This window comes from Lynx rufus, unplaced genomic scaffold (assembly GCF_022079265.1).
Source record: "Lynx rufus isolate CCGP_SWC_20201006 ecotype Redwood Valley unplaced genomic scaffold, mLynRuf1.p SCAF_10, whole genome shotgun sequence".
Lineage (NCBI taxonomy): Eukaryota > Metazoa > Chordata > Mammalia > Carnivora > Felidae > Lynx > Lynx rufus.
Genome location: NW_025814824.1, coordinates 18,169,852 through 18,314,030, shown reverse-complemented (window position 1 = coordinate 18,314,030; position 144,179 = coordinate 18,169,852). Strand labels below are relative to the sequence as shown.

General features: G+C 44.2%; 1 protein-coding gene across 5 annotated transcripts; it reads left to right on the top strand.

Moving 5' to 3' along the window:
- The first annotated feature begins 33,449 nt into the window (after nucleotides 1-33,449).
- Nucleotides 33,450-123,892, top strand: PRUNE2 (prune homolog 2 with BCH domain). 5 transcript variants are annotated; one of them, XM_047102374.1, is made up of 12 exons: nucleotides 33,450-33,603; nucleotides 36,994-43,561; nucleotides 43,919-44,684; nucleotides 83,430-83,509; nucleotides 85,374-85,577; nucleotides 94,099-94,272; nucleotides 100,122-100,224; nucleotides 100,846-100,977; nucleotides 102,604-102,690; nucleotides 108,114-108,212; nucleotides 116,470-116,517; nucleotides 120,640-123,892. In XM_047102374.1, exons 1-12 carry the CDS (start codon nucleotides 33,451-33,453, stop codon nucleotides 120,668-120,670), a joined length of 8,445 nt encoding a protein of 2,814 aa, XP_046958330.1. In that variant the 5' UTR covers nucleotide 33,450; the 3' UTR covers nucleotides 120,671-123,892. The 5 variants fall into 5 exon arrangements, 4 of the variants coding, with proteins under 4 accessions (XP_046958330.1, XP_046958341.1, XP_046958350.1 ...); XM_047102385.1 differs by lacking the exon at nucleotides 116,470-116,517 and adding an exon at nucleotides 97,284-97,292; XM_047102394.1 differs by lacking the exons at nucleotides 116,470-116,517; nucleotides 120,640-123,892 and adding an exon at nucleotides 97,284-97,292 and having other exon boundaries at nucleotides 108,114-108,216.
- Nucleotides 123,893-144,179: the final 20,287 nt, after the last annotated feature.

Sequence of the window (144,179 nt, the reverse complement as noted above, 5' to 3'; positions counted from 1 at the left end):
GACTCTAAATTTTAGTAACTCCATTGATGAATAGCATAGTTATTGACCTTACTAAGGTTTCTGGGTGTGTGTGTGTGCGCGCGTGCGCACGTGTGTGTGTGTGTGTGTGTGTGTGTGTGTGTGTACACCCTGGGGGATTGCTGCCATCTGTCAGTGAAGAATATCTAGCATTCTTGCAAAGAACAGCTGTTTCTATCCATCCAGACTGCTTAGCAGAGTGTATGAGAAGAGGCTATTTGTGAGACAGGAAACAAGTTAAACTTCTTCTGCATTATGTGTATGTTACGGGTTTAGATTTAGGTGGGCTAATGTGTGCAACCAAAAAGCCTGGCAAATTGATACAGCAGGGACCTTCTGTTGAACATTAATCATTTCCTCCACGAACTTACTACTTGCCTCCTCGTACAGCTCCATAAATAACAATGGATGGCTGTGCCTTTTGCGTTTCGCAGCAGAAACCCAGTCTCAGCCCACAAGCCCACAAACTATCCTTTGGGTATGCATTCACAACTTCCACATTATGTTTTCAGACTCAGCCTTTAATGAATTTCTAGTCACATAAGGACATCTCATGAAGGGTATCATACAGCTGTCTTGGTTTTCACATAAGCACCTCGAACTCAGGGAGGCAAATGTCAACTTGTCCCCTTCTCTAATCTCTCTGCCACCGCCTTAGTTCCGTGCCTTGTCTTGTCTTCTGCAAAATCAGGACTGCTACTAGCCCATGGGTGCCTTTGTGCAAATTAGGGTAAGGCCCCTTCCTTCAGCTGAGGGTGCCCCCCCCCCAAATGACTTGGGTGTTGGACACCCTAGCTCAAAGCACAACCTGCGGGAATTCTTGTGAGGCCATCTGCAAGTAACTGGCTTTCTGATCTTCAATACAAATCATCTCAGTCCGCTTCACACTAAAATACAAATCTAATCAGACCCTTCTCCTTGCTTAGAATCCTTCAGTGGCTTGCCATATTTTTCCAGTTAAAGTAAAACTGCATGGCAAACGAGGGCATTTAACTTACGATCCGTGTACCAACTTGTAATCCCTCAGAAATCAGGATTCCTTCTCATTCATTATCTTACGGGAAGAAGGCCTTCCTGATGTTGACCAGAATTCCTAGCACCAGAGAGGTGAAGAGTGTGGAGGGAGAAGGTGGGGGGGGGGAGGGAATTAAGGAAGACAAAAGAGTTGTCTTCAAACAGAGTCCCCCCCCAAGGGGATGCCATTGTTGCCATTGTTAAGCAGTATTGCTGGAGGGATTCTTTCAAGAATCCATTTCTTAAGGGGGTCGGTTGGTTTTCTTCCCTGAAAGAAGTTTCCTCCCACATCCAGGAACTGACTTTGTTATGGAAACCCACGTGATGAAGCAGAGGGCAGAGTCTTGTAGGCCAGTAGAACTGAGTCTGAAGTGACTCAGGAGACATGTGTGACCGCAGGTAAAGTTGCTAGTACCCGCTCAGCCTCTGTCTCTTCACCTATAAAATGGGAAAGATAATGGGATTGTTGTGGAGGATAAATTAAAATGAGATCACGTGTTTAAAGAATCTAGTACAATTCCCGGTCCATTGAAGATTCAATAGATTGTAACTCTTGCATTCATTAGGGCTCTGGTGTTAAAGACAGAGAACCAACACGACTCTAGCCAGGCAAATACATTTTTAAATAATATAAATACATTCATACATACGTAACATTTTTAAATGGGTTTTTTAAATTTTTATTTATTTTGAGAGAGAGAGGGCGCACGCACACAAGTTGGGGAGGGGCAGAGGGAGAGGGAGAGACAGAATCCCAGGCAGGCTCCACACTATCGGTGCAGAGCCCAACATGGGGCTCGAACCCACAAACCATGAGATGACGACCTGAGCCAAAGTCAGACGCTTAACTTGACTGAGCCCCCCAGGCGTCCCATTAGATGTTTTTTTTTTTTTTTTTTTTTTTTTATTAAATGAAGGGTTTCATTGGCTCATATCACTAAGCCATGGACTCTCTTCCACCTCTTAGCTTTGCTTCCCTCTAGGTCTCGCTCAGTCTCCGCTTCTGGACATAACGGGTGTCAACTTATCTAGACACTATAAGAGCCAAGAGCTCTTCTCTCTAAGCTCAGAAGGACATTGGTTGATGCTTGTAGGGACACATGCCCCTTGCCTTTACCCGTCACCAAGGGTAGTGAGAGTACGCTATTATGGTTAGTCCAGCTTGGATTCCTTGCCCATTCCTGTGGCCAGAGAGAAGGGTCAGCTAACAGAAGGAGAGAAAAGGCGCTGGGCAGACAAAAGCAACAGGTACCTACTACTGTTTTCTTTCCTCTTTGCTAGAAGGTAGAACTATCAGCCAAAATCAGGACTCAGCCAAGCAATGCCTGCATGATCTTCCGCAACTTGGTGAGGAGAGTCTGGGGCTTGACTTGAGAGCTTGCCTTAGAGAACAGCGCTCTCAAGGTGAAGCGGACCTCACCGTGAGGGACCAACTAAAGAGGTTCATCCACGAATAGAATTGTGGGCAGCATCCTTTGATCTGCTCTCTGCAGACAAGGTCTAAGACAGAGTGGTTTGGAGCCCTGGCAGATGGGTGAGGCACCACGGTGGTGAATGTATGGTGGAGAGCTTTCGAGAGTCAGAGTGTCTTTCCCAAGCAGGATTAAACAAACAGGTGTTCATGGTAGGTGTAGCATATAGGGGGAAGAGAGACATTATCCACTGTGCAGGGAATATTGTGGGAATTTGGATAGCAATGCTAGGGTATGCCTTTGTAAACTGCATTAACAATCTCAGTGAGTTCATATTCAATTCCATACCCCAAGACTTAGAGCGGGATAGGTATGGGGGTTGCTTAGTTTTAATGCTAAGTGTGCAAGAGGAGTGATTGGGGAGAGGCTGGGGAGAGGCATGAAAATGAAGCAAGAGCAGAGCATCCCTTCCTTGGGGTAGACAAAACCCCCATCCACATAATCCCCCCAAGTCCCAAGATCTTTGCTCTCCAGCCCGTCACCAGTGAGGCATGGCCCCACTCACGGAAGTCTTCTGTGGTCCATCCTTTATTCGGGAAGGAATTCTCCCTAATCACTCATTTAGTTAGTACTTTTAACTTCAACTTCCTTTTTTGCTTTGACCTTGGAATGTTTGGTTGGCCTAGTTTAAATCTTACAGGGATATTTGCCAACTGAATCAACGACTATAATAACACAGCCTCTGAACTTGGCATAGGAGACACATCTGCAGAGTTTTTTTTTTTTCTTGTTTGGGTAGATAATGACTTGCATTTCGTTCGGGAGGAACTGACTGTTTAACAAATGAGTTGCTAACGGCAGCTCAGCTAAACTCTCCTAACCACAAGTGCTTATTGGTGCACTGAGACAAACTTGAGCGTGTTATCCAAACTCTGCCATAGAGAGCAAAGACAATCCCATAGTTTTTTTTCTATTGTTCTCTCCTCGTCCTTTATCCGGTTTGTAAATTACAAAAATACACATGCTTGTTTTATTAAGAACAATGGTATGAAATATATAAAGAAACATGAGGTAAATTATCCTGCACTCCTACACCCTCAATTACCTTCCTCCACTCTAATCAAGATTAACAAATTCTGTGTTACACAGTCACTTACAGACACACGTGAAAGTGTGGAATCCGCACTTCTATCAATGTTAACAGTAGGATCATACCCTATACATTATTCTGCAATTGTTCTTTTTTTCCCTTAACAGCATGTCAAGAAAAGATCTAATATGTCAAGTAAAGATCTATATCTACCTCAGTCTTTTTTTTTTCTTTAATCTTTATTTTTGAGAGAGAGAGAGAGAATGCGAGCGAGCATGAGTGAGCATGAGTGAGCATGAGCAGGGGAGGGGCAGGCAGAGAGGGAGACACAGAATCGAAAGCAGGCTCCAGGCCCCCAGGGGCCACACAGAGCCTGATGCGGGGCTCGAACTCATGAACCATGAGATCATGACCTGAGCATCGGTTGGACGCTTAAGGAATATCAAACGATATTCCTTATGCTTGAATGAGGTATGACTGTCCTTTTATGGGGAGAAATTGTCCCCACAGAGGGATAGTCATACTATTTCTAACTTTTTGCCACTCTGAAATAATGCTGCGTTAACTATCCTTGTACATTATGTCTCATACGCCATATATATATGTAGTCTTCCTTTTATGTTGTAGAATAGTTTCTCAAACTACTGTTGACTCCTAAGCTACGTGTATTTTTAATGACTGTGTCAGATCATTTTCTGAAATTTTGTTGTAATCCACACTCTTACCAGCTTTATTTGAGAGAACTGTTTTCCTGCATGCTTAGCAGCCCTAGATTTTCTTTCCCTTTAAAATGTTAGACATCTGACAGTAAAACTGGTATCTCAGCTTTGTTTAATTTGGTTTTTCTTTGATTACTTGTGAGACTGAACCTTCTTTCTTTTTTTTTTTTTTTTAATTTTTTTTTTCAACGTTTATTTATTTTTGGGACAGAGAGAGACAGAGCATGAACGGGGGAGGGGCAGAGAGAGAGGGAGACACAGAATCGGAAACAGGCTCCAGGCTCCGAGCCATCAGCCCAGAGCCCGACGCGGGGCTCGAACTCACAGACTGCAAGATCGTGACCTGGCTGAAGTCGGACGCCTAACCGACTGCGCCACCCAGGCGCCCCCTGAACCTTCTTTCATATCTTTAGCCATTTACTTTTTTTCTTCTTTCAATTGCAAGTTTCTTTTTTTACATTTTTAAAATTCTTTTTATTTTTTGGGAGAGAATGTGAGCAAATGAGCAAGGGGCAGGAAGAGAGAGAGGGAGAGACAGAGAAAGAGAGAGAGAGAGAGAGAGGTGGGGCTCACCCAAAGCAGGGCTCGAGCTTATTGCATGCCGGGCTCAAGTTTACCTGATACAGGGCTCGAACTCACGAACCGTGAGATCATGACCTGGGCCAAGGTCAGATGCTTAACCAACTGAGTCACCCAGGCCCCTGCAAATTGTTGTTGTTGTTGTTGTTGAGTATTTTTGGCTATTTTTCAATGGTGTTGTTTGCCTTTTTTTCTTAGTGATGTTTTGGAAAGTTTTGTATGATAGAGATTAAAATTTGCTTGTCATAAGTACTGCAGATAAATTTCCCAGTCCCGTTATCTGTCTTTTGACTTTGTTTATGATATGTTCACACACAGTTTTTAAACACTTAAATTTTATGTAGTCAAATATGTCTCTTTTACTTCACGGTCTTGGAATATTTGGTATTTTAAATAAATCCAACCAAGTGCAGTAGTGTAAAAATAGTCTCTTTGATTTTCTTCAAGTAGTTTTTTTATCCAATGTTTGTTTTTACATTTCGATCTTTCATCCATCTGGAATTTACTTTTAGCGTTCTTTCTTCAGAAGGGTACCAATTATGTCGACACCATTTATTAGTCAAAACACTCATTTCCCACTGAGTTTGAAACACCACCCTTGTCGCATCTTAAGTTCCTATACATGCTTTCTGGATTCTGGATTCTGGTTCGTGCATCTGCTAGCCAGTGCCGTTAGCTGGCGTCTATTCCAAGACACTGTTTTTGTGATTATTCCAAACATATCTCAGCGACGTCAGGAGAGAGCACAACTATAACATTGCGTGTTTAGAGAAGAATCACATAAGGAAAAACATAGCCTTGTGATATTTGAGAACTAATACCTTTTTTAATTCCATATTGGTTTGTCTTCATTTTTGCAAGATGATGAAATGGTACAACCAAGCTCATTTAACTCAAGACCCACTTCGGAAAACGAGAGCAGGAAACAGATTAGATATGGCATACGATATGACTTTTACTTCCTTATGTTTATAATAACAATCCACCAGCATCATGGTAGATCAGCTTATGGTCTCCAGTTAATCTTATCTATGTCTAGCCTGGTTCAAACATCTACTTTAGCTTACAAAATTACCACAAACACCTCTCTGTGCCATGCAAGCCTTCGACGAATGAAAGAAAAATGTTGTCATGCCTTTCAAATATAAAAGTAATCCACTGGAAATTATTTGCGTTTGTCTTATAATAGGCTAAGGGTCTCAACAGGGGTGGAAGAGGAGAGACAAAATTACAGGTGGAAGACAAAATGCAAACAAGATTACAATAGCAGAGATCTATAACACACCATGTTTTCATTCATCTCTGGGGCTCTCCCTGGCCCATTCCCCACTGTTATTCCCTTCATCTGGCAAACTCTTGTTCATCCGCAGGACCTGAGAACTAATACCATTAGCATATTTGATCCAAAAACCCAACTGATGGAAAAGTGATTACTACCTATCGCTACAGTGCATCCATAGGCCATACTTGTATGTGATCGGCGAATATATTGTACTGAATGGAATTTTCTGGGTCACGCACGTAGATAAATTGCTTCCAATTGTTTTATGAGTATAACCCGAACCATCAAGGCTTGACTAGAGATCCACAGCCCCAGCTCCAGGGAAAGAATTGATTTATAAAGCTCAAGCCTCACTCATTTAGATAAATGCAGGAAAAGTCAGTATGAATAAGTGAGATGTGAATTAGAGGTGATTTATTAAGTAAAAATAAGTTTTCTACCTTTTGGAAAAATGGAAAGCTTGAATCAGCCAACAGATAACCTGATTAACAGGAGGGATTTGGGTATCTACCTTGGTCACTAGCTGAGAGAGTTTTCTAATTAAATGCAAACATTTTCATTTTAATTGCAAAAATGTTTAATTACATATAAAGGTTTTTAAAAAATGTTTTTAGGGGCGCCTGGGTGGCTCAATCTGTTAAGCATTCGACTTCAGCTCAGGGCATGACCTCGCGCTCCGTGAGTTCGAGCCCTGCCTAGGACTCTGAGCTGTCAGCACAGAGCCCAGAGCCTGCTCAGATTCTGTGTCCCCTCTCTCTCCGCCCCTCCCCCACTTGCACTCTGTCTCTCTCTCTCTCTCTCAAAAATAAATACACATTAAAAAAAATTCTTCAAAAAATTGTCTTCAAATAAAACATTTTTTTCTTGCAGCATTTGGGAACCACTGAATGTTTTCACTGAGAAAGCAAATGTAAATTTCCAACAGTCCGCCATCTGAATTAGTTTGTAGAGTTTATATTGATGATATTTTACATTAATGCCTTTTGGCGCTCTCCTTGGAATTGACTCGCGTTGGTGATCAATTTTTGCATTAGACTTTTAATGCTTACGTCTAAAATTACCTCCGCTTGTAATTGGAAGTGCTCTTTTCACTGAGAAATGGACATTCAATAGTTAACATCTCATTGAGAATTAGCCCAGGTCTACAATCCCTCATCTGCAATTCTGAAACCCAACAGGCTCTGAAAAACCCTGGGGTTTTTGAAAATCTTTGACAGCAAACTCTGACCCGATATTTATGGCCTTTATCCCACTATATACATTTTGTTGCATAAATATTTGTGTTTTGGCGGGGTAGCCCTAGCACATTATTCATCGTATGCACCATATGACCTTTATCAAATAAAACAATGTGAATTATCAAATACATCACCAGGGACTTCTGATAAGAAATTACGGGCTTATGGGGTGCCTGGGTGGCTCGGTCGGTTGAGCGTCCGACTTCGGCTCAGGTCACGGTCTTGCAGTTCGTGAGTTCGAGCCCCGCGTCGGGCTCTGTGCTAACAGACAGCTCAGAGCCTGGAGCCTGCTTCAGATTCTGTCTCTCTGTCTCTCTCTCTCTCCCCCTCCCCTATTCATGCTCTGCCTCTCTGTGTCTCTCAAAAATCAATAAATGTCAAAAAAAAAAGAAAGAAAGAGATTATACACTTAGATTTGGGAAAGACTCTGGAGTTTCTGTTGCCGTTATTAATGGTGGCATTAAAGAATATTAGTAGTATCACTTATTGAGTTCTTACTGAGTAGACACTGCTTTCAACAGAGAGCTGGAGGCTGTAACACTTCGCTCTGAGACACCAAAAGATAAGGACTGTGTTGCATACAGCTTAGTGTCCCAACCAGGAACTCCGGCATTGATTCTACTGTCTTCTGTGTATTTGCCCGTGAGACTTTGCTCTTAACCTGTGGGCCCCTGTATCATTTCTGCAAGTCGGTATTCTGGGCGGAAAATGAGATTATATATATACAAAGTCACGTCTTAGCTGTGTACCCACAAGTATCTTCTTAAAGGCGAAGAAGTGGATGACTTTGCTCTTGGTTTCTTGAGGCACGTTGGAGCACTCGTCTCTCCTGAGGAGGAGAATCATGGCATATCTTAAGGAGTCTGTGCGTCGGGTAGTTTGGTCAAGGTCCTTAAACGCTCGGCTGCTTCCTATCTCAGTTTCTCACATATATAATGGGTTCCGCAGCCAGCTTTGCGCATTTCACAGGGTGATCGTATGGCTCTGACGGGATGATACGTGAATCGCTGTGAAAGGTAAAATGTGGTCCGTGACCCATGACGACTCTGACTTCATCCTCCTAAAACTACCTTCCCCAAGCAAAGTATCTTGAATTCTAACACGTGACAGTCTCCAGTGCTTCTTGTTCAGAGTTCTAAACGTGAGGGGCCAGAGCTGGACCCTCAAAGGAAGAAGGAGAACGATGAAAGCCAGGATGACTCTGAGCGGGCCCCAAGATGCATCCCTCACCTCCCAGGAATGTTTAGGCCAAGGTGGTCGCTTGGGAACCTGCCATCTTCAGAGAATGTCACTGAGCTTACAGACCCGCAGTGGTTAAATCAATAGTTAATGAGGTTCGTCATGTAATTTGAGCCTCTAGTTTGTTTATGCTAGACCAACTTTATCCATACTCCAAACAAATTATCTCTTATAATTACCAGCCCGAAGATAAATCTCTAAATGTTTTTCTGATGATAGTGCTGTGGTTGGCAGGTGTTAAAAGTGCCTCCCAGGGACAAAGATTGAAGATGAGCTCGCTCCCACAAATCCTTCAGGCGAGGGTGTTGAGTTTTCTATCCTGCCATGTGCAAAGGCGCCTTGCATGGTGCCCCGCTAATGAAATCGAATAGGCAAAGGTCATATATCTTTACAAAGAAAAATGCAAAGCTGGTATGTGATAAATGGGCTCCGTGGGGCTCAGTGGACGAGGTTTGGTGAGAAAACCCATGTTGAGATGTCGGTTGGGTTTCTCTCTCGTGTTTATGCCTCACATATCTCCTTGTAGTGATTCTCCTCACCTGGTAGAATGATTAAAATAAATACAAAAATAAGAAATGTATGTGTCTTTAGTGCTCTGAGCCAAAGTGACTGGTCATCAGTGTTAGCTTTACACATTAACCACCAGAACCAATAGTTTTGCGTGAGAGAAAAGCTGTGAGTCTTTAAGAAGTCCTTTTTAAAAAAAAACACAAAAACTGCCTAATATCGATGTGCTTTGAAAGTCCCTCAAACGAAGAGGTCTTAGAATCTATGTGCTTTGGTTACTGCCACCAGAACACTAAACGATGTGCGCGAGCGCGCAAGGTTTTATCCCAAATTTGTACCGTTTAGAAATACACTGAAAGTCAGCGTGCCTGGAGCTAAACTGCAAGAATCAGTTAAATCTGGAATTGCAAAGAGTTAAAGAAATCAGATATTGTTGAGTCGAATCGCTGCTGGTTTTAGGAGAAGTTACCAGTTCATTTGCTATAGTTGTACCGCTGAGCTCCGAGACAGTTCAATAAATCAACTCAAGCTTGATGGATTCTTCAATTCATTGAAATGAGTGCATGGAAGAGAAAAGAAATCTCTTAGTATTCCCTCTTTGACAAAAGGGTATGCAAAGAGCCTGAATGGATGAATGGTTGATTAATTTTGCCAGAAATTTTCTTGACAGCAGGAAATGTGTTTTTGCATTACTCTGTTTGCCTGGGATTTATTTGGTAGAATATGAATTATTGCATGTAAATTTGTACCTGAGGCTATGTTGCTAAAGTAGATAGCTCCTGGTGAGGTTTCTGACTATGGGACCTATAATCTTTTTGTAGGGTCTTGTGCTCTACACCCTTACGGGGTGCCCTAGAGTAGTTGATAGAGATGTCTGCTCTCACTGATGTTAGTAGTGAAGTCAAGCACCACCAGTGATTCAATATTGAGCTTGGCTTGAGGGATCATCTGTACCCCTCTCAAGAACGGATGGGGCTGGAGGCAACCAACTGCCAAAGCTTGATAATTCCTAGACTCATCAACCTGCCGGTTTACTTATAGACTCTTAACCTTTAAATAAAGAAGAGAAGGCATAAGGTATCCCCTCGTGCTTCTATTTATAGAAAGCCTACAAATAAGCATGTTTCTTGTTTTATCTCATCAAGAAAGGTTATAGCTACACAGGAAAAGACCGTGGCTGCCCTTGCTGGTAGCTGAACTTGGTGAGAATAGAAACAAGGATAGACTCTCTACCTTCCTGAATCTTCCTGTACCTTCCTGTATCTTCCTGAACCTCTCTACCTTCCTGTACCTCTACCTTCCACTTCATACCTGTCCCATAAAATACAAGGCTCTGCCACACATGTGACTTTTTCTGGGTCATTGTGGAGGGTAGGATGGCTTATGGTTCTCCGGGCAGTTGGTGATGCTAAAAATGCTTCCATTGAGACCTCCCCCGATGCCATATTCAGACACTGGAATACTGGAAAGCTCAAGGCTGAAGCCAGCCACAAATTACGTAGCAACCTCCTGTTCATGTTGTCCTTCTAGGAGTTAGCAACATGACTTCCTCTTTCTTTTAGATACCAGACGAGAGATTATCTATGACATAGGGCACATCATATGACATTTTACCTGACTTTGTGGTATGTTGAATTCACACACCCCACCAAGTCTCTGGAGTGCTTACCACCACAGTGCTTATACTATTTCTGAAAATAAATGTATATAGAAGCTCTCTTAGGGGCGCCTGGGTGGCGCAGTCGGTTAAGCGTCCGACTTCAGCCAGGTCACGATCTCGCGGTCTGTGAGTTCGAGCCCCGCGTCAGGCTCTGGCCTGATGGCTCAGAGCCTGGAGCCTGTTTCCGATTCTGTGTCTCCCTCTCTCTCTGCCCCTCCCCCGTTCATGCTCTGTCTCTCTCTGTCCCAAAAATAAATAAACATTGAAAAAAAAAATTAAAAAAAAAAAAAAAAGTTTTCAAGTGTGCATGTTCGTGTGTGTGTGTGTGCGCGTGCACACACACACACACACACACACACACACCCTACTAAACTATGAGGCTGCAAAGTAATTTTGTCAACTGTCACAATTTGGCTCCTGCTATTTTCTCCTTAAATTACAATAAGAGAATGAGAAGTGATTAAAAGAAAGATAATCTTGGGGTGCCTGGGTGGCTTAGTCAGTGAAGCATCCTACTTTAGCTCAAGTCACAATCTCACAGTTCATGGGTTTGAGCCCCGTATCAGGCTCTGTGCTGACAGCTTGGAACCTAGAGCCTGCTTTGAATTATGTGTCTCCCTCTCTCTCTCTCTGCTCCAACCCCTGCTCATGCTCTGTCTATGTCTCTCTCTCTCTCTCAAAAATAAATAACCATTAAAAAAATTTTTTTTAAAGAAAGACAATCTAAATTCATTTCCTTCTATGTTCATGTCAGACATGGCATTCAACCTCAAACAAGGACAAATAATACATACAAATGTACTAGAACAAAGCTCAGAAAATCTGGGTTCCAGTTCCTCCTCTACCATCAGATAACTATGTGTGACATTGGGAATATTCCTGAAGTTTCTTGAGCCTCAACTTTCTCACCTATGAAGTGGATATCACTAATTCGTATCTTATGACCAGCTATAGAGTTGATAAACATCAATTAAGACTACTGATCATGGTTAGAAAAGCCAATGTCTCTTTCTAGACATAAAATCAGACTCTGCCCTTGAATGTCGTAGCACTTTTAGGTTTTGATTCTTTGCATGTTAACCTTTGTTCAGTGATAGCTTTCTAGGCTGGTGTAGCTGAACAGGTGATCCTAAATCCTCCCATTGTCAGTCTTCTAGTTATTTCTGTGATTTCCCTGTCCTTGGTTTCTAGGAGTCCATCTGGTAGGTGGTGTCTCATTGACTTAATTTTCAGCCAACATGAAGCTACCCACCAGTTATGACGAATGAGGGAAAAAAAATGTAACATGCACAAAAAGAGGGGCTGTGTTTCTAAAATGTAATAAGTAATGATTTAGGGGGAAAAAATGAAAAAGGTTCTCTTAAAGTAGCCTCTGCTCCTGAAATTGTCCAGTTCTGTTATTGTAATCACTGCATAGGTTCTCATAAATTATGGATTTGTCCCTCTAGTCATAGTTCTTCAAAGGAAGGAATAATAGGCAAAATTGCTTCTGTTTATGACAAACTCAACCCCTCTTTTTATTTTAAACTATTTATTATTAACAATATCCCAAGGCTTAGAAGCTAAGTAACTTACCCAAAGTTGTGTAACGAAAAGTGACAGAGCTGAGCATCGGATCAGAGTTTGCCGCATTTCAAAGCCAGGGTTCCTCCTTTCTCCCCTGTGTTACCATCTTTTCTCTTGTCCGTCCTATAAATTTAAAATCTAAACATTTTTTATGCCTTTATCACCTTCTCTTCTGTCCCCGATAGACCCTAGCTTCTGAACTTCCTTTCTCTTTTTTTTAAATTTTTATGTATTATTTATTTATTTTGAGAGAGAGCGAGAGAGAGAGCGAGAGAGAGAGCGAGTGCACAAGCAGGAGAGGATCAGAGAGGAGAGACAGAATCCCGAGCAGTCTCTGCACCATCAGCGCAGAGCCCGATGCAGGGCTTGAACTCACAAACTGTGAGATCATGACCTGAGCCAAGATCACGAGTTGGATGCTGAACTGACTGCACCACCCAGGAGCCCCTGAACATCCTTTTGTATTAGAATTATTATAACATTGATTATTGCAATTAACATTATATTGATAACTATATATTAATATTATTAATGATGTAAATATATAATTATACATAAATAGTATTAACATTAATATTATGTTAATAATAGTAATTAATAAATAATCTATAATATAGTGTTATAATTATTATTATAACATTGATATATTGATTATCACAACTTTATGGGACTTTAAAAATACCTCTCTCATTTTGATGGAAGGAAGGGAGATCATCGTCTGGACACAGAGAAAAACCAACTCCTTTGCCTCATGCCCAGATTTGATTTACCATTCTACTCAATAGTACTTAGCCTGAATCCCCTACATAGAAGGTCTTCAAAAAAAGACCTCTTCTCTAATCAAACTAACTCTGAGCTCCTGGATTATTTAAATTGTTAATGCTCCCTGTGATTCAGAAAGAGAAAACCTAAAGCCTTTTAGAAAGAGATTGCTTTAAGAAAAAAATGACCTTATGGACCACAAAATTAATAACAACAAAAGCCCTACAAAAATAAAATGAAACTCACTGTATCTTATAGTGCTGGGGAGGAAATTATGGAAAGATAAAGACAAACCAATCAATTATCTGACCCCCGATATTATAAAGAATTCGTAGGATTGTCCCGAAACATAGTGAGGATTTTAATTGTCTTAGATGTCACATCCATTTAGGCTCTTAAGAATCTAAAGAAAGATCTGTGTGGTCTTTTGATGATTCCAGAGAAACTGTATAAAGAAATAACAAAGTCAGAGGTTTCTAGTTCGGGAAAATCTCTGCTCGTCAATACATTTTAGTCCTTAAAGCTGTTTGCTGTCTGTTCTTCAGAGGTTGGAGCAGTGCCATTGTCTGTATGTGTTGGGATGGTACTGGAGGGTTGGGCCCAGCCCACAGGAGGCAAAAAGCTTGCTTCTTGTCGCCTCCCAAGGATCCATACCTGTTGGCATACTCAGGTAGAAGAGTGGTCTCTGTCACCAGGTAAAGAAATGACCCTACTGTTATTTTCTAGGCTACATTCAGAAAATTTTTTAAGTCAGTATAAATGATACACCATCAGTGGAACATCTTTTCATGTGTCTGTTGGCCATCCGTAGGTCTTCTTTGGAAAAATGTCCATGCACATCTTCTGTCCATTTTTTAATTGGATTATTTGGGTTTTGAGTGTTGAGTTTTATAAGTTCTTTATAGATTTTTGGATGCTAACCCTTTATCAGATATGTCACTTGCAAATATCTCCTCTCATTCTGTAGGTTGCCTTTTATTTTTTTAAATATTTTATTTTATTTTTTATTATTCTTTTAAAAGTTTATTCATTTTTGAGAGAGAGAGAGACAGAGTGCGAACAGGGGAGGGGCAGAGAGAGAGAGAGAGGGAGACACAAAATTCAAAGCAGGTTTCAGGCCCTGAGCTGTCATCCCAGAGCCCGACGCGGGGCTCGAACCCACAACCCGAGCCGAAGTTGAATGCTTGACCGACAGAACCACCCAGGCGGCCCTATAGGTTGCCTTTTAGTTTTGGTGATTGTTTCCTTGAATTTAAGAAACGAAACAAATGGGCAAAGGGAACAAAAAGAGAGAGGGAGAGAGAGACAAGCCAAGAAGCCAACCCTTAGCCATAGAGAACAAACTGATGGTCACCAGAGGGGGAGATGGACGAAGGAGGTGATGAGGATTAAGGAGTGCACTTGTGATGGGCAACGGGTGTTTGTACCGGAAGTGTTGAATCACTAAGTTGTACAACTGAGACTAACATTGTACTGTATGTTAACTAACTGGAATGTAAATAAAAACTAAAGAGATCGATATAAATGACACAGATAGAGAAGAGAAGCAGAAGCCTCAATCTGTGTTGAGAAGTACTTTTGTGGATCTCCTCTTTCCCCCTCCCTGGGTGGAGGGGTGAGGCTCAGTGCAGAAAGCTGCCGGGAAGCCTTCCCCCGATTCTTAATCGGGAGGGTCAGTATTCTAATGTTAAGTACCCATGGCCGGTACTTTAGATGCGGTGTCAAACATCTGCCTTGAACTTTTAAGCTGTTTTATCCAGATTTTAAGAAATGTTATTAATTTTCATTTGTTTACGTTGGGTAATATGTCCATTTCGATACTGTTAGCACTATGAAAAGAAGATACTTCCGAGGGCACAGAAGCCACCCTAGCTATGGTCCCTGCTCACCAAGTAGTTTGAGACACCATTGTCAGTGGTCACTGGAGGTCTGTTTCTCCCTCACTCAGTCCACCTCAGCAGGTGCTGTCTTCTGGAGACGTGCCGGAAGCCGGCAGTAGGGAAGATGGATGCTCCGTGAGCCTCACTAATGGACATTCCAGGCCCTAGGAAAAACATAAAAATATAGACATAAAAAAAAGTCAGTGTGTGTGTGTGTGTGTGTGTGTGTGTGTGTGTGTGTGTGTGTTATTGAGGCAGGGGGTGTGTGTGTGTCGGGGGGATTCTTAGAGATTCCAGACCAGAATAGAAAAAGAGAAACTTTGCAGCTTCAGGTCACCCCCTTTCCCGGAGAATGTGTCTAAGTGCAATTTTCAGTGACAGATATGCATGGGCATTTGCTGGTGCCGGGAGCGGTGGCGATGTCCTGGTATGCACGTTGGACTCCCTTCCTATAAGCCAAGGAGGTTTGCTTCGGTGCCTAACCACAAGTAATCGCAAACCCTTGCTCCCTTGCCGTATTCTCAGTTTGAAATCGTGTCCTCGCTCACATTTAGGCTCCTGCACTGTGCTCAGATAAATCCTCCAATCTCTGGACTTCTCATTTTTCACAAGAGAGAAAGATGTGAGGAGTAGTCAACATTTCCTTCCAGATTCACTGGGAGCGTCATCCTTCTTGCTTTTCCTTTCAGGATGGGCCCCTCCTTTTTTATAGCTTCCCTTTCTGATAGCTTCTTACAGCAGTGCTTAATATCCTGCTATTCACAATGTGGTCCACAGACCAGCATCACAGACTTCACCCGGCATCTTGTAGAGAAATACAGAACCTCAGTCCCCGCCCCTGGCTTACTAATGAAGAATCTGCATTTTAACAGGATTCCCTGGTGGTATGCATTAAAGTTTGAGAGCTCTGGATTAATGTGTCCTGTGACTCGAAATCCTTATTTTTGAGCGATGAGGATGTATACCTTGTCAATGGTAGAAGAAGCTGTCTTGAACTTCCCTTAACTAATGTGCTGAACTGAATGCATTCTCCATCATGCTCTGTGATACGTACTGACTGATGACCCCAGTTGAAGGCTTCCGGCACACTGAAAACTCTCTAGAATGCACAGGGGCGGGTGAACCCTTTAACTGAATTCAGTGTTTACCACGAATCAGCTGTGTTTGGTCCCAAACCTGTTTATACCAGTTGTACTGGGTGATATAATCACACACTTTAAAGAAACTGGAATAGGAGTAGGAAAGATAGTTATTTCTAAGGTAAATGCTTTGGAAAGACTCAGTGGATGAAACATACTCTTTCAAATCAGGGCGATGCAGTTATAAGAAATTGGGAAGGGACTGTAACAAGGCAGGAGGAGTCTACATTTAAATTGTCTCACATATGTCTCAGTTTTTATTCTATATTAATGAAACTAAAATTAGGCACTAAAAAGTATACTTTATATGTATGATTTATGCAACAAAGAAGATGACAGCTCCAACAGACCCATGCCCAAAAAATATTTTAGGTCTTGACTCTACTTGAAAAAATTAAAAATGAATACCCAGTCTTACATTTGAAATCACATGAAATTGACCTTATTTCATAATAAAACATTTATTTTTTCAAATGTCCCCCTTTACAGCTGGACAGCAACATGCAAAAAAAGGAAATTAAACCGCTTAGTATAGTTTGTGTATACTATTTTTTACACAAAACTACACACAAAACTAAAATCAAAATAGGGTGCCTGGGCGGCTCAGTCGGTTAACCCTAAGACTCTTGGTTTCAGTTCAGGTCATGATTTCACGCTCCACGAGTTTGAACCCAATGTCAGACTGCATGCTGACAGCACAGGGCCTGCTTGGGATTCTCTATATATCTCAAAATAAATAAATTTAAAAAATAAATTCAAAATGGATTCAAGACGTAAATATGAGACTTGAAACTATAAAAATAATCCTAGAAGAGAACACAGGCAGTAACCTCTTTAGCATCATCCTTAGCAACTTTTTTCTAGATACGTCTCCCGAGGCAAGGGAAACAAAAGCAAAAATAAACTATGGGGATTACATCAGAATCAAAAGCTTCTGTACCGCAAAGGAAACAATCAACAAAACTACAAGGCAACCGATAGAATGGGAGAAGATGTTTGCAAATGGCACACTGGATAAAGGGTTAGTGTCCAAAATATTTAAAGCAACATCCAAAAAAATAAATCCAATTAAAAAATGGGTGGAAGACATGAACAGACATTTCTGCAAAGAAGACAGACAGATGGCCAACAGACCTGAAAAGATGTTCATCATCACTGACCATCAGGGAAATGCAAATCAAAACTACAATGAGATATCCCCCACCTGTCAAAATGACCAAACGCAACAACACAAGAAACAACATCTCTTGGCAAGGATGTAGAGAAAAAGGAACCCTCTCGCACTGTTGGTGAGAACGCAAACTGGTGCAACCATTGTGGAAAACAGTATGGAGGTTCCTCCAAAAATTAAAAATTGAACTATCCCTCAATCCAGCAATTGCACTACTGGGTATTTGCACCCCCCTCCCCCCTAAAAAAACACTAATTCACAGGAATACAGGTATCCCCATGTATTATTTAGATTATGTATGACTATTTATCATAGAGCATTATTTACAATAGCCAAGACACAAAGGCAGCCCAGGTGTCCAGCAGTTGATGAATAAAGATGTGGTTTATATATACAATGGAATATTATTCAGCCATTAAAAAGGAGTGAAATCTTGCCATTTGCAATGACATGGATGGAGCTAGAGAATATAATGCTAAGTGAAAAACAGGCAATCATAGAAACACATATAATACCATAGGATTTCACTCAAATGTGGAATGTAAGAACTAAAACAAATGAGCAAAGGGGGAAAAAGACAAATCAAGAAACGGACTTATTTCTTTAATTTTTTTAGAGGGTTTAAGTTTATTTATTTTGAGGAGGGGGGGAGAGCAGGGCAGGGGCAGAGAGAGAGAGAGAGAGAGAGAGAGAATCCCAAGCAGGCTCTGCACTGGCAGCACAGAGCCCGACCTGGGGCTTGAACCCAGAAATCATGAGATCATGACCTGAGCAGAAATCAAGAGTCAGACGCTTAACCGCCTGGGACACCCAGGTGCCCCAAGACGGATAACTTTTAATGACCTAATTGACAGAATTATCATTAAAATAGTTGTAGCCGTTGGTCCTGCTGCGGCTGTACCAACATGTAGTTGACGGTTGACTCTCAGAGATCCCAGACTAAGCATTGTACAGATGATCTCATTTTGTAAAGTAGGTTTTACCTTTATTTTCCAGATGAAGGAACTGAAGCCTGGCATGATCAAGAAACTCGCCCGAGGGCGCAGAGATAACAGGGTGTTGAGCGATGATTTGAACGCTGGGCTGTCAGATTTCAAAACCCTTGCTTTTATGCACTACATTTCAAAATCTGCTCACTTGGGAGCATTAGAGCTACTTACTTTAAAAATGAGATGTGAACATTTATTTTTGGAATTTGGGTTTTCCCAGTGACTATGAAATTTCACTCAGTGGCTAGAGAATAGAAAGGAACCACTGAGGGGCGCCTGGGTGGCTCAGTCGGTTGAGCGGCCGACTTCGGCTCAGGTCACGATCTCACGGTCCGTGAGTTCGAGCCCCGCGTCGGGCTCTGTGCTGACAGCTCAGAGCCTGGAGCCTGTTTCGGATTCTGTGTCTCCCTCTCTCTGACCCTCCCCCGTTCATGCTCTGTCTCTCTCTGTCTCAAAAATAAATAAACGTTAAAAAAAAAGTAAAAAAAAAAAAAAAGAAAGAAAGAAAGGAACCACTGATATAGAAACTACGTCTACACAGCATGAACCGAAAATTGTTTTTTAGTATCAGTATGGACCACTGTTTTCCACCCTACTTGCACTTTAGAACGATAGTTGGAACTGTCCGGAAAATATACAGATGCCCAACATCCCCTCCCTTAAGCCAATTAAATTTAAATTTCACAAGGTGGGTGTCTGAGATTTATTTATTTTTATTTTATTTTATTATTATTATTTTTTTTGCAGCTCTCTAGGTAGTCTAAGGGACAGCCAAGGTTAAGAACCGGTGATGTAGACACACAGGTTCAGACAACTCAGGCTTAAAAATGAATTTTGAGGAGCACCTGGGTGGCTCAGTCAGTTAAGCATCCGACTCTTGATTTTGTCTCCGGTTATGATCTCGTGGTTAGTGAGTTCGAGTCCCGAGTTGGGCTCTATGTTGACGGAGGCTCTGAGAGCCTGTTTGGGATCTTCTGTCTCTCCCTCTCTCTGTCCCTCCCTTCCCTCCTCTCTCTCTCTCTCTCAAAAAAAATAAATCAATTTTTAAAAATATTTTTAAAAAAGGAAATGGATTTTGATGACTTTTTCCATGTAGCCTGTTATCAGACAAAGATATTAGCCATTCTTTGAGTACTCACAGTGTCCCAGACATGTTGCCTTGCCCTCAATACCCACCATGGGTATTTTGGGGGTTGCCACAAAAGAGTTAAAAGATGAGTATATCATTTTCAGGAATCCCAAATATCAAGCTTGGTGTTTAAAAATGCCTTATTTACCCATAACTTGACCTGGATCGATACAATTTTTTTTTAGACTAAAAAATCTCTGGAAAACACCCTGCGAAAAACCTGATTTTCCTGGCACAGGAAGAAGATGTTTTAGTCAAATCCTGGCTCTTTTTTTTTTTTTTAATCATCCTGCTTTTTTTTTGTTTGAGAGAATCAAAATGCTATTTATCTTATAAGCATACTAATATAAACTAAAAGACAATTGATGGAAATTTTTTATTTTTACCAGCTTAGAAAAAGGAAATATTTGGCTGATGCGTGCAGTGTAGTCATGTAGATGTCCCCACCCCTCATTTTGTTCACCTGCCTCTTAAGCCAGCTGGAATGAATGACATGTCTTGCTTAATGCAGTAATGTTTCCGAAAAAGTTGGTTGAGATTTGAGTTATTAAGTTTGCAAGACTCTCCCACTATTATTCTCCAAAGTTGTACTTAATTAGGGCATTTTTTTTGCCCCTTGGGGGCATTTGACAATGTCTGGAGACATATTTGTCACACCCCGGGGAGGGAGTTTGCCACTGGCATCTAGTGGGTAGAACCCAGGGAGGCTGCTAAATGCCCTGCGATGCACAGAACAGCCCCCACAACAAAAAATCATCCAGCCACAATGTCCATAATGCCACTCTAAAGTTATTACTTTTTATCTGTTATGAATTCAGATTTCCCCCCCAGCATTTGGCCTGCTTAAAGCCCTTCTATAAATAACTCTTGTATAAAATGATAGCACATAAATACAACCCCTGTCTCAAATATTCTTTGCTTTTTAAGTAGGGGCTGTGGATCATTTTTCCTCTGTATTTAAAGCATTTCAGTGCCACATATGTATGGTGCAAATAGCAATACAACTTCGACAGTTATAGGGGAGATCAGAGCATCCGAAGTCTTCAGGGGCTAATAAAGGGATGCCTTGCATTGACCTGAAAGAAGGAAGGTGAAGCAGGCTTGGCCTCCTCTTCCTGGGTTCACTAGATGGTCCTATGTATTTTTGATTGATGAAGCATAACTTCCATTTTATAAGCTTAACACGTTTACAGATTTGTTTTGTCATCCCTTGGGGATTTGGGAAATTATCTGGTGTGAGTGTGTGTGTGTGTGTGTGTGTGTGTGTGAGTCCTTTGTGCTTGATAGCTAGGGTGTCCACCTGTGGGTTGATCAGCTCAGCCTCCTCAGCTAGGAAATGACTCTTATCCATCCCCCTTGTCATGATGAGTGCCATATCTGTGTTTTGTGGTCGTCCCAATCTACCTCAATTGCTTGGTACAACAGTAAGGCACCCAACCCAAGTGGGAACAACCAGAATTCCTCCTCCAGCGTTTTGAAACTCAAAACCAGGAGGGAATGAACCTAGAGGAAACCAGTTGGTCACAGGGGAGGAGAGTGAAGCCAATGGAAGAGAAGGAAAAGCAAATCCCTGATAACCCCTGCCCTCCTCCCAGCTTGTCCCCCAGTTCTTCCTTCGCTTTTGTGAGAATGCTCTCCAGATCCTTCTTACTTTTTCTTTACTAAAGTCGGTTTGAGTGAAGTTTCTGTGTCTTGGGACCAAGAGAGTCATGACAACACAGTGTCCTTCCTGAAAATGAATTCCTTGAGATCCCTACACACAGACGTCTCCAAGTGAAAATAAAACCACAAACCCGAGTGGATCTGTTTGCAGGTGGGGGGTTCTGGTAATTAGCTTAGATTGCAACAAATGGCACACACAGACTGCTGGCTCTGCGTGTGTGCTCTGAGATTGGTGTTTACCCTATTATATTCCAATTTAAGAATGTCATAAAGTTTATCAGGGAGCAAATGGAAACTAGCAAGAACACATACATGAGTGGTGAGAGGCGTGTGCCTTGACATACAGATTTTTTTAGACTTCTAGAGAATTGCTTCCATCGGGTTGATAGCATAGGGGACACAACCATATTCCTCCACTTAAACTTGGTGATGATGGTTGGGTATTTTTAGCAAATGACTTGTCAGCAGAAAGGCTTCATTAGACCCATCAGGGTATCTGCCCATGAAGAACGAATCCCAAACTGTACTGACAGTTTCCTTGAGCCAAAATGATGAAGCACCTCTGACAAGAGCCATATTGTGCTCCCCATGTGAGGAGCGCGAGGAGCAAAAGAGACAGTTTGATCTTCATTTGGTCAGGTTAATATTGACACAGCTTAGAAAAATCAGAAGTGTGTGTAATGCACACGTACAGCTAGTGCTCTAGAGACTTGACTGGTGGTTTCCATAAATCAGAAAAGGGTACCCAGAGAGGAAGGAAGGTTTCCTGCTTTCTCGAAATATTGTTCGAACTAGATGATTTATTCTTACCAAGAAAAATAAATAAAGCTGTACGTTTTCAAGCTCATGGCTCAAAACGAGCCAATAGGGATTTTTTAAAAAATATCTATACACAATTATGGAAATAATTCGGTTATTATTATCTGGTAGCTGGAGTGTTGCCCAGGTTCCACCATTTCAAAAATAAAGCATGACTAATGAGGGGTTTTTTCCATTATGTGTGGGTCCTGAGTTATTCACTCCCATACAGAAATCTTTATAAAGACACATAAATTGTAACAAAGGGGCCCTTGGGGGGGGGTGGGGAACACCAGTGTAGCCCTTTTCCTTAAATCCATACCGTATCGAAAAGTTTTGATGATTATAGGTCTGCCCTTAAACACAATGTAAATTAGGCTGAGTTAATGAGATCGTGACTTATTTGTCTTTAATTGGTTGGGAACCTCCCCACATGCAAGGATCAATTTACTCTTAACTAGTGGTGAGAATCTGCCTAGGACATCTCCTTTGTGAAGTATAGTATATAAACATCTCTCTCCAGGGCATCTCTCTGTTGTTGTAATGTTGGTTCTCTTTATGATGGAAACAGTGAGGATGGGGCAGGACTTCAACTTGCTTAATTTCAGGTTGATCTGAAACCGGCCCACTTCTTTTTAAGAAGTTCTTGATTTTAAACCTGTGCTTCCAGATGAACTATTCCCGCCCCCCTCCTCCCCTTCTCTCTCTCTTCATTGATGTGGTTATAGGAGATAATAACTATTTGTCCCATGACATGAAAACAGTAGTTTTCCATTTTCAGCAAACATGTGTCCTCCTTCTATTCTTGAGCTCATTGACCCAAATGATGAGCTTACTAGGGTGACTGAAAGACTCTTGGTTTCTCCTCTAATACTTACCATGTGCTTGACCTACATTGAAGCATCTACAGATTGTTAACATTATTGTGTCTTTGATGGTTATGCCTTTATAGGAAGACTTTGTTGGAAATGATGGGGATATTGTAGGTCCTTCTGTTAACCTTAAAAAATAAAAGTGCTGGTTATTTTACCAGCAAAACTGGGTTTATTCGGGAATAGCAGAGAATTGCAATCCAGGTCAGGCAAGCTATGGCAAACCATACGTAAATCAGCAGAACAAAGGAGAGGAGCACTCTCTTAGAGAGGAAAGGGGGGAGTCAGGAAGGCTGTTTGCCATAAACAAAAAGTCCATTGGAGGAAACTGGGAGTTCCAAGTATTGTGGCTTTTCATTGGCTGAGTTGTGACAGGCTGTCATTGGCTGGGCTTTTGCGGGGTGAGGAATGGGAGGAAGGAAGGAAAGCTTTCTTCCTGCTGGAGTAGTAAAGTAGTGTTTATGTGCAAACTCCGTCTATTCCTGTTGGGTCTCCAGGTAATAATAAGTGATAGAGTGTGAGAGCTTCCCCCGCTGCCCCCCTGGCCTCATTCTAAATTGAGGCTTCCTTTGTTAACGTTCACATTTCCTATTAAGACACCCATTCCCTCTTGGTCAAAAATGACCTCTTGTGTCTCCCCATCCACCTCCTGCAACCCTAATTCCTGGTTTCTCTGGGTCTTTGAGCCGACGAAAAGTAACGTTGGGAGCATCCTTAGATAGTGAGTGTTTACATCCCGAATGTAAACTGAGATTCTTCCATTGTGTGCCGAAGCTCTAAAGGAAGAAAAACTACATGAGGGTGATTCTGGGTTACCGGTGACCATGCCAGTTCTGTTTTTTATGTTTTCTGTGAATGTATGCATGCCCAACTTCTTTTTTTTTTTTTTTTTTTTTTTACATTTATTTATTTTTGAGACAGAGAGAGACAGAGCATGAACGGGGGAGGGTCAGAGAGAGGGAGACACAGAATCCGAAACAGTCTCCAGGCTCTGAGCTGTCAGCACAGAGCCCGACGCGGGGCTCGAACTCCCGGACCGCGAGATCATGACCTGAGCCGAAGTCGGCAGCTTAACCGACTGAGCCACCCAGGCGCCCCCCAACTTCTTAAAAGTACACATTGCTGCAGGAATATCACAGCTTTCCTCTTCATAGCACTTTCTTTGGGCAAGTTTTCAATTTTAGGCTCATACATATAGTTAATGGTCAGCTACACTTATATTTTATAGAGTAGATGAAAACTGGATTGGTCATAAAGCATGATAATATTGAATTATCAAAAAATGTAAGCAGTTCATTATTATTAGCACTGGTTAAAACCAAGGATGTGGCTTGCTTGTATATTGGAACAAAGGTGAATCAATACTAAATAGTCATGGCAAAAAAAAAATGTTTTTTATTAAATTAAAAGCAGAATTCATTAGTAGTATCTTTGGTGATGAAGAATTTTCTTTCAAGAATAATTTAGAGGTTAGAACATGGATTCGAGTCCCATTTTTCACACAGATGAGCTGTATGACATTGGTTTCTTCACCTCTGGAAGCCTCTATTCTCTCAGTGCTAAACAAGATGATGTTACCCACCTCATGAGGCATCTTAAAGTTTAAATGAGATTTGGGGCGTCTGGGTGGCTCAGTCGGTAGAGCGACCGACTCTTGATTTCGGCTCATGTCATGATTCCAGGGTCCTGGGATCGAGCTCTGCGTTGGGCTCCATGCTGATCTTGGATCCTGCTTGAGATTCTTTTTCTCTCCCTCTGCCCCTCCCCCCCACTCACGTTTTCTCTCTCTCTCTCTCTCTAAATTAAATAATTTTAAAAAATAAAGTTTAAATGAGATGATGCAAAGCCTGTGCTTAATGCAGACTCAGAGCCTGATTAAATGATGGAAGGCAATATACTACTGGTTTAAATGAAAATCATATTGATATATGTCTATTACATACTCATTTATATAATATAGTATTTTTAATTTTCATAAAATCTTTTCACAATAGAGTGCTCTCTCTAGCTACGACGTATTATGTACTGCCTGACTCTGTTTTCAAAACATGATGTATAATTTAGTTTTAATAGACTCAGTGAAGTTTTTACTGCTAAAATGCCTTGGCTAGCTTATAAAAATAGGAACAATAGAGTTTTGGGGTTTTTTTTAAATGACATCTGGTAAAAACATGGGAAATATCTTTGCTTACCAATTAAAGAGTGTATGAAAAACAGAATAAATAAAATCTCTTAATTTATGCATTTTGTGTTCTCATAAATCATTTCCCTGTCAAAATTATCAGACTTTATTATTGCTGAATATTTTAAACATCATAATGGAATTTTGGTAGCATAAATCATAAAGCTTTCCGTTAGAACATTTGTGTACACACCTCAGCATTTTTCTTATATCTTGATGAAAAAAAAATAGTTTTCAGTCTAGAAATAAACCCGTGCAGAGTATAAATGTCAAACTATACTCTTAAATTTCAGTAACTCAGCAATCCATGCTGGTCACTGCACTTTGCAAGGTAGTTATGCATTGTCAAACTATGTTTCTAAGACTCACTATTGCCAAAAACATGAAGCTGTACAAGCTTGTGTTTTAATCTTGGTGATGATCTTTATCCTACCCGCCAGTAAGACCTACTCACTTGTTTTTTCTATTTCCTACAAGAAGAAAAGAATCTCAAACGTAATGAATCCTGGAATAGCTGGTCCATGACACTAGAAAAAATTTATTTCATTTAGTCAAAGCCTTCTCAATATATTTCATTTATAATTTGTAAGAAAGACCACCATTTTTGGATTATGTGTATGGTCCCGAATGTTGAAGCGAAATAGAAAGTATCAGCATAAGGAGTAAAATCTACTGAAGGGCACGTGGCACTTGGAGGTTAAACAGTGGCAACGAGGGAGCAGGCTGTACCCACGGTGACTTCGCAGGAGGAAAAGAATCACCATGCAATTTTTTGATGTCTTAAAAGCTATTATTTGTGTATTGGCAAACAGAAGCTCCTTCACTGAGTGTAACTTTCAATCAAAGATAAAGATTTCTGGGGCACCTGGGTGGCTCTCATGGTCTAGTTCCTGGGATCGAGCCCCACGTGGGGCTCTGTGCTGACAGTGCAGATGCAACCTGCTTGGGATTTTGTCTCTCCCTCTCTCTCTGCCCCTACCCTGCTCGTGTGCTCTCTCTCTCAAAATAAATAAACATAAAAAAAAAAAAGATAAAGATTTTGTTAATGAGATAATCACTGTTTACCCATTCTTTGATCTTATATCATTTTTATTTTTTAATTTTTTATGTTTATGTATTTATTTCTTTTTTTGGTTTTGACACTATTTGCTTTATTTTTTTATTATTTTTTAAAATTTACATCCAAGTTAGTTGACATACAGTGTGACAATGATTTCAGGAATAGAATTTAGTGATTCATCACTTACATACGACACCCAGTGCTCATCACAACAAGTGTCCTCCTTAATGCCCATCACGCATTTAGCCCATCCCCCTGCCCACCCAACAGCCCGCCAGCAACCCTCAGTTTGTTCTCTGTATTTAGGAGTCTCTTATGGTTTGTCTCCCTCCCTGTTTTTATATTAATTTTGCTTCCCTTCCTTTATGTTCATCTGTTTTGTATCTTAAATTCCTCAGATGAGTGAAGTTATATGATGTTTGTCTTTTTCTGACTTATTTCGCCTAGCATAATACCCTCTAGTTCCATTCACATTGTTGCAAATGGCAAGATTTCATTCTTTGTGATTGCTGAGTAGTAGTCCTTTGTATTTATACACCACATCTTCTTTATCCACTTATCAGTCAAGGACATTTGAGCTCTTTGCTTCACACTTCACTTTGTGTATCTTCCTCTATCCCCTCACCTTTAAAACTTTTTCATGTGAGTCACTTAAGTGACTTAAAAATGTGTGTGATTATCATTCGAAAGTTCACATGTATTATAAAGGATACAAGGCAAGAATTTTTTTTTAATTTTTTTAATGTTTATTTATTTTGGAGAGAGAGAGGGAGACACAGAATCCAAAGCAAGTTCCAGGCTCTGAGCTGTCAGCACAGAGCCCAACGCAGGGCGCGAACTTACGACCATGAGATCATGACCTGGACTGAAGTCAGACACTTAACTGACTGAGCCACCCACGTGCCCCAAGGCAAGAAATTTTAATAGGAATAGTCAGTTCTCATACCAAAATGTATAAAATACTTTCTGTGAGTCAGATCAATTTTGTGAATCCTCCAAATGACCTTTTGATAGTTTAAAAACCAGGAACGGAAAGAGACCTAGCTTTTCTGCTACATGCTAGGCACTGGGCCAGCTCTTTGATTCTTATTCTTAATTCTTTTTTTTTTTTTTTAAGTTTATTTATTTGAGAGAGAGAGAGAACGTGCACATGTGAGCAGGGGAGGGGCAGAGAGAGAGAGAGAATCCCATGCAGGCTCCGCTCTGTAAGAGCAGAGCCTAATTCGGGGCTCGATTTCATGACCGTGAGACCATGACCTGAGCCAAAACCAAAAGTGGCTCTTAAATACAGAGAACAAACTGGGGGTGGATGGAAGGGTGGGGGAGAGGGGAAAGTGGGTGATGGGCATTGAGAAGGGCACTTGTTGGGATGAGCACCGGGTGCTGTATGTAAGCCAATTTGACAATAAATTATATTAAAAAAATAAAGTTCATTAGGGCATGTATAAAAAAAAAACAAAAACGGAAGTAGGATGCTTAACCGACTGAGACATGCAGATGCCCTAGGTTCATGTTCTTAATTCTCACACCAGCTCAATGAAATGGGGGTTTACAAATGAAGAAACTAAAGCTTGGAGAAGTGAATAAAGTAAACGCACTCACTCACTACTGATGAATAGTGGAGAGAGGGTCAGCTCATGTCTGGTGACTCTGGAGCCTTTACTGGTATCTTTGGAGGGAACACTCTAAAATAACAGAGACACAGTCAGATTTTAATTGGGCAGTTGGCTAAATTATGACAGCTTTCACATCAGGGTGTCTTAATATCCATCGTATATCAGATTTCAATATGCATGATTTGAATGCATCGAGAAATGACATTCTATTTTGATATGTTACAGAAATTATTTTCTGCTTTTACACTCTTGAGTGTTTTCTTGTGTCATTAAGTATTCTTTGATAGCATGATTTTGAATAGCAGCATACTATTCTTTTGTGCGACTCTTTCATAATTAATTTAACCATTTCTCTATTGTTGAACATTTAGGTCATTTCAAAGTTTCAGTTAGTAAGGTAATGATCCAGTGAATAGCGTTGTCCACAAACCTTTTGTGTGTATATCTGATTATTTCTTTAGAATATATTTCTGGGGCACCTGGGTGATTCAGTCAGTTGAGCGTCCGACTTCAGCTCAGGTCACGATCTTGTGGTTCGTGAGTTCGAGCCCGCGTCGGGCTCTTTGCTGACAGTTCAGAGCCTGGAGCCTGCTTTGGATTCTGTGTCTCCCTCTCTCTCTGTCCCGCCCCCATTTGTGCTCTGTCTCCCTCTGTCTCTCAAAAATAAATAAATGTAAAAAAAAATAAAAAAATAAAAAAGAATATATTTCCAATAGTATATGAGAATGCCCCTTTGGAACTATTTACCAATAATAAGAAAAGAGAAGATGAAATATTTTATTATCAAAGAATTTCTTTGATTCTCAATGAGTTCAGATATTTATTGGCATTTGTATTTCAATTGTGAATGTCTTACGTCCAATTGTTTTTCTATGGCCATGTTTACTTTTTCTCACTGATTTATAATAACTCAATTTTGAGGACAGTAAAACTATCTCCTCCCCGTTTAAAAAACGATAGTAAATAATAATAATTGCATTGAGAAACTTTTGAGTGGCATTTAAGCAGAGGAGTGTCGTGATTCTGTTTACATTTAAAAAAAATTTTTTTTTAATGTTTATTTTTGAGAGAGACAGAACATGAGCAGGGGAGGGGCAGAGAGAGAGAGAGAGAGAGAGAGAGAGAGACAGAATATGAAGCAGGCTCCAGGTTCTGAGCTGCCAGCACAGAGACTGATGTGGGGTTTGAACTCACGGACCACAAGATCATGACCGGGGCCGAAATTGGTCGCTTAACTGACTGAGCCACCCACGCACCCCTCTGTTTACATTTTTAAGAGCTCCCTTTTGATGCCGCAGGAAGGACTGATTATAAGTAATTGGGTGCATGGTGGGGCCATTTAATGATATGGAGGATACCGTTATGATATGGGGTGGAGATAGGTTTCATTTTATTTGAGACGCTTATTAGACATTTACGTGGAAATACCGTGTGTATCGACAAGGGTGGAGTTCGGGTGGATGAAGCTTGTTGTCACTGGCAGACAGGTGGTTTGAAAACCATGCAGCTGGATGAGATCCCCAAAGAGCACGTAGAGATAAGAGAAAGAGGTGTGGAAACACAGTCTGAGGCATGAACATTTAGAGGTTGAAAAAGACGAGGAGTCAGCAAAGGTGACAGAGGAGTAGCGAGGCGCTGGGAGAAGACCGAGGAGAATGTGAGGGCGGGAGAGTAAAGGAATGAAGTGTTTCAAGAAGGAGGGAGGATCAACCTCGTGGAATTCCTCAGCGAAGTCGTATAGAGTCGGAACAGGAAGCCGACTTTCGGATTTTGCACCTTGGAAGCGATTGGTACTTTTGAGAAGGGCGGTTTCAAGGGAATGATGGAGGCAGAAACCCGACAGCGGGATCCAGGAGACAACAGAAGGTAGGAATACAGAAGCAATGTAACAAGAGTGAGTTTTTCTCTCTCAAGGAATATCCACATTTAAGTACTCAGGTGTTTCCTGAACATGACTTGGATCACCTTTATTTCACATCATGCACTCTGGCTATCAGCATGGAGCATGAACACTGAATTTTTCAGAGCGATGGAAAAAGCTAAATCAGGGTTTTGGGAGGGAATGGAATTTTCCACTGAGTTTGTCTGCGAACGTTCAACCACAAATGTAGTCAATCTCTTGGACACTTTCACCGTCATTCTCTCGGTTGTCATGTTACAGGAGAGCCGTGGCATTTCTGTTTCCCTGTGCTTGGTCATCGGGAACAACAACCTCACCCTAGCTTTTGGCTGGGAAATAATAAAACCTTTTTCTCCCCACGTTTCCCGGTCTTCCTACTCATTCCCAAACTGGAAAACACTCGGGCAAAAGGACTCACGCCCTCTAAAAATGTTTAATGATCGAATCTTTGGACCCATGAGTGGCAAAGATGATGAGAAGGAGGGCTTCTCCTTGTCCCTAGCTGATGTACTGGAATAGGCTGGGTTTTTGCCAGTCAGTTTCCAGCCTTAATGATTAGTAAAGTATCTTTGTAAATTCCATGTTGCAGTCTCAGGCTGGGGGTCATACTGCAAATGTGGGAGGTCGTGTGGTGGGGCGCGGGTGGTAAGTTAAGGTAGGAGCTCTTTATTTTCTAAACCTTTGGCAAACCGAGTGAGCTATACCTACGTACATGTATATAATTTTAACTTAAGGTGGAGGAGACATTTTGGAGACATTTGAGCCGATTAACAAATAGTATTTGTATACATGTAACTAAAACAGTAATTTATCAGGTAGAAGGCAGATGGAGGGGGGGAACAAAATGCCAACCTGTATCTACAGTTGGGTTGTGTTGATGATAAAGTGCTATTTATTCAGGGCCAGCCTAGCTTGTCAGCAACATAAGAGCCGTCACAGCACATGACTCCCTGCGTAGCTAGAAGACAATAATAAATTATCTCCTATGCAAACAGCACCGGCATAAAAGCAGAACAGATTCTGCCTCCCAGATTCCCGAGGATTCTCACTCATTCCCTCGTTTGATTCTGTTTTAAACACGATCCTCCTGACATCCTAACGCCAGGAAGATCCACTCTGGTTTGGACAGTTCTATGAGGGTAGGTAGGACACAGTCGTTGATGATCTCTGTTCTGGAGATACTGTAACATGCAACGTGCCCAAGGGAGTCTCATAAATCTTTGCTTTATTTTTTTTTTCAATCCTTGATCGTATGGATTTGGGGGCCACCCGGAGGAAAACTGGGAGAGTGTCACCCCATGGAGCTTGATCCTAAGAACCTCTTGAGGTACATAATAGAGGATCTGAGACCCAATACTGGACCCAATAAATAAGAACTTGCCACAAAGTGGCTCAGAAATACACCCCTCTTCCTGGGGTGACTTTTATGTTGAAAGTGGTGTGAGGAACCAGGAGCCGATGGTGTGAGTTAGTAAAAGTCCCAGTAAAATGGCAACGTTGAAAGGATCCAAAGATAGATTCTCATAGGATACAGTATCGGTGAACAAATGCCTTCCTTCTTGAAATTGCTTTCCCATTTCCGATATACGTTTGAATCCCCCAGGATTTTTTGGAAAATGCAGTTTCTGTTTCAGTAAGTCTGGGGGATGGCCCCAGCCTCTGCATTTCAACAAGATGCTGGTGTTGACAATGCTGTTGGACTTGAGTCCAGCAAGATCCCAGAGCCGTCATTTTCACACAGAAGAATCCAAACAGATTGAAGCTCAGCCAACAGTTTTGAATAGCAAATGTTCCACAAGTATGGCTTTGAATAATGCTGAATGTAATGAATCCTAATCTTGTGCTCGGATACCGGTAAAACCTGCCTTCTTTTGTTCAAATGACCTAGCTGGGAGTCTTGTGACAGTTGTTAGGAAATGTGAAAATCTCTTCGAAATGTTGGACCTTCTTTCAAGGGTTTATAACTGCATATGGGGGGTTTTATGTACACAGTGAAAAAAATATTTTGAAAGGAAAATTGTTGAGCTTTTTGGCCAAAGCCTTCAGTCTGGAGGATGCAGGAGGGGGCAGAGACAGAGGAAGAGAGAGAGAATCCCAAGCAGGCTCCCTGCTGTCAGCGCAGAACTCACAAACCGTGAGATCATGACCTGAGTCGAAATCAAGAGTCAGCTGCTTAACTGACTGAGCCACCCAGGCACCCCAATGTCTGCTTTTATAATTCTTGATGGCAGAAAGCTCAGTGCGGAGGTTGTCTTGAGGGATAATGATGATCTGAAATAATTTCATCTATTGAATGTACATTGTGTATAATAGGAGGTGCAACTTTAAAAAATATCTTAAATATTTACTTCTATTGTGAGTGAGTGGACTTTTTTTAAGTTTCTGTTTAAAGACTGTTATCATGACACTGGGACAATAAATAAAAAGCCTGGAAACTGACACTATGCTTTTGGATACCCATGTTTCCAAAAGCTATTGTATTTGAACATCATGACTTTCATTAGCCAGTCGGTACAATAGATCCTTAGTGTTCGGCAACAATATATCCTGAGAGCTTTGTGAGTTCCCCTGTGCAATGCTTTGTGACCAAAAAGTGAAATGGTCTGGTGAGATGCCTAGAGAGCCGGCTGCCACAGAAGGAGACAACAAACATTCCTTGAGGTGCGGACGCTGGTGACGGGCTGGGCCAGCACATCTGGCAGGTGTCTCATGTGGCCTCTCAGGGGCCTCAGAGACCTCGAGATTCAACTCAGCAGAATTACAGATTACATGCGCTATAGATATTCTAAGCGGCTGGTAAATAATCTGAGGCACAAATATGAAATCCACTAGTTTCGAGAAGCTACCACAATCAAACAGTAATCTGGGCGCGGAAAATACCTGCACCTACGTGCGGTGCCCTGCCTAGCTCTCCCTAAGTGGCTGAGGAGGGGGTGCCTGGCTCTTTCACTTCTGGTGCTATGTATTTCTGCATTGCTTTGATACTTTGCCAGTGGCTTGCATAGTGCTGATGACTTTTGTAACAGAACAGAAATCAACAGAGTCCTTTGTATCTCTTGAGTGCACGTGGTGGTGATTTTCACTGAGTAGCGCAACAGACTGTATATGATGATTGAATATATATGCTGGATAGAGGTTTATGTAGCAAAGGCAGATTTTGTGGGTAAGTCTCTCTAGTCGTTCAAAAACATTTTTCTGAGCAGCTCGTATGTGCCAGGCATTATGCCTAACCGACGGTCTTTACTGCTCTTCTTTAAGAAAGAGAGACGACTCTGCCAACAAAGTGGTCGTCACTGCAGTTCATAAACCTCAAAGAGACGGGCACATTTTTGAAGGTGATGTGAGCCACAGGTCTGGGTGCTCTGTAGCACCATTATTCATTCCTTTTCTACAATTATTCATTCCTTCTTAGCTGCCTCTTAGAGCAAGAAGATGCGACGTCAGAGTCCTTCCATAAATCTCCCAGACTTCTACCCTGAAATAAAAAGCATACCATTAACTCAGCTAGATTCATCCTTAGGGATTCTTCTTGGCGTTGTAATAATCATTGGGAAACAATTACAAATAAGGAACAACAACTTCCTCCTATTTTTCTAGGGACAGGTTGTAATAACAGCAGCCTTTCCTACATCCTATGAACAATACAAGGAAAAGTAGTTTTTACAAAGTTAACATTCAAAGAAATATTTTAGGGGAAAAAAAACCCTGTTAAGATATTTGTTCCTTGTCTGAACTACCTTAATAAGGGCCAAGACTCCTTCCTTTCCCGGGTTAGGAGAACAAACAAGCCAAAGTCATTTTAAGCCCGAGCACGAGAGTTTGCAAGCTTGTGTGTCCGTCTCGCTTGCGTCTGATAATGAATATCTGTCACGAAATATCGCAACGCCGGACAGATTGGTGGCACAACTCCCCAAAGCCAAGCAGTTGGCATTAATATCAAATTGCCTGTTGTTGTTTCAGAACTGTATGTTTCACAGCAATATCAGCAGCGACTTGAAAGCATTTGCAGACAAGTTCGGTTTTGACGTCCTCATCCTCCTGGCCAGCTACCTGTCGGAGGAAGAGCAGCCGAGACGACAGGTTGCCGTGTACTCCCAGAACCTCGAGTTGTGCAGCCAGGTAAGGACCTTCTTCACTCGGGCCCATTTCACTGCTTCCTAACCTGGTGGCTGTCACAACACGCGGCGGAACGTGGGAACGCACTGGTGGCCCAGAGAAATGGACCCAAGAGATAAGGCCCTGGAGTGGGAGTTTTAAGAAATGTTGGGGGAAGGGGCGCCTGGGTGGCTCAGTTGGTTGAGCGTCAGACGTCGGCTTAGGTTGTGATCTCACGGTTCGTGAGTTTGAGCCCCATATTGAGCCATGTGCTGTCAGCATAGAGCCCACTTCGGATTCTCTGACCCCTCTGTCTCGCCCCATTCCCTGCTCACCCTGTCTCTCTCAAAAATAAATAAACATTGAAAAATTAAAAAAAAATAAACAAAACAAAATACTATCAAAGAACAAGAAAGAAATGCTGGGGGTATTTTGCACATTGGGCCATTGACTGATAAAAATGTTTCATTTGCAATGCTTTCCTTCAGAGTTTTAGTTTTTAGTTTTATTGCTATCTTACCAAAAAAAAAAAAAATCGCCTAATTAAAATCGGCAGTGAGATAAATATCGGCCCTTTTTAAAAAATTGCGGTGTAATGGAAACACAACATTGTATTAGTGTCTGGGGTACGACATAACGATTCGATATTTGTGTATATTCTGAAGTGACCACCACAGGAAGGCTAGTTAACATGCATTGCCATACACAGTTACAAAAAAAGTTTTTGTGTGAGGAGGACTTTTAAAATCTCCTCTTTTACCAACTTTCAAGTACACAGCACACTATTTTTAACGATAGTGGCCATGCTGTACATTACATCCCCAGGACTTAACTTGTTTTGTAACCGGAAGCTTATACCTTTTGACCCCCTTCACCCCCACCCAGGGCGTGTTATTTTATTTTGTTTTTATTTTATTGCATTGTATTGTATCGTATTGTATTTTAATTCTATTCTATTCTATCTATTTTATTTTTATTTTTTGCCTTAAGTTTAGTTGACAGGCGTAGAACATAGTGGTTCCACAACTTCATGCCTTATGCTGTGTTCACAAGCTCACTAGCTCTGGCACACTAATCCCATTGACTATATTCCCCGTGCTGCACCTTTGATCCCTCGTGACCACAAAAGGCCTTTTTTTTTTTTAATTTTTTTTTTCAACGTTTATTTATTTTTGGGACAGAGAGAGACAGAGCATGAACGGGGGAGGGGCAGAGAGAGAGGGAGACACAGAATCGGAAACAGGCTCCAGGCTCCGAGCCATCAGCCCAGAGCCTGACGCGGGGCTCGAACTCACGGACCGTGAGATCGTGACCTGGCTGAAGTCGGACGCTTAACCGACTGCGCCACCCAGGCGCCCCAACACAAAAGGCCTTTTAAAAGATCCCCGTATCTATTTGTCTTCTAGACTAAATCCGAAAAGAGAAAGAGCGTATCTTTTTTCACCCAAAGAAGGGCAGGTCCTCCTGCGGATGATGTTTGCTTAGGACTCCTGTTCGGTCATACGTAAAAAGGTTTAGTCCCTGTCTAAATACCTATTTGGTGCCCAGTGTTTAGTAGCTGGTGACCTAATGCTTTAATCAAAGTTGGCTCGTCTCGGACTACTAAAATTCTTACTGGTTAATTAGCCAGCTCCTCTCGGTTGACAACTGAATTGTTTAACCCAACGTTTTGGAAATGATAGAAGAGGTAGACAAAATTGATCAAAATTGGCACTGGAATGCCCAACTGGGTGTATTTAAGAACTAATATGAGAACCTACGTGATTCATTATAATACGGACAACATGAATGTAGAACAGTTTTCTCGCTAATCTTTCCTCATTAACGGATTAGACACCGGTCTATCCGCAGGTGGCTACAGCCAAAGTCTTGACTCCTTTCTTGTTCTACATCGTCACTCTGTCCCCCGAGAGATCAGTCTTGGCTGTAGTGCATGTGACTGTAGGTACTCACAGACTCTCTGTGCATTCTCCAGTCCAAAGATGCAAGAGCCCCTGCTCCTGCTACAGATGTTTTCTACCCTCCCTTCTGACCTGACCCTCACACATCTGTGCGATGCCTCACCAGCCTGTGGCTTTTTCAGTGCTTTTTGTCTGCCCTGGGTTCCAAAGCTCTATTTATCTTCGGTCACTGGTTTCCTAGGGGCAGACTTCTATCTCCTAAGCCTCCACCATGGTGGTTTTCAAATCACTTTTAGCAGCAAATCGGTTTAAAAATTGGTGAATCTGAAACAGACAAAAGTGGGAGAGCAGGTAAAGGGATCAGACACCCTTGAGCCAGCTCTGTCCTGCCTCCCTCTCTTCTTCCCCACGGGCTTCCCCAGCCATCACTTGAGAGACGGTTCCACTGAGCAGAACAAGGTCAAGACTACTCTAGAGAATCCCTCTGTGTCCACGTGATCACTGTTGATGAAAAGTCAGCCTCTGCAGAGTTCAAAACGTGGCTCCTTTAGTTGTTAACTACAAGTTATTTAACCTTGCTGGGTCTCTGTTTGATCATTGGCAAAACAGGGACAAAGGATCCCTACCTTGTAACAGAATTATTTTGAGGATTAGAGGAGATAATGCACATAAAATTTTAAACTGTGCCTGGCATATGGAAACACTCAATAAGTGTTAATTATTATTATCATCATCACCTATGTGATGATGATAATAACAAATGTATTATTACTATTGTTGTTGTTACCGCCACTGACCCTGTGGGACCATTTCAAAAGCCCAGTGTGCCAAATTTCCCTGACATTTCCTAAAAAAAATCATAGAGCTGCAGCTCGGTTCTGGCCTCACGCCAGCTGTCACACATTCTCTTGGCCTCCCAGGTGAGCTTTGTCTGTTCCAGGCTCCCCGTCGATGCTCCCTGGGGCGGGAAGAGACAGTTGGGGCCCCGAAGTGCTGTTAGGAAGTTCCACCTCTGGTAGCTTTCTCTTTCCTATGTTCTCCTTCCCCTTACGAGGCTTTCCGAGGCAAAAGCAGGTCCCCGGTGCCTGGTCCTAAACAAAAGCCCTTTGTCCACCTGATTGCCCCTTATTCTCACACGTGTTCCCCTAGTTCTCAGCAACCAGCATTCTCGCTGCTTTTTGCAAACTTAACTTGCACTCCCGTTGGAAGACGGTATCATATTACGACAAGGAAAGGATTTAGATGGTGGAAATCTCTTAACCTGTAACTTTCAGAAGCAAGCAAAACTGAGCAGTGGGATTTTGAGTTCAAAGAAGAGCCGGCTGGATGGGATTGTAGGAAGAGCCGGTGGTATAGTAAGTGGGACTTCCCGTGTCTTACGTTATGCAGTTTTCAGTTGTTTGAGATCTTCTCTGTAGACGGATGAACCCAGATCAATTTTATATTAAGAAAAGTTAAGGGAGATGCAAGGAGTGCCTGAGTGCTCACACAAACCCCTGTGCCTCCCTGACAGATCTGCTGCGAACTGGAAGAAAGCCAGAACCCTTGCCTGGAGCTGAAGCCCTTTGAATGTGGCTGTGATGAGATCCTGGTGTACCAGCAGGAGAACCCGTTGGTGACCTGTGATCAGGTGCTCCTTCTCGTCAAGGAAGTCATCAACAGGAGATGTCCAGAGATGGTCTCCAACAGCCGGACGTCCTCAACGGAAGCCGTGGCAGGCAGCGCCCCGTTGTCCCAGGGATCTTCCGGGATTACGGAGCTGTATGGTTCTGACATAGAGCCACAGCCCAGCTCCGTGAATTTCATAGAAAACCCTCCAGATCTCAACGATTCCAATCAGGCTCAGGTGGATGTAAACATCGACCTCGTCAGCCCAGACAGCGGGTTGGCCACCATTAGGAGCAGCCGTTCATCCAAGGAGAGCTCGGTTTTCCTCAGCGATGACAGTCCAGTGGGAGAAGGTGCTGGGCCTCACCACAGCCTCCTCCCAGGGTTTGACTCCTATAGTCCCATCCCCGAAGGAGCAGTCCCAGAGGAGCATGCCCGGTCTGGAGAACACAGGGAATCCTTTGACCTCTTCAACTTTGACTCAGCAACCATGGCTTCTGGGCAGTCCCAACCATCTTCTCATTCTGCAGACTACTCTCCTGCAGATGACTTCTTCCCCAACAGTGATTCATCAGAAGGACAACCCCCGACGGGGCCTAAAGAAATCAATGGGATCGGGATGGACATGTCCAAATATTCATCCAGTTCACTTTTGTCAGAGGCTGGCAAAGACGACCTTGTGGGATTTGATGAGGAATTTGTTCAGAGACCACAAAGTCCCAAGGATAACTCTGAAAGAAATGTGAGCCTGACAGGTTTTGTGGGAGATAAATCTCCTTCACCAGAAAGGCTGAAAAATATTGGAAAGCGGGTCCCACCAACACCTATGAATAGCTTTGTAGAAAGTTCACCATCCACGGAAGAACCAGCTCTACTCTACCCAGAAAATGTGACCCCAAAAGCAGTAGACACGAGTCACATAGGGCCACCTCAGACCCGTGCACGGTGCAGCAGCTGGTGGGGTGGCTTGGAAGTTGACTCTAAAAATATTGCAGACACATGGAGTTCTAGTGAACAGGAGTCTGTCTTCCAGAGCCCCGAGTCATGGAAAGACCATAAGCCAAGCCCAGTGGACAGGAGAGCCTCAGATTCTATATTTCCACCAAAGAGTCTCGAATTCCCAAAGTCAAGTCCCTGGGAGTCTGAATTTGGTCAGCCTGGGCTGGGCAGCCATAATATTCAGGACCAAAATGAGGACCACTTACAGTTTCAGAACGTGCCCACAGAGAAATCGAATCTGCCCAGCGCTTCTCCTCAGGGGGCACACCACCTGATCGAAGACTTTGCTGCCTTGTGGCGTTCTGATCGCTCTCCCACGGCGATGCCGGAGCCGTGGGGAAGTCCCACGGAAGATGGGGAGCCAGCCGCTGCGGTGTCATTCCCAGCCTGGAGTGCATTTGGTAAAGAAGATGGCACCAAAGCTTTGGCAAATACCTGGAATCTGCACCCAACGAGCGGCGAGACGCCTTCTGTGAGGGACCCGAGGGAATGGGCCATGGCAAAAAGTGGGTTTTCTTTTCCCTCGGAAGACAATTCACCCAGTGAGGCAAAGAACGAAGCCCCCCCAGAAATCTGGGGTAAGAAGAACCACGACTCCAGGGATAATATCCTTATATCTGGAAACCCCAGATCCGACCTGGACCACGCGTGGAATGGTTCCAGACCGACAAAGGAAGATCACAACGGCTTAGTGGATCCCAAAATTAGGGGGGAGGTGTATGAAAAGGTAGACTCCTGGAACCTCTTTGAGGAGGGTATCAAAAAAGGAGGGGCAGACGTCCTGGCACCTTGGGAAGATTCCTTCTTATACAAATGTCCCGATTACAGTGCATCCAACATAGGGGAAGATTCGGTGCCCTCCCCCTTAGATACCAACTACTCCACATCTGACTCCTATACTTCGCCAACATTTGCTGGAGACGAGAAAGAAACAGAAAGCAAGCCATTTGCTAAAGAGGGAGGTTTTGAGTCACAAGATGCTAACTCTGCCACAGGGGAGACTGAAATGCCTCCCCAGTCGCCGCAGCGGCCACCTAGAAATCGAATTAGTTCAGGTCCCGGGGACCTAGAAATGTGGGGCTCACCGGATGCAGATAACAGTTCGGAAACAAATGTCACTTGCAGCTCCGAGAAGGACTTCCTCAGGACGGAGCCCACAGATGATAAGAACATCTCCATGGAGGATGACGTCGGGGAAAGCAGCCTGTCCAGTTACGACGACCCCAGCATGATGCACCTGTACAATGAAACAAACCGACAGCTCACGCTTCTGCACAGCAGCACAAACTCCCGCCAGGCGGCCCCTGACAGCCTCGACTTGTGGAACAGAGTGATTCTGGAGGACACGCAGTCCACTGCGACCATCTCCGATATGGATAACGATTTGGACTGGGACGACTGTAGCGCGGGTGTGGCAATCTCCAGTGAAGGTCAAGCACAAGGATACGTGATTGAAAGCGCTGAACCGGAGACCCGATTTTCAGTGAGACAGCTGGAGCCGTGGGGTGTGGAGTATCAGGAAGCGAATCAGGGGGATTGGGAACTCCCCGCACCTTCCGAGCACAGCAAGGGCACTCCTGCCAGTGGATATCACACACTGAATGAAAAAAGTGGACAGCTGATCGCAGATAGCATTTGGGACTCCGTCATGAGAGATAATGACATGTCTTCGTTAATGTTACCAGGCCCCTCATACGTCACAGATGCTGAACAACACAAATCTCCTTCTGGAACTCCCAACTCATCAGAAAAAATTAAGGACGGTTGTATCCCAGACATGCTAGAAGCCTCTGGAGCCGGTGAGTCAGGTGCACTTGATCCTGATAAGCAGGACACGTGCAGAGGAACCCTGCCACACGGTGCGGCATCCTTGGCAACCAACTTTGAGAATCCGGGGCATTTTGGACCCTCAGATCCATGGAGAGGTCCTAGCTGTGGACAAAGCAAAGGTGAGGAGGAAGCCCATGGAGCCACTGCTAGGGAGCACCTCCGTGAGGAGGACATGACAGACGGAGCTTCGGAGCAGTCTGGAAAAGGGCAAAGTGACCGGGAAGGCTCTTCCCCGGTTGCATCTGAACATCAAGAAATCTGTGATGAATCCGGCAAAATCAACTCTCTCTCAGTCCCTTCCAGCCCTCAGACTGAGGAACCCCAGGAGATTTTAGAGCACGAGAGGGGGTCTTACAATCCAGGTTCCTGTGACGTGCGCGCAGAAGTGTCCACAAATGACCTGCGGGCAGAAGAGACCTGTGACAAGCACCTCCCGTATCGCAGAAATTCAGATGACGCCACTGACACTTCCAGTGGGCTTGGGCTGAATTTAACAAAAACTGTATCTTTACCTGAAATGAGTCTTGAGAGCACTGAAGAGTGTAACGTTCTGGAACCAGAGAGAGTGAACCAAGAGCCACGCCACGAAAGTCCCCACAGCCTTGATATTTGGGATGGCTCTGTAGACAGTGATGTGCAGGTCAGTGTCCCAAATTCTGAGATTACTAAGAGTCTTGAAGTTGAGAGTACTGAAAACAGCCTTCCAGGAGCTTCTTCATCAGGAAATTATCGCAGAGATAGTATTTCTAGTGAGTATACACACTCGAGTGCATCGAGTCCTGGCCTAAATGATTCCTCAGCTCCATTGCCTTCCTGGGAACATGGACCCAATATGGGGCATCAGGAGCAGAATCAAGATGATTGGAGCAAACAGAGTCACCAAGAATCTGAACTAATTACTACTGATGGCCAAGTAGAAGTAATTACTGAAATGGAGGACCTGGACAAAAACAGAATGGACAGGTTTGAAAAGAGCTTAGATCTCAAGGTTCCTAAATTTTTAGAGATTTGGAATGACTCCGTAGATGGTGATTCCTTTTCGTCTGTATCCAGCCCTGAAACAGGCAAATGTTCTGAGTATTCCGAGGCATATCAGGAAAGGTATCTAGTGGTTAGCCAGCAGGAGAAAAATGACCATGACCTTCCTAAAACCGTGCAGCCAGAGGATGCCAAGTTCATTTCAACAAGTTCAGGTTCTGATGACGACAGCGTAGGTGATGAAGAGTCAGTGGAGAAAGAGGTCCACTTGGGCACTTGCCAAGTTGCTCAGAGCGACCCCAGAGCTTGGGATTCAGTGAATGAACCTAATAAGTTCTTGGCCACCGCTGATCCCAAGTCTGAGGAGTGTCCTGCGTATGTAGGCAATTCAGAAGCAAGAGAGAACAAGCCAGACCCATTCTGTGACAACCAACAAAGCAGCCCCGATCACTGGAATTTCTCACCGCTAAAGGAGACCGAACTACAGGTTACAGCAGTGGGTACAGAGATGAGATCTTCTCCAGAAACAGGGGAGACGGGAGAGACCATCTGGCAGCTATCTCCCAAAAGCGAATCAAAGAATGAGAATTATTCCAAACTGGAAACACTTGGCTTCTCAGCTGAGCGCTCCGAGCGGTGGAATGCCTCTCTACAAGAAGGACGACCGATGGACAGCACATTTGAAAGGGAATTGCCCAACCCAAGTAGTGTGTTAGAGATGAATTCTTCAGTATACCACAAAGTGAGTCCCTGGGGAGTACCCACCCAGGGTGATATTGAACCCATGGAAACGCATTGCACTCAGCCCTCCGGTGATGAACATCGGCCACCCTTTCTGGAGAGCAATGAGGAGAACTCCCATGAGCAACTCTGGAACATTCAACCGAGACAGCCAGACCCAGAAGCGGATCAGCTTGGCCGGCTTGTGATACTGGACCAAATCAAAGAAAAGGGTGCTAGAGAGCAAACCTTCTTGTCTTCTGCTGGTGAACAGCTGACTTCTGAAACACCTGCCCAAGAGCAGCAGAGTCAGAATACAGCGCTGTCCGTCTGGGGTCAGCCAGACGCAACGTTTACTCACACAGATGAAAATGAGTGTGTCGTATCTAATGTTTTGACCGTGGAGTGTCCAGAAACAAATCGGTGGGAAGAAGAAAAATCGTACCCCAGTGAAATAACAAATTCCAGCATTGCCTCAGAAGATTTCCCGGCTGTCAGTTCTTCCACCCGGTTGATGAAGAAGTCGGGCTCTGAATGGGATGTCTGTCCTCCTAGGGAGAGCCCCGAAGGCACATTCGTTCCAGATATTTTGCATGGCAACTTCCAGGAGGGTGGGCAACTGGCCTCAGCTTCGCCTGACTTGTGGATAGATGCTAAGCAGCCCTTCAGTTTGAAAGCAGATGGTGAGAATCCAGATATACTGACCCACTGTGACCGTGACAGCAATTCTCAGGCTTCCAACAGCCCTGATATATGCCATGATCGTGAAGCAAAGCAAGAGACTGAACAGCTCGTCAGGGCTGGAGTGGGACCGGAAGGGGAAGCCAGTGAGTTATATCTCACCGAGCCAAAGATGGATGAAGAACCCAATCGGGAGCCTGGGCAGGAATTTGCCCCATACGATTCAGAACTATATTCTGAAAATGTAATCCCACTGCCTCCGATCAGTGATCAAGTGGACATAAGTGGCTCATCTCAGCCTGCCTCTCACAGAGGTTCTCCCGAACCTCCTGAAATAAATGGTGAAGGCAATACAGGTTTAAAAGCAGCAGACAAAGTTGCTGCCCCAGATGTAGCACCGGCTTTGGAACTCGTTGACAGAACAATCCCAATGATGGAAAACGTGGGGACCGGTATTTCTGTAACTCTCCAGGAGTCTACGATGGACAGCAACAGCTTGTTGGTGTCAGAGGGCCTCTCTCCTGAGAGTCAGACAGATGCAGGAGCCTTGTTGGACGAGGAGCAACTTTTTGCTACTGAGAATTCTGCCACGGTTCCTGACGCCCCGTTAGCTTCAGACACTTGCCTGGACATAAGCGAAGCTGCCTTTGACCACAGCTTCAGCGATGCCTCAGGTCTTAACACATCCACGGGCACGATAGATGACATGAGTAAATTGACATTATCTGAGGGCAATCCAGAAACGCCAGTTGACGGGGATGCAGGGAAGCAAGAGGTCTGTTCGTCTGAAGCCTCGTGGGGTGATTTCGAATATGATGTCACGGGCCAAAATATCGATGAAGATTTAATGAAAGAGCCTGAGTATTTTCTCTATGGCAGTGACCCTCCCTTGGAAGAAGACACCCTGAAGCATTCGCTGGCACCTTACACACCCCCCTTTGATTTGTCCTATCTCACAGAACCCACCCTTGGTGTCAAAACAACAGAGGAAGCCGAGTCTCCAGAGGACGAGTCTCTAGGGGCCGAAGCAGCCGAGATGCTGCTTTCCGCCCTTCCTGATCAAAAAAGCAAAGAAAACCACGCCGAGACCCCCAACAGACAGCCTGGACAACTGGTTGTCCTGCATATTCATGAAGACCCCGAGTCCGTTTCTTTGCCAGCAGGAGCCCACCCCAACCTTGCGCTGTCTCCGTCCAACATCGACTGGGAAGTAGAGACAGATAATTCGGATTCACCAGCAGGTGGAGACGTAGGACCACCAAATGGTAAGAAACAACCCATTCCTCCACCCCCAGAAACTGCTGTTTTCACGCAATTAACATATTTGTAAACTGAGCTTTTCCTGCCAACGCGGGGAAGAGAGGAACTAACTTCATTTGCAATGCATGCCTCCCCTAGTCCTGTGTCACAGCAGTCATAATGTCTGCTGCTCCTGTTAATACCTTTCTCAGAGCCTATGAGAAAATGAAACAGCTCTCCAAACAAACAAACAAACAAAAAAAACCCCAAAAAAGTTCTTAAATTTCTCTCCCCTTAGATGGGGCATTTGCAGAGATCACACATCTCATGATGTGTTCATGAAGGCTTGTTCTCCTCTTCTCCCCTTCACCTTCCGCTTCTAGGTGCCAGCAAGGGAATATCAGAATTGGAAGAAGAAAAAAGAATTCCGACCCAAGGGCCTGAGCAGGTAACAGCGGAATCCAGGGAAGAAAGGTACACAGAGAGGAATGGAGATAATCACGCGGCACACATGGGTTACATACTTGTCAACCATGAAGAAAATTCACCCGCAAAGCCAGAGGCCTGCGAGGCAAGAGAAAACACATCTGAATTAGACGAGTTTCACGCAGGTTCTGAAGAAGAAGAGATGCCAGGAACTCAGCTGGCCGGCTTCCCGGATTCATGTCAGCTTGCCTCTTTAAATGAAAGACGAGATCATTCTGCAGAGAGACTGTCTCCCCAAGGTGAGAAGAGATCGGCTCTTGAAAGCCCTGGGCAAGACCAGAATTGGATGGTCTTGGGCCATAGCGAGGTTGGTGACGAGTCATTGGAAGCTAGGAACTCAGGGCCTGGATGGGCTGGCCAAGCTGTGGAGTCAACCTCTGATTGTGGCGTGGGCGAGGGTGCCCAGATGCAAGTTCTAGGAGGCACGAAGCCTCTGGAATCCTTAGCCCTAGAGGAGGCCTCTGGTCTGGGCAGCCAATCGCGGAAGAGCAAGAGCCGCGGCGGGGCTGACCCGGATGCGGTTGCGCTGCAGGCTGTCGCCCATGACAATGAATGGGAAATGCTTTCACCACAGCCTTCTCAGAAAAACATGATCCTTGAAACGGAACTGGAGGAGGAGACAGAGTTTCTTGAGCCCGGAACGAGGAAGCTGAGACCGAATGGGTAAGCAGAAAGCTAGATTTATTTATTTTTTCCTGAAAAACATCGTATTCGAAAACTGGGGAAATGGTGAAGGCCTGTGGAATACGAAGAACACGTAGATGATAGGAGCTTTGCTTCTATGTATTGCAAACCCTCAGGAGAAGCAGCTGCTTCAAAGACAGTGGCCACAAAGACAGTGATACTTTGTGTGTGTGTTTAGCCAAAAAAGCCCCTTCAATTTCCACCCAGAGTCTGTACTTACCCTTCCAATCCTTCTACTTACACCACCTACTCAATACCCATTTTACTCTTAAACAGGCATCTGGAACCAGAAAGGGGAGGGCAGTTTGCTCACAGTATCTCACTTAATATTTCCAACACCCCTGAGGCGTTGGGCATTATTCCCTTTATTTTGCACACACTGGTGAGGGCGCCTCGAAGAATCAGAGTGAACCCTCTGGGCTTCAAAGGTTTTTCACGTCCAAAGCCAATAGTTTTCCAGCAGACACACTGCCTATCTTACATAAAAGGCACTTCTGATTTTCTGCGATACCTACCTGACTCCTTGGGGCTAAGGAGACACCTCAGCAGGCTCAAAAATCTCAGTGTGAAACCTTCACTCCCCAATTGGCTGGAAGATTGGCAAACAAGTGATTCATTCGTTCGTTCGTTCGTTCGTTCATTCATTCATCATATGGTGTCTGAGCCTCTGCTTCGTGGGTAGCTGGTGGATATATAGCAGGGAACAGGATGTGATCTCTGTCCTCAAGCTCCAAGGCCCTGTTGATACCAATGAGGGTCGTTCATTTCTTTTCATTTGTCCCGATAAAGCCCTCTTGCTCCCAGGGACAAAAGGGAAAATGTGACCAGTAAAGGGGAAGGTCATCTTTCCTCTTTAAAAATACAGTGGAGGGGCGCCTGGGTGGCTCAGTCGGTTGAGGGTCCGACTTCGGCTCAGGTCACGATCTCACGATTCGTGAGTTGGAGCCCCGCTTCGGGCTCTGGGCTGACAGCTCAGAGCCTGGAGCCTGTTTCAGATTCTGTGTCCCCCTGTCTCTCTGCCCCACCCCTGCTTATGCTCTCTCTCTCTGTCTTTCAAAAATGAATATACATTTAAAAAAAATTAAAATACAGTGGAAAAGAAGGTATCTTTTTCCTACTCATTTAGGGAGTATAAAGAACTATGCATACCATGTACTCACTGTGAGTCGAAGAATCCAGATTCCAGCCTGGCTCTGCCATGACTGGTTATGTATTTTAGGATTAACCCTACGCTCAGATTTCGTCATGCATAAAATTGGTGGGTTGGGCTGGAGGATCTCAAGGCTTTCTTCAAGTTTCCATTTGTGTGAACTTACTTTGTGTGTAAACAGACTGTGTCCGGGAGAGCTGTGGTGTTCACAAACGACATTTCCCCATGAAAGGAATACAAAAAGCAAGAAGGAACAGCAGGGGTAGAGAGTAAGGGTTGGGAAAGTGCCACAAAGAGTTAAAAGCTGGTCTTCAAGTGCAGCTTCGGAAACCCAGACCTCTTCAGTTGGCCTCATCTTTCTTTCTCCCTGTCAAGCTATTTCCTTCCCGAGAGACCCCAGATCCGTTATCTGAAAGAGAGTAGCAGATGCATCCCAGCAGCCCTGCTGGCATTGTTCTAGATTGAGCTAAGAACTCAGGCAGCCTGGGCTTGGTTGAGCTGTGGTTGGCATCTCGTCTGCGTTTTGCACGTGTCCCCGCAACCCCACAGATGACCCTGTTCGGTGTTACCATACCCCCCCTTTCTTTCAATACAGTTTCTTGGCTCATAGTTTTCTGCTCAGCCCCTGCAGTAATGAACATTTTCTCACGACCGGGGGAGGGGGGCAGGATCTCCTGCTGGCATTTGTATTACCTTTTGCGTAAATAATTAACTCTCGATGTATTTAAAAGCTTCCCCTCTGTGCTAGGTTTTGAGAGGGTGCAGAGTTGTCTAAAACAGTGATTCTCTAAGTAGGGTCCTAAAATCGGCAGCCTCCGGGTGCCTGCCTGACTCAGTCAGTAGAGCATTCGACTCTTGATCTTGGGGTCATGAGTTCAAGTCCCACGTTGGGGGTAGCGACTACTGAAGTCAAAAAATAAACTCAGCAGGGGCGCCTGGGTGGCTTGGTCGGTTAAGCGTCCGACTTCGGCTCAGGTCATGATCTCATGGTCTGTGAGTTCGAGCCCCGAGTCAGGCTCTGTGCTGACAGCTCAGAGCCTCTAGCCTGTTTCAGATTCTGTGTCTCCCTCTCTCTCTGCCCCTCCCCTGTTCATGCTCTGTCTCTCTCTGTCTCAAAAATAAATAAACGTTAAAAAAAATTTTTTTAAATAAAATAAATAAATAAACCCAGCAGCCTCAGAATCACCTGGCGCTCGTTAGGAATACGAATTACTGAGCCCACTCCAGGCTCTTCCTGAACCAAGAAGTTGAGGTGGGGTCCAGCCATCAGTGCCTTAACACAGGTGATTCTGCCGCACGCTTAAGTTGGAGAACCCCTGGGCTAAAACTTACTCCCAATGGGAGGTGACAGTTTACTAAGGGAATTAAACACAGGTGAAGAGGCGGCTAATAGTGTAACATGTAAATCAAGGTAGTTAATGACCAACACATGTATAAATATGTATCACGAACACTTGTCACGGAGCACCGAGCCCTGTCTATTACCTGTCTATTACCATGGCAGGAATCACACAAGGAAGGAAACTGATGTTCGGAAAGTTGAATCACTTGCTGTGGTTTCCAGTTAGAAAGTGAAGAAGCTGGCATTTGAATTTAAATCCTTCTGTGTCCAGGCTGTGTGCCAATGCTAGTAAACTAAGAGGGGGGAGGCATCGGGGCGCCTGGGTGGCTCCGTCGGTTAGGCATCTGACTTCGGCTCAGGTCATGATCTCACAGTTTGTGGGTTCGAGCCCCGCGCTGGGCTCTGTGCTGACATTTCAGAACCTGGAGCCTGCTTCAGATTCTGGGTCCCCCTTTCTCTCTGCTCCTCCCCCACTCTCACTCCATCTCTCTGTCAGAAATAAAAGAGGAGAGGCATTTATACAGGGTGCTTTCGTGGAGGAGGAATAAGGGGTGGCCTGTTATCCAACAGCATCAGGAGGCAGACTGTCCAGGGGCCCCGATATGTTAAAGGGCCCCTGCGAGACTCTGAAATGCTCGATACGTTAAAGGGCCCCTGCAAAACCCTGAAATGCTCGATACGTTAAAGGGCCCCTGCGAGACTCTGAAATGCTTTTAAAACCTAAAGAAAAAAATGATTATACTCCTGTGCGGATTATAGTTTTTTTCTACCAATGCAGGTGTAAAATAAAAGTTTTGGATTTTTTTGACTGAAGGAAGGAGCTCATGAAGGTAACAGTGCCTAAGGCCCAGCAAAGTCATACTGTGGCCATAAGAGGTGTAATTCGGGACAGGTGTTAAAGGAAGGTCATAATCTGGAAAGGCAAAGAAGAGGGTGAGAGGTCAGCCAAGTTGGCTAGAAAGAGTGAGGGGAAGGAAACCGTGGACACAGGAAGGTAATCCCAGAAGCAATATAAGATAGTCCTATTTTTCCAACTAAAAATCTGGAAACATCTGACACATAATTTGATCATAGGACAGGATCAAGACTGTCCTGAAAAAAAAAAAAATTGGGTTTTCAAAATTGGGCGCCTACTGGCTCAGCCCGTTAAGTGTCTGACTTCGGCTCAGGTCATGATTTCATGGTTCGTGAGTTCGAGCCCCATCTCGGGCTCTGTGCTGACAGTGCGGAGCCTGCTTGGGATCCTCTGTCCCTCTTTCTCTCTCTACCCCTCCCCTGCTCTCTCTCTCTCTCTCAAAAATAAATATTAAAAAAGAACCCACAGAAGTGAGCTGATAGTGTATGCAACAAGACGTATCAGCCACAAACTGGCTTCTAGCCCTCCCCTCCCGCAGCTGCACCCCCTCACTCAGCTCCCACACCGTTCTGAGAGCAGCAAGCCACATTGTCAAAACGCGAGGAAGCTTTAGGAGGTGGCTTTTCTCCTTGTATTCCACTGACTGCCTCTTGTTAACAAAACTTGTTATGAGTGTGGGAGGGAAACTCTCCCTTGAGATTTTCAGCACCGTGTTCTGGTTCCCAGGCCCAGTCTTCCCTCTTCCCAGAGACTTTGCCAACACCCCGGTCACGCTCGAGCAGTACAGCCGCCAGCTCAGAATCGCACAGCAATTCCCGAGACAGGGATGGGTATGCCTGATCTTCCCGATGTGGTCACAGAGAACATCGGCACAGTCGTCTGCAACAAACACAGTTTTCTTAAAATGAAGAGCCATTTATGTGTTTATTTTAAAGAAGGCAGGGTTGCAAGGGTGTCATGTGAAAAAAAGGGCAACGTGATTGTGTACAAGTCAGGTCTCTCCAGCAAAACAGAACCAATAGGAGCAAGAAGAGATATCTCTCTATCGATCGAGAGAGAGACAGAGGGAAAAGCATTTCAAGGAATCGAAATCGACTCACCAAGGTTTAGGGACTGGCAAGTCCGAAATATGGAGGACAGACAGGCCAGCAGGCTAGAACCTCAAGCAAGAGTGGTTGCAGTCTGGAGTCTGAATTCTGCAGGACAGCAGGCCGGAAACGTAGGCAGGGTCTCTCTGTTGCAGACTTGAAGAGAGTTCCCTCTTTTTGGAGAAACTTCAGACTTTGCTCCTCAGGCCTTCAACTGACTAGATAAGGCCCACCCACATTCTCTGAATAATCTGCCTTATTCAAAGTCTGCTGAATCTGCCTTATTCAAAGTCTGCTGATTTCAGTGTTAATCACATCTAAAAAAAATACCTTCACAGTATTATCTGGACTGGCGTTTGACCAAATAACCGGGCACCGTAGGTAGCCTAGCCAAGTTGGCACGTAATATTAATGATTGTGGGTTATATTCAAAAGCCTGAACAACATGCTAAAGGAGCATGAAACCGTCAACCTTCGTAAACTCACCACCATCTGAATTCTGTAACAATGGGATGATCGGTAGACAAATATCGATCCTTGGGTCTTGGGGTAAGGAAAGAGCTGTGCAGGCTGATAAAAGGAAATAATTTCCAAGCAGAGTAAGAAAACAGACTCTATGTGCCTGGTCTCTTGTAGATACATGCAGGGGAGGGCCGCAGGGCAGGGAGAGGCAGAGGAGAGGTGAGCGAGGTGGAGATCTGGCGCATGTGCTTTTGAAACAGTATTTAGAAAGAACCTGCTCCTTGTATTTGTGGAGCTGTAGCTTGTCGTCTCGCTCCGGGAGGTGAATTATTTGGTACTCCCTAAAGTAAAAATGACCTTCAAACACAATAGACGTCATATCCACACGACCTGCTTCTTATGGTCATCTCTGTGCATTCTTTCTTTTTGCATGAGTAACGTTGGCCTTTTTTTTTTTTTTTTCTTCCCCATGACACCATTAAATCGTTATACGGTTTTCACGAGACCTTCTAAACCCGGACTTTTTCTGTCTAGGACTTACGGTTGAGGAATTAGTACGTGGGGTCTTACCCCCAGGTGAATGCTGAAAATAAAAACAAACAAAAAAAAAATTAAAAAAACAGGTAAAGAAATAACCTGCCTCTTTCAGTGTTGGGTAATGATACGTTTGGGCGCTCAGAAGAATCAGGCTCTTTGAGCACATGCTACCCCCTCTCTGGGTCTTGCTGTTTGGACAGGCTGATGCCCAGCTGCACACATTTGCCCTTTCTCCGAGGGAAGCCGATACTCCATCAACTACAGCGTTGCCTTGTTTATTCGAGGTTACGTGGCTTTGCCCCAAACCAACCCTGGAAGACCAAGCTTGGCACTGAGTCTGCGTTCGTTTATTTTCGTGATTCTATTTGATCACTTGGTGTGTTATGTTTGGTGGCGATTAAGTATCATTAAGAGTTCTTTAAATCTGCGCTTCAATTCAGGCCTTCGTCTCCTTAAAAAAAAATTTTTTTTTCATGTTTATTTATTTTTGAGGGAGAGAGAGACAGAGTGTGAGCTGGGGAGGGGCAGAGAGAGAGGGAGACACAGAATTCAGAGCAGGGTCCAGGCCTCTCTGGACAGCACAGAGCCCGACACGGGGCTGGAACTCACAAGCCTTGAGATCATGACCTGAGCTGAAGTCGGACGCTTAACCGACTGAGCCACCCAGGCGCCCCTTCCTTTTGGGGCAAAAAAACCCAAAAAATTTTGCTTTTTTTTTTTTTTTTTCCAAGTCTCTCCACCAGCCCCTCCTACCTCTCCACCTCTGGCCAGCCCTACCCAGAGCAGACTTCAAATAAATCTGCTCGCACAACTGCCATTTGAGACAAATAGGGCCAGTTTTATTATGCCAACTTCATAGATAAACAAACCAACTCAGCAAATGAGCTGTTAATGTCATCCAGAAATGAGAAAGTGGGAAAACAAGGACTGGAAGTTACGTCTTCTCCCTTCCAGCCTAGTGCTTGTGAGTAAGACACAGAGGCTGAAACAATCATTTTTTTTTTTTTTAATGTAATTCTGTAGGTGAATGCATCTCTTCCTCCTCCCATTGTCCCATGGAGGGGTACATCAAGTTTAATGGGCAGAATTCTCAGAGTGTGATTTGGAGAATAACTGAATCCAAACTCGCCTCTGACTCTTCACACTGTCATGCGACCTACTGAGCCCTTTTCATGCCTGGACACGTATCTCACACCACAGCAGATTAGTGACGGTCCCTGTGTATCAGTGAGCTTCTCCCCATCTGTGGTTTGCGGGCCAACTCGTGTGGCCAGAGGCCAGAGGGAGGTGAGAGAATCAAAACCCTTTGAGGTGCATCTGAGTCTTCCCAACTATTTCTAGATGTGGTATCTTGTGGTAAAAGGATTGTTATAGCAAGAGAAAGCCCTGAACGCCAAGATGAGGTGGATAGAGCAAGTCAGCTGTCCGTGGGAGGAACACCCACAAAGGAGCCCTTTCGTGTTGTGTTGGCTTCTAGTCTGAGGAAGAATCCAAGGTATTTCTCCAGCTGGAATGGTGAAATGTCAGAACTAAAGTCAGGAAAAAAAAAAAAAGACTCCCAGGAAAACTGATGGCATTTGAGGAAGACGAGAATTCATGGCGTTCAAAAGCAGGATATGTTTGTCTGTCAGGGACCCAGCAGGAGAGCGATGACACCTTCAAATGAGGATAATTCGAGAAATATTTAATAAAGGGAGTATTTGCAAAGGCAGAAGCAGGAATTCGCAAGGAAGGGTGTAGTAGCTCGGGAAGAGAAACAGTATAGCTGTTATCTGAGGCCTGGGGGGCGGGGGGTGGAAGGGGAGGGTGATTATCAGAAGCGAGAACAGGAATTTCCATTTCCCTGAGAAGAGCAGAGAGGCCTAGTGTGGAGGGGCACAGCCAGCCAGGGAAGAAGCCAGACGAGTGCATGGAGTGCGTACCCTGACCTCTCCACTTTCCTCCCGCTGATCTCCCACCGGGGCCCCTAAAACCAAGTGGAACTCAGAGCGCGAGAGAGCCTCCTGGAACAGAGAGCAGGACGGGGAAAGTAAGAGGGTGAAGCTGAAGAAGCCAACAGATGTTATTCAGCACAGCTGGCTTCATTAGAAAGCAATGGAACCTCAGCTCCTGAAGAGCGGACTGAGATAATGTTAACCTACAGGATAGTTAACGATCCCCCCAGCGCGTTGGACGATCTGTTTCCAAGATCCACGTGAGAGTTCTTTTAGAACCAGGGCTGTCAAAAGTCACCCCAGGATTGGGTCACACTTTGTGGAAATCCACGCTGTGCCAGTGGACAAGACTGGGATGCTGCCTCCCCTCCATTTTAACTGTTGGTTAAGGGATGGGGCTTCTTTTAATGGTCAACATGCACAAGTTTGGTGCTAGGTAATGGCCAGGCAGTAAAATTTTTAATTCACTCCCATAAACTATCTCAAAATGTTGATCAACCGGAAGATTGAGTGAAAAACACGTAACGCCTATGCTTCTATACAAGTCCCCGACTCTGCCCAGGGTTAAGTTCAAGCCAGCAGAAAACTATACACTTGCCCCATGTCACAGAGGATACCGTGAAGTCTCTCTATCCTATATATTTTTTTGTTGTATGCCATTGGCTCATGCTGATGGAAGACATTAAGTCAGCCCAGTGAAACTCATCTCTATGGCAAGGATGTTGTTGAGAGCATGATTTCCTAATCGGGGAATACCTGTGCTCTTGTGAGCAAATCCAATCCAGTCTCCATCCTGACTGTTAAGGAATGTGACTTCCTTTAATTAATAGCACTTATATAACTGATTGCGTTTATCCTTTTGAGTTGCCTCCTTGAAAGCTCACATTTCACAAATGTATCACTCGCCCCTATCGAATGAATAGAATTCTGGAACACTTATTTTATTATATTCATCCAAGTCCTAACTCCATGATGTGATCCTATCACTATTTTTCTTTTTCAGCTACGTTTTTTAAGGCTTGTTTAAAACAAGGTTTATTTATTTATTTTGAAAGAGAGTGAGAAGGCACGGGTGGGGGAGGGGGCAGAGAGAAAGGGAGAGAATCCCAAGCAGGCTCTGCATTGACAGTGCAGAGCCTGACACAGGGCTTGAACCCATGAATCCATGAATGAGATCATGACCTGAGCCGAAACCAAGAGTCGGACGCTTAACCGACTGAACCACCCAGACGCCCCTCTTTTTCAGCTACTTTTAAGTCATGTGATGGTGGTGGATTTTTTTTTTTTTTAATGTTTATTTATTTTTGAGAGAGAGAGAGACAGAGACAGAGCGTGACTGGCGGAGGGGCAGAGAGAGAGGGAGACACAGAATCATAGGCAGGCTCCAGGCTCTGAGCTGTCAGCACAGAGCTCGGCGGGGGGCTCAGACTCACAAACCATGAGATCATGACCTGAGACAAAGTCAGATGCTCAACCGACTGAGCCACCCAGGCGCCCCTAGTGGTGGATTTTTACATATCTATTAATGTCATTAAATGCATATATCCTGTTCATGGTTCTTCTGACAAGACTTCTTTTTTTTTTCCTTGCTTCTTTGCCCTTAGCACCTCCTTTAAGTCCTTGCTCTTCCTCCATCCTATTTCCTGCACATTGAAATTCTACTTTTCATTTAAGACCTAGACCAAGATGCCATTTCCCTCCTAAAACATTCTCCAGTCTTTTCAAACAGAAGGAAACCCTTTCTCTCCTGAATCGTCCTAGGCTTTGCATCCGTTTTGTGGCCTTCCTCACATTCTGCCTCTTGTTGTATTTATCAGAGTCTTTCTTATTCATGCGCCTGGATGGAAGCCACTAGAGGCTGTGGCCATGGTGCATACATCTTTATTTCCCGCATTGCTGCAAACAGCGTTGATACTCATAAAGTTGTGTCTTCGAGTCAAATATTAATTGAAGGGGGAGAGCAAAGTCATTTAGATGAGGGAATCTTAGAAACCTTAGTGGAGAATCTAGTTTCCTTCTGCCATTCAAAATCATTTAGATGTTCATAAATGACATTGGCCTGGGGTTTTCCTTCATCATCCGGCTCTTGTCTAGTTTGGGAATCAAAGTTATATGCTTTATGGCACCATAAAACAAACGAGGGAAACTTCCCTCTTTTTTCTCTTCTTTGGAATAACTTGTATAATCCAGGGGGATCATCTAATACATGAGGATTGAGCAGTATTTATAGAACCATCTGTGTCTGTTGCTTAGTTGGAGGGATAGATTTTTTTTTACTGGTAATTTTATTTCTTGGTGATTACTGGTCTATTCAGGTTTTCTAATTCTTCCTGTGTCAACTTTGCTATTTAATATTTTTCTGGAAAATTGTCCATTTCATCAGTTTTCCAAATCTTCATAATAAAGTTGTTCATGTATTATTTTTTCCATCTGCAGCTACATTCTTTTATTCCTAATATTATTTATTTGTATCTTCTCTCTTTTTTTTCTTGTTCAGTCTTTCTAGAGATGGGTTCATTTTCTTTTTTTTTTAATATTTATTTATTTTTTGAGAGCTTGAGAAAGAGCGTGAGCTGGAGAGGGGCAGAGAGAGAGAGGGAGACACAGAATCTGAACCAGTCTCCAGGCTCTGAGCTGTCAGCACAGAGCCTGATGCGAGGCTCGAACTCATGGACGGTAAGATCATGACTTGAGCTGAAGTCGGACGTTTAACTGACTGAGCCACCTGGTGCCCCAGAGATGGGTTTGTTTTCTGATAACTAGATTTGATCTTTATTGTTTTCCTTTTGTTTTTTGTTTGTTTTCCACTTTATTAAATTCTGCTTTCATCTCTTCTTTTTCTCAATAACTGATGGTTTTCTTCCCCTCAGTATGTTTCATGGTCTTTGTATTTATCTCAGAGGTCCCCGCTCTAGCCCCTGAGCACCAATTACTATTTGCTTCTGCCAGCATCTCCATAATTGAGCTACAAGTTCATACAGTGCCATAATACTTACGTTCCCCTACTGCTCACGAACGATTCCAGTCCAAGACAGAAATTGAAGATTGGAATTACTCGTCAGACCTGGATCTTTCAACTAGCATTATTGGACATGGCCTCCTTCTCCACTTATTATAACGATCTGGCTGAGTATAGTGACCTCCCCAAGCCCCCGTACTCTATCAGTCCAGCACACAAACGCTCTACTCAACTTTACATGGCGGCCTTGCCCTGGTCGGCCCAGATGGATCCTTTAACTACACTGCCGTCTCCTCCTATCCACCTGGCCCTACAATCCATACTCCGCTGACTGGCTTGAGTGAGACCTTTCAAATGCAAATATCTTCCTTTCACTACCCTCTTTCTTAAAACCCTCCAATGTTCTCTTATTTATTTTGGAATATAATTCTGATTCTTTACTACAAGCCTATAAGGCCCTACGTGTCCTTAGTCACCTAAGTCCTCAACCCTGAGGCTTGCACACCAGACCATTTCCAATTTAGTGATTTGGTGCCAGCGGTGCTCTCTGCCTAGAACTCTCTTGACATGGCTGGCTTATTCTTATCCTTCATGCCTCCCCAGAGAGCTCTTTCTTCTATAACTACTCTGCCTCCAATGGCAGAATGTGTAGGGCCAAGTTATTCTACGCAGAGGTTCTCAACGAGGGGCGATTTTGCCTCCCCACCTCCCCACCTCCAGGGACACGTGGCAATGTCTGGAGACATTTTGGATTGTCACACTGGGGCAGATGCTGCTGTCATCTAATGGGCGAAGGCCTCAGATGCTGCTACACAGCCTACACCACAGAGCAAAGGATTATCCAGCCCGAAGCGTCACTATTCCCAAGGTTAAGAACCCCATACTTCCCACTGCCCTGTCTTCTGTTTACTTGTTTAGTTGATTTTGTTCTGTCTCCACGTGGGAGAATGCACTCTGCCAAGTTGTTCCAACACAGTTTGCCTTGAATGAAACTGATAACCTCTGGTGTTTGCTGCTTCCTCTTCCAGGGGACATGTCATAAATTTAGCTTGGGAGTATCTTAGTTTGGGCTACAACAGATTCCCACAGATTAGGTGGCTTATAAATGACAGAAATTTCTCACCACTTTGGAGGCTGGAAATCTGAAATCAGGGTGCCAGGAAGGTCACGTTCCGATGAGAGTCCTCTCTCCTTGGTTGCAGACTGCCAGCTTCTCATTGTGTCCTCACACGGTGGTGGAAAAGAGCAAGAGAGCTTTCCCGGGGTCCTTCTAGAAGGGCACTAATTCCAGGGCACCTGGGCAGTCAGTCAGTCGAGCGTCCGTCACATGCGATGCGGGAGTAGGGTTTCAACAGGTGAATTTGGGGCGGGGGGCGGGGGGGGACACGGACATTCATTTCATAAGAAGGATATGTACCTTTTCAGATGTTGCGAAATCCATCTTCCCCCTTCTTTTGAAATTTAAGACTATAATTACCTATTTTTAGTGTCCTTATACTGCTTCTGGCAGCCGTTCCCCCAGGAGATTCTTATCCCCTTTCACTTTTCTTAAAGTGATGTTACCTACTTCTCTCGGCCTCCTGGAGAGGAGCAGGTGCGCCTGTTCAACTTGGCCTCCACCAGTCTGTCCCGAGAAGTAAAACTGTTCTGCTTACTTAGTCGTCTCTTATCCCATCAGCTCAGGTAGCAGTCGACAATGTATATCTTCGAAGACGTTTTTTATTCTTTTTTTTAACCTTAATTTATTAAACGATGATTTGAATGTCTTGGGCTCTCAAAGCATAAAACTCCCCTGGAGAATTTGACGGCTATCACACCCTATTTGTCTATATAATGGTCAGGATGCTACTTCTTGCATTTAAGCAGCAATTCTTTTTTTTTTTTTTAAGTAATTGTAACTGCTTCAGTGCAATGGATAAAGTAATACGTTTCCTCAAGTGCCCGGGTGATTCTGAGTTAGGGCTCTTTTGCCCTGGCGCTGTCTGAGAGAACATCCTGCAAGACAAAAAGAACATCATTGGTGAAAACAGTGTCCCACACTTCCCCCTTTAGTGAAGTGCCCCTTAAATATTTTAAAGATTTCTGTGGTTGGCTTCGGGACTTAATCAAGTTACATATCAGTTGCTGACTTTTTTTTTTTAAGTGTTGATTTATTTATTTTGAGAGGGAGGGAGGGGCAGAGAGAGAAAGAGAGAGAGAGAGAGAGAGAGAAAATCCCAAGCAGACTCTGCACCGTCAGCTCAGAGCCCGACTCGAGACTCGATCTCACAAACCCTAAGATCCTGACCTGAACCCTGAGATCATGACCTGAGCCGAAATCAAGAATCGGATGCTCAATCGACCGCACCAGCCGGGCATTCCCCAGCTGCTGACTTTTAAAACGGATCATAGGATAGATTTTTTTAGGATAATTACCGTGTCTGTTCTACAACATTTAGCTCCCCTTTCTGCAGCGGTCAACAGTTGCCTTTTCCATCCGAGAGGGGAACTCCTAACGAGCTAGCACCTCACAAAGGCAAGACCCCCCGTGTTTAGCCTTCAACCTGGACACCCAAGGTACAACCCGCCCGAAAGCCCCCCCCCCCGTTCTTCTCTTAGTCTCCTCCAGAAATCATTTCATCACTGCTCATAATTCTGAAGAGTTTGGCAGGCTTTTCACTTAAAGAAAGATACAGACAAATTTCCTTCTTCCTCTTTTCCCTTCCCCACTGCCCTCCCACCACCCCCAACAGCCATAGTGAGGAAATGAAATGCCCTTCATTTTAAGAATAGGAACGAACATTACTTAAGTACTTATCATAGCCAGGTCCTCTGCTGGGTAATTCACTTTCTTATTTTATTAGTAGTGGATCAATTAGAATAGTACCTAACACTGCCCTATCCCCCTATGGTAGTCCCTTCCCCCCCCCACCAAACAAACTAAAAGGCCATGTAACACGGAACTTCCAGCAATCCAGTTCTGGGGATGGTACCCATAGTTACTTTCTTGCACTGACATTTTGCCTGGTGGGGATCAGAAGTCTTTGGTTTGTCTGACAATATACTTTTTGTTCTTTGAAGAGCAAACAAAACAAATCACGCCTTTCTGTCATGTAAACGTTTCGTTCCTATTTCATTTACCTTAAGCATGTCAAATATTTCTGTTAGCCTTTTTAGAATTAATAATTGCATTGATAGCTAACATTTGCCGTGCGTTGATTTTCACCTAAACTCTTTAAAATTTCTACCTAGATTGGCTCAGTTGGTTAAGCATCAGACTCCGGCTCAAGTCATGATCTTGCGGTTTGTGAGTTCGAGCCCCCGCGTCGGGCTCTGTGCTGACAGCCCGGAGCCTGGAGCCTGCTTCGGATTCTGTGTCTCCCTCTCTCTCTGCCCCTCTCCCGCTCACCTGTCTCTCAAAAATAAATACGTGTTAAAACAAACAAACAAACAAGATTTCTACCTAGATTACCTTTCTTTAAAGTGCCATTTTTATTGGGGCACCTGGCAGGCTCAGTAGGCAGAGTGTGCAAATCTTGATCTCAGTGTGGTGAGTGTGAGCCCCATGTTGGGCACGGAGCCTACTTAAAATTAAAATTAAAAAAAAAATAATAAAGTGCCATTATTATTATTATTATCCACCTGCAAATCAGTGGTCAGAGGCACCAGGAAGTTTAGTCACTGGTCCAAACTCGCTAATAAGTAGCAGAAATTAGAATCAGACTTGGGCCTCTGACTTCAGGGTGTACCTGCTTTATGCCCACCCACCTGTCTTCCAGCAGCCAAAGCTGTGTGGTTCTTGGGCAAACATCCTAACCTTCTCTGGAACCTCTAGTGGGCCTTTATGCACCCCATCATGCTTCCAAAGTCCATTTTATTACGGCCTTAGCCACTGTCCACGAAAACAATCACGCTGCCATCTCACCGGGTGTGCTGTGAAGCTACAGGATTTTTTTTTTTTTTTAAGATGTTTCAGGGAACTAGATTCCTTCTAACCTGTGCTTTGAGCCCATTCACATCCAATCTCACTCAGGAACAGGGGGTGCAGCAGTTTTTCCCAGCAGACACAAAAATCAAGGCACGTTTCTGACTCCACCACCTGGATGAGAGAGTATTTTGTGCTCTCAGACGAAGCTCTGCACACAGCCCAGCTCCACCCCCAGGCCCAGCGTCAGTGGTGGCCGGTTCCCTGGGGGGGGGGGGGGGGGGAGGGGGGATCTGGGAGGCAGGTGATCATCCTTATTTAGATGTGCCAGTGATCATGTGACCAGAAAATGGAGGCGAATCCGTATTTCCACTTAACTGTTCCAGAAGGGAGATGCTGAGGAGCTGTAAGGCAGCATCCTCGCCCTCCCGGGAGCCAGCCTCCTCTTTTCCTTCAGAAGGTAGGTGGGTCCCGGGGCGGCTCTGGGACGATCGCGTGTCTGAACGACAGATTGCGATGGAGAGTGTTCTCGGGGACGGGTCTGTTGTTGCTGGGAAGTTGGAGGGGGAGCAGGGAGGGGGATGGGAGGATGTGGGGGCTCCGCCCAGCCCCCTCGCCGGTGACAGCTGGCGGCTGCGTTTCATTCTGTATCAACTCGGACCGGAAAGGCTTGTGGTCTTTGACGCTATCCCCTGCCCCTCCCTTGGCAGTCAGGTAATTAGGGAACACAGACCGCACAGCTATAGACATTGTTTCTTCCTTTAGGATGAAAATGGAGATAGAAAATCAGAGGAAGTGACAACTTGGGAACTGCTTAGGATATTAATTACAGTGTCTATTTGACAAGCGGATCGGCCCTGGCCCAGTGGCATTTTTATTTTTTATATCCTTGCTAATAGTTACTGAAGCTGGTAACACACACTTCTTTTTTCAAATGAATCTTGTAATCCTTAAATCTTACCTAAGTTCTAAGCTGCGGATATAGGTCATCCTCAAAAATGGGCTTGTGTCGTTCTCTACCGCCTTTTCAGAATCGGGAGATACAGTACCCTACGTACAGCATATCAATATTTCACTGAGATACTAAGTTATATGAGAAACAAACAAAATGACCACCTGGTCAATTTCAAGCAAGAAATACACAGGTTATTAAATTCCTCTGTGGAAACCAAAAAACAAAACTAGACCCCCACCTGGAAGTGATTTAAAAGTGATTGTTCCTGAGATCCGAGTACTGGTCTTGGTGATTTAAGGGAGGGAGACCTCATCTGTGTAAACCGCCCCCTTCTTTCATATAGGAACTCTTGATGTGGTGTCAGTCTTAACGGAAACTACCTTGTGAGAGGAGCACAGCTCCCAGGCTTACCTACAACTGGATGGCTGCCCCAGGCCGCTCCCACAGAGAAAACGGGAGCTCTCACCCTGTGAGACCATTCCAAAATGTGCGATTTGATGAAAGTTTTCTTAAAATCGTAACTGATCGTGTTTGCAGAATGTAAAATCTGGAATCATTAGATTAAAATTCCTGGTGATTAAAAAAAAAATGACCCATGACATTTCTCTTAATTGCTGAGAGACTTCTGAACTTTATTGATTAATTACACATATGCAGGGTAGTCAAAGCTTGGTACTTTAAAATGGCTTGGACCTTGCTTTGCAACTCAGAGACAAATAAAACATTCAGCAGCACCCGGACATCCCCGAGACGTCGCTTTGTAATGCAAAGTTCCCCTTTATGTCCTGAATAAAGTAAAGCTTCAAAGATGCTTAAGGATAGTAAGCCAGAGTCTTCTATTAACAAGAAGGCAAAGTAACGTTTTTCCATGATTAGGGTTCTCTTTGCTATATCCCAGTGACTTTCCATTCACATTCCATTTGGGTTTTCAGACTTGAATGGCTTTAGTCCTGGGGAAAGATTTCTCTCTTATTAAAGGATCATAATACTTCCTTGACCTTTAGACTTCATACTTTCTTGCTAGCCAGAAGACAAGAGTGTGGGGTTTGCCCATAGGTTCACGTGGTCAATATAGGTTATGATGGGAAAGCTCGAGTTCACCTACAGCAAGTAAAAGCTTATTTTTGTTTTTTGCTTTTTGTCTTCTTACCTAGTCTGGAATTGCTTGCCCTTTGTTTGACACGCCAGGATCTTGTAGACAGAGGCTTGACGTGAACCATCTTCCGGCTAGAGTGCTTGAATTGGGGATAAGTTCCCAAGTATTTATCAATTCCAGTTAATAGTATAGCTGGGGAAAATGGGCAAGGGGAAGAAGGGGCAGAGGGAAAGGCAAAGAAGGACAGATTCTGTTCCTGGTGTCCTGTCTGCATCGGAGTTGACAAAGAACACCTGGATGCAGGTCCTTCTGCATTAATAATGGCAGGAATCTTGGGGGTCCTGGGGGATAGATGTGCAAGTGAGGTGCAGGAAGGAGAAGAGGAGTGGATGCCCCCTATCTGAGGACCATTATCATTTGCGGGCTCTGGCAAGTCATTTGCGTACTATTTTGATAGTTTCCTGTATTGTTCTCTGTATTGTTCTTACATCCTGAGTTTCTACTGCTAGGGTAATAGAAGCTGAAATAAATCTTAGAATTCATTTGCACTCACTTCTTCAGTTTACAGGCAGGAAAAAAAAAAAAAAAGAGCCTTGGTTACAGTGAGGGATTGGCTCAAGGTCACAGTCAGTGGCTGAGCTGGGATCAGGACCAAGTGCCCACAAGCTCTTGATCTTGTGCTATTTCCTTCCACCCGGCAGCCTTATGAGAAGCCTCTAGCGAAATCTCGTCCATGCATTTAAAGTTCTCAGGGCTTAAAAAAAAAAAAAAAAAAAATTACCAGGCTTCTATTTTAAGGATGAGGTGGCATTTCCTAGTTCCTTCACAACCCTTAAAAACTGGGGGGGGGGGGGGGGGGGGGGCTCCTGGGTGGCGCAGTCGGTTAAGCGTCCGACTTCGGCCAGGTCACGATCTCGCGGTCCGTGAGTTCGAGCCCCGCGTCGGGCTCTGGGCTGATGGCTCAGAGCCTGGAGCCCGTTTCCGATTCTGTGTCTCCCTCTCTCTCTGCCCCTCCCCCGTTCATGCTCTGTCTCTCTCTGTCCCAAAAATAAATAAACGTTGAAAAAAAAAATTAAAAAAAAAAAAACTGGGGGAAATGTGAAAACAAAACAAAACAAAAATGGGGGGAGGTGGTAAATGTAACTGAATACCCCTCTCAGAGCTTGTGCATCTATTATGAACAAGATTCTGTCCTTAAGGATGGCACGCGATGCACACATAGTCAAGAAGCAGTCTCTCCCCTCGCTCTCGTGGGGAGGAGGGGGTAAAACAAATGGCTTGCAAAGGGCAGAGTGCAGTCAGTTCCGTAAGAAGTGTAACGGTGGAGCCCTTAAAGCTGGAAGAGCCTCTCTCCTCCTTTGTTGTAAAGGAGCAAATACGGGATACAGCAAGTACGCAGATAAAGTAGTTTCAATAGTTGGGAGAAGGAGCGCTTCAGCAGAAGGGAAGACAAATTGAACTCTAGAGGCAGGAGAGCCGTCAGCAAGACTTGGGAACCTGGGAGCCCTTTTTGTCTGCAAGGTGGAGCCTTTGTGGACCCTCGGTGGGCGGAGGGGGGGATCCGTCTAAATGGTGGACAACCCCCCAGGGTGAAACAAAGCGATCTGTGTCCCAGGTATTGGCAGTGGGAAGCCAGTGTTTCCTGAGCCCGCTGTTGTGATTGGTATTGGCGGGGCACTGGTGTGGCACTGGTGTAGGAGAGACGGGAAGCAAGGGTGTGAGGGAGAGGGTTGTCCACCTGAGACACAGTAGAGGCTAGAACGGTGGCAAGCGCGGAAAGAAGGGAGGGGATCCCAGAAGGGCCCATGCGGCAGAGAGGTAGAGGGCTTGAAAACTGAGGGAGGTGAGAGTCTACTGGGGAGATGCCTGGAGAAGGGCGGGCACATCCTGTGACGGGTGATCATTTCATTCCCCGTGACCGAGGGTCTGCAGCATCACTGCACTTGACAGAAGTTCACAGAAGCAAGGTGAAGAAAAACCATGAGCGTCTCCATCTGAGCGAGACAGAGCCAGCTTTGGTGGAGGCACTCGTGGAGAGCTAGAGCCACGTCTGATGAGTCAGCATGAGGTCATGGTCCCATGCTGGCCAATGGTTTCTATTGACTACACTTAGCCACCGTTACCAAGAGCACAGGCTGCAAGCCTCTGTGTCTGCTGAGGTGTACCTGCTGGGGTGGGATGGGAAGAGGATGGTGACATTTTCCTCTAGTTTTCTTCCCTGCTGGGCTGTGGCCAACTCTAATCTTACAAGGAGAGGAGAGAGAACCCCCCCCCCCATTTGAAGGCAGGAGATCAGGCCAAACAGTGTCCCGGACAAGCTCCGAGAAGATTCCAACCCACAGAAAGGAAGAACAGAATAAATCCTAATTATGGGTTGAGGGTTGAGGATAAAGGGGAGAGAAAGGGAACAGGAGAGCTCAGATGTAATCTAGCCCTCTCCCAACCCCACCCGTTCACCAGGTGCAGCCCAAACACTACCTCTTGTCTGGGGACTTCTAGGTTCATCGATTCTATGCCCTCAGTTGGAGGAACTACTCCTGCCTCTGAAATTCCGTCATTACCTCGCGTGCCATTTCACTCCACTTGTGCTGTTTTATGTGAACCCGTATGTGTGTTTCCTTCTTTATCCTCTTAGATTCTAAATTCTGGAAAGGCAAAATGTGTGTCTGAACCGTTCTTTTTGTAATATGCCCTCCCCCAGACTAGTTTCATGCTTTCCATATGGTTCTGGGACTGAAATGTTTGTTGAACTCCTACTTTAAAGAGTAACTTGGTAAACGAACTGAGTACCGTAGAAGCTACCTCCGTCAAAGCTCGCGGGAAGCTGGTTTGGAAACCTCAGGTGGATAATTGGAATGTTTAGGTACAGTTCTGCCTGTGGACAGAGATCTTTCAGCACCTCTTTCAGTCCAAAAATTCATAAAGGAACACAGGCTTTCTATACCAGGATTTAGTGCTGTCTGAACCCAACATGGAAGCTCCATTTTGAAAGCCACCAATGCCCGTGAAGCAAGGGAACCTTTTATTCAAAGAGGAATGAAAATGTTTCTTAGCAAATTCATTTTTCTACATCCAACTCCCAGAAATACCCAGGCAAGGTTGATGAAACTGGAAGTTCCAGAAATAGCTCTTCCTAAAATAAAAGAGGAGTGAAACCAACCTAATGTGATCTCAGGAGAGAAGCTGTGCAAGAGGTAGGTTAGGAGGGCAGGTAAGATGGAGATGATGGGAGAGCTGGAGATTTTTGATCCAGGGGAAGGCTAGTATTGATAACTAAAAGAAAGCTTGGGCTGGAGCAAAACCCCATAGGAAAGTTTTCTTTGTGCCTTAGACTAAATTCAGGGATGATCAAAGATCATGTCCTTGATATAAGGCCTGAGACTGGGTTTGACATAAATGGCTGTCACCAAATTTTCCACGTACTTAACCAGTTTATAAGCTCAAGGCTTGTTTCTAACTAGCTTGATGGGGAAGGTGACTGGTCTCAGGCTATTACTTTTATTTCCCAGTCCTAACTGTTATTCGCTGGCATGGTAACTAGGAAATGCGAGTGATATACCAGACAGAGTTTTGGAATCTCCTGTAATGCTGTAATTCTGTGAACAATTATTCAAAAGCAGAAGCACATTGTCTCCCTACATATCCATCTACCTGTCACAAGGAAGACATGGCAATGTAAAAGAGGTAGCTAAAGGAATCCGAGCTCTCTGGAAAGCTGGCATAGCTGTACGATACCCAAATACGTCTCTCAGGAGAGTATGAAATTAATCAAGTCCCGTAAATTAGCTTCATAGGATGTAATTATACTATGCAGTGGGACGTGTGTAAGTAAAGGTGATGGATTCCTTGTCTCAGTCTCAAGGGGCCTGACCTTGGCTTCCCTCTTTGCCCCTCCTAGAAACAGTAGAAGGGCTTTCTTGGAGCTAGGTGTACTAGTGGAAAAGATCAGATAATATACTCGTTTGCTTGAGCTGCCGTAACAAAGCATCATCAACTGGCTGGTTTAAACAACAAAAATTAATTTTTTCCCGATTCTAGAGTCTGGAAGTCCAAGATCAGGATATCGGTGGGGTTGGTTTCTTCTGAGGCCCTTGTCCTTGGCTTGGAGATGGCTGCTTTCTCCTTGTGTCTTCACATGGTCTTCCTTCCATGTGTGTATCCTACTCTCCTCTTCTTGTAAGGACACCAGTCATATGGGCTTAGGGCCCACCCAAATGACTCCATTTGAACTTCATCACCTCTTTAAAGTATTTATTTCCAAATATACTCCATTCTGAGGTACCGGGGATTAGAATTTCATAACATGAATTTTAGAGGACAAAATCCAGCCTGTAACAGTTACCTTAGAAATGTGATAGTGGATGTGCTGAAAATTCCTGTTGATTCCGTATTTGGTGACTGGCCCCCATGCGTCATTTGCCATACTCCTGTGCTGAGTCTAAAGGTCATGTGAGGGGTTTCATGACCATCTTGGTGACTCACAGTGAATATGGGAGGCCTAGTTTAGCCCCGAATAATCGTACTATATTATTATTTGGGTTTTTAACTTTAATTTATGGCAATACATTTATTTATATTGATATTTAATTATTATGACAATTAAATACTGTAAGAGTAATACTAAATATTATAACATAACACAAGTCATAGTAAATAATATAACTTTTGCCAAACATTTTAGTCATTATCTCTTTGAAATCTTACATTATCTCCCCTAACAAACCCAATTTGTGGATGACGAAATGGGGTTGATACCTTTGGCCCCACTGTGATAGGTTGCCTCCCTAGTTTTGGTCATTCTGGGTTTTTTTTAAGTTTTATTTCTTTATTTTAAGAGAGAGAGAGAGAGAACTAGTGGAGGAGGAGCAGAGAGAGAGAATCCCAGGCAGGCTCCATACTCAGCGCTCAGTGCAGAGCCTGACATGGGGCTCGAACTCACAGACCATGAGGTCATGATCTGAGCTGAAATCAAGAGTCAGAGGCTTAACCGCCTGAGCCACGCAGGCGCCCCTGAGCATTGGTTTTTCTTAAACTGGTCTGAAAGTCTACAGAGAAATTCCTGGCAGGAGAATGAGGTTGAGGGTGGAGGTATGAAGGAAGTTCTTTCCAGCTTTGAATTGAGGACATAAGGGAGTTCAGAATCTTCAGACACCTTAGATGTGATCTGGAATTTTTCCATTGCCAAGAGGCCATCTAACCTGGATCTGTTACGCCCTAACCCTTGGCAAGATGGAGGAAAGAGGAAAAGAGACGTGGAGGCAGGGACGGGGATTAGGGATTCTGGAGCTGCCCGGGAGTGAGTATGTAGCCAGTTCCTTCTCCAGTTTGATATAGTCCCATGTATCTATCTGTGCTTTTGGTATCGTATCCCAGAAATTGTTGCCAAATCCACTGTCATGAAACTCCCTTCCTATGTTTTCTTCTAGGAGTTTTATAGCTTTAGGTCTTACATTTAGGTCCTTAATCCCTTTTGAGTTTATTTTTGTATATGGTATATGGTAAGGGTCCACCTTCATTCTTTTGCTTGTGGATATCCAGTTTTCTCAGCACCATTTGTTGAAGAGACTGCCCTTTCCCTATTGTGTGGTCTTGTTATTCCTATCAAAAACCACTTGACCAGGGACGCCTGGGTGGCTCAGTCGGTTAAGCGTCCGACTTCGGCTCAGGCCATGATCTCGTGGTTCGGGAGTTTGAGCCCCGTGTCGGGCTCTGTGCTGACGGCTCAGAGCCTGGAGCCTGTTTCAGATTCTGTGTCTCCCTCTCTCTCTCTGACCCTCCCCCGTTCATGTTCTGTCTCTCTCTGTCTCGAAAGTGAATAAACGTTAAAAAAAAAAATTAAAAAACAAAACAACATTTGACCACAGGTGCCTGGCTGGCTCAATCATTAGGGCAACCCTGATCTCAGGGTTGTGAGTTTGAGCCCCACGTTGGGTGCAGAGATTACGTAAAAGTAAAATTTTTAAAAATTATTTGACTGTATAGGCGTGGGTTTATTTCTGGATTCTCTGATCTGTTCCATTGGTTTATATTTCTGTCCTTATGTTGGCATCGTACTGTTCTGATCACTATAGCTTTGTAATAACTTTTGAAATCAGAGAGTGTGAGACCTCCAACTTCAGTCTTCTACTTCAAGATTGTTTTGGCTATTTGAGGTCCCTTGAGATTCCATATGAATTTTAGGATAGATTTCTCTATTTATTCAAAAAAAAATATCTTGGAATCCAAGGCACCTGCTTTTGAAAACCACTTTTCTATTATAACTTTTAGCAAAATTACCGAAATAATAACAGCAATATCTAACCTTCTGTAGCATAAACTGTGACATGTGAACATGTCAAGCAGCGTTCTCTATCCTTACCTAAATCAACTCATTTAATCCTGACAACTCCCTATGTAAGTAGTGTTACCTACCCTGTTTACAGACGAGGAAACTGAGGCACGTAGGAATTCTGTAACTTCCCTAAGGTCACGCTTTTTTTTTTTTAACGTTTTTGAGAGAGAGAGACAGAGTGCAAGTGGGGGAGGGGCAGAGAGAGAGGGGAGACACAATCCAAAGCAGGCTCCAGGCTCCAAGCTGTCTGTACAGAGCCCGACGTGGGGCTCGAACCCATGAACCATGAGATCATGACCTGTGCTGAAGTTGGATGCTTAACCGACTGAGCCACCCAGGCACCCCTAAGGTCACACTTTTTTTGTATTAAAGTATAATTAACATACATTGTTTGTTAGTTTCAGATGAACTGTGTAATGACTTGACAATTCCATACGTGACTCGGTGATCATCACAAACCCCCTTTATCTATCTCACCCTTCCCCCCAGCCACCTCCACTATGGCAACCGCACTGGTTTGTAAGAAGAATCACTACGACAGAGCAGTTCAGGCTGCATTTGCTGGGCTCTGGGTAGATACAGTCCAAGATGTGTGGAGAGGCTCACATATCACGCTGGGCTAAGTTTCAGAGCTGCGCTTCGAAAATTTTGTTCGGCATTAACGTGTTGAAAGAGAGAGAGAAAATTTAAAAAACAGAAAAAAGGAAAGAAAGTTTCCTTGGTTTACCTTTGTGAGGTACACAAAAATCAGATTTATTTTCTCTGGGACATCTCAGAGTCTATGACAGGTTCACATGTGTCATAAAATTTCAAAAGGAGGGTATGATACATGGTGTTTCCCAATCTTAACCTGGCACAAAGCCCTTTTGTATAGATCTGTGGAACCTCTTCTTTGGCACAGGCTTTGGGATATGGTGGCTTAAAAAAATGACAGGAAGCTTCCCTTCTGTCTCTTTTGCCACTGGGACAGTTTGGAACACTCAGGTACAATTCCTTCCTGTGTGTCCATTTCTTTTCCTTTTTTTTTTTTTTTTTTTTTTTTAACGTTCATTTATTTTTGAGAGAGAGAGAGAGAGAGGCAGAGCACGAGCAGGGGAGGGGCAGAGAGAGAGGGAGACACAGAATCGGAAGTAGGCTCCAGGCTCTGAGCTGTCAGCACAGAGCCTAATGCGGGTCTCCAACTCACAAACCCTGAGATCATGACCTGAGTGGAAGTCAACCGACTGAATCACCCAGGCGCCCCATCTGTCCGTTTCTGCGTGTGTCCTTATCGGTCTCAGGCCTGAACTCATGGGGAGCTGACTGCAGGAATGGATTCCAGAAATCTGCCTGTATCTTGCCATAGCCTGCTGCCTGGGGTCACTGGGGTCGGAGGGGTGACTCTATTTTAATTCGCAGCCAGTCACTGGGTGGGAATGAAAAGATGAACGAGCTTTACGCTAGAGGAAAGCAAGGAAAAACTGAGCCATCGGGAAGGAAACCCAGAAAATAAAAATGGGATGGTGTTACCAAAGGTACAGGATACTGGAACATCCATCAGGTATTTTATTCAACAAATACTCGCTGGGGGCAGGGGGTGAGTGGTGCCCTCAGCACCCCTGGGATTTTATGGGGAACACAGTACCAGCTGGCTCTTTAGAAGCTGACAGTCAGCCCATCCAGAAGGAAATATGTCTCTTCTCCGCTTCAGTTTCTTCATTTGAGAACCAGAAACAAATAACAATGACTTAAAGGGACGCTACCCAAAGACGATGTTGATTTCAAAAGTACGAAAACTTTCGGAGGCGGAAAAATGCTACGCGAATCAAGTTTTTTCTTTTTCTTTAAGGAAAAGAAGAACATACATGAAGTCGTGGAATTTTCAGAACCAAAAATAGGGGGAGGTTTTTTTTTTAATTTTTTTTTTTAACGTTTATTTATTTTTGAGACAGAGAGAGACAGAGCATGAACAGGGGAGGGGCAGAGAGAGAGGGAGACACAGAATCTGAAACAGGCTCCGGGCTCTAAGCTGTCAGCACAGAGCCCGACGCGGGGCTCGAACTCACGGACCGTGAGATCGTGACCTGAGCCGAAGTCGGACGCTTAACCCACCAGGCCACCCAGGCGCCCCTTTTTTTGTTTTTTAAAGACACAAGATGCAAGACTAAAACACAAAAAGCCACACGCCTACGGAAATAAACACAGAAACAGTCAGGAGCCCAAGGCCAAGACTAGACCATGGGAACAGGGAAACCATCAAAAGGCAGAGTTCAGATACTGACTGTAAAAGACGGGTAGAATCAGATAAACTGAAGAGAAGGCACTGCAAAACATGAATCAGCAGTTGCCGCGAGAAGCAGGCAGTGGCTGGGCGTCTTTTATTTTGATGTCCCTACCGCTTGCACGGCCCAGACCTTGAGAGATACTTGTGAGGAGGAACGGATATGATAGACGTGTGGCCAGAGGGGGCCGCCTGTCATGGTGGGCTGATCGGAGGCTGGGCTTCTCCGCCTTTCTTCGGTGACGCTGACATTCCATGTTTCTGTGTATGCCTACGGCTTCCTACACTTTATTTTGGGAGACGTTGAGATCCCTGGTAATATGGCTGGGGGACGTGACAGCGTCGTATTGCTACTGATAAACAGCTGAAAGTACTACTTAGCACTTCATTTTTCTAGCATTAACTTGACTTTGCCCAAGAGAAGATCCAGAAACTCTTATAGAATCTAATTATACTTACATTACCTCTTTGTTTTAGAATGCCACACATGCTGATGTTTTAAAAATGGAAACAACACAGAAAAGTAAATGAATAAAAAGCAAAAGGCCCCTTTTTCCCATACCTAACTCCATATGGATAACTGCTATTAATAGCTTATGTCTATTCCTTCTAGAATTTGGCTGTGCCTAAACATATGTATCAGTGTGCATAACTATACAAATATTATTCTAAACATACCATGTTGAGATTTCATTTCTTTATTAAATATATCTGAGATGCCATTTCGTGTCAATGCATTTACATTTTTTTTTTGCATTGATATATCATAATGAATTTCGTGCCCTGTTCAATCACTCTTCTATTAATGGGCATCTAAGCTATCCCTTACATTTTTGTAAAAAAAATAAATCACTTAAGTAGAAAATTTCCTTTAGTCAGTGAATGGACAAGTTGGGTCCAAGGCGAAGGGCACAGTGGTGCAAAGTAGCCCATATGAGAGTGAAAGAGACGGCAAGACGCTCTCGACAGTTGGGTTGGATCCTTCTCCCAAGGCCTCCTAAAAGATGAGCCACTTGCTGCCAAACTCAACCATCACCCTAGCCTATGTGAGCAGAAGATTAGGGGAAAGGAGAGTGAAGGAATTTTCAAGAGTCTTTGCTGGTTAGGAATAGTGGGGTGAGTCTTTTTCTGCCCCTCCAAAGCGACATGAGGGTTGCTCCAAGCGGGTCATGGGTAAAGATTCAGAATACCTTCCATGGTATTCATCCCACTCCCAGCTGGCGGTCTATGTAGGCAGTGGACTTGTGTGTGTGTCCTGAGGAACGTGGCAGGGGGTGGCCTGAGCTGCCACAGTGTGATGGGGTAGGGCAATACAGGATTCTTACATCATACAGTGACCCCACAGATAATAGTGGACTTGAGTCATTTTTTGAGCACCCCACCTGTTTTGCGCCGAATCGTGTCTCCACCCACTCCCCCTACACACAAATTCATATACTAAAGCCTAATCCCTAGCATCTCCCATTTGGAGATGGTGGCCTTTAAAGAGATATTTAAGTTGAAATGAGGTCATTAAAAATGGGACCCTAGTCTGATATGATCGATGCTCTTATAAGAAGTGGAGATTAGGATACAGACACACATTAAGGTGAAGAACACGAGAGGACACAGGGAGAAAGTGGCCAGCTCCAAGCAAAGGAGAGAGACCTCAGAAGAAACTAACCCTGCCGACACCTTGCTCTTGGACTTCTAGTTTCCAGAATTGTGAGAAATCTGTTGTTTAAGGCACCCAGGCCGTAGTCTTTGTTAGGGCAGCCTTCCCAGCAGACTAATATGCCACCCAAGGTGAGAAGGCCCCAACCAGAGGCCGTGTCAGGAGCTGAGGACAGAGTGAAGCCGTGGTCAAGCCAGGTCTCCGGTACCAGAGGAGAGGGCACCGGGGAGTCCCCGTGGGACCTCAAAGAGCTCAAGCAAGGGAGCAGAGGCAGGGGGCTAGAGAGAACTGAGCCGCCTCCCAGAAACCGGGCTGGGGAGAGGCGTGGAAGTGGAAATACCCCCCAGCGTCTCCCAGCCCCCACTGCACCCTCCCACCTACCCAGCCCCTTCCCTGGATCTAAGCTGTCTAAGTAGAAGGAGGGAGGGAAGAGCCCTTCCTATCCTGAGCTCCCTGAGGCCCAGCTTTGGGCGGTACCACTAGGAGAGTGAAGTGAAGGAGACTGGATTGTGAGATGAGAAATCAGCAGTTCTAAACTGAATTGGATTTTAACAACTGAAAGTGACAAGGTAAAAGGAAGCGGGGAAAGGAGATGAAAATAGTACATTTGGGATAGCAGTCATCAGAGAAACGTTCAGCTGTTTTGTATTTGTATCACCATCGAATTCATACCCCTCAAAAAAACCCCGGGTTCTTTTATTGTGGTAAACATCTTTTTACATATATCGTATATTCCTAGAATTGGAATGGCTGGTCAAAAGCCACCTGCAGTTACCATTTTGATGCATAAAGCTCCAAACTGTACCTCCAGTTAAACTCTTTATACTCACGCAACCATAGTTGGGGGTGCTGCTTGCAGAAAACATTAAAGCTTCACAATTTTTAGAAGCATACGTGCCCGACTTCGAGAATGGAAATTTTATCCAAGTTGTTTTCACGCCAACTATAGCCTCCAAGGTCAAGTCCGGTCTGCTTGCTACCCAATTTTGTACCTAAAGGTTTAGTGGAGCACAGCCGCACCCCTTCGTTTACATATTCTTTATGGCCGCTTTTGTGCTACCGCAGTGTTGCACAGTCTCCCCAGAGACGGCGTGGCCGTCAGAACCTAACATGTTTAATATCTGGCCCTTTACAGAAAAACTTTGCTGAGCCCAGCTCTAGAGAGGTCAGACTCAAAGCCTCTACCACACCCTGCGGGTCAGCAAATATAATTGCTTGAGCAGCAGTTGGAAGAGTATCTATGGAGGCTCCTGTTCATATTTCTGGCATCTGAGTGTGTCCCCTCTTTTTTTTTTTTTAATGTTTTTTTTTTTTTTTTTTTTTTTTTTTGAGACAGAGAGAGAGAGAGCATGAGCAGGGGAGGGGCAGAGAGAGAGAGGGAGGCACAGAATCCGGAAGCAGGCTCCAGGCTCCAAGCTTTCAGCACAGAGCCCGACTCGGGCTCGAACTCACGGACTGTGAGACCATGACCTGAGCCGAAGTCGGACGCTCAACCGACTGAGCCACCCAGGCGCCCCTGAGTGTGTACCCTCTTGAACGTCTGAGGGAAAGGAAGTAAAATTAAGTCAGGGAAGCCATTGCATTGTGCTGTGGGGGAGAAGAACCCTCGTGAGCGTATCTCCTAAGGCAAGGGGAGGGCAGAGAGGTCTCCACAAAGGATAAATTCCAGGTAGTGTTGAGCTGGTGAGGTGGGGGGGGTGGGCAGGATTGTAGGAGCCTGGGCCAAATGCCGTCACTTGGTCATCTGCAGAAGCCGTCGACTCCAGCAACTGAAGACTCCAGCAACTGAAGACCGGCTTCAATTCTAAAGACCAACAGTTGTCCATATCTCCTCCCCACCCTTCGTGAGAACCTCTCCCTTGCTTAGCCACGCCCACACTCACATGCTCCTAATATCAGGAAGGAGCTTTTAAGTTTTTTTTCAATTTTTTTTAATTTAAAGAGAGAGAAAGGGAGCATGTGAGTGAGGAGAGGGGCAGAGGGGGAGAGGGAGGGAGAGAGAGAGAGAGAGAGAGAGGGAGAAAGAGGAAGAAAATCCCAAGCAGGCTCCTTGCTCAGCAGAACCTAATGGAGGGCTCGATCCCACAACCCTGGGATCATGACCTGAGCCAAATCAAGAGTTGGATGCTCAATCCAGGAGCTTTTATTGTTGAGGTAGAGGGCTCAGTAAACACTACCAGGTGAATTTTACCTAATTATGTTTAGAGCAATTGCTTCTTTATAATATCATTTCTGTAAGACTCAACTAACTTTTCTAAGTTATGTTTTAAAGAAACCTAACTTGTTAACAAAAGTAATTTGTCGGTAGAGAATTTTGATGACCAAGTTCTGATACGTGGTGAGATATTGGGAGGAACATTTCGCCGGAAAAGCAGGGAGCCTTCACATCTAAAGGTGCTTATTCAATAGTTATTTCTCCTTCTCCCCTACGTGCTAGGCTCTGTGCTAAGCACCACATGAAGTCTTTTGCCTATGTGGAGGGAGGGATAGGAGTGGGGAGGCATGGCGGGCTGGGGGAGTAGACAAGTTATGAATAGGTGATTGTAAAAAGTATAAAAACTATCCAATGTGAAGTGAGCACAGGAAGCTATGGCCCCTGACCCATCTGTGTGCATTGGGGGTGAGATCAGTACCTGAGATGTCCAAGGGGAGTAACAGAAGACAAGCAAGATTAGCAGGACCAAGTAGGGAGTGGGCAATAAGAAAGGAGGCTCTGATTTGGCATGGGGCGGGGGGACAGACCAGGAAGGCCTCGAGACCTTTCCCTTCAGGCAGTGGGGAACACTGAAGGGATTTAAATAAGAAGGTTAGATTGAGACAGATATTCAGTCAGTGATCTGGAGGGCGTGGGGAGGAAAATCAGAAAGAGAAAAGGGGAAACAGGTTTCTGCAAGGAAGCAATGGACTTGAGCATTTACCCATTGGCATAAGTGACATTAGCAGTGAGAATGGACAGGAGAGGTGAGGCGAAGCCAAGGGACTGGATGGTCACCTGGATTGGGAAGAAATGGTTAGAAAAGAAGGGGAAGTAAGAACGAGTGTTGGTTTGGAGGTTTGCGTGCTCAGGTAATAGCTAGAGACATTCACTGGGACGTGGGATGTGGCAGCTTGCTTTTACTGGATGATAAAGTATCTCAACATTTAGCAACACAACAAATATTACATATCACAAGTACATTATAAATATCAATAACATTATATATTATATACATATAAATAACAAATATATCACAAATATCACACAACAGATATTCTTTCACGGTGTCTGTGTGTCAGAAATTCAAGAGTGTGATCAACTAGGTGGTTCGGATTCCGGAAGTTGCTGCCAAGGCATCAGCTGGGGCTATGGTCATTCGAAGGCTCGATGGGGGCTGGAGGAACTTTTTCCAAGTGGGTCACTCACCTGGCTATTGGCAGGTGACCTCCGTTCCTTCCTGGATTTGAACTAGAAGCCTCAGTTCCTCACCAATGGATATCTCCCCAGGGCGGCTTGAGTGGCCTTACATAAAGAGAAAGTTCCTTTATGTCAGAGTTTCTAAAAAAATTCTCCTGGCTTCCTTCTGGTCAAGTAAGATATACCGGACTGTTCAAGTGGCTTCCTCTAGAAACGGCGAGACAGGGAAAAAAGAAAAACCAACACAGCAGCAGACCTCTCCCAGTGAATGACCCGAGAAAGAGCAGAGAGGAAGCCACGCTGCTTTTTAGGACCTACTCTCAGACATCACACGCTGTCCCTCCTGCTTCATTCTGTTCTTTAGAAGCAAGTCACTAAACTCGATCCAAACTTAAGGGAAGGGGAATTAGGCTTCCACTCTTGCAAGGAGCGTCAAAGAATTTGTGGACGTTTTTTAAAACCACCCCGGAGACTATAGGATGTGGCTGATCTGTGGGGAGGAAGATGCTGGATACCGTTTTGTGCCTGTGGAGTTGGAGACGCCTGGGAGTCATTCAGGCTGTGGACGGAGAGTCCCTTCATGAACAACTACATTCCCGTCCTCAGGGTGAGATGATGCCGCTTAATTTCATCGTCTCAACAACACACAAATGACTGATCTGTATTAAGGTCTTTGAAAACACACGAAGAGACAGGGCATAAGCTTCCCAGGCAGGAGGTGAATTCTCCACGCATCTCCATTCCCAGACAATGGTTTCGTTGTTATTAAATGCAAATGGTTGCAAAGGATTTAATTATCGTTAAAAGCAAATGGTGGGAAGCGATAGGATGGTCTTCTTTTCCTGCTCGGTGTTCCTCAACTTTAGTGTTCCTAAGATTTATTGTAAAGGATTTTATACACAGAGGATTTCAACCACATACGTTATAATTCAGGGAACAGCTCGAGAACCTTATCCAAGGGCCATTTGGACCACAAGTCACCTTTGCCACCTGCAGACTTTTAGAATCTGACCCTGGGTAAGGAGACTGCATTGCGTTCCTCTCCTCTGAGGACTCGAGAAAAGATGGCACGGCTTGTGGGTTTCTGCAAAATCTCTAGAGAAGTTGGTATCTGGGCGAGGGCCCAATGTTTGTGTCTTTCACTTTGTCATCCGCTTTCCCTGTCATCACCCCTTTCTTATCTGCCTCCGCTGGCTGGCCCCTAGGGGCCACGGCGCTTATCTGTTCTAGGGTAAGGAAGCTCAGCTGAGCAGCTAATTGTTGCCAAGAGCCTCATTTTATGGGCTGAAACCCAGTTTCCTGTTGTGGGACCTAAGCTCCCTTCCTTTCCTTGGGATCAGCGTGATTAAGTGGAGTGTGAAACCCAGGGCAGCCTCTCTGGCTTGCCTCCCACTTGAGTAATTTGGTAAGTGCCCTGGGGTTCACAACATGGCACCCATTCTTACCTTAAATTATGCAGCCTACTTTATCAGACAAGAATCCTGAAACGGCAGTCCTCCAACCTGTGGGCTTTAAAGGGCTAATTTACCTACTTAACAAAGGAAGGCAAGCACCTCATGAAAAGTTTTGTTTGGTTTTTCTTTTTTCCCTGTCTCGCCGTTTCTAGAGGAAGCCACTTGAACAGTCCGGTATATCTTACTTGACCAGAAGGAAGCCAGGAGAATTTTTTTAGAAACTCTGACATAAAGGAACTTTCTCTTTATGTAATCATTTTCCCAAATATAGCCAAATATAACCATATGATATTTTTCTAAAGAACAATTAAGGTCTTAACCTGCTGCCCTACCTCTATGGAGCTATATTTTTTAGTGGCCAATCTCACAAGAATGATTATACTCCAAAAGGGTTGCTGCGTACTTCTGGGTGTTTATGCCCATCAGGAAACATTACCATCTAGAAATGCTGGATGTGTGTGTGTGTGTGTGTGTGTGTGACAAATCTTGATTCCCTGCTCCTTTCCTATTAAAAAGAACCTGATCTCAGGCAAGGCTAATCCTACAACAACAGTTAAATCCTTCCAGATTCAGTCATGCTGGAAGGATGTAAAATGTAGAATGGGCTTACCTCTGTACCTGGTCTAAGAAGTGCATTTCACTGTGTCCAAAAGTTTTGTGTTTGTGGTCATTCACTAGATGACTGCCTAGTGCCATGCGACTGCATACTAGCTGCTTTATGAAGTCCCAGAAATACAAAATCAACCAATGCACATGGAATCCACTCTCAAACTGGAGAATCACTTATGTCACTGTCCCCCTGAGTTGGTATTCATGATCGTGAGAGGTGGTACACAGATTTAATACAAATAGCATCGAATCACATGAGAGCGCGGTTCTTTTTTGGCTTCCTGGGTTGAGTTGAACTCCGGGAATTCAGTCCATTTGATTTTCTAATATCCGAATTCAAAACTGTTTGTTATCTTCTAGGAGTTTCCTTAGCTGCCTTCACAACTTTTGTTTCATGGAGCTTCGTTGTCGGTTATTTACAAATGGGTTTTTCGGTTTCCAAATTGTCTTGTCATGATTGATTTCTAGATGTATGTCCCTGAAGTCAGAGATTATGGCACATGTGATATTGACTTCTGGTATTTTGTGAGACATTCTATATAGTCAGTTTTTGTAAGTTTGAAAAAAAAATTGTATACTTTTATTGAGTACAGATCTATTAGATCAAGCTATATTATTATATTCAAATCTATATCTTTATGCCTTTTTTTCAGATTGATTTATAAATTCTTGAGAAGTCTATTTAAATATTCCCACACAAAATTAATTTTTCTTATAACTTACATTCAATGTTTGTTTTATTTTGGGGCTGTTGTTGAAAGCATATAGGTTCTGGATTATTATATCTTCTGAAGAGTTATTTCTTTTACTGTGAAATAATAACTTTCGTAAAGTTTAATAATGCTTTTCTGCCTAAAATGTATCTTGTTTGATATCAATAGTGTGATGCTTGCTTTCCTGTGGTTAATATTTTTCTGACAGTTTTTATGTCACTTTATTGTCAACCCTTCTGCCTCATTATATATTTTTTAATGTTTATTTTTGAGGACAGAGAGCACAAGAGGGGGAGGGACAGAGAGAGAGGGAGACACAGAATCGGAAGCAGACTCCAGGCTCCAAGCTGTCAGCACAGAGCCCGACATGGGGCTCGAACCCGCAGACCGTGAGATCATGACCCAAGCTGAAGTTGGACGCTTAACTGACTGAGCTACCCAGGCGCCCCTTTTCTGCATTATTATTTTTAGATGTTCCTTTTTGAAGCAGCCTGGCTAGTCAGGGTAAGTGACACTACCAGCTAAGCCCGACAGCCTCAGATCTCAGTGCTTTCATACAAGAAAGGTTGAAAGATTATTCCTTAATCGCTACAATCTCTTTCATATTGTTCCTTTTCAGCAGGGGGACTTTTATTGCCAGTTCCTCCGTCTACTGCATCTGATGGCAATCCCTCATAGTGTTTTTTCCCTTGTGTAGTTTGTAATTTGAGTTTTTTGGTTTTGGGGTTTTTTTGGTGTGAGCTCATCTTTCAGAGAGATGAGATTTAATTTTAATCTCTTGACTTGGGTTACCTACATCATTCAGGTAATATAAATCGAAACATGCTCGGCATACAAGTGCATGCCTAATTCTTACAGATTGCTTCTCATTTTCCATCCAAGATTCCAGGCAGACTTGCTTTCCAAGGCCAGAGACTAGAGTTTCCTCTCATCCCCTTCTCAGTAAGGGGGCCGTTCTTTAAGGTCCACCGCTTTCTTTAGAAGTTCTGATCTAGGCCTTTCTTCCAGCACCTGGAGGTCACTTCTCCTGGGGAGCCCTAAAGCCTGTGTCCAATCCAAAATCCTGTGGGTTACTTTCCCATCAGCTTTCTGGAGTAACTCTGTTTCTGTCACCTGGGGATTTCCCTTGGTTTCTTTCAAGTTTGGAAAGGTATTAATTACTTTTTTACTGCTTTATCTTATACAGCGTTTCTTTGTATTTATAATGATACAGGGCAGTATACTTTTCCAGACACTAGTCTTTTTTTTTTTAACAGAGTGAAAGTCTTGAGTGAAAGCCTGGGGGTTTCTACCTTGAATTTAATAGCATCATTTTATTTTTATTATATTTCACTTATGTGACAATTTTAGGCAAGTGACACTAAGTTTCCATATATACCTGATACAAACCTTCCTTTCAAAATAAATTTACTTAACTAACATAAGTCAATTTAAAGAAAAGCATTAAGCAAATTAACAGGCACTAGATGGAAAAACCATCAAGATGATATAGAAATACTCAAGTTTAAAACATAGTTGAAAGCATTTGATGCCCTTCTGAACATTAAAAATATTCTTTTGTGTGTGAGTAACCCAGACAAGATGTGTATCATCCACATGAGCCTAGGTTGAGAATGTGGGAAATGGATTTCCCAAATTAGGGCAGGGTGAGAGTCAGATACTCCCTTCAAAACGAATAATAAAGGCCAGCTGTACTAGTCAGAATGGGCTGGATTAGGATGTGGTAACAAAGAAACTCAACATCTTCGGGCAAACCACAACAAAAATTCCTTTCTTCTTTACATAGTCCGTGAGCTTTAGTAGGGGCCTCTGCTCCTCATAGCCACTTGGCCACAACCCGCCAGAGTCCCAACTCAACCACCAAGAAGGGAAGCAGCCCATGATACCTACGCACTTGCTCCTACCTAATTCTTCTGCCCAGAAGTGACACCTACCACTTCTGGTCTCATTCCCTTTGTCGGAGCAAATCACCTGACCACCCTAATTTCAAAGGAGAGCAGGAAAGTCCAATTTTACCATGTGCCCAGAAGGCCAAGAGCCAGAAATATTTGGTGGAGAGCAGTAACGAGTAGAAAACCATCCAGCAAACAAACAGTCTTGGGTCCATCCTCTAGATGGAGACGTGGAGCTGAGCATCTGTTTGAGAGGTCAGCCATAGTAGGGTCCCACTTGTATTTTACAATTCCCTCAGCCTCTTTGGTAACTCCATTCTGTAGACAGAATACCCCAAATTGAGTATGGCTGTGGATGGATAAGGAAAAATATTTACCTTCACGCTGAACAGATTTGTTACCTAAATAGATCCCGAGAGGCATCCACTATTGATCTTAAGTCTGTCTTGCTCAACTGCCAGCTACTCTGGTTGGCCACGTCATTTCTATAAATATTTACAGATCCAAGGCATGAATGTGGTTGAAGTATTTACAATGAACACAACTAGCGTTTCTTTCAGGTTTCTGCCTCCAGGCTATTTTGGTTCAACTTTCCTTCTCTGTCCCCGTGGTTTCCTAAAATGACCCTATGGCCTTCTGTAATAGCCATGGTCTGAGAGTCCCTCTTTTCTGATCACCCCTGACTACAACCTTCAGTTTTCCCTTCCCCCTCTGCATGCTACTGCTGGCTTTCTAGCACCTTCTTAACAGGATCCCTGCTCTGTGTTGCCAAAAAGTATTGAGAGACAAAGGCTGTATTCACTAACGTCAGTGAGTTCAGAGCACTAATGGAGTCTATGGAGATTTATGTCATACTGAAATTTTCTCTCGCCTGGGTTAATACCCAACCTTAATTGTATTTTGTCCAACAATGGCACATGCTTCAATTAAATCACAAATATTATGTCTAAAATGAGGGAATGTAATACGTTAAACTTAGTCAATGCTAATTTACAGAGTACTCACATGTGTATTATATTTATTCTCCATAGTCCCTGGGATATTAGGTATTTATTATAATCTCGATTTAAAATCACAAAGGTGGTTGGACAATTTTCTCAGGGCCTGTCAGTTTGTCAATACTAATGTAGAATTAAAATCCAGAACTACACCCTCAGATCTGGGACTCTTAAAGTTATTCCCTGGATGTTTCCCATAACTTACAAACATTAAGAAAACCTACAAAACTATTTTATTTATTGAAGCATAGTTGACACACAGTGTTCCATTCATTTCAGGTGCACAGCTTAGTGATTTGACACCTGTGTATGTTGTGCTGTGCTCACAAGTGTAGCTGCCATCGGTCACTGTTACAACACCGTTATATTCCCTGTGCTGTACCTTTCATCCCCGTGACTTACTCTTTCCATAATCGGAAGCCTGTGTCTCCCACTCCCCTTCACGCGTTTTGCCCATCCCCCATTCCCTCCCCTCTGGCAATCACCAGTGTGTTCTGTGTATTTGTGGGTCTGTTTGTGTTTTTTGTTGGTTTTGTTTGGTTGGTTGGTTGGTTGGTGGGCTGATTTTTAAGATAACTGAGATCATATGGTATTTGTCTTTCTCTGGCTGATTTCACTTAGCACGATACCCTCCGTGCTCATCCATGTTGCCGCAAATAAAACCTACAAAAATTTGAGACTGATACTATCTACCTATTTTAAAGCCCTCATATTTATTTTTGAGCTAAGGCCAAGCACCCTTATGTGCACCTTTGTGCGCTCTATGAAATAGGTACAGCTATGATGTCTTTTTTTTTTTAAGGTTGACTCATTGAAGACTAGAGGAAATAACGTATATGTGCATTTAGGTAATTTCAAGCTCAGTAATTCAACGCATATTTTTCGGGTGTTGACTTCTACCAAGTGCTGGAGACATAATAGTAGAGACAGACGTGGTTCCTGTCCCATGAAGCTTCCAGGCCAATAGAGAAGGCAGTCATAATAGATGATAGAAAGAACAACAATAATAACGGATCACGTTTTTTCCCTTTTCGGGTTACTTTTTTGGCATCGTGCCTTCTCCCTCTTTTATTGCTGTCGAAATAGAGGAACAGAAAGATTAGATAATTTGTCATATGACACACAGTGAGTGATAGAACTAAGATTGGAATCCAATTCCTCTTAAATAGCAATTTACAGATACTACAGGGTGCATGTCAAGGAGAACACATACAGATTACTTCACATAACAGGGGATCGTGGTAAGGAAATCTGAAAAGCTCCACCATCATGGAAAACCATCCCGCTGGGTCCCAGGACTTTCAAACCTGGGGTCTAGCACAGGCCTTCTCTTTGCTCACCCCCCCCCCCACCTCTATTGCTGGACAATTGGTTTGCGGCCACCCAGTACGGTGTCTCTCTTTGACACTATTTTCCTTGTTCCTGCCAATATATTATTGCCTTTGACTCCTACACCAACCTCTTGCTCACTGTCTTCCTGCCAGGGTGCAGGAATTCGTTTTGGAGAAGACACAGGATAGAAGCCTCAGCAAGCGTATCGAGATAGAAACTCCCCGACATTGTGTCTTTGAAGGGCTCTTTGGGGTTGATGGGTAAACGCATGACATTCACTTGTCTCAGAGAGCAGCACTGAATTATTGGTGACAGTCACTATTTTAACCCCATCGTCCCATCTCCGCAGGAATGAGGCTCATCTGTTCTGTTCCTCTATATCCTCAGCACATAGTCGATATTCACTACATACTTTTGAATAAATGAAGCAAGTACAGTAATCATTAGAGACGTAGAATTTTGTTTTTATCGCGGTGCTTTACTGACAAGAAGAAGTTTGACTTGGGTCCTGGAGAAATTAATCATCCAGGTAAACAGATTCCAAATTTAGTAGACACAGATTCAAGTGGAGAAAAGTGTCAATAACAGAGAGGGAGGGATTAAATTTAGAATGCTAACACAAAGGTTTATCACGCTTAAATTTAGATTAGTGCCTACATCACAAGGACTAACCCCAGATGAGTGAAGTTACATGGAAGGCATCAAGAAGAACAGTGTATTGGGGCGCCTGGGTGGCTCAGTCGGTTGAGCGTCTGACTTTGGCTCAGGGCATGATCTCACAGCTCGTGAGTTCGAGTCCTGCGTTGGGCTCTGTGCTGACAGCTCCGAGCCTGGAGCCTGCTTCGGATTCTGTGTCTTACTCTCTCTCCGTTCCTCCCCCACTCACAGTGTGTCTCTTTTTTTCAAAAACAAATAAACATAAAAAAATTAAAAAAAAATAAGAAGAAAAACATATTATCACGACCAATGGGGATATACTGAACAAGGGACAGGAAGTAAAAATAAGTCAAAGGGGATTCACTGTGAACAGTAGTCCTATGAGAGCATATGCGTTTGTCACAATTTTCTCCAGTATTTTCCTATTCTCCTACCCTGGGCTTACATATAAGCAGTCCTGGCCTCCATACCGTTTAGAGAGAAGAGATAATAGCTCATTACCAGAACTGTCTTCACCAACATGTAATTCACGATGAATCTTTAAATAGGCAAAGAAGGATAGAAAATAACATCAGTTGGTACCTTCGCAGGAACGTTAGTCACTTCACATTGATTGCTTAACTTTTCAGCAACTCAACGAGGTAGGGGGTATATCCCTAATGTCCTGATAAAGAGAGAGCAGCGGAGTATGCTTTCTCTGCCCAACAGCAATTTAATATGCTCAGATTTACACACAGGAAGAGATCTGTACGAAGTCGGGCCTGTCTTGACTCCAAAGCACGGATGTTGCCTCTGTTGTTGAGAACGTATGAAATGCCCACCTGAAGTATATTTTACTAGTTATTTGCTTTTCCTGTTTCTGATTTTTTTTTTCCTCCTGTGGTGTGTGCTTACTTACACGAGTTGGTAGGAGAAATGGCTTACTATGTGCGCAGAATAAAACTGGTCTCCGTGGGTCTTAGTCCTCCATGGGTCTTAGTCGCAGAAAGTCTTAATTCTCAATGGGGCCACTTACACTAGCCCTGGCACACATACTGAGGTTATTCCAAGGGAGGTGAAAATGTTATCCTGGGATCTCTGGGCTGTCCTTTCAGGGAAAGATAAATCCCACACGATTGTTTACACGCTCTGCTTTGCTCTTTTTCAGACTGCTGTCAGAGGATGTAGGCATGGACGTCCCCCTGGAGGACGGAATGCTGAGTCCCAGTGCTGCAGACATGAGGCCTGGTGAGAGGAGCATTTCTTCATTTCCTTCAGGGGTGTTCTGTATCCCAACACTGTCATATTCAGTGAGAGAACCATTCCCTAGGCATCCAACTTGTGATTTCTGTGATAAAAGTGAAGGGAGAGAGAGAGAAAAAAAAAAAATGTGTGAGGAGGGTGGTAGGCTCGATTTGGTTAATTTCAGGGTTGACGTGAATACCGATGCTGCCTCGTGGGGGCCGCCTTTTCCCTCCTGGGCCACAGCTGGAACTGCCAGTGTTTTCAGTTCCTGGGATAAGTAGCTACCCTATATCATCATACCAAATCCTAGCTCGCACCTAGGCTCACCATATTTGTACTTGACTGTCAGAATGTGTACAATTAAAAATGTGATGTCAAGAAAGCTCGGTATCCTGAGTGCTGAAACAGACAAAGCAAGCCCTTCCACACCACAGGTGTATAGCTCACGGCATATCCAAAGAGAATTTTAAATTTCCAGTTGCCTCCTACTCACGCTTCGTACTGAGGTCACCCTTTGCACCGTACCAGCTCCAGGATCATACCAAGATCCTGAGCCCTGATGTTATCGGCCAAGCCTAGAATGGAACAAGAAAAAAGCAAGTCATTTTTTTTTTCTGTCCAAGTATTTAATAGGGCATTTTTCTTTTTTTTTATTTTTTTAATTTTTTTTTTTCAACGTTTATTTATTTTTGGGACAGAGAGAGACAGAGCATGAACGGGGGAGGGGCAGAGAGAGAGGGAGACACAGAATCGGAAGCAGGCTCCAGGCTCTGAGCCATCAGCCCAGAGCCCGACGCGGGGCTCGAACTCACGGACCGCGAGATCGTGACCTGGCTGCAGTCAGACGCTTAACCGACTGCGCCACCCAGGTGCCCCTAATAGGGCATTTTTCAAGATACTAGTCATGTGACATAATTATTTTCAAATGTTCTGACTATGGTCAAATAAGCCTAATGGCCGCCGTATGTCTTCACCGCTCTTGAAGGTTCACAATGCACTTTGAATAACACAGGCATTAAGGCTATGGTTGTCCTATATGGTAGCAGTTAGCTACATATTTAATGGCTATTTAAATTAATGAAAACTTAAGATAAATGTGGAAAGTTCAGTTCTTCAGTTGCACTGGATTCATTTCAGGTGCTCAATAGCTCCATGGAACCCCTCATCACAAAACATTCTTTTGGACAACACTGCTCGGAGAATTCCTATAATACAGAAACCCAGTGTTTTTCAAACTTGTCGGCCAGTAGAAGCTTTCTTCAAGTATAATACATAAAAATATTACATGGAACACAGTTTGGGTGATGGTCTATACAGAGGAAAAAATTTAATGAAAAAGAAAGAGTGTCACCTCCCTTAGGACAAGAGCCGAGTTAGAATTCTAGAATTGAGAGGTATACCAAGCTGACTACAGATCATACCCAGAGTTGTCAGGAACTGAAGAGAAGTATTTGAGGAGTAACTATGAACATAATAGATGGATAAGTAAAGTTCATAGCCTTCATTCCATAGGAGTGATGTCTACACGAACCATTATGAGACCTATGTAAGCTTAGCTGTTTTTCTTATGCATCATAAAAATTCAGTTCAACGTTACATCAGCGTCAGGTTCTTTCACCTGAACAGGGTAGTTCTGAAAACTGGCTCCCACTTTTTATGTTTATGTGGCCAGGTCTGATGTGGCTGGGATAAGCCCAGTCCTGAGGCCCGCTGGTCAAGAAAGGGCTCCAAATGGCATATAAGGATTTTTAGCAGGTGTGCCTTTGCTGAAGGGCTTTAAAAATGTTTTCCACTGGGGCCCACACCCACTGTTGGCAGCCGCGTATACAGTTTAGTACTTAATGTTGCTATTTTTTTTCCTCTTTAGAACCTCCCAATTCTCTGGATCTTAATGACACTCCTCCTCGCAGGATCAAACTCACTGCCCCGAATATCAATCTTTCTCTGGACCAACAAAGTGAAGGGTCTATTCTCTCTGATGATAACCTGGACAGCCCAGATGAAATCGATATCAACGTGGATGAACTTGATACCCCTGATGAAGCAGATTCTTTTGAGTACACTGGGCACGGTGAGTTGCCAAGTTGTCAAGGCCAAAGTTACGTGAGAAATGAAAGATTATTTAAGTGGCACGAGGAACAGATGTCCCATTTGGTTGCTGGTGGCTCCTTTCTGTGATTTCTAGAATCTTCTCTTTGCATCTCAGGTCATAGGCGGCTGTGATCGACGGTTTAGAGCGTGATAGCACAGGATGGTTCACAGAGGTTGTACATAGCCATTGCTCCTTTGTTAAATGCTTGTTCTCGGCAGGCCTTGTGCTAAGCACTGCGGTTGTGAGAACACTATTACATGCTGCGTTATAAGAAAATTAGGGCTGGGTTTGCAGAAGCAGAGAAATTAGAGCTTACTAGTTTCTTTGTACAAGCGCCCACTATCTGGAATGTTCTTCCTTGAAGTCCCTTCCATAGCTGGCTTCTTCTCTTTATTCAGATCTTAATCAGTTGCCATCAGAGACCTTCCTTGACCTCTATAATCAAAGGCGCCTCCCACACCCACCCACCCACCCCCACACCCAGTCACTTTCTATCCCTCTACTTATTTAAAAAAAATTTTTTTTAATGTTTATTTATTTTTGAGAGAGAGAAAGGGAGCGTGAGCAGGGGAGGGGCAGAGAGAAAGGCAGACACAGAATCCGAAGCAGGCTCCAGGCTCTGAGCTGTCAGCACAGAGCCCGATGCGGGGCTCGAACCCCCGAACGTTGAGATCATGACCTAAGCCAAAGTCGGATGCTTCATCGACTGAGCCACCCAGGCGCCCCAACCCCTCTGCTTATTTTGTTTTCCCTGTGTCAGTAATTAAAACCTATCATTTAACTATCGGGTTGCATAGTCTGCCTTGCAAAGGCAGGGACTTTATTAGGTTTGTTGCTATACGTCCAGTAAAGCAGGAAGGAGGGAGGGATGACCTGGGGGTGATAGGAGAAGAATAAAAAGGAAGAAAAGTAAAAGTTGGTGGCTCAAACACCGACATTCCTGATAGGAATATCAGTCTCATGTCGTTCCTTCTCTTGCTCAGTAAAATCGGGTTTGTTAAGAAATGTACAAACACAAAGCACTTGCTTTATAAAATGGCATTCCACAGTTTCTGCTTTACAGGGTGGCGTTTATAATATTTGAAATTCAGAGTGAGAGTATCCTGGCCACAGCTACTCCATTATGAAAACTATTACCGTCAAAAAGGAAACAGCACAGTGGAATGATGCCCTGATGCCTACAGCCGTGCTAATTCCAGCAGCATCATTTGTAAGAGAACGTAATTAGGAAATTCATCAAATTAGTTGAGTAATTCAATCAATGATCACTGAGGCCCCGGGACTCCTACCATGACGAGCACAGATTCAGACCCTGTCTTCACAAAGGATAAGGCTTTATTTCCTCAAGTTAAAAAAAAAAAAAAAACAACAAAAACTGGCCAAACTACTTGTACTGTAGTTCCTGATAGCGATTTTATATTGCATTGGTACCGTGTTCTCATATTGCTGTAGTTATCTGGGTGTTTGACTCTGTAAGTAGAAATACACAAATGGAAGGTGAAAGGGCTTGAGTTCATGTTCTTTGCCACCGTGTCAGAGACTCTTCCCCAGCTACTCTGCCCACCCCAGCCTCCCCCAGCCGCCCCAGCCCTGTTCCTGCCGATAGATGCCCACGTTGTAAGAGTCACGCCTTGACTCAAATCCCACAGAAGACAGCTGGGGCGTGAGCTGGTCCCTCCCTCTCTCCCCCTGCACCTCCCCGTTGTCGTGGAGCTCCGTGCCACACCACATCTGAACCTTTTATTTTTATAAATAGCAAAAGTGCCAAGCAAAGTGGCGGTGGCTGAAAAAGCTGGTAATTAAAGCTGTCACTTGCTGACATCGTTTCCTTGTATTCAGCTGACAATGTTTTGTTGAAAGAACCAGTTTACCAACCACAACCCTACATTTAGGTCTTAAATTCAAAGGACAGAATTTTAATGTAAGTTGACTTTTAAAGCCCACTTTGATTTTCAAATATAAGATGTATATCCGGGCCCTGTTTTAAACAAACAAGAACGTGAAACGTTGAAAACACAGAAAGCCATCTGAAGAGCTTTGTTTTATAAACCTGCAGATATAGATAACAGACTGTGTAAGAGAGAGGACGACATTAAAGTCCCAGCTTACAAAGTAAATGCCTGAAAGCTGCATGTTTGTGGGTCTCTTGCATTTTGAACCAAGTGTATGCGTTCTAAACACAATTGGAGTTTTGAAGGCAACAGTGTTTTCAAGATGTTTGGTGAGGGATTCACTTAATGAACCCTTTCGTAGTGCTTACCATATGCCAGCGTTTGCGCTAGGTGCTTTATAAATATTAAGTATTTTACAAATATTAAGCATTTATAAATGTTAAGTATTTTAACCCTCAGCCCCGTGAATGTCCGCTGTATGGGTAGGAATCACGTTTGCCCCATTTTAGGATGAGAACACGGAGGCACAGATAGCTTAACAACTTACCTGAGGTCAGATAGCTGGTAAATGTCAGAGCCAGCATTCGAACCCGGAGCTGTTGTCCATGACTTTTGGGCCATGCTGCTTCTCCATAATATACTGACAGTGAATAAGAGGGGGTCTTTCACTAGAGGAGGCTGACACACGCAAAGCCAAGCCTGGTAACCTACCCTTCCATTTATTTACAAGTCTTTGTATCCAGCCATTTTCATGACTCCAGGGCTCTTACCTTACCCAGCCCTTGGAGAACTCTCCTGCCATTTGCCTGTTTTATTCTGTAGCTGATAAGCAAACATTTCTGGCAGATTATTTGCCCACGTTGTGGTTTTGCTTATGAAACACTTGTGAATCTCACTGTCAAAAAACATTAAACCGGCCTCCACTGCTATAAAATTTTCTGTAATAATTGTGTCCGAGGGGTTGGAAAATATCATTTGAAGGACTGATAGAATTGAGCTTGACTTCCTGTGATATTTACAAGTGCCAAAGATACTAAACATACGAAGATGCTGAGGGGGTTAGGAGGTCAGTCTTTCAGAATAAGGGAGAGCTGAGCCTTGTTATTAGAAACATGCTTTGTTATATTAATTCTAGAAACTTAAAGATATCCTAAGGTTGGGGCGCCTGGGTGGCTCAGTCGGTTGAGCATCCGACTTCGGCTCAGGTCATGATCTCACAGCTCATGGGTTCGAGCCCCGCGTTGGGCTCTGTGCTGACAGCTCAGAGCCTGGAACCTGTTTCAGATTCTGTGTCTCCCTCTCTCTGCGCCCCACCCCCCCCTCATGCTCTGTCTGTCTCTCTCTGTCAAAAATAAACATGAAAAAAAGAGTTAAAACAAAAGTATCTGAAGGTGAGAAATATGATGCACTATTTCTGCTTTCCAAACTCACCGTAGTTATTTTTTACCGTAATTCAGGTCTCAGCAAAAGCATTTCATACAAGAAATGGAAAAACGATCAAGAATTTTAGCCTGAATACTTCTGATAAGAATGTTGTAAGAAACATTCGCATGCTTTTGTATGATTTTCCTCCTAGGCTCCTACATCATGTTTAGTGACCTCATCTGAGCCCCCTTTTTCCAAAACTCACCCCTAACAACAGCCAGTTTTGGTCTGAATAAGGTGCTCCAACATTTTTTTGCAGATAATCAGAGCCTGCAGGTGACCAGCTTGTAAAATCAGTTCCGTGTTTTAACTCCACACCTAAACTACTCACGACTAAAACAAGTGTTAATCTTGTTTTACCCACAAGCCACCTCGTGCCAGATGGTGCGGTCTGAAAGGACGATTTTCTCGGCGCTTGTGTTATGCTGAGTTTTATCTTCAAACTTCCTGCCTGCTCTTTGTCACCAAGAGAACTTTACTTAAGAGCTTCCCAACTCTATACAGGATGTCTTTCCTCTAACGAGAGGAAGTTCAAACAGGGTCTGCTAAGGTGATGCACATCATCAGTGTCTGATCACACTGTGGAAAGCTGGTCCCCGTTCCCAGAGACACATCCCTGCTGGAGGCCACAGCTAATCCCACCTCTAGGGGGTCCCCTTTACTCACCAACAATGGGTCCCCCACGGTGTCTGTCGTCTCTCAAAAGACAAAGGAAAGGGGCGCCTGGGTGGCTCAGTCGGTGAAGCGCCCGACTTCGGCTCAGGTCATGATCTCACGGTCCGTGAGTTCGAGCCGCACGTCGGGCTCTGGGCTGACGGCTCGGAGCCTGGAGGCTGCTTCAGATTCTGTGTCTCCCTCTCTCTCTCTGACCCTCCCCTGCTCATGCTCTGTCTCCATCTCAGAAATAAATAAACATTAAAAAATAATAATAATAATAATAATAAAAAAAAGACAAAGGGAAATGTTCCAGGTGACTCCTCCCTGGGGCCTAATTGACTTCAACCGTCATTGGGGGAGAAAAGCTGGTCCCTGAGGAAGGGAGACAAAGAAAATTTCTAAGCATTTCTTAGTGAAGAGGGCATCAGGCCAAAAGTTAAATTTGGAGACCCTGGGGCCAGTTAAGTGAGTCCTGAGGTTTTTGAAAACAGAAGATGATGGCTTGGGTGGGGGGGAGAATGGTAATTTAGAGTAAAGTGGAAGAATTACGATCTAGAGGAGATTGCTAACTCAAGGGAGTAAATAAAGCCATCTTCGCTTCTTACTGGCTTATACTGTTGACTTTTAGAAATGAACACTTTGAGAATGTACTGTGCACCCAGCTGTTAAATAATGTATTTTTCCCATTTATATCAACCGGAAGAAGGTGGGGAAGGAAAAGGAACTCCAGCATCTTGCCAGCTCTCCTTCTTTGAGGCCAACAGAGATAGCATTCCATAAAAGGGTCCACACTTTTATGCCAAGATGAGTAATAATGCTTGTTTAAAAACATCAAGTGCAGGAAAAGTCTTGTGTATTTGTATACATACATACTTTTAGGTAGAAGTGCCCGTTCTTACTATGAAACAAGGACCAAAAAAACGTAGAGACGAATGTGAACAGATTCAACTATATAAACATACTAAGTTTCTGTTTGGAAAAAAAAATACCAATTTAAAAGCTCAGCACAGGGGTGCCTGGGTGGCTCAGTCAGTTAAGCAGCCGACTTGGGTTCAGGTCATGATCTCAGGGTTCGTGAGTTCGAGCCCCATATCGGGCTCAGTGCTGACAGTGTGGAGCCTGCTTGGGATTCTCTCTCTCTACCCCTCCCCCACTCTCTCTCTTTTTCTCTCAAAAATAAATAAACATTAAAAAAAAATTAAAGCTAAGCCGAAGCAGGAAATGAATTGCAAACCATGACAAAGTTCTACATAAAGAACTTCAGCAAATCAGTAAGGACCACAAGAGGCAAAGGACCTTACAGGTGCCTCCCTGTCAGTAAGAGAAATATAAATAGCCAATAAACACTTAAAAGTGTTACCTTCTTTAATACTTAAAGGAATACAAATAAAAACAACAGACCGGTTTCACCATCAATTGTCAAGGGGTAAAGACTTTAATATCCTCCAGAGTTTTTGGAGGAAAACAACTCCTCATATATTTTGGTGTGATACACTCAAGGACAAAAATATCCATAAAAACTTCAAGTGCTTATAGTGTCTGACCCAGCATTCACCTGCTAGAAAGTTAACTTACAGCAACACGTGCACAAATGAAGTAAGATACCTGCACAAAGATACTTATTGAAGCGAGTTCTCTATAAGAACGACAACAAGATAGAATAAAACTAAAGTTCTATCACTGTGGGATTGACAAACTAAAAGACATCGGCAAAATGGAATACCCTAGGGCTACTCTTTATTTCATTTTTATTATTATTATTTTTTTGTTTTTTAAGTAGGCTCCATGCCCAATGTGGGGCTTGAACTCACAACCCACGAGACCAAGAGTCACAGGCTCTACTGACTAAACCAGTGAGGCGTCCTTCTGGGGCTACTTTTTAAAATTTTTTTTTTTTTCAACATTTATTTATTTTTGGGACAGAGAGAGATAGAGCATGAACGGGGGAGGGGCAGAGAGAGAGGGAGACACAGAATCGGAAGCAGGCTCCAGGCTCTGAGCCATCAGCCCAGAGCCCGACGCGGGGCTCGAACTCACGGACCGGGAGATCGTGACCTGGTTGAAGTCGGACGCTTAACCGACTGCGCCACCCAGGCGCCCCTGGGGCTACTTTTTAAAATGAGCAGTGTTTGGGGCACCTGGGTGGCTCATTCAGTTAAGCATCTGGCTCTTGGTTTCGGCTCAGGTCATGATCTCATGGTTTGTGAGTTCGAGCCCCGCGTCGGGCTCTGTGCTGACAGCTCAGAGCCTGGAGCCTGCTTCCGATTCTGGGTCTCCCTCTCTCTCTCTCTGCCCCTCCCCCTCTCATGCTGTGTCTCTCTCTGTCCCAGAAATAAATAAACATTAAAAAAAAAAAAATTAAAAAAAAAAAAAGATGAGCAGGCTTGATATTCGCTGAGATGAAGAGAACCCTATGCTATATTATTAGATACGAGCACAATATAAAAGAAAATGTATAGAACATGTAGAATGTATAGAATAATCATAAATAGGGTGGGGGGGCTATGCTCGTGTGCATGTGCATAATAAAAAGAATACAGAGCAAACAATAATGAGTGAGAGCAGGACTGGTGATTATTGCTGTTTTCATGGACGATTGTCTGTACTGTTTGTGCTTTTGTTAGCATCTTATTTTTCCAACCAGAAAAAAGAATACGGCGTACAATGTTTTTTAAGCGAGGTAGCCTCGATCAAAGCATGCAGAAAACAAAACAGTCACCCCACACTGATCACCTGGGTCAAGCTAGAGCAGGCCAGCGAGTCCCAAACAAGGATAAAGGCTGGTGGAAGGTGAGCTCACTGCAGGGCAGAGCATGTATGTACAGGAACATTGAAGACAAGCCCACATCAGAGCCCAGAGCTCTGAGGGCGCGGAGGCCAGATGGAGAACAGAGTCCCAGGAAGGAAACTAAGATGAGCGTCCAAGGGCCCTCAGCCAAGAGGAAGGGAGAGCAGGAAAGGAGTCCAGACAGGGAGTCCAGTGCAGATGGATGGATCTGCACCAGTGATGCGGAACTTGGGCTGCAACCAAAGGTTGCTGCTTTCCGTCCTCGGTAAGACGAGGGGCACTGGCGGGAAGGCAGAGGAAGCCAGAGTGAGCCTGCCTGTCTGGTCGCTGTTGGTGTTGGCAGGAAAGGCTGGGACTGCTTCCCAACTGGCTTTCATTTTGTAATTCTAAGTCACAGATAATTAGACACGTTTGAGTGTGTCTTGAGGAATCTTCCAGAACATGATGGCTTTGTTGTGGTCCCCTTACAGAGTACCTGTATTTTCAGGAACTTGTCCAAGCTTTTCTCTATTTACCCAGCTGCTTCAGTTTTCACTGGGTGCTCTGGGCAGGTTTCTAAGCTAAGCGTGGAGTTGGTTGGTGGAAGTGAGTAACAAAGGTGGTTCACGCACAATTTCCAGGCCCAAGGAATTCGCAGCCTCATGGTAAAATGAAGAGAATGAGACAGTCACACATGCAGGGTACAGTGTGATAGCAAATTAGTTCAAGGTCAGCTTTTGTGTGGGCAGGTCCATTATGCCTACTCCTCTGCCTGATGCGTGGTAGATAGGAATAATATTCGTATTATCGAAGTGCCATAAAATAAATATAAGTACAATGTAAATGAAAGGTCTTTTCCCACGAATGAAAAGATAAGAAGGATCGTACCTCACAGAATTATGGTGAAGGCTATAACTAATCTTTTCCTTCAAATTACTGAAACATACAGAGAATAACCATTGTTAAACTCTACTCGTAGTTGAAATAAAAGTGGAAACAGCTGCTCTTTCAAAAACTTAACATGGTTGCTTGTTTGGGGATGCACGAGACTGTGCAGTAAATGTTCCCCCGAAGAATGCTCAGCGGGCTTTGGTATTGCCCCATGTACCCACAAATAGGAGTCTTACGAGTTTTTGGTCTCAGAGCATTTCTGGTCTACAGAGTTGCCTGTTTCTTGCTTACTATGAAATCTTTCCATAGCGTATTTTGAAAACTCCGTAGGAAGTAACACCATATTTCTGCCCAACTTCACTCCCAGTAGGGAAGGGAGCTCAACTCCTTTGTAAGAGTCTTAGAGTTGTGGGGGGTGGGGGGAGGGTCTAGGCTGGTGGTATCGAGATACCTAACACACAGGATACACGAGGATCTGTGGCCCAAGGAAAATAAAATGATCTGTGCCTGATACATAGACTTTCACCCCATGAGGACAGTGTACAGGTCTTCAACCTGTATGTTCAAGGATGAGTTGGTAGCAGCCTATCCACCCGTAGCCCACCAACACGGGGCATCTCTAGCCCTGCACCTGTCCCCACCCTCAGCTTGGCCTTAGCATGGATTTGGTCGTTCTCTCAGTCAATAAATAAGACCTCACTGAGCGTCTGTTATGTGGTCAGGATGGTATTCATCTGTATAAGGGCCGTCTGCGCCAAACAGAGGGTGCCATCAGGTTGACTCTGCCTCTGCCAGGAGATGGCCCGTGGTGGAACTGCCTCAGCTGTGGAGTCTTGCTCCTCAGTCCTGCTCTGTGCTTCCCTTCCAGAAAGTTCCACAGCTAACAAAGATTCCGGCCAAGAGTCAGAGTCCATTCCAGAGTATACGGCGGAGGAGGAGCGGGAGGACAACCGGCTGTGGAGGACCGTGGTGATCGGAGAACAGGAGCAGCGGATTGACATGAAGGTCATCGAGCCCTACAGGAGAGTCATCTCTCACGGAGGTAGTCCAGCTCTTTGCGACTCTGGGAGGTGGCGAGGAGGGCAGCCGTAGTTCTTTACTAGAAAAATGAAAGTAGGGTTCTCTGAGGCATGGCATCCTCAAAACCCTGTTCTGCAATCGATATTCAGGGGAGTGTAGAGCCAAGTGCATTACCTCATACGCAACTCAATAAACAGTGGGAAGCCTACTATGCAAAAAATAGCTTTCCAGTGTGAAAACTGCTTTTCACACTGCATATCTGACAGCGGTAATCTTCTGTGCAAATTTCTTGAAAGCTGCAGCTGTCCAATTAAATAACGTCTGTTTGGAATTCATATGGGTCAGTTGTAGGTTTTTTTTTTTTTTTTAACAGAGTTGACCTACAATGTTGCATTAGTTTCAAGGGCACCACGTAGTGATTCGACAATTATATACCTTATGAAATGCTCAACCAACTGCCAGTTATAAGATAAGTAAGTCATGGAACGGGAAGTACCGCATAGGGAAGATAGTCAATCGTATTGTAATAATTTTGTATGGTGACAGGTGGCGACCACACTTCTCGTGGTTGTAGGGTTCACCTGAATAGCTTTCGCATCTGTGCTGCTACGACCTGTAGTAAGGTCGCTACCCCAGAGGTCATTCTAGAAACGAAATGGTCTTTTGAATCCTCTGAGAAGCTTTAGGAATAAGTCTCTTGAGACTCAGCCTGGTCGGTTCTCCCCCTGCTTGAAGTTTGCTTTTCTGCGGACTCCATTTGCATCTGTGCCTGATGACAGGCGTTTCCAGTGAGAGCCTCCACCTGCTTTAGGGACAGACCAGGGAGAGAGAAAAGCTGTGTGTTCGGTCTTCCCAGTGCTTTCTGGGAGCTCCGGGAGCCTCGCTTGATTTTGGATTCACAGTCAGATGAGCACAAGCACCACAGTGAATGTTGTCAACCTCAGGAAACATAAACGGCTTTTTTTAAGTTTTCTGCTGCATGCGCTCGTTTCCTGCAGTCCTGAGGCCCCACCCTAAGCGCTCAGCTCTTCCAAAAAAGTGTCAGCTGACGAGGCCATTGTTCTCTCTTCCGGGGACAGGGAAATAGCATCTTAGCGCTGCATTAAACCTGTAGCTTTTGTTTTCTACCAAGCAGAAGGACATTTTGTCTTTTCACACTTCCTTCCGCCAGCCAGATTATCCATCTTCCATTCAGGCACTGCTACCTTCGTGTAAGTATCAGGATCCCCCATCCCCCAGGGACTCCGACCTCAATAGCCAAAGAAAATGCCCATAGGCGCCCCTGGCCACGGCCTTACTTTGCCCTGCCTCACTGTCTGACCTGCAGTGGTCATGTGGCCCAGGGACAAGTGCTGTGGGGGCGGGAGGCAGTTTGCTCCAAGGGAAACGTTTGCAGAGCCCTGCAGAACGAGCGCTGGCCCGATCTCGCTGAAGGGAACAGCCAGCCGTCCAATAGAATCAACAACCCCTTTGTTCCACAACCCGAACATCATCCCAGATCTTCCCCGAAGCTCCTACCTCCTCAGTACCACCCATCAGGTATTTGGGGTTTGTTTGCTTTTTGGAAATAAAAAGAAAACCACACAAAGCTTGATTATAAAAGTAGCCTGTGCCCATTCAAAAAAAAGAAAAAAAAAAAAAAAGGTCGAACGAGGTAGAAAAGTCTGTCGAAGTAAATCAGAGTCACCCAGTAGTCATCTGTGTGTTGACCACGCGGGGTCTTAACTTAAGAGCCCCTTTGATGTGAAGAAGCAACATCACTGCTTCCCAGCGCTCCTGAGCCCATCCGTGCTTTGCCCGAATCAGGAAAGAGTGATTATCATCCACACGGTTGGGTTAAAACACAAAACAAAACCAAAAAAAAACCCCCAAAAAAGCCACCGCTTCTGCCTGTCGCACACTTGGTGAAAATTCAGCTGACCCGTCGCGGATCACGTGGTTTGCTGTGCCCTCTGTCCCAGCCACCCCCTCCCCTGGCCTTCGCTCCCCTCCATTCTGTGTCGTCAGCTCGGTTTTGTCCATGCGTCTGTCCGGTGTTGTTTGGAAGAAACGGGCACCTTTCCTGTCCCCAGCTCTGCCTCGGCCTCCTCCGGGCACTGGCCTGCATGAGTGTGCCCCTGGCTGCACCCATCCGGGACGTTAGCGGGACGCTACCTCTTGCCACCCCCTGAACAGCTTTTGTGCTCTGTAGGTAAAGACTGAGTTCAGAGTTTTACTTCTGAATTTGCCAGAGCTTGGTCCGCTGTGTTGGAAGCTGACACCTCCTTCTTAGACGCTACTGACGAGAAAGCGACACTCCCCAGATACCAATCTCTTGTGTTTGTTATCCTGGCTTCTGATGAGCGTGTAAGAAGCAGCAATCCGTAGTGAGCACGGGTCTTGGCGTGTCTGGCATTTTCCCACGAAGAAGTTCTCCCGTTCAGGCCAACAGGAAAGCAGCAGCTCGATAACTGCAAGGTGGGGGTGATTAAAACCGCCACCTAAGTTCGCTGCAAAGCCAGACTCTGCCAAGGGTCATGCACGCGTGAGAGCAGTATCCGAATAATGCAGTCTTCGGCTTTGGTGACCTTGATAGGAGCTATGGTAGGAGGCCTTGGACACCATATAGAAGAACAGAGCTCAAGACCTGTCTTTGCCACTAACTGCTCTGTGACCTTGGGACATGACCTAGCTTCTCAGCCCTCCCTTACCTCAGCAGTCAAAAGAGGTGATCTCAGAGCCAGGGTCACCACCCATGAGCCCATGAGCAATATTCCTGTTATCTGCACAAACAAACAAACAAAGAAACAAACAAAAAACCAAAGAGAGGTCTAGGTGGTTTGGATCAACAACAGTGTGGGGTCACTCGGAGGCCAGAAACTGGCTTTTTATGAACTTGGGGACAGAGAATGTATTTCAGTAACCAAGGACAGTTACACCGAAGCATTATAATGAGAAGTTTCCTTTCTTGTTTTTTGTGTTTTTGTGTTTTTGTGTGTGTTTGTTTTGTTTTGGTTTGTTTTTTTTTTTTTTACTTCTCTTATTTCGTTATAGGAGATTCAGGTAACTTCTCTGCAGTGTTGCTGGACACATGACCCTGGAAAGAATGAGAAGAGTTGCGGGCTGGTGTGTGTGTGTGTATGTTTTGGTTGCGACTGTCACATCCTCCCTCCTCTCTCCATCCCATTTGCTGGCCGGCACACTTGTGTCCCATCCCTCTCATGCCTGTCTGTTCTGCCTCAGGTAAGGTTTGCATTATCGCTCCAGAGGGTCTCAGGAGGCCCCGCGGTGGCATTGCTGATGCACCTCAGCGCACACACCCTAAACTCACTTCCTGGTTCCTGAGAAGAGAGCTAAAGTACATGCTTTCAAAAAGCCATCCTTCTAATGAACTCTTCAGCTGCCAGCAGCCGACTTCCCTTGACTAAAGCTGCAATAAGCTAAATATTAGCACAGAAATCGGGTTAGCCGACCCCCTCGAGGGCATGTGCGAGGAACCAAGAGCAAACAGACCCATTCCTTCCAGTTACCGCCCTTTGCCAGCAAGGACGATCTGAAATATCTCCCGAGCCTGACAGCAATGGCACCAGATCTGGGTTGGGAAGGAGAACTTCCCCGAAGAAGTCTTTTTCTTCTCGTTCCTTTCTTGCGTCTTCCACCGTCTCTCCTCCTCTTCTCTTCCTCTGTCTCCTGCCTCTTCTTCCCTTCCTGCAGCTCCTCTGCCCAAAACTACAAAACTCCACCTTCACTAGTGAATTTCAGGCATTTTTATATAAAGAGACATTCCTGACTTAGACGATGATCAGGACGTGGCGAGTTGATTCTTCAGTATCCCTTCGAGTTAATGAGCCTGGGTGAACGTGACACCACAGCATTCCAAGGACAGGCACATTGACACTAAGAGCTGAAATGCCATTTAAGATGACTTCTGAAGTACTGTTTAGAAACCTCGGACTGTCCTTAAAAAAAAAAAAAAAAATTAGAATTAGAAATTCTCCAGAAATGGGAACAGAAATCAAAGTAGCTGAGTGGTCATGATCTTGAAGTTAGGTTGACACCCTGGAGCCAAGCAGCTACATTTACAGAGATGCTTTTGTACTTGTTTTTAAGTTGGATTCATTATGTCTATTCTCTCTTTGAATGAACCCAGTCCTTGGCATTGTGCGCAGTCTAAATGGCCTACCTTTGTGGTGTTAGCATTGGTGTAGCAAAGCCACCGTGTCCTTTGTGGATTTTCATTGGGTTCTGAATCTGTTTAAATGAAATTGTTCGGTGGAACAAACACTTCTTGTATTACAATGTATCTCCTGCCATCTTCCTTCACATCTGGTTCTTAAAGAAGTTGGTAACTACCTGCATGTTGGAAGAGGCAGAACAAAGCAAATAATCCATAGGGAAGCCACGGCAATCCTGTTTTGCAAACATGGGTTACAGCGGGTGTATACTTACATAGGTAGCATTTTCTAACACATGTGGAGTAAACACTGCATCCAACAACCTCAAATTAGTCATACACACAAACCCATAATTTGATATATTTTTAGTTGGTATCACTCTTTTCCCCCACCTCTTTTGTGGTAGGGTCATACTGTCTTTGTAGAGAACGTCTTATTAAACTGCTTTTCAAGAGTTAAGCCCATCCAAGTCTATATCCAGCCGGTATTTTACTGCCATGTAATCACCAGAGGGGTATTTAGAGTTCTGAAAAAATGAAACGCACTGAGTTCAGATCAGGCTCGAGGGTATGTCCTGTCTGCCTCCTCAGAGCTTTGAGGCAATCTCTACGTAATGATTCTGAAGTCCAGACCTATGTTATATGACAAAAATTCCAAGTGTTTATGACGGGACATCAAAAAATGAAAACACGGTGCATTCCTTCATTTTTAAGTCTGAAGGACACGAGAGGCTCCATGCACAAACCCGTGGAGGTTTGACCAACAGCTGCCATGAGTGTCCAAGATAAGCTCTGAGGGAACACAGAGCTTAGAGAATGCCACACAGCTTTCAGATGTGGGTAGAATGTCCTGAGATGTCCCTATATTTTTCTTGACCCTTGGAGTTCACACTTGCCTTTTATTTTCTCACACACGTGCGTATAGCACCCCCACCTCTGCTTCCTGTCCACGTCACCAGGAAGTAATTCTCAAGTTTTCTCAGAAGCACGTATTGTCGTAAAACGCAAAGAGAGGTTGGCTTTCACCAGGCCTTTCTTGAATTTGTTCTTTTTTAAAAAGATGAGGCTCTGTATTCTGTGCTCAGTGACTCTAGGCCTGGCCAGAACTTTCCATGTGTCAATGCACTGTCGGTTGAATCTGGAGATCCCAGGGACACTACAGGCAAGTGAACCAGCCCACAAAATCAAAATAAAGGTGTTTTGCTTGTTAACCTACTAGTATCTGGTCACTGGAGTATGTGAGCCTAATTATATTGCAGTTCAGTGACTAGATTTTCCCTTTAAATTAACCAGAGTCTGAGAAAAACAGCTAAAAAGGATCAGGGAGAGCCTCTTAGCCATTAAAGGACTGAAGCATTATATATTAGAAACCTGTAAGTCAAAACCCCATCCTTTGCTAAGCTGAATATTTATATACCCCATTCATGACTATGTACAACACATATGATCGTCCATAATCAATGGATATGCCATTTATGCAAATATATTCACACTGTATATTTAAGGCTGTATACAATATACATATATTATACTCTATGATAACCACTGAAAATAAGGTTATGCACTTACAGAAGTATAGTCTATATAATACTCACTTAAAGATCTGTTACATTTACGCACACACGCTTGCCAAAGCTTCCAGATTTGCCCTTTAGGTTAAATATTATCTTGTTAAGAGCTTTCAGTTGGTCACAAATGTCTTTTTGTTTGTCCCCCAGGATACTATGGGGACGGCCTAAATGCAATCATTGTGTTTGCTGCCTGTTTTCTGCCAGACAGCAGTCGGGCGGATTACCACTATGTCATGGAAAATCTTTTCCTGTGAGTGATATTTATGGCAAAGTGCTTTGAGTGAATGTCTATGGCATGGCATGGCAGATAGTGCATCTTTAATGGGAGGAAAGAGACGATGTAGAATATTCTAAGCCTTTGATGACAAGTCAATGAAATCTCTGTCAAGGAATATTGCTCAAGAGGCGAAAGCCTTTAAAAGAACTTTTGTCAGTTGAGTGATTTGAAAACAAAACGAACACAGTCTTGCCTGCACTCTCAAATCCTGGAACATTTCCTTTGGATAAAGTGTTATTTTTATTCCCCCCCGTAACATGGCTTCATTTATATCATTCACTTGTGCCTTTGGTACATGATAACATTGTTGACATTTTTGAAATTCGGGTTCTAACCTACGTATTTTTTTAGCATACGTGCATTAAAAAAAAAAAAAAGATAAAAACAAGATAACCCTACAGATAAATGAGCAATACTCACTCTCAGAGAAATAATCTTAGGAAACTGCACTCTTTTCAAGGTAAAGAGGTAATAGGCACAACCATTCTTAAATGTCATACGCTCTGTAATTTAAATGTCATATAATCATGTTGTAAATAAGATGAACTGTTTCATGTGGGAAATGAAAACCCTCCTCTTCCTTCCTGTGATCAGATATGTAATAAGCACTTTAGAGCTGATGGTAGCTGAAGACTATATGATTGTGTACTTGAATGGTGCAACCCCCAGACGCAAGATGCCAGGGCTGGGCTGGATGAAAAAATGCTACCAGATGATTGACAGACGGTACGTGGGCGTCATTATTTAACCTCCGTTTTGGCTTCCTCAATAACTCCCATTCCTAATTCCCTTTCATCTGCCGAAACACGTGATCACATTTTGGGAACGTGGAATTATGCAGAGTTAAGAAAGGACAGAAATATTAAGAAAAGTTCACTTGCTGCCCCAAATCTGAAATAAAGCAGAGCTCCCCTAGGTTTTGCTAGGTGTTGTCATCTCAAACCTGGCGACCAAGTCTGTTCTAAACTATGTGTATGCCGTTGCCGCGTGAAGGTGCGGTTTGTCCTGATAAACAGAGTATCCATGATTCTTTTTTTTTTTTTTTAAGTTTATTTATTTATTTTGAGAGAGAGAGAGAGAGAGAGAGAGAGAGAGAGAATCCCAAGCAGGCTCTGCAGTGCGGAGCCCAACTCGGGGCTTAAACCCACAAACCATGAGATCATGACCTGAGCCAATCAAGAGTCAGATGCTTAACCAAGTGAGCCACCCAGGCACCCGTGGAGTATCCACGATTCTTTACTGGTTTTACGTGACTGGTTTTACGTGTCTTTACTGGTTTTACGTGTCACTTACATGACATAAGTGCTGCTTATGTGCACTAGGACTGTTGATCTGGGCGACTGTTGGGCTTATAGTTCATCATTCGTCGAGATAGTTCAAGTTAACCACTAGCCCATTTGGTCCCGTGGTGCACTTTTTTCCCAAGATACTTCACTTCCATCCATACTGGCTTGAATAGAACAAAACATGTTAGGGGCACCTGGGTGACTCAGTTGACTAAGTGTGGCATCCCCTTAGACGTGGCTTCGTGCATGACAACATGCGAGTGCCCTGTTATGTTATCTAAGATCCATTTGATGATCTAAACATTCATAAAGTCGCATTGCTAATGCTTCAAAACATGCCTGAATATCAAGAATGCTAAAATGGTAATCTGAAAGTCAAACAACCACATGATCTACTGTTACTTGTTTCATAATACAGAAGAAGAAACCAAGGCTTAGTAGATCAAAGAAATTGGCTAAGTTGCTAGTAAGAATGTGTTCTTTTCAAAACAGTAAAGATAATGCTGGCAAAAATGAAAAGAATTGTTAAGCAAAAATGCACCCTGATAGTCATAGATTTATGCAGTCCAGAAATACACCCATCCTACTTTACATTTATTCCTCTGGGAAAATGAGGTTGGACTCATACAAGTTACAAATTATATCTCAAAAAAATTGGGGGGAGGGGGGCACCTGGGTGGCTCAGTCAGTTAAGCGTCTGACTTCAGCTCAGGTCATGATCTCATGGTTTGTGAGTTCAAGCCCCGCATTGGGCTCCGTGCTGACAGCTCAGAGCCTGGAGCCTGCTTCGGATTCTGTATCTCCCTCTCTCTCTGTTCCTCCCCCACTCACACTCTGTCTCTCAAAAATAAATAAACATTAAAAAGTTTTTAATAAAATAATTTTTTTACTAATCATGGTCATTCAGTTCCTTCCCATCAGATAATAGGAACTTACCTAGAACTCTCTAATATTATAATATGCTTATTTGGGGATATACTTTCCATTTTAACTCCTACTGAAAATGGGTTAGGAGTGATTTTTTTTTCTTTTCTTTTCTTTTCTTTCTTTTTTTTTTGTTAAATAGGTTGCGAAAGAATTTGAAATCATTCATCATTGTTCATCCATCTTGGTTCATCAGAACAATCCTTGCAGTGACACGACCTTTTATAAGGTATGGTTGTTATTATACTAAAAGTACTGCTAGTCGTTTTTCAAAATATGTGTTCATTGTCCTGTAAATAAGAATTCACGAACACAGACAGTATTTAGGAAGACATATTTTGCCCCTGCCTTTCCTGGAATGCTATTTTGGACTGTGTAGCAAGGAACCCTAATTAAGGGTGAGCATTATTTTGTAATGACTATTTTTCCCTACTATTACGAAACATGACCTCTCTATTGCTTGCTGTAACACAGAGGTTGAAGTGGGAGGGTTTCCATGCCATAATACAGAAGGGAGTAGGTAATACTTTTAAAGTGACTTGGTAATTTGTAGAGCGTAGAAAAGGCATCATAACGCAACAGTGGAAAAATAAAGACAAACCAAGGACAGAAACGGGAGTGGTGTGCCTTGTCTTAATTGTTCTGTTTCTTCCGAACACATATCATGTAGGTCACGAAACTTAGGGAAAGAGTCTGGGCAGCCATTTTGAGAGCTTTTTTTTCATTGCCCATGAGGATTCTGGGTTTTGATTCAGTTCAATTCTGTGAATATTTATCCACCATTTATGTTGTGTTAGATACTGTATAACCTTACATTTTGGGGACACAAAGAAAAAGAAAACATGCCTCATAATATAGTGAGACTTGAAACAGTTAAATTGAAAGGGACAGGATGTATTGCCTGGAGAGCTTTAAAATAAAATACAGTCTTACCTAACATTGGGATGCAGAGGAGATGAACTGAAAGTTTTCTGTCTCAAAGTTATTGATGAATTTCTAAGAAACATTCTGATCACTTGTGGAGGAAAAAAAAAATGCTAAAGGTTAAAAACCTTTATTTATTTATTTTTTACAGGGACATTTACCGTGCCTTCCCAATTCTATCTTTTTTGTTCAGTGTTCACTTACATGTATGTAGCATTTCCACCTCCTACTTCCAACCATTGAGATGCATCTTTCAACCTAGTTTTCCTCTGGCAAAGTTTAGTTCTTTACCATACCATGTGAAATTGCTTTAAAAAAATAATATGAGAGGGGCGCCTGGGTGGCTCAGTCGGTTCAGTATCCGACTTCAGCTTGGGTCATGATCTCACGGTTTGTGAGTTTGAGCCAAGCCCCACGTCAGGCTCTGTGCTGACAGCTCGGAGCTCAGAGCCTGGAGCCTGCTTCCGATTCTCTGTCTCCTTCTCTCTCTGCCCCTCCCCCACTTGTGTTCTGTCTCTGTCTATCAAAAATAAATAAATGTAAAAAAAAAAATTAAAAAAAAATATGAAATATTCAAGGTATACAAAAGCCACTTACTTTAATGGTAGAAAATGCTTTGGGATGCCGGGGTGGTTCAGGTTAAGCGTCCAACTTTGGCTCAGGTCATGATCTCACAGTTCGTGAGTTCGAGCCCAGTATCGGCTCTCTGCTATCAGCGCAAAGCCCGGAGCCTGCTTCGAATCCTCTCTCCCTCTCTCTCTGCCCCTCCCGCCCCCACACTTTCTCTCTCTCTCGCTCTCTCAAAAATAAAAATAAACATTAAAAAAAAGAAAATGTTTTGGGGCGCCTGGGTGGCGCAGTCGGTTAAGCGTCTGACTTCAGCCAGGTCACGATCTCGCGGTCCGTGAGTTCGAGCCCCGCGTCAGGCTCTGGGCTGATGGCTCGGAGCCTGGAGCCTGTTTCCGATTCTGTGTCTCCCTCTGTCTCTGCCCCTCCCCCGTTCATGCTCTGTCTCTCTCTGTCCCAAAAATAAATAAAAACGTTGAAAAAAAATTAAAAAAAAAATGTTTTGATAAGGGAATAGGAATCAATGTACATGAAGAGCTTATAAAAAATTTAATGGTGGGGTGTCTGGCTGGTTCAGTAGGTGGAGTATGTGACTCTTGATCTCAGGGTTATAAGTTCAAGCCCCACACTGGATACAAAGATTACTTAAAAACAGAATCTTTTAAAAGTTTTTCTTTTCAAATTTCATAGCCAAGAAAAGTAAATGCGAGTTATCATATTCACTCACTGATATTTGTTTGATCATTTGGGTGTTATAAAACAAATAAGTTTCTTGGTAAATAACAAAACTTTGTTACTGTAAGAATACTGAGAAGTAATTACAATTCAACATCATTTGTCGAAGGGAGTTTCAAGATGGTAAGTACAACAACAGTAATAAAATGATAGCAAAGAGGATTGTGGTAAATTATAGAAACTCATGGCTTACATTTACTGAGTATGTACAGGCAGTATTTCATTTAATTGTAATGTGAGTCCTCTGAAGGAGGTACTGTTTACTGTTTCCCTCATGCAGGAAACATCCCTGAGGTTCAGTGAAGTCAATTAAGTTGTCTAATGCAAAAACCAGCAAACCCTTTCTGTAGAAGATCAGTCAGTAAATATTGTAGGTTATGTGGACCATCTGGTCTCAGTCACATCTGCTCAATTCTGCCATTATAGGTCCAAAACAGTCAATAGACACTATGTAGATAAGTAAGTGTGGCTGTCTTCGAATCAAACTTGATATGTGAACACTGAAATTGAACTTCTTAAAAATGTTTTCATATCACAAAATATTCTTGGTGTCAGATTTTTCTCAAATATCAAAAAAAAAAAAAAAAGTAAAAACAAGCCTCAGCTGGAGGACTGTAAAACAAAAACGAAAACAAAAACGAAAACAACCAGAGCAGTTAACGAGCTGGCTTTGGTGCATAGGCTATAGTTTGCCAACCCCAGGTCTAATGTAAAATAGCCAATAAGTGATAGACTCAGACTTTGAACCCAGTGGTCTGCCTAATTGTAAAGAAAACACATTTCAAGTACTTGAATATTATAGCCTACAGTCTCATCATGTGAGACCCTCCCTCTGTAAAGATCCCCCTCTGAATCAGTCTATATCAGTGTAGCCAATTTTTAGACCTGAAAAAAGAGGTCACTAAAATGCATTATAGGTCCTTTTGCTGCTGAAGGAGAACACCTATGATAGAGGTAGATGGGAAATTCATTTATTTTTTTTAATGAATTGTCTGTGGCAAGTACTGGGTTAGGTGGAGATTGAGAAGCACGGCAGCTGACATAGACAAGTCAGCAATTGAAACAGAGGGTATAGCTGAAGCAAAATGGGGGTGATAACACGGTGAGGGTGAATTTGGGGTGACAGGTAGAGAGTAAAGGCTGAGAGCCTGCGTCAAGAGAGGTGTTCCAGAAGAACGAGCCTTCAAGGTGAGTTTTGAAGAACCGATAGGATGGACTCGCTGAAACCAGGTAGAAACAGTGGGTCCAAACACACCAAGAAAGGGACAACATGACATGTTCAGAGAACTGTACATTCTAGTGAACGTAACCGTGGAGCTGGATGGAGGGTTCCCCTTCCACCCACTCTATCTTTTATCAAAACCTGAATTTAGCTCAGGAAGTCCAGGGGAAGGAAGAGGTAGTGTGTGTCCATCCAAGGCTTCTCAGGACGACTAGAAGTGACTCTGTGGAGACACAAGTCATTCACCGCCAGTGGCCCAGGGTCGGATTGCAAGGAAAATGTGAAAGATAACCGTACAGAGATATGACCCCGCAAAGCCTTCCTTCTAGAATGCACAGTAGCTGAACAGAAGGCAGTACAATTGGCAGACGGCTCAGCATGATCTCTAGCCTGGAGAGGTCTTTTTCTCGGAAACCATTCCAGAAAGTTCGATGCTTGATCAAGTTCCCTTTCAAGTGGAATGATACATTTTAAAAAGCAGTTTGCAATTACACCAATAATACACAAATGCTTTCTCCTTATGAAACATCCAACCATTACCGACAAGACTAAGTTCTTCCTTCAACAACTGCCAGTTTCTGTTCGGAACTCCTTTCCCCAGAGGCACATTCCTTGATCAGTTGCAATAGTATCTTTTCATGTTGTCTTATATCCATCTACACACATCTAACATGATAACGTGTAGATGAAAGCTGTTTGTAATTCAGATCCAGTTACTGGAATATGGTTTTGGTCCATCTGGACTGAACGCGCTAGCTAAAACTTAAAAAAAGAAAAAAACTAAAAAAAAAAAAACAAACAAGCTAAAATATTAAGAGGAAAATGAGTTTATACATACTTTAAGAAGCTAATGTTTTATTTTTGAGACAGCACAAGCAGGGGAGGGGCAGAGAGAAGGGAACAGAGGATCTGAAGTGGGCTGTGTGCTGACAACAGTGAGCCCAGTGTGGGGCTTGAACTCACGAATCTCAAGATCATGACCTGAGCCAAAACCGGACACCCAACCAGCTGAGCCACCCAGGTGTCCCATGTATACTTGCAAAATTGATCAACCTCGGGGTGCCTGGATGGCTCAGTCATTTAAGCATCTGACCCTTGGTTTGGGCTCAGGTCATGATCTCCGTTTATGAGTTAGAGCCCCATGTTGGACTGTGTGCTGATATCACTGAGCCTGCTTGGGATTCTCTCTCTCCCTCTCTCTCTGCCCCTCCCCTGTCTGCCTTCTCTCTCTCTCTCCCTGTCTCTCTCTCTCTCTCTCACACACACACACACACGAAATAAACAAACGTGCAAAAACATGAAATAGATCAACCTTGGAAGAGTCTGAAAGAATTAATGACAAGATTTTTATTTAAGAACAAAGAAACAAGCAAACAAAGCCAAATGAACCATAAACCAATGAATGTGGAGAGTGGCAGAAACCTCTGAGAGGCCATGTGATGTGCGGTCAAGAGTGTAGACCCGAGGGGGATGGGAGAATAGGTGATGGGGATTAAGGAGGGCACGTGTGATGAGCACCAGGAGATGCATGGAAGTGTTGAAGCCCTATATTGGACACCTGAAACGAATATAACACTGTTAACTAACTGGAATTAAAAGAAAAAAACTTACAAAAAATAAGAGTATAGACTGGTCAGACTGCTCTGGTTGGAATCCAGGCTCTACCATATACCTGAGGTGAAACCTTAGGCAAATACGTAACTCTCTGTGTGTCGAGTTTCCTTATCTTTAAAAAAAAAAAAGAAGAAGAAGAAGAAGAAGAAGAATTAGAGGTATCTGGGTGGCTCAGTCAGTTAAGCGTCGACTCTTGACCTCGGCTAAGGTCAGGATCTCGCAGTTCGTGAGCTTGAGCCCCAGGTGGGGCTGTGCACTGACAGCGTGAAGCCTGCTTGGGATTTTTTCCTCTCTCCTCCTCTCAGCCCCTCCCCAAGTTTTAAAGGAGCACTCGGAACATCTTTTAAAACAAAAAGAGAATAATAATAACAAGCCTACCTCACTAGGCTTAAGAAGAAATAAGGGAAGCGATACATATAAGCCACTTAAAACAGTATCTGGCATGTTGCAACTACTCGGATGTGTAGCCTTTCTTCTTAGTAAGTGCGGGGCCAACGTGTTAACTTTTTCAGGATTTTCAAGAAGAGGCAACACACTTAGAAGGGATGAAGTGGACACTAATGATATCTTTTCTCTCTCTTTTCTTTTAGCTCAAAATTCAGCAGTAAAATTAAGTATGTCAATAGTTTATCAGAACTCAGTGGGCTGATCCCAATGGACTGCATCCATATTCCAGAAAGCATCATCAAGTAAGTCGTGATGGTTTCCAAGATTTGGTAAGAAATTCTGCATGTTTGGAGGGGATTGGAAAACAATTCACTTCTGGAATACTGGGGAAATGTCGTGAATTCTATTTAAAATAAATACTGAGTGTTTTCCAATCAATAGATATTTTTTTTCCGAATACCCATAGAGACCTGTTCTTTCAGATTCTCTTTCACATAATCTTCTCTTGGGGTTATCGATCATTGCTCATTTCACCTTAAATTTTGCTCCCATTTTGCAAAGCATAGATTTAATATGAATCAGGGCACCTGCTGCCTGTGTCTCCCTCTCTCGCAGACACAACAGGGTCTGAGCACAGCTTTGCCTTCTTTATTGCCTTACGGAAAGTAATTTACCTGCCTGGCCCTAGGAAAAGGGGGAAAAATAAACTATCTTTTCTCTGTTTTCTTCTAAATCCCTTTTCTTCACGGGTCCCTTCAGGTGAAAGGTAAGGCAGAGTGGTAGGTGGCGTGGGTAGGGATGATCCCCTTCCTCAGGGTAATGCAATTAGCAGCCCGTGAGGAAACAGCATGGAGACTGAAGGGCGCTGGATCGTGCTGTAAAAATAATGAGAGTAACAGTTAACACCGGCTGCTTGGAGCGGAGACTTAAAAGTACGGATGCCGAGGAGGGAACTCTCCTGTTTGGTTCACTGTTGCAAAGAACCGTTGTTCTCTGTGGGTTGTGCTTTTCTTCCTCTGTGTCTGATTCACTCATTTTTTTTTTTTATTTGATTGAAAATGGGAGGCCTTTAAGCTTTAGCTCGAAGAAAACAGACAAGACAGACAAGGATAGCCTATCTTCTTCCATAAGATGGATAGCAAAGTAGACTTCCCAATCTGCACTTCCAAAAAAGAGTCCTTTTACTAAAAAGAAAAAAAAAAAGGCGGGGGGCGGGCAAAGAAGCTGGAAAGAAAAGACTTGCATTTATTTTGGGGCAATACCGTATCAGGCATTAGAAGTGCTCTATGTATGTAGTGTTTAATCCCCATCGTAAACCCCCAAGTACAGGGAAGGGAAGCCAACAATGAAGAAAAGCTACTTATGTCAAGTATAAGTAGGAGCAAGGAAGCGATGGAACTAGAATTCAGACCCAGGTCAGCCTGGCAGCAGAATTCTCACACCCTTTTCTAGCAGTTTCCTTCACCTCCCTTAAAGTATTGGAAGTCCTAGCTCAGGAGTAGATGCGTTTGGTTTTCCTTCTCTTGATATGAGGTGAACACGGGATAATGATTTGGCTTAGAACTGCCCGTTGGCTTAGCCGAATCAAGCAGTGTTCGCGTGATCCTAACAGCGGCTTTGACCCTCTTTAGCTTATAGGACTCCCACCCCCTGCTTACCTCACAGCTCAATCCTGCTACCTCAAAAAGGAGCAGCCCCACCTCCAAGCTCCACTCCTACGGTCTGTAAAGTCACTGGAGTACCCACCTCCTGTAGGGCTGTCTCCCTTTGCAAAAGACGACAAGGACATTATCTCTTCAAGTGGAAATGAGCACTGGCCACTTTGTAGCTAAATAGGGCAATGCCTCCATGGCGTGGCAGTTGGAGATAGAGAAGAGAATGGGTTTTGGAGGCTTAATAATAGATTTGAACCTTCCTGCCAGCCCCTGATATCGAGCTGGGGCGCGTGGGTGGCTCAGTCAGTTAAGCATCTGACTTGGGCTCAGGTCAGGATCTCGTTGGTGGGTTCCAGCCCCACATCAAGCTGTCTGCTGTCAGTGCATAGCCCACTTCGGGTCCTCTGTCTCTCTCTCTCTCTCAGAAATAAGTAAACATTAAAAAAAACCTCTCCGTGCCTCAGTGCAGCATCCAGAAAATGGGGAAGTAAGGGGCAATTCATAGAAAGGCCCCAAGGATTGGGTGAAAATGTGCATAATGCATCCAAGAGCCTTCCCAGCAAGAGTTGGCAATCCAGAATGTTATTTATTATAATCAGGTTGCTTTTAGAGACTCATTATCTGATAGGAAAGTTTAAATGAGAAGTTAAACATGCCCAAGGCACTTTTCATTCATTGACACCCATCAGTTTTCAATGACTCCATTTGGGAGAAGTTTCTTAAGGAGAAAAGGGCTCCATTTGGGAAGATTTTCTTCTGGAGGGAGAAATTTACAACCATCCCTGTCCTCCCCGTGTGTCCATGTTTTTCTCCCGTCTTCCGCAGTCCATCTTCTCTGGATGTCCTTTTTGCCACTTCTGTTCCTGGCCCGCATTGTCTCATTTTCATGTTATGCCATTTTCAAAATGAGAGAAGCCATATTACGGAATACCATTCGGAGAATCTAATCTCGGCCAGTCCCAAGACCAGTATTCAGCTAGGCTGGAGCCTGTCATCAAGGGACTTAAATGAAAGAAAAAGTTGCCCAATCTGAAATTAGATTTATAATTGTTGATGACAGTATATTCTTGTTATTTGTGGCAATCATGTTCTAGAACCCTAAATAGCGAACCGTTGTTCCTAGGAGGAATACAGGGCTAAGTTCCTGCAAACACCTGGTTAATTTCCATTAACCAATTAACATAGAACCTTGTTGTGTGTTTCTGTGTAAAAATGGCTGATTTGATATATATTGTTGACTCACTAACATTGAATTCACGGCCAACAGCACCATAGCCCCTGCCCAAACAAAGCTTCTCTAATGCACAGATACTCTCCAGAAGGCACATCACAGCCTTCTTGTGCTTAGGAATGCCAGACAGCGCCTGAACACTCTGCTTGGGGGCATTTTAAATGGCGAACTTACCAATTAAAAGCACAAGAACAGGGAAAACATGGCACTAAATAGACAGCACCTGTTGGCAGCCTGAGACTGCGCTAAAACGAGAAGGCAGAGCCTTGTTTTGTTGGGCCTCGACTGGGAATGTGCACATCAGGTGGCTCAAATTTTTTGCCACTAATAAAAGTAGTGAGTCGCCATAAAGGCGCCACAGGTATTGACGTGGGGGGTCAGAAACAAAATGCAAGCAGGAGGCAAATTTGCAAACAATGCAAAGAACCTGCAAATAACGAGGACTGGCTGAAGCTAATCATGAATTCTAACTCCTCGATTATAGCCCATGAAAATATGTTTTTCTCCAAAAAGGCAGTTTGATTCTTTCAGGGGGGCAGGCTTTTTCTCTCACGTTCTGTCCATTCTTTAACACATGTACCTGTCATTTTCTCCGTCTGTTGGCTCATCTTGCTCATTGCATTCATTTTTATCCCGTAAGGTACGATGAAGAGAGATCTTATAAGAGAAGTGTGAGGTAAAATCTCCTGATCTACAATTCACGCTGGACCCGCTGTGTGTGTGCACCTGTGTCTTAGACTCGTGGGTGACCTCAACATGCTATCAGAGCAAGAGGTCATTCTATCCGTCCCTTGTTGCATACCATTCCTGGTCTTTGTCTTGTGTGTAAAGCTGTTGAGGTCAGCCTGATTTGCAACTGAAACCCACTAGGCCAGATTCACCCTTGAGCTGGCCCAGGCTGCAAGCTGTCTCTAACTATACGCAACAGACCGGTGTGGACGTTTTCAGCTTTACTCCGCCAGCATGTTTCTGCTCTCCTTGCAACTTGTGTTATCTACCTACCTTTATGAAGGAATTTGCAAAGTAAACATGCAGAAACACCGAATGGGAGGAAATGGCACCATATCTAATCGAAGGAGCGTGTCTCAGTGCTCCAAAGGATGGTTTTTAAAGGCACATATGCTCCACTTATGTTTGGCTCTGCTTTGCTGAGTGACTCTCTCACGCTGTGCTTGCTTCTTTTCTGTTTCTTTTCCACACCGATAATTTTTGCTCATGCAGACTGGATGAAGAACTGAGGGAAGCATCAGAAGCAGCTAAGTAAGACTTGGTTTTCGTTCGGCAGCTGGCGTGATGTTGGCTTGCGTTTCAGGAATGAATCGGGAGAAGCCGCATGCCTGGCGTTTTATTTTTGCATCCTGATGATAATGCTGCACTTTAAAGGGTCCCCTTTGTCCCACATTAGATGCAATGTCTGGTAGTTGTACTACAATCTGTTTTCCCCTGTGATCTTGGTTACCTTAAGGAACGCATTTGTTACTGTTTTTTTTTTTTTTTTTGGTGGTGGTGGTGGGGTTTTTTTGGTTTTTTTTAATGTACATGTAATTTTAGGCACCACAGCAAAGGGACACATCACAGGCACCATCACATATAACATCCAGATCGTTGTTAGATAGTTTGAGGCCACAAAAGCTCATTAATTCATCCTAATAAGAGAGAAACGATGACAAGTCGAAATTTGGACTATGGAACCAATTTCGTGACTTTCCAAGTTTTTTTAAGCCCCTTATTTAGTGACTTGGAAATATGCTCAACTAAATAGCTTCAGAGTTATTTGGATGAATAGAAAAAGGATCATTACTCACTATTGTTAAAGTATACCTTTTGAAAAGGCAAAATCTTAACTTTAATACAAATACGAAATGATACCTGCCAATGATTTTACTCAACTAATTATTTAATGACAGACCCAGTAAAGTGTAAAAACCAGTTCAAAGGACGCTTGCAACGCTAGATTTCTGTAGGTGATTTATAAAGGAATGTTAGGATAAGATTATTGGTTTAGATGCAAAATGAATCAACATCCAACAGGGCAATAAACTGTAAATTAGGATTATCTTTTCCACTGGATTGAAATTATTAGCATCTCTGTCCCCCAAAGAGTTTCAAAATAGCTCATCAACAGAAAGTCAACTCAGCATTCCTTTCAAAGAACATCCCAGTAATTTCCTTTTATTTCCAAGTTCAAAAAATTTTTTCTGACACTTTATGTCAAATGCAGACAAGTACTATTTAGAATGTCTACTATATTAAAGCTTTTCCATTTCAAATATTGCCTACACCATTAATATTTATAACTAGTTCTCATTTTAACAGATAGTGCAAAAGCAGAAACCTGGGCAATGTCCAAACAGCTACAAATTCTGAATAAATACGTTTTGGTTTTTTTTTTTTTTTTTCTGTATAGATGTAAATGCCAATTCCTCATGAGAACAATCCATTGAGCTATTTTTTTTTTCCTGTAGCACATTTTTATTGCAGGTGCTATGTAGAATTATTTGCCCACAGTGTGGATCTTTTGGGTAAAAATTCGAGGATGAGGGGCACCTGGCTGGCTCAGTCGGAAGAGCATGCAACTCTTCATTTCAGGGTCATGAGTTCAAGCCCCACATTGGGCATAGAACTTACTTTAAAAAAAAAAGTTAATTAAAATTTGAGGAAAGATTTTTGCCTTAGAAATGTCGGCATAGTTTAGTGTTATAAGATTCCTATGCTGCGTTGGTTTTCTTTCAAGATAATGGACACCCATGTAGACTAACAGTACTCAGAAGTCTTTACATTTCTACTCTAACAGAATCTTCTCGGTCGCTAACTCAACTGTTACAAACCCGAAGTTGGGAAAGGAAGATGTTAGGAACCAAGGAACCAGATGTGGGCGTGAAGTGCCCTGTTAGCTTTTATCTGTACTCGGCTTACATTGTGTCATGAGATTCCCCGGAGACAGAAAGAGCAATGAATTTCTGTTTCAGATTCTTTTTTTTTTTTTGGATGATAATATCCTTATGAAATTAAGGAGGTGTTTTCAAGACAAAAGATTGAGGGGAGGGAAATCGATAACTTTCCAGCCAAACACATTATAGAGTCATATTGCCGTATTCTTTCATTATCTCCATTAAAACCTTGCCTTTTTCCATAGAATTTCCCACTCCACCCCCATCCATATTTCTACCCTTCCTGTTTATGCTCCCATAACGAAACAGTTATCATTTGGGATTTATTGTGTGGCTTTCTCCTTTTTTTCTCTCTCTCTCTGATCATTCCTTCTCTTCCCTACGCCCACAGACTCTCTCCCTCGGTATCTAACTAGCCTCAGGTGGTCCTGAGATGTCTGGATCTCCTTGCTGAAGGAAGGACCCAGCATATCTAATACAGAATAGATGCTCAGGAAATTTCTGCTGCATAAATTGACAAATGTGCCTAAGATTAAGTTCATCCCTGTAGAGCAGTGATTCTCAGGCTTTGCTGTGCATCAGAATCACCAGGTGCACTGGTTCAAACACGGTATCCTGGGACTCACCCCAGAGTTTGATTCAGCAGGCCTGAGAATCCGGAATTCTAACATGTTCCAGTAATGCCGATGTTGCCTGGCTCAGGACCGTGCTCTGAGAATCAGCACTTTAAATACCTGAGTAGAAATAACTAGATTTGTCTTAGGAGTCTATGCTCTTGCTTTGGATTCAGTGGGTAATCTGCCTGTCTGAATTCCCCTCCAACTGATCCTCCTCCTTTTGATGGTGACATTACACGTGTGAGGAATTGAAAGATATTGGCACATTTGGAAAAGTAATAAGAATTTCACTGTCGGCCCCACAGAGGATTGAAATGCCTCTGAATCCTACCATTTTAGCCCACTAACTACATCTCCTTAACTATCTTTCAGCCTCTGGAGTGACTCCCAAATCCTTGGACAGACGGTATATGAGGATTTGGGGCCCAGAAAACTTGGTCACTGCAGATCTGTGGTTTAGTTCTAGAAGCCAGATAACCCAGGTTCTTTCTATTAACAGACACACGCTGACTTTCCACGTGACCTTTATTAGAAAGCTTCGGGCTGGTTCTAACCAAAGCAAACATACACCTTGTCATGGAACAGAACCTATCTGTTGCTTTGCTTTCTTTTCAAATGTTCACCTTCTCCCCACACACACACGGCCTCTTCGTTGACTTCCTTCAGCCTGTCTTCTGTTTTCCTTAAAACTTGGCATCTATACAGGAAAGAAAATATTTTCAAAGGACTAATTGTATAGAGAGAGCCATTCTTATTTTAAAGAATCCGTCCGCTGCCTTTGGAGGGACAATATTAAATGGATTGCAAATTGCTGTTTTCGCGGGAAGGATCGCGCAAAGTTAAAAAAAAAAAAACAGAAAAGCTAGATTCGGAAGAGCGCCTTTTCTTGACTCCGCTCCAGCTTTGCTAGGTCTTTCTGGCATACTGTCAACCCCTGCCTGACGGCCCTTGTTCACTCAAGTTGCCAAAATCCTCTGTAAAAATACCTGACCACCAGTGAGAACGGTGGAGGGAAGAAGCCCTCTGCCCTTCCCAGTGAGATCGCCTTCTATCATCTCAACAAAATGCCCGCCGTTAGGAACTAAACCTCTCGTGTTCGAGCAGATACATTAGCTTGTGAAATTATTCACATTTACAAAAGGAGCTCTCATTTAAAAAGATTGCAGAATCTCTATGGGGCGCCTGGGTGGCTAAAGTCGGTTAAGCTCAGGTCATGATCTCACGGTTTCATGGGTTCAAGCCCCAAGTTGGACTCTGTGCTGACAGAGCCTGGAGCCTGCTTTGGATTCTGTGTCTCCCTCTCTCTCTGTCCCTCCCCCGCTCAGGCTCTGGCTCTCTCTGTCTCTCAAAAAAAAAAAAAAAAAAAAAAAAAAAGTTTAAAAAGATTGTAGAATCTCTTTAAATAATCTTCGCCGATAATAAAATATAAGAGGAGAGAAAGTACAAGTTGAAATTGATCAAATTAATATAAAGTACATTTGAAATTTGCTAACAGGAATTCTGCCAATATGGAATATCAAAAGCGGCTAATATTACACCAAAAGCATGAACACATTCATACATTGTAACAAAACTATTATTTCGTTATCTTATATGGCTACATTTTTTTTCTTTCTGGACACATTCAGTGCAGGTTAATCTTAGGATTCACTTATAGTACTGGAACACAGCTCAGCTGTATTGTGTAAGTGTCCCAGTATTTTTCTGTAACAAAGCTGACATTGGCATTTTTTTTGTTAGTGTCTAGGAAAATCCTCATTCTTGTACAAACTGAAAGTTAACTGTGTTCATGTGCACATAAAAATGGGGCTGCTTGAGAGGGACTGTCCATTGTGTATAAAGTATATTATTTGGGTTACAAATAAAAATTTGCAATATCATGATCTCCGAATAAGATAGATTGAAAAGTCAGGAAATAATAACAAGAACAGAAGAGACCCCTGGAGTTGTTTGGAATTTTTCCATCTCCCTTTTATGTTTCTCAATCATGGGCAATTAGTAAGTTTCAAAACCGGTGGTAAAAGAATCAGGTGTAGATTTGTTCGCCATTAGCAGTGAGACCCACATCACACAGTTTAAAATACCCGAGAGTGTTGTGCCTACAAAGTGGTAACAGTGGAGAAAATGTTTACTTGCTTCCTTTTTTTTTTTTTCCTTGCACTCAGAACTAGCTGCCTTTACAATGATCCAGAAATGTCTTCTATGGAGAAGGAGTAAGAACTCACCATCAATAACAGCTATGTGGTTACTTGTAGTATTGTATGGCTGGGCTCTGAAAAAAAAAAAAAAAAAAAAAAACGCATCAAGGACTGGGTAAACTCTGTTTAGATGTTCAGCTTTCATGTTCTCTGTTTCTCAAATCAGAAACTTAAAGAGAAGTGTGCCGGCTTCGCACTGTCTCTTTCATGATCACTATTACATTCCTTAAGGACAGCTGAAGTCTATTTGGCATTCTGTTTTCCAATCCAAAAACGAGCAGAAAAATGAATATTAGAGCCAGATGTTAAGAGCATTTGGGCAACTCTGCTTTCTAAGTTACTTCATCTATTTTCATTAGTGAAAGTTGGGACTTCCATTTGAACTTCGTATCTTAGTGGATGGGGGAGAAAAGTGTCCTTGTTTTGAAAATTCCAAGAGGCAACAGAGTCTAGATGGGACTTTAGGAATGATCTAGTCCATCTGACCTCATCCTGTGACAAATAGAAATCACACACCTAGTGGAGGGTCACCATGTGCCAGGTTCTATGGGAAAAGCCTCATGCACATTATCTGAGTTCTATCCTCAGAATAATCCCACGAGGTACATGTTGCAAGTATGGAAAGAGTGGCATAGAGAGATTGACCGGTCCAATGTTTTATAGCAGTAAAAATGCCCCAGGGCTGGGCTTTGATTCTGCATGCAGACCCAGTGGTTCTGAAATCAGAGATGGTCATAATTCTGGAATGGGCGTGCAGCCCCTGATCTAACTTTGGTTAGACCAGAAAAGGACACACTTAGGTGCTTCAGAGAACGGAGTTGACTATTGGCCAAGTCCCTTTCAGGGAATGAAGTGTGGCCGCCAACGTGCTCTCAGAGGGAACCCGGCGATCCTGTTAAGGGCTCCTCATCTGATCTGAGCTGTGGCGAATTTAACACTGCCCTTCCCAGGAACCCAGGAGGGACAGAGATCGGATTTGCATGTCTCAGCTATTGTCACGTTTTGTTCTCTTTGGACCTCCTTTCCCTCAAGGTCCAAAGCCAGGATGGAAAAACCGTAATGCCACAGCTGTGTAGCCGCCACGTTGACCTTGTAGTTTAAAGTTGGTGGACAAAAACCCCAGAGAGAAGGTCCCCGCTAAAGGAGGAAAGAACAAACGTTGTAAGGAGACCTTTGAATTCACACAGCTATTTTTCAGGAGGTGACGCGTGCCCCGCCTCTTTGCGATGAAGACAGTTGCTTCAAGCACATTGCCTAGCAAACATTCTGCAGGGCAAAGAGGAGTCCCTGAAGCCACTTCCATTCTTTGCGCAAAATTTCCCCTCTGCAAAACAGCGCCCCCTACAGCAGAGTCCCGGGCCTGCAGTTAACGAGCAGCGGGGCGTGACTGTCACTCACTGGCCTATGGCTGCCACATCTGCGGGCTTACCCACTCCTTTGCCTGTCCTGTTGGGCTCCTTGTTTGTACGGAGGGGCTGATCGGGTTGGGGAGAGGGCAAACAAGAGGGCACTGCTCCTTGTTTGCGTTCATTCCAGGGCTGGGCGTGGGGGAGGGAGGCTGCTACCAAGGTTGACGTTCCTTCCCTTAGAACATATTCTTCTCCACGCTTCCGTCTTCTTCAGCCCGGCCTTTCCCAGGCACGTGATCTCAGCGCAAAGGATGAGATCCAAGCCGAGGGCCCAGAGTGGCCAAGGAGTTCTTAGGCTGACTTCTAGCCCTGGCTTTCTGGCTTTCGTTAGTATCAGAATAAGGGGCTTTATTTACCTTTTTTCTGGCTCCTGCCTGGAAGCATTTTACACCTTCCGTAGCTAGTATCGAATGGAGAACCTGAAGAAGGAGCAAAGGCTGTTTTTCAAGGAGCTCAGGCAAGCCAAGAATGAAATGAAATGAAATGTGCCCCTCTCCTTTTCCTTAGAGAAAGAAAGGAAAGTTATGCCCCCCCCGCCCCCCTCTTCCTATATAAAACACAAGAGTTTTTATTCATCACTAAACAATATTCTCAGGTACTTTGTAAGGAAACTCATTTAACATATGTGAGAAGCCGAAATGGCCTAGGGTAAAATTATCAGAAGGTTTCTCGCGGGAAAGCTGGTTAGAGAAAACCAAGCCCATCTGCCCAAAGGTCAGGAATAATCCTTTTGTATTTCAGTTCTGATTAAAAGTAAGTTGTTTGTTTGTTTTCTTTTTTCCCGAAAAAGCATACTGTTTTCAAAAGTATCCCCAGATGCTTGTCTCCTTCACTTCCAAGTTTGGACTTTATTTGTTCATTCATGTCCTAAGACTTGCATATGCTTTAAAAATATTTTTACATAAATAAATAGTGTATCTGATCCAGGGGAGGTGGTACTTACTAGGGGAGACTTTAATTAGTAGCACTGTTGGTCACTTTACTGTCCCCACAAGATAACTGTTGTCTCAAAAATTAAACTTCAGTGGGGTTTCCTGTATTTAAGAATCATCCACTTTTGACTCTCTCTTCTTCAATAAACCACATAAATAGGTTTCCATGTTTCAGCTTTTTGTTTACCAAAAGCTGAAGGGAAAAATGAAGCCCTAGAAAGTTTACCAAAAAGTCAGTATGGGGGCGCCTGGCTGATTCAGTTGGTGAAGAGTGCAACTCTTGATCTTGGGGTTGTGAGTTCAAGCCCCACGTTGGGTGTAGAGATTACTTAAAAATAAAATCTTTCGGGGCGCCTGGGTGGCTCAGTCGGTTAAGCGTCCGACTTCGGCTCAGGTCATGATCTCACGGTTCGTGGGTTCGAGCCTCGCGTCGGGCTCTGTGCTGACAGCTCGGAGCCTGGAGCCTACTTCGGATTCTGTGTCTCCCTCTCTCTGTCTCTGCCCCTCCCTGGATCACCCTCTGTCTCTCTCTGTCTCTCGAAATATTAAAAAAAAAATTAATAAAAATCTTTAAAAAAGTATGAAAAATGAGGTGCTTCAGAACAGGCATCCTGGTGTAAGGGGTTTTGTTTGATCGTTTTTTCAGATTTTTATCAGGGTTCATTTAAAAAAGATCCTGAGGTACTCACAACTGAAAACACTTGAGACTTAATCCTTAGCAAGCCTCGAGAGAGAGACAGGATTGATCTATTTCACGGATACAGAAATGGAAAGTTAGGCAAGGCAGGTGACTGGCCCAAAGCCCCAAGCTAATAAGTGGCAGAATTGAGCGAATGTGAAAGGAAAGCTTTCTTTACTCCTGTAAACTCGATGGGCAGGCACATGGGTTACCAATGGCTTTATTTGCAAAGCTGCTCGAAGGATCCCCCACCCGCCCCCAGCTGCTGCACATCCCACAAGCAAACCACAGTCCCTGTGCAGTGTGCGGAGGGTGGGGCCGGGAGGGCAGGTCTCATTGAAATCCACAGATGACTCCCAAATGGCCTTTTTCAGTGTTTTCATTTGTTCCTGGCTGAAATTCTTCTTTTGAACATACAGACCGGAACTCTCTGGTCAGATGGGTGTCAGAAAGTTTTGCTAGGTTCACTAAGAGGCAGAAGAGAGAAACCAGTGGAGCGGGGAGGTTTGGGAATCATTTTCTAGGTAGTTTTGGGAACCCACTAGACGTTAAGAACAACCTTGTCTTAGGTTATAAGAATCCATCGCGTTCAGGTGGACTGACCCCTGTCATGCAAATTCTTGGACTCCTGCAACTCTTGTGGGTTCCTTTGGGAGAGAGGGGTAGTTTTTCTATTTCATTGTTGCCTTGTATGTGGCATTTATCAGATTACTGATTTCAGGCAGATCATGTATTCGCCCCACAAGGGAAGGTCATTGACTAGAAACAGGTAGCCCCCTCCTTCCCAAAATGCAACAGGGTTCCTTAATCTACTTCAGCAAAGAGCCCTCACACCCGTCTTTTGCCTCCCTAGATCATTTTGAGAGGCGTAAAATGCTTCCAGAAACAGTTTCGTAAAAATAAAGAAAAATTCCACATTTTAGAGAAAGCCTTGGTCATGAGGGAGGGTTGGGTTTTACTGGGTTTTTTTCTAGCTTAAGAAACTTGCATGAGCTCTTTTCAGTAAGTCCTTGGAGGAAAAAAAAAAAAAGCAAAGCACACGCCACTCCCAGCGATCACCAAATGCTTCCTATTCAATTTCTAGTGTTTCTCATTGTGTTCTTCCTTTTTTTCTAAGTATTGACCTGAAGCTGAAAGGAAAGCCCTAGTCCCGCCCGGCTGGAAGAAAAGGATGTTCTGCTTCGTGATTCTGCTGAAACATACCCACCTGGGAGAGACAGGGCGGATGGTACTTTTTTTTTCCACTTTGCACTACCTGGTGCCATTCTAAATTTCTAAGGGGAAACACAGTAAGGGAACTTGTTTACTCTTCACGTGTTTTATGAAATTGCGTGTCCTTTTCCTATTTTGCCAATTACGTGCCTCGAAGATTTCGGTTGAACCTTAGCAAGAAAATAGGACCTTCCGTCTCCATATTTGGTTACCCCTTGGTGCCGTGATATCTCCTCTCTTAGACTGGTGTTGACCAGTGAGATACCCTCGGTCCGCTGTTCGTCGCGAGTGGATTTGTTGGCCATAGATTAGCGGGATTTCTCCTTGGTGACCATTTCAGGTTTAAAACACAGGGGGCTCGACTCTCCCTAGGCCAGTTACCTTTCTGTAGCTCTGCTTTTCAAACCCTAAGCTTGCTGGGCACAGTTGGAAAGCAGACCCCGGTGGAAAGCTGTCATCGGCCATGTGCCCGCTTGGTTCTTGTCCACGTGAATCCTCTCTTAGGTCTCAAAGGGAAGCCAGCTTTCTCATTCACCTCAGTTTTATTTTGGTTCTCAAATTGGGTATCATGTTGTCTGTGAGTGGTCTCTTTAAAAATCGTTATTCCTCCAATGAATGTTGGAAATTCATTACCCGGCCACGCTCAGCTATCTAAATGTCTCTCTCAAAAAGTAGTCTGCTTTAAGTCACTTTAATCTGGTCACTTCAGTCACCTCCCTTTAATCGCATTTCATTTAACTTGAATATGACCGTGTACTATCATTTGCAAAATTTCTCTGTGGAGTCTTCGCATGCCCTTTCAAAGGCCACACGTGGCCTCGCATCCGTGGGCCTCCAGCGGGAGGGTTGGCAAAGCAGTGGCCAGACTTAGCATGCCGCCTGATTTCACGTGGCCTTCCTGTGAAGGATGGCTTTCCCATTTGGGCTGAAAAAAAAAAAGTTGTTGTTTTAAATATTTCGTGACACCTGAAAAATCATTCACATTTCAGTACCCATAAATGTCTTACTGAAACATGGCCACACAGATTTGTTTACAGACTCTCTCTGGCTGCTTTTGCACTACAGCAGCAGAGTTGAACAGTTGTTCACAGACCATGTGGCCTACAAAGCCTAAAATATTTACTGTGTTTGTGGAACAAGTTTACTGGGCCGTGCCTGCTCCTGCTCACCTATTCTTCACCGCCCCCCTCCCGCCTCCCCCGCATTTGGATTTGGATATGAGTTTCTTCGGCAGAATGTATAAATAAGCCTGCAAACTAATTTATTCTTTAAAAAGAAAATGTTGGCCTCCGGAGTCCGTAAAATAAATGGCCTGCTGAGAAAAGACGGGGAGTCCCGGCCACAAAAGCATGGCTCACAGTATGTTTACGTGACTCAAAGTGAAGCCTGCTGAGAAGGCTTTGGGCTATTTACAGGTGTTGCCAAGGTCCTGCCCTTACTCTGGGAACCATTGTCATTCTCTGGTATCACCCGTCGCTAGTAGGCTAGCAACAGTAAGAATGGAGTGGAGAGCGGGGTTCCACCATAGACTTAGGGTGATAACCGCATCCAGGAGAGCTGTCTGGGGTGCCCTGAGCCCTGGATCTCATGAGCTTTGAAACACTTGGAGGTAGACATCTTTGTACAGGTGACCGAATTTTGCTGACCTCCTTCGCTTCGTGACCTCTCCCACCCACCTTCCAGACATGTTCTCATACACACGGGTCAGCTCTCTTTCCTCCATGAGCCATAATTCACTGAGTTCCCCCCTCTGTGTCCCTCTCAGCTGAGCGTCTTGTCCAACTGTGTTCTCTTGGGTCACCTCCCTCCTAACCTCTGTCCTGTCCAATAGAAAAACCCTAGAACATGCCCTGTCTCTGAGGCCAGCTCCACTTTTCAAAGCCCAAATTAGGCCTCTCCCAGAGCTTAGTGTTGACATAAGACCGGTGACCTAATATTCGGTTGGTTCACCCATTGACCACTGTGGCTCTGGCACAGGTATTAACAATGCTCCCTTTTGCTCAGCCGTGGTCCCGTTTTGGAAGACGAATTACGTGGTACCCCCCGCCCCAGCCACAGGAAGGAATGAAGAAATCAGTGTTGTGTTTAGTGGTGCAAGCCTAAGGATAGAGCCAACCACACACAGCAAGAATTTCACCAGTCACGTTTCCCTTGAGCTTGTCTGGCCCGTTCACGGAAAACTACTCAGGTGGTGTTCTGTCTGAGGCGTCATCTTCCTCCCTGGAAATTATGACCATCGTCCGCAGTCATTGATTTTGTTTGGGCTGATCTATGGGCTGCATAGCCATTCTGATAGGCAACTGCTATTTTATTATCTTAAGACCATTGCACGTGCTAGAGAAAAGCCACTATGTAAATTCAATCCAAGTAAATAGAATTCTAGAAGAATCCTGAAAAAAAAAAAAAAAACCATCATCCCTAAGCAGATAGGTAGACAGATGTAAACATTCACATCAGTAGCTATCTAGCCCTTGCATTCTAAGCGTTCTTGCTTTGGTTCTGACTTCTGGGAACTGTTTTACACTTTTCCTGTCACTTTGTAGTTTAGGGGGAACCAAAGGGTCCCAGGGCAAAAGTATTGTTCTCCCAAAGTGGCACTACTCTTTGCTTCGTTCCTTGATTAAGAAAGAGAACATAAATCTGCACTGAAGTTTCTGTCAAGGAGTGAGGAAGTTTGTTTCGTGGCAATCAATAGCTGGTTGTGGAAGAAAATCCTGAGGTTCCCATTGAAGCCATACAATGTTTTATGGGGTTACCTTCTAAGATACACTCTGACATGTGTGAGGAAGTCACTACTCTAAGCTTTTGTGTTGTTAAAATCTCATTTGAAGTATTTGGTTTTGGTACTACGTTTGCAACTCCTCTAATCACAATGCCTCAGTAGTTCGCTCCCTTAGAAACATTTAGATGTGCACAAATTAATCTTTTATATATTTGAAAGTTTTTCTACCATGTATTGGATTGCTCAGAATAAAGTATCTATTAGACTTTGTTTTGGTAAATAACTAAATGATTTCTCCCTAAATAGCGTGGATCAATAATATAAAGATGTAACAACACCATATAAAAAAAAATATATATATATATATAGCCTCTCTGTATAATTCAGAAATAAAAATTGATTCCACAAGTTACGGACTTTCTTTTTCTCTGTTTGTCGAGAATCTTTCTCTAGCTTCACTTGTGCAGAAGACTTCGGTGACTATCTGTAGCCCGGCCCTTGGCACTCATTTTGGCTTTCTGGTCACCCAAATAGATTCCCTTTTCATTTTTTGCCTTCCATGCCTCAATGACAAAACCTTTCAAAATGTGTTGTTTAGCCTCTGGGGAAGCAGTGTCTCCCATTGGAGGCATCTCCATGTTTCACAGTTACTTGATTTTTTTAAAAAAAAATTTTTTAATGTGACAGTTACTTGATTTTTGTCAACTTCTCCTTTCTCTGCCCTTTGCCTTTTTGCCTTTAACACCAAAATGCATTAATGGCATTTTCCTTTTAGTTTGGGGTCCCCCTCCCACTTCCACTTTTACAGCCTTGAGGCAAAACCAGACTTGGGAATTAACCACTGTGCTTAAAAAAGAGAGAGAGAGAGAGAATCTCTAATAAGCAAATCTGTGCCTCTCCGAAAGTGGTGGGAGTAATCAAATGAGAAGCTGTTCTACAGAAAGTGAGACCTTGCATGTTCTCATGATCTATGACTGAGTCCTCGTGGGTATTGTCCTCTGCCCAAAGAAGGTAAGAAGGACAGGAGAAGACTGAGAAGTGATTATGGTCAAATGAAGTTCATGATACTGCAACATAAACTGTTCCGTGCATTCTCCCCCCTTTCCCTGCTGTGGTGGTGGGAACTGGGGGCAGGCTAGGAGTCCAGCACTGGGGGAGAAGATGGGTAGAATGTGGTAGAAACACCCAGTGGCAGATTATACAGCTGTTAGAAGTAACCGACTAGGGGAGCCTGGCTGGCTTAGTCGGTAGAGCATGTGATTCTTGATCTCTGGGTTGTGAGTTCAAGTCCTGCGTTGGGTATAGAGATTGCTTAAAAAGATAACTTTGTTTTTGTTTTTTAACATTCATTTTTGAAGGAGAGAGAGAGAGCATGTGAGCGAGAGAGCAGGGGAGGGGCAGAAAGAAACAGAGAGACAGAATCTGAAACAGGCTCCAGGCTCTGAGCTGTCCGCACAGAGCCTGACACAGGATCCGAACTCAAGAACCACGAGATCATGACCCATGCCAAAGTTGGACGCTTAACCGACTGAACCACCCAGGTGCCCCTTAAAAAGAAAATCTTAAAAAAAAAAAAAAAAAAGGCAACAAACTACACATTCATAAGAGCATCACTTACAGGGTAGAGTGGAAAAGAAAAACTCAATAAAACTTCGGGCCATTTATGTAACGTCTAAACCTATACATGGAGACACCAATGCTCCATATTATACAAAATCCACGCATATGTAAGGGTTTAGCACACTCATTAGTTACAGGAAGGGGCAGGAGTAGGGATCCAGGATGAAACTGGGAGCCAGTTGGAAAAACCACAATCAAAAAGAACATGGGTTGAAGTTGAATGAAAATAAAGATCTGTTCCACTTTCGGCCATAGATCCTGGAAAAGCTGTGTCCAGGCACTCCGCGTCTCCCAAAGGGCTGTTTCCTCCGCAGCTTCTGTCGTTGCGCCATTTCTCTGTGTTGGCAGCATCGGTGGGCGGCGTCTTGCAAAAAGCCACCCAGGGTTCCGTTCACCCAGGACAGTCACGAAGGGTTTAATTAAGCTGGAGCTTTTTCATCGTACATACCGAACTTCACGCTGCTGTGGGCTCCCCAGAGCAAAGAGATTGCTTTATGAGGCTCATTTGCCTCTAGAGGTGCACTCACATTCAGGCAAAATAGCTCCCTTTGACCAGGAAAAATGACCGCTTTTCGATACATGACCATTTGAATGATAACTTAGATGGCAGACACTAATCACTTAGCCCCTGGAAGAGGCTTGGACCCTCGATGCTTGATCATACCCTCCTTATAAAAGCCTCCCTCCTTAGATTGGTGAATTTCCTGTTTCCCCTGTAGCCACCATCGCCACAAAACAAATTCTGGTCGATTCTCCTTATTTGAGGTAGTCCTGTCCTAGAAAGTCACCGAGAAGAACGCCGAATTAGCAAATGCTGACCTCGCTGGTGGTCAGTTACAGGGTTAGGTTCCTGTAAGCCTCTGACCACGTGGTTTCCATGAACTGATCGGTACGTAACACATAACCTGTTTAATGTGTGTTTCTGTTTGAATACACTTTAACAACAACAAGTATTGTTGATTCATTAACACTGGACTCACTGTCAACAGCCTGAATGTAACTCACGCCTGGATGAAGCTTATCTTGCACATAAATTTTCTCCATAAGGAGAAACTCGTGTTTAGGAGCACTAGCTCTTCTGCTCACTGCTTGGGGACTATTTTCAACAGTGAAATCCGCAGGACGCCTGGGCGGCTCAGTTGGTTAAGCGCCCAACTTCAGTCCGGGTCGTGATCTCACGGTTCATGGGTTTGGGCTCCATGCTGACAGCTCAGAGCCTGGAGCCTGCTTCAGATTCTGTGTCTCCCTCTCTCTGTCCCTCCCCCACTTGGGTGCATTCTCTCTCTCTCTTTCTCTCTCTCTTTCTCAAAAATAATTTTAAAAGACATTTAAAAAATTTTTAAATAAACAGTGAAATCCCCAACAAAAATCACAAAAATGCAAAAAACCATAGCATTAAACTGACCCTGAAAAGGACACTTGTTTACTGTAGGACACCAGAATAAGAAGCAGAACCTTGCCTTGTTTGACCTCAGCTGGGAACATGCACATTAGGCAACTGAAAGTTTTCACTGTTCTGCACATGTCCCCAAATGACCATGAAGGCACCATGAGTCTGGATTTTGAGGTTACAAGTAAATCGTAGAGAGTAGGTGGATTTGCAGTGTGGGATCCTTGAATAATGAACATCAACTGTGTAGGCCAAAGTTCAGCGACCTAAAACGTGCGTTATTCCGTTTCTGTGGGTTAGAGATCCAGATACATCCTAGATGGTCCTCCATGCCAACGTCTCGCAGGTTGCGATCACAGTGTGGGCCCAAGACGCAGGCAAGGTTCAACTGGGACAGAATCTTCTTCCAACTTCATTCACATGGTTGTTGGCAGGCTTCAGTTTCTCCAAGGTTGTTGGGCTAAGGGCTTTATCCCTTGGTGGCTGTTAACTGGAAATGCCCTGAGTTCTTTGACTCATGGGACTCTCCAATATGGCAGCTTGTTTCATTGAAAGCAACAAGAAAGGGTCTGCCAGCAAGATGGAAGTTACCACTGTTTGTAACCTAATCACCAAAGTGATGTCCTGTCACTTTTGCTGTATTCTATTGGTCAGAAGCAAGTTACTGGATCCCACCCCCACTCAAGAGGAGAGCATTACACAAAGGTATGAATCCTAAGAGGTGGGATCATTGGAGACCATCTTAGAAGTTGCCCTATCATATGCCCCAAGCCTTCTACAAATGCCTCTTGACCTCTGTCTCTTCTCATCTATAAGTAATGATATTTCTCAGTGTTTCTCTTTTCTTTTTTTTCTGCCATCCTCCCGTGACTTCAAGTAACACATCTCTTTAGATTATTCAAATCCTGGTTTCAGTCCCAACCTCCAACCCCCCACCATCATGTTCTCACTCAGTCTCTGCGCCCACTGCAATCCCTGGGTGGTGGGAGGTGCGGGGAATTTAATTCTCTCCCTTCTCTGACCTGATGAGACAATTTCTCTACTATCCCATTGTCCTCAGAATCACATATACTGGAACTTAAAAACTGGGTTCTGCTTCCCAGCTTTATTACTCTGGGCTCGTTACTTCACTCTTTGGGCCTTTGTTTACTCATTTTTTAAAATGTGGATGAAACCCCCATCTTACGTGGTTTCGTAATAGTTAAATGGGATATAAGTGCCCAGAGAAGGCATTCAATAATTATTAGTTCTCTTCCCCACCCTCTTTGCTTCTTCATGTTTCCATTTACCCAGACTTTCGTCTGTTAATGTGCCAACTTCTCCCAATCTCCTGCCAACCTCACCTTTTAGTTCCTGTCAACTATGTCAGCATCTGGTTTCCTATCCCCCCCTCTTCTAAATAGACTAATTCTCTTTCATCCTTCCTCCTCTTCTCTCAGAGCTATTTTAGTCTATCTCTTATGCCTCCCCTAGCTTGTTCCCAGCTTTCATTTCTTATCTTTGCTCAGTTTGCCTCCATTTTTCACTATTTGGAAACAATCTCCAACTTGCAAGAAGAATAGAAGAAGTTACTCTTTCTGAAACACCCGAGAGGAAGTTGTCTCCATAACACCTTATCGCCCCGAACAGTTGGTGTGTTTCCTGTGTCCCAGGACATTTTCATGACCCAATACATCTATCCAAACCAGGGGTGTTAACCCTGAAACGTTACCATCACTTAATTTGCAGAGGCCATTCACGTTTTGCCTATTGTCTCAGTAAACGTCCTTTATAGCAAAAGGATCCAGTTCAGAATCACACATGGCATTTTGTCATGTCTCTTTGGTCTCCTTCAACCTGGGAACTGTTTTGCAGCTTCTCTTTGACTTTCACTGTAGGATTGTAGTCCTGACCGGAACTCGTGCAAGGTAAGCGGCAAAGAGAAAAGCAGGTACAGCGCTACCAATGTATATACGTTACACGAAGTGATACCAGTGACCACCATCAGCAAGATTCAGGCCATTGCTTCTGAGTTTAGGTCCCAATGCTGTTCCTCCCCAACTATGTGATCATGAGTATGTCCCATTAAGCATCAGGTTTTTGCCAAAATGTTACTTTTGCTTGCGTTCAGGTGGGGACACCCGGAAACACTGTTTTTCTTCCTCTTTTTCCTTTTCTCACCTTTTCTTCTCTTCCTCCCTCCTTTCTTTTTCTTTCCTATTCATTTTTTTTTCAGTTTTAGAAAATGATCATGAATTACTTTTTTTTAAATTTTTTTAAGCATTTATTCATTTTTGAGAGACAGATACAGAGAGCAAGCAGGGAAAGGGTAGAGAGACAGGAAGACCCGGGATCTGAAGCAGGCTCCAGGCTCCGAGCGGTCAGCACAGAGCCCGACACGGGGCTCGAACTCACAAACTGTGAGATCATGACCTGAGCCGAAGTCAGATGCTTAACCAACGGAGCCACCCAGGTGCCCCAATCATGAATTACTTCTAATGATGTCAAAGAACCAATATGAAACTATACAAAATTTGTTTATTCTGTTCATAAGAAAATTTTTCCTAACAGATTTGGCATTTAATAACCTATCCTAGGACACGTTTCTCTATAGGCTCAAATACGATTCCTGTGCCTGTTAGTATCAAATCAAGAAGAGTTTCAGTAACAGACTCGGTCAATTGCTCTACTCTCTACCCCAATGTTTTGCCCCTGAAACTCAGAATAAGAAGAGGGCACTGTGTGGCCCCTGACTCCTAAAGTCATGTGCATAGCTCTGGACTGTAGATCTCATAAGTTCAACCAGCTATATTTCTTTGAACCAAAAGTTTCTGACCTGAAGCCTCTCCCTCTCCCTCTCCCTCTCCCTGCTACCCTTCGTCCTCCCAGGCTGGAGAGGGCAAGAATTATTGATTATGCTGAATAGAATACAAGTCCCTCTTAAAAAGCTGTCTGCTTCTCATTTTTCTTCCAGTTGATACATTATGGACAGAAAGACCTATAGTCTGGCTTACAGACACGTTAGTTTAATGGACTCACATGTAGAAGAATAAAGAAAGGATATAGTTGGAGGACTCATGTGGCTCACGTGTCTCATATCAAAGCGAGTCAGAGGTATTTTCAAGCTCGTTCGGGGAGGCGGGAGATACCAAGGGCCAGCCTTCCAAAAGCATGGCTTTCTCTAAGGTCATGGAGAATGTCAGTCTTCCCAAGTCACTCTTGAAAAACACTGGAATGACCAAGGGGCTCTGAAGAAATGGTAGCCTCATCTCTAGTCTTCACCTTCACTATGCCTTTTGACCACTAGATGACTCAGAAATGAGATCTCACTTAAGATGTCAGTAAGGGAAACACAAATAGAAACGCTTGCTATGTTTCTAATTTTCATTTCCCCCAAATGCATATTTAAAAAGAATAGTAACGTAACACGTGTTTGCTGTAAAATTTTCAGACATAGACCTATTTAAAGGACTTTCCTTTGTATCCGTCATTTATTGCTGTTACAGATGAAGCCCAAACTGGGTGGCTTAAAATAATAACACTCATTCATTTTACCCACGTACCTACAAGTTCGTCGGAACTCGGTGGGGGTGGCTCATCTCTGTTCCACACGACATCTGCCAGCTTGGGCGGGGGCTGGAGAAGCCACGTTCAAGTCTGACTAACCCGGATGGCAAGTTGTTCGAAATGTTAAGCAAATTTAAAGCTACACGTTTCCCGACGATACATATCATCCAGGTGGTTTTATAGAAAAATGAGAATTCTGAGTAAAAGGAACAAAGTAGCTGCCTCTCACTTCCTAAAATACAATTTTAAAAAGTTAAAAACATGACTTTCACACAAATATAAAATGAATGTGTCGAAGACATATTCCAGGGGCTCCTGGGTGGCTCAGTTGGTTGAGCGTTGGACTTCGGCTTAGGTCATGATCTCACGGTTCATGGGTTCGAGCCCCATGTCGGGCTCGGTGCTGACGGCTCAGAACCTGGAGCCTGTTTCGGATTCTGTGTCTCCCTCTCTCTCTGCCCCTCCCCCCTCCCCCTTTGTCTCTCAAAAATAAATAAACGTTTTAAAAATTTTTTTAAAAAGAAAGACACATTCCAGCCATTAATTAATTGTGCGAGGTAAGATGTTAAGCCAATTAAATGGGTGAAAACCAGGGTTATATGGAGTATATCAGGAATGATTAAATGAATTTGCCCATAGATGAACATAATCAGATATGACCCAATAAGGCAATAAAATGCAACGTTTGGAGTTATCATTTCTACTGCTGAAAATCAATTGTGTCTTGATCGAATAATACAGATTTCTGGGGAAATTACCTCTGCTCCTCAGCCTCGGTCTGTGTACGGAAACAGTTGTCCCTCCACAACCCTCCTCGTCCAAAATGGGTATGTGGCCTTGCCTCGCCCAAAGGATCATTCCGTCCCCCAGTGAGAGACTGGGACATGGCTGTATGGTCCCACTGGAGTCTAGAAGACAATGAGATCCTGCAGAGGGCAAAATCTTTTGTGAGGGCCTCCACATTCTCAGGGGCACTTGGATCTGGAAGGTTTTAGGTTGGAACTTGTTGGCAGATATCCTGGCATCACATAAAGCCAGACAATGAAGAATGCTGGAGAATGAAGACAAGCCGTTCAGGGGGAACAGAATGCCCATGACCCCGCTGCCTGGCCACAGCTCTGATCCCTGACTTCTCAGTTATATTCAGTAGATCTCCTTTTTTTTTGGTTTGCTTAAGCCAGGTGAATGGATTCCTCACAATCCAAGAGGGTTCTCCAGCCCTAGCTGCTGCTTCTGTGCGAGCCCAACGAAACATATATTCACTGGTCTGTGCTTCGATTTCCTCTTCCATCGAAGGAATGACCAATGCCAACAGAGAGTTGTAAAGATTAAATGCATAATAAATATAAACAGAACATGCTTTTCCAATGCCTAGGTAACAGAAACGTCACATACCTTAATTTTTCTAAATTGAATTCTATCTAGCCCTAAATCTCCATGTATTAGGATGAAAAGACTCTCAACGCCGGTCATTATCGGAGACTCTTTTACTCTCTAGTGCTAATAAACGTCAAAAGTGACCTAAGAAAGATTGCTTGGTCTTTGTTATATCATGGTGGCTGCCGGGATGGTCAGTGTCCAAGACTTATGTGGTCCAGGTGTCTGTACAGCCTCTTTGCCCTCTAGGGGATCTGGTGACTTAGACACAGCTCCCGAGACTAAGGTGTTTGATATTCGGTGCCCCTAGCGAATGCATCAGCCCACCCCATCAGAAATCCTGCTCCTGCTTGGACACTCACGTAGAAGACATTGATGATGCCTGTGGATTCTTCTGCCCATTTTCCCTCCCCCAAGCTTCTGGAGCCACTGCAGTCTTAGGCGACTGACTCCCTCTTTCAACCCAGTGACTCCATCTGCACACTATCTGCTCCCTCTAAGGAACATCCGGCTAAATTCCCCTCCCACATAAGAGCCCGGTTAGAGTTGTACTACAAACGCCGTGTAACTTCCGACTCGCGCCGGGAAGCACACACAAATTAACAACTGGTGGTAGGCAGCCTCCAGGAGGACTCCCCGTGATCCCTGCCTCCTGGTATTCACGCCTTGTGTAATCCTCTCCCCTGGAGTGGGGGCTGGCCCTAGTGACTCACCCCAGCGAACAGAATGCAGCAGAAGTGATAGAACGTCACCTCCAAAATTAGCTTATGAAACAACAGTAACGTCTGTCTTGTTTGCTTTCTCTTTCTCCCTCACTGCTCCGAGGGAAGCCAGATGCCATTCTGTGAGCTACCCAACAGAGAATCCCATGTGGCAAGGAATCGATAGCTAGGACCACAGCCAGAAAGGACCAGAGGCTTGCCAAATGCCACATGAGCAAGTTTGGAACCAGAGCGATCCTACCCAAGATATGCCTTGAGTTGACTGTGTGACCCTGGCCAAAACCTTGGGTTCAGTCTTGTGAGACACCCTGAGCCAGCCAGGCAGTGGGTTCCTGACCTACTGAAACTGAGAGATGATAAATGTGACTTGTCTTAAGACCCTAAGAAATTAGAACAATTCATTACACAGCAACAGATAACCAATATACCTCCCTTCAAGATCGGGAGCCTGGAATTTTCTGGAAACGAGGGTACAGTAGTAGTCTCACTCTGCAAGTCTCTTCTGGCAGGGCTTGGGAGACATCAGCTAATTGCTTAGTGAATTACCCTGTGACAAACACAAGCAAATTACCCGCAGCCATGTGAGTACGTGTAACAAGAATCTCTACAGAAGGGAATTACCACCATCTGTCTCGGAGAGTCCAAACTCCGTTCCACAGTCCGGAAGAGCCACGCTTACTAAACTGCATGATAATCAGCGGCCTCCCAAGCCCTTCCAGCGAAAGGAAGGAACAGAGTCGGATGCTCACAGGAACAGTGGAGAGGTAGCTGCCCCCGTCCCTAAAATGCCCCTTGGTGTTCCTAAAGAAACCCATACCTGTTCCTGTGGCCATAAGAAAACAAGCCAGTTTCGTTTTGGGTTTCCAGAGACAGTGGAAAGTCCTCAAAGGCTAGGACTCCCTCCTCTACCATGAGACCCTGCCCTAAACCGGGGATTCTGGTGCCGTCTGGGGAATCCAAGCGTTCTGTGAAGGCTGCCTCCAGGAATATGAACCCCATATACCGCACCCGACGTCAGAGAGTAATTTGTGGTCCAAGAAGCGGGGCTCTGGGGACTTTGCGATGGTCTCCGCCACCAAGGCATCAGTACATTCGTGCCTAGTGTACCCCTGAAATTATATGCGTGGGGCGGAAGGCTAGGTGTGTGTAGCCCCGGGGCGCCCCACTGCATTTGTGTTCAATGCCAGCAACACCGGCAGATGCTGCACACGATGAATAATGGAGTCTGGATTAGTAGCTGTGGGCCCTGGGTGTGGGCAGGACACATTTGAAAACATTTTCTCGTCCGGGATGTGCTCACCTCTCCGTCGTGATTCAGCAAACGAGCTCTCTTGCTTTTGTGGACCCTCCTGGTTTCCCATATGGGCAAGAGTCGGAAAAGGGGAGAAGACGCCAGTGCTGAAAACAGCACGAGACCAGGGGCATCTCTCGTGGATGCCGCCCTCTCGTCACTTGGAACAGGTCTCATACTAGCCCCCTGGGTGTGGAACTCCCATCTGATTGTGACTATGGAGAGAAGCAAAATTCGGGCTCCACTAATGACTTCCTAGGAGACACAAGGCCAGTCTCGGAGCTGTTTTAATCACCACCTCACCTTCGGTGAGCCTCGGGAACATGAAAAAGATCACCCATGGGAGTCACGGGCCTAAGGGAGGATAACTGAGTATCTCTTAACTTCAATTTGGAAAAATCTGGTTAAATGGAAGGAGGCTTCCAATTTCCAGGCCAGCGTGTAAGGAGCTTAGAAGTTGTCTCTCCTGTCCACACAAGAAAAAAAAAAATGAAAACCAAAAAACAGCCACTTTTATATCTCATCAGAGAATGGGGGTCATAGGACAAACAGCTGCTCCTAAAATAGAGGTGACAAAGAGGCAGATACAGAGAACTACACGTACCCGAGTGGAAGCTTAGAAGCAGAGACCTCCATGGGGACCAGTGCCAGGGTAGAAACACCTAGACTGTAACTGACAAATGGCTGGAGGTCTCCGTGTGGACAAGTCTTGAGAGTAAGGAATTCAAGGGGGTGGGCGGTCAGAGGGGGAACCTCGCACCGTTGTCATGACTTTGATCTCCTGGGCCCCTACCGGATCGGCAGGGAAGATCAGAGAAGAATCCCCCAGCACTTCCAGCAAGGGAAGGGCAAAGTAGCCATTTTTATACACACCCAGAATATTTTGTTCTTTACAACATCTGCCCTCGAGAGCCTAACTTCCTGAGGTTTTACCAGAGCCCAAATGACCTGAAAGAAAGAAGGAAAATCACCAACTCCAGCCTTCCCCCCCTCTCCCCATCAGCTGTTTTTTTTTACAGGAGAAAAAGCAGTGAAGCTGAGAAGCACGGGGAGGGTCCCCGCCCAGGGACACAGGCTCAGTCAAGACTGAGACCTAATCATGGGACTGTAGCGTACTTCCCCCTTCCCCACACCTCACCACCGTATCAGCAGGGCTCCTATGTAACGGGGGAATACAACAGAAAGAACTGCGTGTCTCAGACAATATTTAACGAGTCTCTAGGGAGACCCCCAAACCACAGGGGTGACACAAACAAAGACACCAGAGAAGGTTAGCCTCTGACACGTGCAGCTACAGCAGACAGCAAACGGCCTAATGCTTGGCCAGATACACAGAAAACCTCCCACCAAACACCGATTTTCCTCCATTCCTTTTGTTCGCTATACGGCGCCCAGTTTTCAAGAAAAAAGTTGCAAGGTGTACTGACAGACCGATGACGTGACGGATTACGGTATTATTGAATGGATTCCTAACAGCAGAAATGAGTCTTCCCAGAGTCTAGGCTGGGAATCAGCTTGCCTCACTTGACAGGAGCTAAGCGTTGTTTTTCTAAGCCCGTCATCTGGGAGCTACGGCGGGCAGATCGATCACCTGGGAGAACCAGGGGAGCCACACGGCCTTATCTTCTCCACGCCTCCGAGTATACAAGGCAATGTTGGGGAGCACCTGGGTGGCTCAGTCGGTTATGTGCCGGCCTTGGTCTCGGTTCAGGTCATGGTCTCACGGTTGTGGGATCGAGCCCCGTGCAGGGCTTGGGATTCTCTCTCCCTCTCTCTCTCTCTGTCCCCCTTCCCCACTCGCACACGCGCGCTCTCTCTCTCTCAAGATAAGCATTCGTTAAAAACAAATAAATAGGGCTGCATGGGTGTTGCAGTCAGTTAAGCGTCTGACTCTTGATCTCGGCTCGGGTTGTGATCTCACAGTCCGTGGGTTCGAGTCCTACATCGGGCCCTGCGTTGGTAGCATGGAGCCTGCTTGGGATTCTGTCTCTCCTCCTCTCTGCCCCTCACCCACTTGTGAGCGCGCACGCGCGCTCTCTCTCTCTCTCTCTCTCCAAATAAACTTAAAAAAATAAAACAAAATAAACTATAAATAAAAATAAATAAATAAATGGCAACGTTGCTACGTCGGAAAGCCCCAGTGGCTTTTTCATTACACACTGGTGCTGGCCTGGAGCTTAGGGCCTAAGTCTACCTGCTCAGAGCCTGGAATCAGGGTCCTAGAGTCCCCCAGACCGGAGCTGGATTTGGCAGCCCAGAACCTAGCCAGCCTGGCTCCAAGAGAGACCCGAGTGGCCCTAGCACGATGGGCCCAGAGCGGGGGGGTTGTGAGTTGGTCCTGTGGCCAAGGCTATCCGCTCCGACCCAAGCGCCGAAGGCCAGGTCCACACTCCTCCTATGCCCAGAGCCTCTAGGCCTTCTAGGCCTTCTAGGCTGGGGAAGCAGACTGGAATCCATGGCAATAATGGGAAGGCATCCAGGCTGGGACCCTACCTGCTAATACACAAGAACTACGGCTCTTTCAATAGGTGAGAGATAAATGACCTCAAGGTGAGATTAGGTGAGGAGATCGGGTCCTGAGGACCAAGTTTGGTTGGGTAATAGGATGTAGCATCTGAGCGAGCTTTGTGGCCAGGAAGGAAGTGTCACACCACGGGGTGACAAACAGGCCATTAAGAAACGGAGACCCAGGGCCAGAGAGACACCCCGTGGTGAGGGAGAAGAAAAGGGCGGTGATGGGCTGACTGCATGGTGGAGGCCAGAGATGAGGAGGCCAAGGTTACAGGGGACTCCGACAGGGAAGCTGGGGTCTGGCCGGGGTGGGGACAGAGGCAGCGGCATCTTCCCACAGTACAGGATGTGCGGCTCACCCGGCCGTTGTGCAGCAATCTTGATGGAAAGTTTGCACAGAGCTACCTTCAACAGGGGGCTTCCCCGGTGGTTGCAGGAGACAGGGGACGCGAGCGCCAGCCAGGAGCCCCGCAGGGGACAGGATGGCCAGGATGGCCCCAGCTTCCCGGATTCCTTCACTCACCCCATGCTGGAGAAAAGGATACGGGAAGAAAAGGAAGAGATGAATCACCACTTCCACAGAGATAGGAGGTCCTAGCTCAGGTTAGCCCCTTCTGGGCAGGTAGGAGCCCGGGTGACCTGTGGGGAAGGTCGGAGCAAAGAGAGCCCGCAGAGGCTGACTGGAACGGCCCTTGAGGAAAACATTCTCCAACCCGCCCCATGAATCACTGACTCACCCAACTGTCATCTGCACCTCACCTTCGGCTCCACCTCGGGCAGCCTCCACCTAACTCGGACTCACAGGACGAGATTCCAATCCTACTGAGCCCCGAGCACTCCTCCACAAAGAGCCCAGAGGCCTGGCCTCTCCTGTCCCCGCAGGCCCAGGCACAGGCCTCTCAGCCCTCCCTGGAGGCAGTGTCTCCCGTGGTCGGGTCCACCCCTTCTCCCACTGCCTCGTCCTGTCTACCACTCACCAGAGGCCTCTCTGGGGCGGGGGGAGGAGAGGTGCTCTCTCGTGGAGTCTGCTAGACTCTTTCCTCCTCCCTGATGTCCACAAGCACCTGGAAACACCAGTCATCCAGGGGGAGAATTTCCAAATTGGGGAGAAAGGCAAACGGGGGGCGGATTATCTCCCAAACTCCTGAGGTCAGGCTACCGGGTGAAGTCTGGGAACACTTTAGAGTCACTGTTGACAAGGACATCCAACTCTTTGGGGACAAAAAGGCAAACGAGAGCAGGTGCTCAGACCAGCAGCCCTGCATTCTATGCCTGTAGCCACCTGGTGAAGGAGACATGGAGACAAGTCTTCTGGGGCGTCCTCGTCTGCATGGCGAGTCGGGGTGGTAACCGTCACTGTCTCTGAGGTTCTTCCTCTCAGAGGACCCTCTGTCTTACTCAAGGGGACATCCCGTGACCCTCTCAGACCTAACACAGGCTAATGGATCCCCACTCCTTCTCCTGCCCAGAGCCTGCCCCACCCCAAGATCCCAACAAGTAGTCAATGAATTATGGAAGGGTTGGGAAGAGATGGAAAAGGATACACATGAGTATGTGTATCTCTCCTGAGCCAGCAGCTCACAGATGTATCACAACTCTGTTATATATGCTGTTAACACGGAGGGAGAAAAGTACTTAGATCGATAGATAGATAGAGAAACATACATACCATCAAATAAATGATCTCATTAATTGCATTTTAGAGGTATTAAGAGGTCAACAGGGATTTTGTTGAAATGTTGGAAAGTAGGAGAGAAAATTCAGGGAACACTTCATGGAGGAAATGACCATAGTATGGTTGAAAACAAATGAAAGATATTGCCACATACAACCACAATTCCTCCCTCAAGAGGATTATGAGAAAGGAAGGTATCACCCACTGTCGTGTCAGGAAAACATCAGGTGCGCAGGCTGACAGGGACTTGGGAGAACTGAACTGTTCGGTATAAAAAGAGGAGAATGTAAATGCTGGGGAGAGAGAGGGATACCAGGAGAGAGATAAAGAGGGGAGGAATAAGGTGTGGGGTAAAGACCCGAGAGCACTTAGCCCAGGAGAGGATTTGTGAGACAAACAATCGGGGGTGGGGGGGGTGGGGGGGGTTGGGAGGGTTATATATTGGCTGCAGTGAGGCTGGCACCTTGCTTCTGTGTGGAAGTGGATCCTTCTGGAAAAACTTGAAAGGTGTCTTATGCTTAGGTGGATATAAGGCCAGAACTGATAATGGGGAAGTTGCCCTTGAGGACAGAGGAGGTTCCGAATGCAATTCCCTGGGAATTAGCAACACTTCCTGAGAACACTTTAGACTGGAAGGCCGTGGCACTGGTGGAGATGACCGATGAACGGCTAGACCCTGGTATCATCTGGGTTCTATGTGGAATAAACAGGGAATTGTACTAAAGTAAAAACACGTATGATGAAATGATGGCGTTGGAAAATAGGAAGGCAAAGAGAAGTGTGGAGGGATGTCTTAGGCCCAGATTAAGTACAGGTATCTGCTGGGGTTGAGGGCCCGGGGAGGGGGCAGAGCGTCTAGCTCCCCCTGTGCCCTTCCCCCGACCCCAGGAATTTGGGGGGTTCCTCATGTTCTCAGCGCCCGGTTGCCTAAGGCAGCAGGTGCTTTAGATGATGTGCAAGGATCTTTTTTTCAGGAATTGGGTTTGTTTTTTTTTAATATCATTTGTGATGTGGATTTCCTTCTGTTTCTCCATTTGTTGAAGAGAAATCTCACTTCACAAATATTTTGGGAAAATGGAGACAACCATTTGGAGCAGGTTCAACAAAATTTCTCAGTTCACAGATAAAACTAGACAATAGTTAAAAGTTCTGTACATTTTTGAAGATGGCAAGTAACTTTTTCTCTTTTTAATACAGGTAATTCCTTCAAAATGAATGAACGAACGAACGAAATGGAAATATAGCTATACATATATACATATAATAATGGTTATATAGTTGCTATAGAGAACTTCTGGTATATGGAAATTATTCACAAGTCTGGGACTTTTAGGTTAAATTCCAGTGTCATTCGTACTTAAAGGAAAGGCAAAACATTCTCTCTCTGGTCACAGCACAGTAATAACTTATCAACAATCATCATCTAACTTGTTACTGGACTTTTGCTTGGCACTTTGGTAATACACATAGCTTTCACTCATCCTGCTAACATTATTAAGTCTGCTTAATATGCTTATAATCCTCAGCTAAGTTGTCATTATAGTCCTGAACTAAATGCTGTGGTATAGATGGATATTGTCTTTGGCCCCTGGGAAGTCAGTGTCCAAAGAAGAGAAACCTCCTTAAATGGCAGCACAAGGCAACAGAGTGTATATTAGGGTCTAAATACGTTGGAAGCAATGTGGTCTAGAGCCGGCTTTGTCACTAACTAGATATGTGATCTTAAACAGGGTCCTTCCTATTCCCAATGGGGCCTCGTTTCCCTGTATTTAGAATGAGAGAACTGAGCTGTTATCTCAAAGGGCCTCGTTAGCTATGGAGTCGTAGAAGAGAAAATGTTTACTAGCAGAACCATCATCGGGAGTAGGGAAAATATTTGGGTTGTCAGCCAATAGCTCTTTTATCACCACCCGCCTGTGGGTGTTTTATACGTCTGGCATTAACTGCACTGTCGGCAAGGAAGTCCTAAATGGATCAACAGAATGGCTTTTGTCTTGTCAAAGTGAATAGGTAATCTCAGGTTTAAGGTCTTCAACTTCCGGCTATGCCCCGTAGCCGCCAGGATTGGTTCAGGAGGCAGCCAATCAGAGCAAAGCCCAGGATTGTTGCTGGGAATTCTCAGAGGCAGATGTTCTCCCTCGGTTGGGTAGTGGGAAAGCCGGAAGGGCTGCAGTCATTCATTCACAAGAGGAGTTGAGCCGATGCTGATGGGAAGCATAACCAAGAGGCTGGTGGGAAAACAGAGCTGGAGATGGGATCAGATCCTCTAGAAGCCCAAAGTAAGAATTCACATAGCTACCCCTGGAAGGATAAGTATGATCTGAAGAGGAAATAGAGAAGGGAGAATATTAATATTGAGACAGGTGGCGGGAATCTGGAGGGAATATGCTATATTTTGACGACGGTACGTTGCTTGATTGAAGCAGAGAATTTGTATTCATTCAATATGAAACATCTGCATTATAACACTATCGATACCATCTATGGCAGAGGTTGGCGGTGCAGGCATGCGTTCAGGATAGAGACATGGCATGACTCCGTTTTCAGAGAGCTTATATCCCAGCAGAGGGACTGCAAGGTCAACCACCAACTACAGTAGAGGAAGGACGGACCTCTACTGAACCCTTCAGCTCCAGGGTCTGCCAAGGGCAAGAAGAGTCTAGTGGAGGGGGTTGTCTTTGGAGTCCCTGCCTGGGAGGAGTTGTATAGATGAGAAAGCTAAAGTATGTGGGCAAGAATATCACATACCAAGCTAGATGGTCCTCATTGATAAGCCACAAAAATTATGTCTGTCTGGCTTCAAAGCCTCGGTCTAGGCTCTCACTTCCTCAAAATGTGGTCTGTGGGCCAGGAACATCAGCATCATCTGGGAGCAGGGCTGGCTGTACAATTTGTACGGCCCAGTACAAAATAAGACCTTGGGCCCCTTGTCCAAAATGAGGAAAAGAGGACGACTGAAGATACCGAAAGATGAAGCTTTTCCTTGCCTTCCGCAGCCTCTCAACTTGCGATGTTTTATCGTTGCCGTTCAAAGCCATGCTAAGAAAAGACACGTTAAGGTTTTAAGTTGCTTGTGTGGACTTTCCATCCATCTTTTGACCATGTAACGCCACTTTTAAATGCAAACGTAAAGTTAATTCATATGTGGAATCATCAAAATTATACCATTTGTATTTTGTAACTTATACACACATTTGTATTTTGTTCTCACCCCAACAGTGGAAAACTGAACAAAGCAATTATTCTTAGTATCTGGCTGCTGCTGCTGCTGCTTCTTCTTCTTCTTCTTCTTCTTCTTCTTCTTCTTCTTCTTCTTCTTCTTCTTTTTTATTTGTTTAATTTGGGTGGGGAGGGGCAGAGAGAGAGAGAGGGAGACAGAGAGTCCCAAGCAGGCTCCACGCTGTCAGCACAGAGCCCACGTGGTGGCCTGAACTTGAAAACTGTGAGATCATGACCTGAGCTGAAGTCAAGAGTCAGATGCTTAACCGGCTGAGCCACCCAGGCACCCCAGTATTTTACTTCCTAATAAGCATGTATTCTATCAGCAATCTCTACCTTCTGCTTCCTGATGCATAAGGAAGAACTGAAAGGAAATGGAACTTTCTCTTTCCTTCTGTGGCATCACTTTGGGCCTAAGTGGTTGGCTAAGATAGAGAAGTAACATAGGAAGGATATGCTAGGGTTTCTTAGTCATTTGTGATTCTTAGAATTATAGTTCTTTCTGTATTCACAGAAAATTCTGGTTCTTTTTTTAGTTTTTTTAAATTGTTTTTTGAAGTTTATTTCTTTTGAGAGACAGAGAGAGACAGGGAGGGGCAGAGAGAGAGAGAGAGAGAGAGAGAGAGAATCCCGAGCAGTCTCTGCACTGTCAGCATGGAGCCTGACGTGGAACTGAAACTCACGAACCATGAGATCATGACCTGAGCTGAGATCAAGAGTTGGACGCTCAGCTGACTGAGCCACCCAGGTTCTAAGGCTGTCAGCACCCCCAACCTTCCTAAGTCACAGACATAACATTACCCTGCACTTGCTTAGAGACGTTGCAGAATTCCCACCAGAGTTTTGTACTCATGACCACCTCCATCATCCTCATACACATGCGAATACGGCAGCAAGAGACAGGGAACATGCACCTTCCTACTTCCTTGCACATGCAGGCTATATGTACCACCTGACTTAGAAAACCCAGGTTCAAGTTGAAAGTTATTAAGAATTTCAAGGTCACAGTGGAGCATCAAACCAAGCCCAGGTCCTTCTAAGCTCAGAGCCTTGTGGGCACAGGCTGGAGCCTGTGCCTAGGAGCCTGGGTCTAGGAGCTTGTGAGCAATGCAGGTTCTCAGCTGCCCCACCCTCCAGCTTCGTGAAAATCTGCATCTACACAAGATCCCCAGGTGGTCGGTTGGTGTATTAAAGTTTGAGAAGCTCTGGGCTAGACCACTGAAGATTCTATCTCCCTAGCTTGACACTGACTTTCCTCCCTGGCCGGGTTAAGTGGAAAAGTTTTTTCTGGTCTGCCTGCTGCTCTGTCGTCCACCCCTTGGGTCTACACCAGGATGTTCACGACCCACAGCTCGCTGGCTTTCCTGAAAACCTATTTAGGAGGCTTTGCTGAAATTTCAAGTTTCCTCTGCCTTCCACCAATGGCCTTTGTATATTCCTGAATCCCAAGGAAGAGACCCCCAAAGCAGACGGCAGGGGCTGGGCCAGAGGCAGAGCCCCGCAAAAGATGAAAGTCTTGTTAATTTACACGTCATTATGTAACTGAGATGTCCTTGTTATTGAGAATTCAAAAGTGAGAGTCTTGTTTTCTTCCACATGTGCTATTTAATTCCATTATTTCCTTGCTTTTGCTCATTTTGAATTTGCCCAGAGGGAAGAAGTGTTCTCCATACTCTTCTCCCGACTTTGGGTTGAGGAATTTCCTCATCAAAAATTAGATAGGCACCTGGCAGGCCCAGCCGGAAGGAAGAGCCTACAACTCTTGCGTTTAAGCCCAAGAGGAGGAGAGAAGGGGGTAGAAATGTTATTCTGACATTCTCTTTGACAGTTCCTAAGAATAATAATTTGAGAAAAGAAATTAAGTCAGAATTAGGAAACTTCTTCTTTCACTTTCAACCTCAGAAATAAAACAGAATTACTCCAGAGCTAAAACAGAATTGCCCCTCAGTTGGGGAGCAAAGCTTCACTGCACCACTAGGTTCCAAACAGAGACAGTATTTTCTTACACAACAGTGGCCCTCCCCGTCCTGTGAGGGAGGGTATAGAAGAAAAAGAAGAAGAAAAAGAAGAAGAAAAAGAAGAAGAAAAAGAAGAAGAAACAAGAAGAAGAAGAAAAGAAGAAGAAGAAAAGAATAAGAAGAAAAGAATAAGAAGAAGAAGAAAAGAAGAAGAAGAAAAGAAGAAGAAGAAGAAAAGAATAAGAAGAAGAAGAAAAGAATAAGAAGAAGAAGAAGAAGAAGAAGAAGGAAAAAGACAAGAGAGAGAAAAAAAAGAAAAGAAAGAAGTTTTGAAAAGACACCTGTTACTCCCTGGATGGGAATGGCTTCCTTCTCCTCTAAAGCTCCATGATGAAACCCAATGGCCAACCTTGTCAAGGGCAACTTGCGGCTTATCGTTGATCAGTACTGTTCTAACATTCAGACATCTCAGTTTTAAAACCAAGCTCCTCTGTTCCCTGACCAGAACTGGAAACGGCACACAGAAAGGACGAGCCAGAGTAGGGGGTGAGGAAGCGGCACAGAGAGAGTGGGCATGTGACTCGGGCTCACGGACAGAAGGGCCACACGACTTGGACCCACAGAGGGAGTGGGGGATGTGACGGAGACCCGGAGAAATTGGGGGAGATGTGACTGGAACCTCCTGAAAGTCCTGGACGTTTCTGCAGCTCTGTCCTTCCCCCACCACCCACGACTAAGGCAAGGCCAACAACCACAACAACAAAAAACCCCAGCCGAGTAGTTAGCTCTTTGAGGTTGATTTTCTACTGCTAACTGTGCCGTGAAGTATTTCCTTATAAATTATCTCGCTTGCACAATGATTGCATTCTCTCTTGGATCACCAGCTCAGGACATTCGGTGGCATGAGTGACGGGGACATTTTAAATTCATGGGAAATACAAAACCCCCTTTGTGGGCATTGGTTTCAGCTGCTGCCTCAGGTAACAAGAGTGGAGCTAAGTTTTCCTCCTTTTCCTTTCCTTATCCATTGATTCTCTGGCCAAGGTGCTATCAAGTAGCCTGCTGACCCACAGGCCAAGAGAGGGAGGAGATGAAAAGCAAATTAATCCACCAGATGGAGAGTGGGATGGTTTCCTCAAGAGGCAGCTGCAATTCCAAAGCCGGATCAAAATCGGGTTCAAAAAGTAGAGTCCTGCTTAAAAAGCTGCCGGCAGGGAGACCTGAGTGGGCGAGTTTGGCCTCGGATGGAGGGAGCTCATTTCTCTTCCTCCCTTTCTCCGGGGCCTGGAGCTAGGCCGGTCCAGGCTGGGAAGCCCCCACCGCCTGCAGTCAGAAGCTCTGCGGTTGGTTGGACCTTGGTTCAAATCCCGTGTCTGCCCTTCTCTGAAGCTCAGTTTCTTCATTTGCAAAGATC

Bases quoted from the DNA above. Each gene is read 5' to 3' on its own strand.
- PRUNE2 (XM_047102374.1), top strand. From the start codon at position 33,451: ATGTTTCACAGCAATATCAGCAGCGACTTGAAAGCATTTGCAGACAAG. The intron at 33,604-36,993 runs GTAAGGACCTTC...CCTCCCTGACAG, and splicing joins ACCTCGAGTTGTGCAGCCAG to ATCTGCTGCGAACTGGAAGA. The intron at 102,691-108,113 runs GTATGGTTGTTA...CTTTTCTTTTAG, and splicing joins GTGACACGACCTTTTATAAG to CTCAAAATTCAGCAGTAAAA.